The sequence below is a fragment of the Myodes glareolus genome, chromosome 6 (assembly GCF_982192425.1).
Source record: "Myodes glareolus chromosome 6, mMyoGla1.1, whole genome shotgun sequence".
NCBI classification, from domain to species: Eukaryota; Metazoa; Chordata; class Mammalia; order Rodentia; family Cricetidae; genus Myodes; species Myodes glareolus.
In genome coordinates, this window is record NC_142031.1 from 50,511,990 (window position 1) to 50,656,168 (window position 144,179).

The 144,179-nt window shown below is 41.1% G+C and overlaps 1 pseudogene; it reads left to right on the plus strand.

Annotated features, from left to right (window-relative positions):
• The first annotated feature begins 41,560 nt into the window (after positions 1-41,560).
• On the plus strand, positions 41,561-42,055 carry LOC125403970 (large ribosomal subunit protein P1 pseudogene; annotated as a pseudogene).
• The last annotated feature ends 102,124 nt before the right edge of the window (positions 42,056-144,179 follow it).

Below are 144,179 nucleotides of genomic sequence, written 5' to 3' on the forward strand. Positions count from 1 at the left end.
AAAATATGCAATCCATGAGAATGACAAGGATCCTGATTCTTTCACCGTGTCTTCAAAAGTGTGCTCCCTGTTTTCAGTAAATGGCCAAAGGAAAATATGCTTGTAATTGGGTAGGCTATTGTAGACTGAATGTATGCCTCTCAAGCTCACTTTTTGGAGACCTCACCCCAGTGGAATGGAGGTGACGCTGTGCTTTTGGATATGGTTCATTATGAATAGAAATTAATCTCCTCTGTGCGGTATGAAAAAAATAGACACTCAATCCAACTGTGATGCCTCAAGGGTAACGCTTAGTTAAGGGCAGTAAAGGGAATCCTCTTGATTATATCCTACTGATTCCGTAAGACAGACCAAATAGGACACACACATGGATCACCCCTGTATTTTGCTATATAAGGTACCAGTGCACCTGAAAACTCTGTCAGCAGGAAGACTTCACTTGATGTAGCTGCTTGACCTGGGACCCAGCTAACCCTGAGTATTTTTAAAAGACAAAGATTTCTCTCTTATTCAATGCCAATTTATCTGTGGATATAAAGACAATTACTTAGATTGTATAGTCTTTATCTGTCAATAAGAAAATATTCATTTGCAACAGATAAAAACCAATACAGGAAAATCCCAACCAATCAGAATGCAGAGTTGTGAAACCCAGTCCCAACGGATACCTTGCAGGGAGATTGTGTCTTCTAGGAGTGTCAGAAGTTCTACTCAGAAAGCCTCACCACCGTGACTGTCCAAACAAGAGTGAGCTGAACAAGGATGACATCAACAGACGCGTCAAAGTGAACTGGGAAAGGCCCACGTGGTCACTGCCCTACATAAAGAGCTAGAGGTAACTAAGGAATGCTGGGATGGCAGAAATATCCTTTCTCAAGAGCCATCAGAACAACTAGTTATTTAATACCAAATGGAAACATATACATATATGTGTATATATATATATATATATATCAGTCTATATGTAACATATAGACTGATTAGGTTATATTTAGGCTTTGTAAACTGAATACCATTGGGTAGATCTTGTTTTGGAGTTTCTTGAAGCATGCCTCAGTTCTTTGGGTTTCTTTCTTCACTGCTATTTGAATATCAGAATTAGAGGACAATGTATAAGTATGAATCCTGATGGCATATTAATTGGTAATTCTTCATCCAGATTTATTTTAGAATTACTAAAATCTAAGAACTTTGATTTTGTACTTTTAAATTCACTAAGTAATTTTATTGGTTTTCCAACTAGTGACCTTGTACATACATATTCCATTGCTTTGTTCCAGGTAGGTTATAATTTATGCTGTTTTGTGATTTTCATTTCTTTTCTGGGAAATATCATATGCATACAGAGTCACCTATGGCTGTTCTCAGGCTCCAAATTTTTTCATTAAAATATAAACATTATTAAACACTTTAAAAAAAAAGATTTGTTAGGAGTTTTTAACAGAAATTCTCTAATGGTTAGTCAAGAGCGTTGTTTTTTTTTCTCTAAATATTCAATTTTTATGAGCTTCCCAAGGTCACATGTACAGGCTCTTGTTTCCCAGATTTTAACCTTACAGCTGCTTGTCATCTGGGAGAGTCTTTGATCTCTTTGATAGATTTTTGTTTTTCTTTGTTATACTGGTTTAGTTCTTCTGTATTTCATTTCTAGAGTGAAGGAATTAAATAAAACATTTAAAGTGTTCCTATTGCTTTTGACTTAAACTCAAGCACTATGAAGACCTCAAATTTTGGTCCCTTTTTATTTCATGTTCAGGTGATAAGACTTCTTCACTTTAATTTTTTGATTCAGAATTTTATTAATGTGAAAATCAGAATTTTAAAATAATTATATATTTTATGAAAATATAATCATTTGACATGAGAATGCAAACCCCTATGAATAACTTCTGAATAAATATGATTTTATCATAAATTTGCATAAGTGGTATGTATGAGAACTGAAGCCATTTTAAGCCCAATTTTAGCCCAATGACTGATGGACTTGGATTTCAGGAATTTGAACTGTTAGGGTCTGGTCCATAATGTAAGGATGATGACATTTGCATCGCAGGTATGTGTAGGAGGAGACTGCTGGTCTGTTTCCCGGCTGCCCAGACCTGAATAATGACTATATTAATTACAACACTGTTTGGCCTATTATCTCAGGCTTCTTATTAACTAACTCTTACATCTTAAATTAACCCATTTCTATTATTCTGTGTATCGACACGAGGCTGTTGCCTACTGGTAAGTGCATAGCATCTCTTTTCTTTGGCAGCTGCATGGTGTCTCGTTGACTCTGCCTACTCTCTCTATATGTCTCTCTGATTAAATTTCCCGCCCATCTGTATTCTGCTAAGTCATTGGCCAAAGCAGCTTTATTCATTAAGCAACAAAAGCAACACATATACAGAAGGACATCTCAATACCATCTCCCCTTTTCTGTCCAATTAAAAAGGAAGGTCTTAACATTAATATAATAAAATTACATATAACAAAACAGTTATCAAGCAAGAATTACAGTTACAATAGTCCATTTCTATCAGGCAAAAAAACGAAGAAAATATTCTATCATCTATCTTATCTTTGTGAGTCTAAAGTTTTATATCTAGTTTATCTTTTATCATAACTAAAGAAAACTATAACTATCTGTCTTTAACTCTTCAAAGACCCCAGAAGAATATACTATTATCTAAATAAACAGGAAGTGCATTGCAAGCAACTTTTAAAACTCTAGAATTGACAGAGACATCCTGCTGCCTGGACAGTCACCCAAAGTTCTTCTGTAACACTGGGACACCCATCTTTGGCCTACAAGCCCATAGTATCTGGCAGACTTTTCCATGAATCAGGAAATTCGAAGATCTGTTCTGCTTTGTACTGGCAAAGTTCATTAGTTGTTTTTTTTGTGTGTCCCGCAGAATGTCTGGCAGTTTCTTTTGTGAAGCAGGAACCCTGAAGGACCATCCCATCTTTTGGAGAGTTCATCAATCACTTTTCTGTGGATCCTGCATGTCCAGTTCATAAAGCATACCATAAAGCAGTCCATACAAAAAAAGTTTCTTGCCTGAAAGACTAGCCTTGTCACATTGAAGGCAAATTTCATAACAAGTTTCTTCGATGCCCATCAACCTCTCTGAAGTAATTGATGCTGCCAGGATCAGACATGTCTCACTGTTGAGAAAAGTCTAACTTTTTAAGACATTTTAAATGCCATATTCCATAGATCTTTGAAGTGTTAAAGATTATCTATCTAACTGAAATATATCTCTACATATCTAGAATACCTAAATAACACGACTACAAGCTTGACAGTTATGACTATTAATCTGCATTTTTTAAATTATACATTACATTTTTAAATGAATTGCACAAGCACAATACCTTAAAAAAACAGAAATACATATACACATAGTTCAACAAATTTGGCCTTAAATTTGTATCAATAGACCAAGTATTCATTTCTATATTTAATGAAAATAAATATTTATAAACAATCATTCTGGGAATTTGAGCTTAGATTTTTTCAAACCATTTCTTGTTATTTGTTGGGAAAAATATTTTTAGGGTTCACAGAGACCTTTCAGGAGGTATTGTTCCATCAAACCACATTAACCTGGAAGGAATCCCCTGGTTCTCATATTCTGTGGAAACAAAAGCAGAACTTCTTTTCCAAAGTAATATGTCTTTAGACTCAAAATTTTAAGTCAAGATACCTTTGTGTTGGTTTAGCTTAGCAGCCCCCCAAATCAAATGTCTCTCTGCATTCAAATAATTAAAAGAAAACACAAAAATATGCATAATCCAGACTCTCTGTGTATTTTCATCTTTATGTGGCTTAATTTTCTTTACTCCTTTAATCTATCACTGTCTATACTCTTTTACATTACTTCTACTGTCTCTTTAAAGAGTTCACTTCTTTTCATAACTGTCTATACTCTTTTTCCTCTCTCTCCCAAGCTGACATACACTTTTTTTTTAAATTTATTTTTATTTTGTGCGCATTGGTATTTTGTCTGCGTGTATGTCTGTGTGAGGTTGTTGGGCTGAATTTACAGACAATTGTGAGCTGCCGTGTGGGTGCTGTGGGTTCAACCTGGGTCCTTAGGAAGAGCAGCCAGTGGTCCTAACCACTGAGCCATCTCTCCAGTCTTTTTTTTTTTTTTTTTTTTTTTTAGTAAATTTTATTAAAAGCCATTGACAATGACACTGGGACCTGTTTCCTCTGCATATGCTGGATTTTGGGGATCCAGTCTGTTTGGACGCTCGCCTTCCTGGACCTGGAGGGAGGGGGAGGGAGCTGCAGCTTCCCACAGGGCAGGAAACCCTGACTGCCCTAGGGGACGGAGGGGAAGGAGGGGGGGAGTGGGGGGAGTGGGAGGGTGTTGGGAGGGGGGACGGAAATGGAAACTTATAATTTAATAAAATTTACTAAAAAAAAATGACATACACTTTTAAACACACTATGTTTCGTTTAGAGGTCTTTTATGTCTGAATCCATCCTATTGCGTATCTGAAATCCTTTTCTGACAAGGAGCATTTTAAAATGGTAAGCAGTGTGGTTGTAGCAGTCATGGATGCTGGCTCCACCTCTTTTGGCCTATCAATATGTCAGAGGTATGCTTATTTCTATCTCTGGGATTGTTGGGTGGGAGCCATGCACACCACCTCAACTCTGGGAAGCACATAAACCCCTTTTGTCTGAGTAAAGTCTAAATCTGCCATGCAGTGTGCTGCAGTGCCTAGAAATGTCTCTGTGTGTGGTGTCAGGAATCCACCATGCTTTCCTGCCTGTGCATGCTTAGCAGACTTGATCCATTTGCTTTCCCATGCAGGGGTGCTGAGTGGTGTTGAAGGAGGTTCCTGTTCTGCCAGGTTCCTGCAGTCATTAAGTCCCCTCCAAAATCACACAGAGGTCTATATTAATTATAAACTGATTGGCCTAGTATCTCAGGCTTCTTATTAACTCTTATAATTTATATTAGCCTATAATTCTTGTCTGTGTTAGTCACATGGCTTGGTATCTTTTTTGGTGAGGTAGTCACATCTTGTGTCCTCTGCATCTGGGTCACGACTCTAGACTAAAACTTCTTTCTTCCCAAAATTCTTGTTGCCCCACCTCTACTTCCTGCCTGGTTGTTTCACCTAAACTTCTTGCCTGGCTATTGGCCAATCCGAGTTTACTTAAAATACAAGTGACAGGGTACAGACCATTGTCCCATTTCAGAGTGACAGGCATGCTCTCAGCTACTTTCCTCCTAACCCTGAGCAGACATACAAGCACCCAGACCTGAAGTGTATGACTGGCTACACAGGTTAGCCACAAATGTGTGGACATTTTGTAGAAGGAAACTGCTCATTTGTTTCCCAGTTGCCCAGATCTGAATAATCACACAGAAACTATATTAACTACAACACTGTTTGGTCTCTTATCTCAGCCTTCTGATTAACTAACTCTTACATCTTAAATTAGCCCATTTCTATTAATCTGTGTATTGGCACAAGGCTGTGGCTTACTGGTAAGTGTCCAGTGTCTGTCTCCTTCAGCAGCTATGTGGCATCTCGTTGACTCTACCTACTCTCTCTCTATATCTCTGTTTGGATTTCCCACCTGGCTTTATTCTATGAAGCCATTGACTGAAACAGCTTTATTCATTAACCAGTAAAAGCAACATATATACAGAAGGGCACCTCTCATGTCTCTACCTTCAGAGTTCATTTAGAGAAATAAACTATTTTGTTAAGTATTCTAAAAGAAGTATAATTCTGATCCCTATCCCTAGAAATTTTTTATGCTTTGAAGTTAAGTATGTTTTAAGATCACAGCATGTGTTATTGATTTACTTCTGAGTTCCTAGGTCCAGCCCTCACCTTCAGTGAACTTCCTGCTTCTCGTGAGGTCTTTAGCATTTTAGTTCGGGATCGGTGGTTTCCACTATAGTTGGTCTCTGTTGCCTCTATTCCTGAGTCTCTGGATATTGGCAGTATGAATAATACACAATTCAGTTGAAACTCAAGCTTTAATATTTTTCAACTCAGATGACAAAAAGCTCATTTCACTACTGGTTTAATAAGCATGACCTGAATGTTTCACTAAGCATGAAGGGCTTGTTCCAGTGCTGTGGATACCACAGTAAAAAGTACTCTTTGAAGCCACAACACAATCCCTAGGGTTTAAGTTACATTGTTTGAAGCAAAGATTGTAATCTGGAAGCCTAAAAAGTGTATATCCTGATGCTGGTACAAACCTTAGCAAGAAACTACAACAAGGGCAAGTTTAAACAAAAGAGTCAGAAGGAAATATCATCCTATTAAAATATGCCACATCCATCAAGACCCAGGATTAGAAAGAACATGTGGCAGAATCAAAATTTTGAGTAGAAGAACTCATAGCCCTGGAGTACACACACTGGGGGTAGGTGAACATACAACAAGAGTTGAAATATATATTCTCAAAGCAGTAGAATATATGTTCCAGGGAAGCTTAAGCTCATTTATCAAAAGAAAAGGACTATGTGCCTCCAGAAAAATGATATGTAGATACAGAATTTGAAAAAGAATGGCCTCAATAGTCTCATATGTTTGAATACTAGGTACCAGGTTGGTGGAACTATTTGGGAAGAATTAGGAGATATGATCTTGTTGGAGGGAGTATGTCTTAGGGTGGGTTATGGGGCCTCCCATCATTTTCAGGTAGGTCTCTCTTCCTCTTATGGATCAAGACAAGCTCCCAGCTATTCCTGCCTCTAGGACTTTGTTCCTCCATTATGGACTCTAATACCACAAAATCACAAGCCTAACTAAATGCTTTACTATATAAGGTGCCTTGATCATTGGGTTTTGTGATAGAATAGAAAAATAACTAAGACAGTAGGGATTCAAACAGTTGGAATGTACAGAGAACTAATTTGTGCATACCAGTCAAGTAAATTTCTCAGAAGTGCATCTTTTGTAAACCTCACTCTTTCCAGTCTTTTTGAGATTTCTGAAGACATGGTCTAGCATGCTAGGTCCACATTCAAGATCAATACCAGGGGTGTGATCATGATAGACTTGGTCTACCATGCTTGTTTATTTCTTGCTTATCTCTGGAACTTGGTTCATGCTTGCTTATTTCTGTGTCTTATTTGTTCTTCCCCTTGTGTTGCTATCTTCCTGCATTTATCACAGTGCCCATCACCAATGAGGTATATTATAAGTTAACTGGTGAATAGGAGAATATATAAATAATTCAAAATAAATTTGTGGAATGGGTATCAAAAAGTTTATAATATAACCAGGGATGCTCTAGATGGGAAGCTGGTGTGGTTTCAGGGAGAACTTGGGTTCTGGTCATTATGACTGTGAGATCTTGAGAGGACAGCTCTTTCTAGGCTTAAATGAAAATAGCACGAAGACATCTGTCTTTAGGTGTTGCTATGAAATGCCTGAGAAATCACCAGCCACTGCCCAATAAAAAGAAAACAAAAGCCATATGTAGGATGGGGATTACATTAATGATGTCTTACTGTTGGTGATACACAAGAACATTCTAGCAAAGAGATGTGGTAGCAAAAATTATCCGTGCCATTCAATTAAACTTATGATGGTGGGCAAGGCTTTAGCTGTCACTGCCATTATTTTCCCCATTTACTCTGGACTGGATGAAATGACACAAATGCTTAGCCTAGAATATATACATATATTGAATATATATGGAATATATATATATTCGTGATGACCGTCTTCCTACTCTTCATATGCTTGCAGAAACTACTTCATAAACACCACAAGTGGAGATGCAAGTTCAGGGTGATGAGCAAATGTGAGCTGATATTTTGCCAAGATTAGAAACTGAACATAATCCATGTCCTTGGAACCAAAATGATAGAAGGAATGCAGGAGGATCCCAGAGGTTCAACTTCTGGGCATGCACAAATTCTGGTCTTAGAGACAGAGTCTTAGCTCCAATAATAATAACAAATGACGATGTCCATCAACTGGATAACAAGGGCCCCAGGGACTCCTGGTCCTTATAACTTCATAATGTTGACTGAATAGATTTTGGTACCCATCTGTGTTTAGTTATCAGAATACTCATAATTCTGGAAATAGTGATAAAGGAATTCTCCTTGAAAAACACAGAAAACTGAGAAGTGTGGGCAGAGAAAATGTTTCTGACCAGAAGTGTAACTTCCCAGTTTGTATTAAAAATTGAAGGTGAGAAAAATTAGGGTATTCAAACACTGAGGGACAAATGACATGCCCTGGGATCAGTCATCTCTGTTCTTATTTGAGAGTAAAAGCTACAACTGTTGCCTGAAGGATTTCAAATGCTGTCTTCTTGTTTGTCTGTTAATATCCATGGAGTTAGCAGACAATAAAAATTGGTGTCTTGGGACAGAGTGGCTTTACCTTTTAGAATGTAGAATATCTTCTATGGGTACCAGCTACCCAGGAGTCCTGAGAAGCAGTCATTCTGTACTGGGAATTTTAGTTTCTCTGCTGGTTCATTGGAAATGCTGCCAGATGAGGATTTTCTCCAGATCTCTGGCTAATATTATTGAAGGTTTGTTTCCACAGAGCCCCAGTGGTAAAAGAGATGAGAGTATATCAGAATTCACAGCAAAACAATGGTAGGATGAATGTAATATCTTTCCAGCTTTACCATCCAATATTCTTAAGGGTCTGTGAATCATGTTTCTGGAAACTTTAAAGGACAGGAAAGAACTGCTCGTTTATTAATTGAGTCTCATAATGATAATCAAAAATGGTTATCATTATGGTTTGGTTTGCTTGGCAAAGCTAGAAGTCTGAAATCAGATCCCAGGCTAGTGACTCTCAGTTTTGAGTAGCATTGGAATGATTGTTTTCAATTTTAAATCTTTAGAAATATACCTGTTACTAATCTATCCCCAGAGAATATGGTTAAGAGGTAGGCTTGGGTTGGTTATTAAAGAGACACAGGAGATCAGACACAGAGAGGCTCCTTACTGTTCAACAGGGTGCTGTGAGGTCACCCATGTGGCAAGTGAGCTCTTGTTCTCTAAAGGTAACTTCAAAACAAGAGACCTAAAATGGCCAGTAAGAAGACCCAGAGGACATAGACGTCCTCCTTTGGAGTCATCATTCTCTATTCCTTAAATACGTACATGCTCAGAGTATGTCAGAGTCTATAAGATTCATGGAGTGAACATGTCTCTAACAGATTGTCCAAGGAAGGAGACAATGACACTGAATTTCAGAACTTGGTAGTGTCCTGGTCTTCCACATAGTCCTTCTCTCAGCCATTGTGATTATAGATTTAGTAAGGTAAGTGAAAACATGTTTTCTTATGGATTTTGAGAAAAAAAAATCTGCCTTACAGCCAGGAGTGTGTTTGTTCAGCCTGAAGTGCTCTTCTGTTGAACACAAATCTCCCATAGAGCACCAGGCTACATACACCATAGATCAAAGAAAATAGCGTCCAGTAATTTCAGATGAGCACAAAACGTGAACATTGGTTATATCACAGAATGCTAAATATCACTTCTTCATGGTTATAGTAGTATCAATTACATATTTATATGATGTACCCTTAGCTTACGTTAGTCCTGCGTACTCCAGGTAAGACTTATTGATGTGCCAAATCTAAAAGTTATGTCTGCTTCCTGAGAGGAGGCAATCCCAAACTGAGTCTTATTAGTTAAAATTCTGTAAATTACCAAGCATAATCAAATCTTATTGAAGGTTCTTCCTTCACCCTCTTGCTAAGGCAACCCATGATAACCTAAAATGCTACAACTACAAGTATATTTACTGTGTATTTACCTGGATGCATTAATAGTATTACATCCCCCAAATTATCCTCAATTAAGTGAGTTACACATAATATTCTGTGAATATGTGTTGAGCATAGATGGTTGCTCATTTCTAAAATATCAAATAAGATGACAGATTCTTTATTATTTTAGGTATGCTTTACTACTCAGCGGGTGGCATGTGACATCAATCTTGTTCTGTCTGAGTTCAGGTGGGAAGCTCTTGATGTCAGATACTAGCTGACTTACTATGCACAACATAGAAGTGATGATGCCCTATTGAAAGATAAGTGAGCTAAGCAATTGCATATTAATGGTTCAAAAATATTGTTAGTGCATCTTGGTAGCTGACATGGCTAAGAACCACAAGGACCTAATCAGCTCTCCATCCTTATTTTCATCTCACAGTATTTTTGGTTTTTTGATCCTGTGTACCAACAGATAGTGTTATCCTCAGTGTAAGGTCGTCTCAGCCAGGGCTGAAATTGGACTGTATATATTTGGGTTCAGAATATTGTGTGTGCATAGATATGATCCCACAGTGCTCTGGAGCATAAAAAGAATCTTACCTAGGTTGACTTTTGTTTACATGAGCAAGAGCATACCAGTGACACTTGAAAGCCTTTCTCAACACCTCACCATGTACCAAAAATCATTACAGAGTCACATACATTCCCTGTTGCAGCTCACTCCCTGGATCAGCACTCAGGATGATTATAATTGGGTTTTGTTCCTCCATTACTGGCCATCAGTTACAACTTAGTGTGGCATGCTCAGTTTTCAAAGGACGTCTGCCTTCCAAAGTGCACGTGTAGGTGGAATGCTAGGAGAAATGCTGTTTTACTCTAGTTTAAACATAAGCATGAGACTATGTAACACAGAAAAAATTCAATGAGCATGTAAGTTGCAAATATTTTGGACAAAAGATTGGCTTTTAAGATGCTAAATGTAGATCTTGCAAAAAAACAAATCTACGTCTCGAAGTGCATGACTTTATGATCATAAAGCTTAGATGAAGCAGCTGCATTTTGAAATTTTGCTGCTGCATTATCACTCGTGTAATGGACAGCAATTAAATTATATGTTGTATTCGATTGCCTCCAAAGGAAATAGTTTTCTAATTATTGAGGGCATTTTTTGATGATACTAGAAATTAAATCTTTTCAAGTTCTTGTAAATGAGTTTTTTAAAAATAGAATTCTTGCTGAGTGTATGGAATTGTGGCTTTTTTTTCCTTCTGTAGAATTTTTTTTTAAAAAAAAATATTTCTTTTTAAATTCCCCAAGTTTTAAATGTGTGAGTAGGAGTTATATTATTGAGTAAATGAACAGTGTGGTAGATTTCCGAGCATATGAAAGGAGACAAATGTTGCAGTATAACCCAGCACAGGTAACTTTTTCAAAACTACTTATGAAGAAGGTAAAGACGATTCACGATGACCAAGAAAGCATAATCTTGGGAGAGATATGAAGACTGGAGGAGTCCTAAAAAATCTTTTACAGCAGTGATGAATAAAATAAGTATTATCTGCAAGTCCTCCAGTGGAGTCTATGCCAAAATAATATCTGAGCAAGCACCAGAGTAGCTGTGAGTGCCAATGTATGGCACAATCAAAAGTGTATGCAAATAAATTCATTCAACATTGTTGTAGGGTGGTCACTTGTTTGTTTCCAGCTGCTCACCCCCAAAATAATCAGATAGAAACTGTATTATTTAAATCACTCCTTGATCCATTAGCTCTAGCTTCTTATTGGCTAACTCTCACATCTTAATTTAACCCATCTCCATTAATCTGTATATCACCATGAGGTCATGGCCTACCAGCAAATGCATCTGTCTCTGGCACTGACTCCATGGATTTTCCCTCACTCTGCTTCCTTTCTCCCAGCATTCAGTTTAGTTTTCCCCACCTAGCTAAGTTCTGTCCTGCTATCATCCAAAGCAGTTTCTTTATTCATTAATGGTAATCACAGCATACAGAGGGAAATCCCACATCACCTCTTTTCTGTTTAAATAAAAAGGAAGGCTTTAGCTTTAACATAGTAAAATTACATATAACAAAACAGTTATCAAGCAAGAATTACAAATACAATTTATATTTACTTTATCTTTTATCATATTTATAGAAAATCATAACTATAGCTATATATTTTACAATTCTATCAAAGACTCCAGAAAAATATAATATTGCCTAAGTAAACAGTAAGTGCATTTTAAGCAACTTCCAAAACTCTAGAATTGACAGAGACATTTCACTGCCTGGACGGTCACCCAAATTTCATCCATCTTCAGCCTACAGACCCATAGTATCCAACAGACTTTTCCATGAACCAGGAAATTTCAAAGACAGTTTTGCCTATATTGGCAGTCTGTCTGTCACTTTCTTTTGTGTCCTGCAGAATGTCTGGCAGTCTCTTTCATGAAGCAGAAACTCTGAAGGATCATCTCACTTTTAGGCAAGTTTAGCAGTCATCTCTCTGTGGGTTCTGAATGTCTAATTTGTACAGCATAACATCAAGCAATCCAGGCAAGAGCAATGTTTTGCCCAAATGGCTAGCAAACTCCATAAGGAGTCTCTTTGATGCCCATAGTCCTCTTGAAGTAATTGGTGTTACCAGGAACAGATGTGTCTCGTTGTCACGAAAAGTCCTGAGTACTTAAACATCTTAAATGCCATATTCTGAAGGTCTTTGAAAGATTTAAAGAATTCCTATCCATCATAAATATATCTCTGTACATCTAGAAAACCTAACTATCATGACTACAAGCTTGACTATTATAGATGACTATCTATTAACCTATATTTCTTAATTATACATTACATTTTTAAATGAACTGGAAAACACAATAACTCAATCAAGATCAGAAATATATATACACAGTATAACAAAATTGGCCTTAAATTTGTATCAATAAACCCAGATTCATATCAATGCAAATCTCTATAGCATATCTTTTTTAAAATGTAAACAAACATTCATAACCAATATTTGGGAATGTGGGCGTAGTTACTCTCCAAACTTTTTCCTGCTCTTTATTGGGCAAACTAATTTTTGAGGGGTGTTTAAGGTGACCTTTCAGGGGCTCTTGGTCCATTAAACCACATTAGTATGGGAAGATTCTACAGGTTCTCATCCTCTGTGGAAACAAAAGAAGAACCTCTTTTCCAAAGCAACATGTCCTTATACGCAAATTTTGAAGACAAGATACTTTTAAAGAATATATATTGGTTATGTGGCTCTTTCACAGTCAAAAGATTCAAAGAAAACATAATAATATACATAATCCAGACTCTCTGTGTAAAGTCCATCTTTACATGGCTTATTTTTATTTCTCTATTAGTTTTTATTACCTTTACTCTTAATCTACGACTGTCTGTACTTTTTTATATTACATTTGCTGTCTCTTTATTCTTTTTCTCCTCTCTCTCAAGCCTACGCACATTTTTTTAAAGATACTGTGTCTTGTTTAAAGGTCTTTTATGTCTGAATCCATCCTATTGTGTATCTGAAATCATTTTCTGACCAGGGTGATGTGCTTCTTAAAAACCTAAGCAGCAGCCTTGCTAGGGCAAACAAGGCCCTGCCTGCTTGTTCTGCCCAGTCCAAAATGGCGGAGCTGTTTGCTGCCTCTGAGAACCATGCTCACAGCCCCATTTTTAGGCACACAGCAGGTCTATGTTGCCATTAAGCAAGTTGTAGCACTCTGTTCACAAACCCCATTTAAATGCTTGGCCTCCTGTTAGAGTCAGAGGTTGTGCTGGCAGCACGACCCAGGAAACTGGCATTTCAAAACCACATAGTTTTTTTTTTTCTGCTACCACTGAATCAGGAAAAACCTTTCTTAAAGGAGCCATTGCGTTAATCCATGCTTAACTTTGTTTTTATGTGTCTAGAATTCCTTTTCAAACTCTCTCAGGTTTTAAGTAAATTTAGTTGGCCACATTGGGTGCTAATTTGTTGTAGGGTGGCTGCTTGTTCATTTCCAGCTGCTCAGCCCTGAAATAACTACACAGAGACTGTATTATTTAATTCACTGCTTAGACCATTAGTTCTACCTTCTTATTGGCTAACTCTTATATCTTAATTTAACCCATCTCCATTAATCTGTTCATCACCATGAGTTCATGGCCTACCAGCAAAGTTTCAGCACATTTGTCTTCGAAATGGCTCCATGGGCTCTCTCTAGCTTTTCCTTCTTTCTCCCAGCATTCAGTTTAGTTTTCCCTGCTTAGTTCTTCTACCCTATCAGGCCAAGCCAGTTTATTTATTAACCAATGGTAATCATAGCAGATTAAATCTCACATTTACAGAGGGAAATCTCACATTATAGCATTTATTTGATATATAGTATTATATTCAGAAATGGAAAATTTGTGTCCAGAGAACACAGGACACATGCATATCTCTTAAAAATCCTTCATTGTAAATGGAATACAGGACATTGATAAACTTGTAACATAGAACACTATGGCTATATGTGAAAGATACACAGAGGAAACACGTATCTCTTCTGAAAGCAAATATCAATGTAATCCACGGATGTCTGGAAGAATTTATGGAAGACAGTTTTCCCTAAGGACAGAAAGACTGTAAAATCAAAGAACCCTATGAAAGAGTACCTACCCTTTCGCAAAAGGCCAAGTCATTAAAGGAAGAATCAAGAGACATCTCTCTGATATTATCATCCCTTATGAACAGGTGTCTTCAGTATGTCTTCTTTCCTCACCTCCAGCATGTATCTGAACTCTACACTTTACTCACAGTCCCCACAATTATACTTGCCAGTCACTGATTTATCTCTTGCCTGCCTGCCTTCCTTCCTTCCTTCCTTCCTTCCTTCCTTCCTTCCTTCCTTCCTTCCTTCCTTCTTCCTCTCTCTCTCTCTCTCTCTCTCTCTCTCTCTCTCTCTCTCTTAAATCCTTCTCATTTTAATTGTTTGGATAGGCATTGCTATACATTTCCCCACTCCTCTTCCAGCCTCCTGCCTTTTTAATAATCCATCTTATCTTGTGCTACATTCGAGATAGTGAAATCAGTAGGTTTCCTCCCTCCCTCACATTTTCTCCACAACTATCTCATAGTTACCTAGTGAATATTTCCTCCATTTCTTAATGAAAAGCAGAAAAGGAAAGCATAGGAATAGCATGTGGTTTGTGGGCTCTCATGTGAGGCTTTGATAAACTTACATAGTGCTTAATATGATTGCATTTATTACTGAATGTTTTTCCATTTATATCTTAGACCTTTTGAAAATCTGCTTAAAGGAGCCATTGCCACTCTGAATACCATGGAACTGGAGGGTGCTTTCCTGCCTCCTCTGAGCCAATGTTTCCCCAGTTCACAGAGGTAAGTTTCTATGGAAGCTACATCTTTATACTGTCCTAAAACATGTTGCACTACACTGTTAATCTGGTTCCATTAACCTTGGATCTGTACCTTACCTGTCTTGAGTGCTATGACAACATAAGTGGTTTCCTTGTAGAACAATTTACTCAACTTGGTTCTGAATTCATAGATACCTTGAGGACCTTAAGGTAACCCAACATGATATACTGCCTGCCTTCAGTGTAACAATCTGTTCTCCCTATTGCCTGGGCATGTGTCTATGTTCCTGTTGGCAGTAACTAGAAGAAGGTTGCTTTTGAACACTAAGAAAAGAAACTCTGCTGTCTTATAAAGGGGACACCGAGAATTTTGCTTTAGAAGCTTCTTAGTGTGCAAGGAAATTTTTATACAGCCTTTTTAAATCAGAGGGAAATAGCTGACATGGAGAATAAAGAGCTTATAGAAACAATGTCTTCTGGTGCCAGAAGGCAATTATGCAGTTTCAAAGGTGGCTCCTGAGCTGGAGAGAAGGCTCAGCAACTTAGATTACTTGCTACTCTTGTAGAGGATCTGTGTTAAGTTCCCAGTACCCACATGGAGGCTCACAATCATCATAACTCCAGTTCTAGGAGATAATATAGAACAATTATTGAAGAATTTCCATTTCATGTGCTGATATGGGAAATTTTACAGAATTATTTCTTCCTGCCCCCTTTCTCTTTCTTAGAGCTCCATAACTTAATTGTCAGCTTTCTCAGTTATTTCTAGTGTCATCAGAGTTCTTCACTATTTTTTGTAGTTTTCTCTCTCTAATCATATTTTTGAATCAACCATCTGCCAGAACTTACACATTTCTTCTGCTGGACCACACTATATGTTGATGCTTTCATTTTTCATTTCATTCATATAACCTTTAACTCTAGAATTTCTATTTCATTATTTTTGCAATTTAATACCATTGTCGAATTTATAATTTTGATCTTGTTATTGACTTATTTTGTTGAGTATCTTGTGTGTTTTTCAGACAAATTATGGGTTCTCAATCGTTTGGATTTCATTACAGGAATATTTTTCATGTTCTTCTGGTGTTGTGATGTTTCTGTCGGAGTCCACAGATGTGAGTCCTGTTCCACCTTGTCTGAAGGTCAGAGAGTTTGAGCTTATTTTTCCTCTTTCAAAGTTGTTGAAAACAAGTGTGGCTACAAAATAGAAACCCTGACCTAGGGTGTAGTTACTTCCTGTTTTGGACATTAAGATGACCCATAGAAGTGGATCCACTCCACCCTGACCAAAAGTCAGAGAATTCAATCCTATTCCTGCTCCTTCATTTTAAAACAGGAGGTTTGGAATAGGGTGTGGCTGCCTCCAGGATACCTGGTCTAGGATATATTTGCTGCATATCCTACCCAAAATATCAGAATGTTTAACTCAGGAAATAGTGGTTTGATATCTTAAGTATTGAAGCAAGTAACTGTTCTGAATGTCCTTTGTGTCATCTTAAAGCAGTTTTTTGCCTTCTTCCCCCTTTTTTGTATTGGGGTATATAAGCATATGAAAAATAAACGCAGGCACATTCAGTATTCAGTATACACTGACTTGCCTCTCCAATACTATCCTATGTCTCTGTATTTCTTTGCATCTTTATCTATTCTACCAAACATTTCTAATCCATATGCCCCTACCCTGGAATGTATGAACCCATTGTGGCTGGAACACAACAGATGTCACCCCAACATGTGGCTTACAACATGTTTCCTAGTCTTTCATATTCCTTTAGTTTGAGTCTTCCCTTGCTGCCTCGATTAGAAGAAACAGTTACCTCCTCTAGTCTTTGTTCACTGTTTTCAGTGGAGAAATATCTTCATCATCCAACTAGGCTTTGGAATATGTAGATGAATACTTATCTCCTCAAAATGTAGAATTCTTAAGGTTTTATGCCTTTCCAATGGGGATGCCTAAATTTCACTATTTAAGACTTTTGAACTGAGAATCACAGACTGCAACTGCACAGAGTGGACCAAGAGGCGAGTGATTAGCCAGCAAAACCCCTGGGCCCCTCCCCCATCTTCCTCAGCTTCACTAGCTAGCCAGTAGGCAAGCTTCCTGCAGGTAGGCTGCTCCAACACCCTCACCTGTCAATTGGACCCTGCAAGCTACAAGGTCTACTCTGCCCACAAACCCACCCAACACCTGTGACCTCAGAGGAGCACTTAAGCACAGGCTGCAACTGCACACAGTAGACCAAGAGGTAAATGATCAGCCAGTCAACAAAATTCCAACACAATTATTCACAAACCCCAAAAGAACAATACTCAACTTCAGATGGAAAAATAATAAACCCAGGATAGCCAAAACAATCCTGTATAATAAAGAAAATTCCAGAGGAATCACCATCTCTAACATCAAGCTCTATATAGAGCTACAGTTATGAAAAGAACTTGGTATTAGCATAGAAACAGACACATTGACCTACAGAATCAAATTGAAGAACCAGGGGGGCTGGAGAGGTGGCTCAGCGGTTAAGAACATTGCCTGCTCTTCCAAAGGTCCTGAGTTCAATTCCCAGCAACCACATGGTGGCTCACAACCATCTGAAATGAGATCTGATACCCTCTTCTGGCCTGCAGGCAGACACACAGACAAGAATATTGTATACATAATAAATAAATAAATAAATATTTAAAAAAAACAAAAAAAGAAAAACAAATTGAAGACCCAGGTATTAATCCACACACCTATGAACACCTTATTTTTGATGAAGAAGCTAAAATTATACAATGGAAAAAAGAAATGGTGCTTCAACAAATCATACTGGCATAACTGAATGTCAACATGTAGAGGAATGAAAATAGATTCATACCTATACCCATGCACAAAACTCAAGTTCAAATAGATTAAAGACCTCAATATAAATTCAACCACACTGAACCTGATAGAAGAGAAAGTGGGAAGTAGCCTTCAATACATGAGCACAAGAGACCACTTTCTAAATATAACACCAGTAGCACAGACACTGAGAGAAACAATAAGTAAAAGGGACCTCCTGAAACTGAGAAGCTTCTGTAAAACAAAGGACACAGTCAATAAGACAAAAAGGCAGCCTACTGAGTGGGGCTCCACTGATAGTTACAGTCTATAGTTGATCAGTTGTGAATTTCTATGTTAAACACTGTCCATCACCCTGAAAAAAACTTCTCTGATAGAATCTGAGAGCTGCACTAACTTATAGATATAGAGATGTGAGTGCAGAGGGTCATTCAATACTATATTTACTTAGTAGAGTAACATAGTAGATTCACCCCAGGGGCCAATGTGCTTCCAAACCATGGATTCTTTGCCAGATTTACAGAAATAATCATACATTTTTTTTTTCCTTATGGAGCAGACATTAGAGATAATCAGAAAGTGTTTGGCTACCACTGTAACATCCATAGTATATTGCACACATGAACCATTTTGCCATGATAGTCACAACAGTCATTCATAGGGTTCAGAACTGGGTAAGGCTTCTGATGACATTTCTCTAACAGCTCTTTCTCTCTCTGTGGTGTGTGTGAATAATAAAAGACTATCTACTTGAGAGTGAGAGGTGTAGTAAAAGAAAATAATACTCAAAAGACATTTAAAAAGAATAGACAGAAAACAAAAACATATCATGCTGGTTAGATTTGTCAACCCCAACTAAAGCCAAACTAAAGGTACCTGGGCAGAAGGAACCTTGAGAGAGGAACTGATTCCATAATGTTGGCCTGTGAGCATGTCTGTGAGGCCATTTTCTCATTCATCCCAACATATTCTTGCCTTGAGTTCCTGCCTCAGCTTCCCTCAGTGATAGACTGTGATCAGAATGTGTAAACCAAATAAATTCTTTCCTTTCCAAGTCGCTTTCTGTTGCAATCTTTTGGTTGATTTTGGGCATGATTTTTTACCACAGCAACAAAATGCAGACAAGGAATTGTATCGTGGGCTAGAATTTAATGCAAAAAAATCCAGTCAGATATCCTTTTTATACATATATGCGAACAGACTTCAACTATTTAACTAGTGACAGCTGATATTAATTTTGTACTTCTAGCTTCCGTGTTTGGAAAATGAAGTCAAACTGCAAGTCTGTCATGTCTGAAATACACTAATCAATTTTGCCAGCAGGTCTTTCAAATAATATTCCTAGAATCTACTGTGATCAACAATTTTGCTGCTTTGAGGAAATAATTCACTTTCAAGGATTCTTGAATTCTAGTGCTGAGAAATGCTTATCTCCAAAGCGGACAGTGTCTGTGTTTATTGGGGTCTTGCATCCACATGATTGCACAGGGCTTTGAGGGAAGAAAAATCATTTCATGTAATCTGGATGGGTCACTGAGTGAACAAGGAATTTCACTTCAGTCTGAGCTGGAAGAGAGTTGTCAGGCTGTTTCAGTCAGCTTCATGCCTCTTCAAGCCATCTGCACTTGAACATTGCAGTTGTTTACTGACAAGAGGCGATACTGTCGTGGGGAAGCAATAACTTCAATAAAAGCTAATTGCAAACTGAAAGTCTATACTGCATTTCTTTGAGATATAAGTAAGGAAACCTAATCTGTGGTAGGTACCATTATATCTAGAGACATATTTCTCCAAATTCTAAGACATAACACCATGTGGATATTACTCTCCTTTGTCTAAATGAAGATGAAACAATCCAACTACTCACAGTACCATGCAATATTTCAAGGATGGGGTTTGATCATGTGAATATATTTTCATAAAAATAGTTGAATTTCCTGTAGGACAGTCTTTGAGCTAGCAATTTTCCTGCTTATTTAACCTATAATTTTGTATCTTTAAGTGATTAATGTACTATTTAAGGCATATGAACTTTGAGCAATGTAACTTCTGCATTAAATAGTTTTCCTTCATTACCATGAAATAAATGCCTGAGATAAGTAAATTATAAGGAAAAAGTGTAACAGGAGGAGTGGGCGGCTTGTCATCCCATCTGCCCAGCTATCTTACACCTGAAATAATCACACAGAAACTGTATTCATTTAAACATTGCCTGGCCCATTAGCTCTAACTTATTGGCTAATTCTTACATCTTAATTTAACCCATTTCTGTTAATCTGTGTATTGTCACATAACTGTGGCTTACCAACAAGATTCTAACCAGCATTCGTCATAGGCAGGAGATCCATGGCATTCTGCCACTCTGCCCTTTCTCCCAGACTTCAGTTCTGTCTACTCAGACTATCTAAGTTCTGCCCTATCAAAAGGCCAAGGCAGTTTCTTTATTCAACCAATAGAAGCAACACATAAACAGAAGGACCTCCTACACCAAGAAAGAGCTTATTTTGACTCATATTTTAGAAGTCCAGTTCATGATCAACTAGGCCCATTACTCTGAGTCTGGGTGAGGCAGCATGTTATATCTAGGACAAAGCTGCTCAACTTGAAGCCAAGAGGCAAAAGAGAGGAAGAAACTCTGGTGACACAATTCCCTCTGAGGACACATTTCCAGTGACTTAGTGAACTTCCACTAGCCTCTACCTCCAAAGAGTCTCAGCATGTCCCATTACTACAAGACTGGGTACTAACACACAGGCCTTCCTTTGAGGGAAATCCCAGATCTGAACTAAAATAATTTCTCACGTCAAAGTGAAAACATTATTCATAGTAGTTGTTTTGTATTATTATACACATCAAGCATACTGTAGGAACCTAATTTTTATGTTTTAAATGAAATCAGTGCAGCTGATAGGTAGAAGTTGTCCCACGTTTGAGTTGTTCCTGTTGAGTTCTCATGACTGCCACCTTCTTCTAGCAGTTCTTGTTTTGTTTGTCAGTGGTGTGAAACTGCCCAAATGCAGGCTTCATTAGAACAGCTCCTAGGTAACTGGAAAAGATGAGAAGAAAGGTCAATTATTGGACCTTTCTTTGTCCTTGAGTTCATTGCATCCTGTTTCCAATGGGGCCATTACAAAGAGTTGAGCAAGCAAGACCAACAAGATGGTTCTGTAGATAGCTATGGAGATAGTCAACACATTTTTCAGATATTAAATGAACAAGGAAAGACTCCCAAATTCTAACTGCCTCTGCTTTCATTTCTGCAAAGTTCTGTTATTGATTCAATATAGGCAATAGATGGTATAGATGAAGTACAAATTCTTTGAAGTACTTACAATAGCGGGAGACATATCCACTGGTTTTTAGATGAATAGTAAAGAGGTTACCAGAAGGTGATTAATGCAGATCTGTCTCCAAGCAGCCTGCAAGTTTACTTAGAGTGTATCTCTAGATTGAATTCTACTTGCTCCTGCACTCCTATTCAAATTCAGCTCCCTTGACCCCTAAAGGGGTCCATTATATTGCAGCTCCCTTGCCTATGGCTTGGAGTTTTCTAATGGAAGGATTCATGCTCAAGCTCACAAAGGCACTTGTAGAATTTCTATTATTAATACAGATCAACAGAAGTGATGGTAATCTTGGGAACAGCAGGGACAGGTCAATAAGGGTTTATCTTTGGTGAAAGCTATTACACAGTTTAGACAAATATATCACTTACCTAATGCACCTCTTACTATTTTGCAAAATTTAATGAATATAGCAGAAAGAAGCAGATTGGAAGTATGTATTACATAAAAAGTCTTTTCTATCTTTCAGTATCCTTGGGTGAATGTACCTTGAAAATGCATAAGTTGATATCCACCTACAGTAAATGTTGTTCACTCTCTCATGGAACCCAATGGGGTCATCTTAACCTTAGTGAACATTTAGAATCTATAGGTTGTTGCACTTGAGAGCTATGAACAGCTACTATTTGATTTTTAGAACAGAACAACAGGAACAATTGGCCTTGAAAAGAGAAGGCAGAGTGGGAAAAGATTGGAGCACATAGCCTCCTTGAAGTTACTTTCAGGCACTAAGGGTTTCATCTGGTGTCCTGCCTTGGATGTCAGGGTCCTTGGTGTGTTTATAATTTTGAGCTGCTTAAGGCACTCTAGGAGATTTATTGTCGGTAGCTCCCATGAGATGTATGGACAAGTAGGATGAAGCCATTGGTTACATTTTCATTTTCTTAACATCAGGTTACTAAACACCCACTGTCTCCAAGAAAACCACCATAAGGCAGGAGGGACAGCACCTTTGTCCACCATGTGGAACCATACTTTTCCTCCTTCTGTTTTCCCACATATGTTCCTTATTGACCTGAGCAGTTGTTTCCAAGAGTTTAACACTGTCATTTTCCAATCTGCCTTTAAGACTGAGATTTCCTTTGTATAATTTTAGCTTATTTGTCAAAAGTCAGGTGTTCGTAGGTGTGTGGATTAATATCCAGGTCTTCAATTCAATTCCGTTGATCAACGTCTCTCTTTTCTTTTTCTTAAAAAAAAAAAGATTTTACTTATTATGCATATAATACAGTGTGCTGCCTCCATGTATGACTGCATGCCAGAAGAGGGCACCAGATCTCATTGTAGATGGTTGTGAGCCACCGTGTGGTTGCTGGGAATTGAACTCAGGACCCCTGGAAGAACAGTCAGCATCCTTGACCTCTGAGTCATCAACATCTCTGTTTTTATGCCAATACCAAACTGTTTTCATTACTGTAGCTCTGTAATAGAGTTTGATGTCTGGGATGGTAATACCTCCAGGAGTTCCTTTATTGTATAGAATTGTTTTGGCTATCCTGAGTTTTTTGTTTTTCCATATAAAGTTGACTATTATTCTCTCAATGTCTGTGAAGAATTTTGTTGGGATTTTGATGGGGATTGCATTGAATCTATAGATTGCCTTTGGTAGGATTGCCATTTTTACTATGTTGATCCTACCAATTCAAGAGCATGGGAGATCTTTCCATTTTCTGGTGTCCTCTTAAATTTCTTTCTTCAAAGACTTAAAGTTCTTGCCAAATAGATCTTTTACTTCCTTAGTTAGTGTTACCCCAAGATACTTTATGTTATTTGTGGCTATTGTGAAATGTGATGTTTCTCTGATTTTCCTCTCAGCCTTTTTATCCTTTGTGTATAGGAGGGATACTAAATTTTTTGAGTTGATCTTGTATCCTGCAACATCACTGAAGGCATTTATCAGCTGTAGGATTCTCTGATAGAGTTTATTGGGTCACTTATGTACACTATCATATCATCTGCAAATAATGAAAGTTTGACTTCTTCCTTTCCAGTTCAAATCCCTGTAGTCAGACTGATGACTATCTTGAATATCACCATAGAACCTCCGTCCAGTGATGGATGGAGATTGAGACAGAGACCCACATCGTACCACTGGACTGAGCTCCCATGGTCCAGCTGAAGAGTGGAAGGAGGGAGAATATGAACAAGGAATATGAGCAAGGGAGAATATGAGCAGGACCACGAGGGGTTGGTTCACCCACTGAGACAGTATGCCTGAGCTAATAGGAGCTTACTAATTCTACCTGGACTGGGACTGAATGAGCATGGGATCAAACTGGTCCCTCTGAATGTGGCTGATAATTGAGGCAGACTGAGGGGCCAATGATAATGGCACTGGGATTTGTCTCTACTGCATGTACTGGCTTTTTGGAATCCTATTCTCTTTGTATGCATACCTTCTTAAGAATGGATGTAGTGGGGAGGGCCTTGGACTTTCCACAGGGCAGGGTACCTTGCCCTTTCTTAGGACTGGAGGGTGTTGGAGAGGAGGGTGTGTGGGGAGCATGTGGGAAGTGGGAGGAGGGGAGGAAGTAGAAATTTTGATTGGTATTATTTATAAAGTAATAAAAAAGAAATTTACTAAAAAAGACTGAGATTTCCCTGCTCGTGACCCAGATCTGTTATCAAACTTTATAGATGTTTTTGAATTGAGGCCACTTCCTTCACTATTTCTCTCTTAACAGGATTGTTACACATGGCTTCATAATTTTTCTGCCTAACTAATTTTAACTTTCTATATGTAAATGATGACTGCTCTTTTATTTCCTGGCCACCCAGACTCAAATATTACACAGAAAGTATATTAATTACAACACTGTTTGGCCAAAAGCTTAGGCATATTTCTACCTAGCTCTTATATCTTAAATTAATCCATTTTTAATAATCTGTGTATTACCTTAAGGCTGTGGCTTACCAGGCAAGTTTCTGACATCTAGCTCCTTGGGCAGCTATATGGCATCTCTTTGATTCCACCTACTCCCTCTATATATCTCTGTTCAGATTTCCCACCTGGTTATTCTGCCGTGGGCCAAAGTAGTCTTTTTTAAATTAACTAATGGTAATAAAACATACTCACATCATATGGAGGGGAATCCCACAACACACACTCATGTATATGTATGTATGTATGTATATATATGTGTATGTATATAATTAAAAATATGATTTTAGCCAGACAGGATGACACATGACTTTAACTTCAGCACTCAAGAGGCAGAGACAGGTGGATCACACTGAGTTCTAGGCCAGTCTGGTCTACATAGTGAGCTCCAGACCAGTCAGGAGCAAATAGAAAGACTCTATTGCAAGATATATTATGTATGATTTTAATTGTAATAGAATTATATCACCACCCCCCTTTCCTCTCTCCAGTCCCTCCCAGCTACCTTCGCTTGAACTCTCTTATTTTCCCCACTTCTCAACTTGATGGCCTTTCTTTGGTATATATATACACACAAATATATCTAAATAAAACTACTGAGTCAGGTTCTTATTGTGAGTATACGATAAAAGGCTAATCACTCTATAATGAACAACCAATAAGAAAGTTCACCTGGCACAGGCCAGTTCTTGGTTGGCCAGCAGTAGTTATTTGTCTAAGGAGTGGACCCCATGAAGCAGCTCGTTCCCTTCCATGTTGATGTGTCCAGTGACATTGCCATTGATCCAGTCATGCTTATGTACCCATTCTAGGACAGACTGTCTCACAGCAGACTTCCCGGCATTCTGACTCTTATAATCTCTCTGCCTCCTCTTCTAAAATGTTGCCTGGGCTATAGATGCAAGAGCTGTGGTGTAAATGTGTCCATGAGGGTAAACTCCCCACATCTGCTGATACCTACTTTGTGTCCATTTGTGGTTTTCTGTGATGGTCTTCGTTTTCTGTGGTGAAATGTGGTAGCTACATCATCTGTGAGTAGAAGCATAAGATTTAGAATGTAGTAAGGAACTGTGCTGGTTTAGCAAAAGCAATGGTAGTAGATTCTTTTCTAAGGTCCATGACCTCACTAGCCATGGGAATCTGGTTTAGTTTCCAGTTCTGCAAAGGATTTCCCTTTTCTTGAATGGGCCTTAAGTCCCATCAGAGAACTGTTGGTTGCCACTGACAGTTGAGTGGCCCTTACTGCACCTTTGTATTTCACGGTGCTCAGCATTGTTTTGTTCACAGGTGTTGCCACTAGGTAGGACAGTTTAATTGCTTTCCTCCCTTGGGAAGTTGCATCGTACTTTCTGGAACCATGGAGGCTAGATCACAGGAAAGAGGCTTTCAGATCAGATACAGCCCAAATCATCTGAGTCCTATGTCCTAAGTATGCAGTGTTTTCAGTAATGGGGTCTCACCTTCAACTCCTGGAGGAAAACCAAGGGATACACTTATAGTATATACTGCTTTGTGAATCACTTGGACTTCCCTGACCAAACATTGAAAAGTGGGTTTCTAGTGTCTGGTGCTGGGTTTTTGTTAATCTATGATTCTTTAGAGAGCATTGTCATGCCATGGGGTTTAACTTCTTTAACATTGTGTGTGTGTGTGTGTGTGTGTCTATGTCTGTGTCTATGTCTATCTGTGTATGTACATTTCAATGTATTATACATAATCTTAGGTAAATATAAAATAAGATTCCTTGAGGCTTTATCAAATAACCTTTGTGTTATTTTTCCCTCATCCCTCATCTGCTTTGACTTCCTTTTGTCCTCCCTAGTTGGAGCTCCCCCATTTTTCTACTTCCTGCTTCATATCCCCTATATCCTGCTATTCTTCTTCCAACCCCTCCCACATATGGCCCCATTATACCTTCCTCATTTCTGAGTTTACTCCATGTAATATGTTCGAAGCTAGGAAACACAGACAAGACAGAACACATAGAGTTCATCTTTATGGGTCTAGGTCACCTCATTGAAAATAATCATTTCTAGGTTCATCAATTTACCTTCAAATTTTATTATTTTTACAGCTGAATAGTATTTCATTGTATAGACATACCACAGTTTCACTATCCAATCATCTGCTGAAGGAAGTGTAGATGGTTTCCATTTTCTGTCTACTGTGAATGGGCAGTAGTGAACTTTGCTGAGCAGGTATCTGTGGAGTGGGATGTTGAGACCTTTAGGCACAGCCAAGGACTGTTTCTCAAGGAATGAAGGCCAGCCACTGACAACTAGGATGTCATAAAACACAAATGCTTCGGTTCAGCTAAGGAAACAATTAACTGACTGGAGAAGAAATATACAGAATGAGAAATAATCTTTGATAGATATATATCTGACATTAATATCCAGAATATACAAAGAATTAAAAGAAAACCTAAAGAATCAAGGAAAAAGATGACCCAACTAAAAATGGGCAAGGGATCTAAACAGAGAATTCTCAATAGAAGAAATAAAACTTGAATGAGAAGTACCTCAAGAAATGTTCATTATCCTTAGCAATCAGGGAAATGTGACTTAAAACAACTTTGAGATTTCATGTTATCTCAGTTTTATTATTAAGGCCAACAAAACAGCTGACAAAATTATGTTGATGTTGTGGAGAAAGAGGAAGTCAAATTCACTGGTGGTGGGTATGCCAAGAGCAACTCTGGAAATCAGTATGGAGAATGTTTAATTATTTTAATGTCCTTTCCTATTTAGGGTTAAATATTTCAAGATAAACAATGACCCAAGGAATGCCTACTCTTGTTTCCTACGGAAATGCTTTTCTTTTAGGGGGCACCTGTCTGCCTGTATGGAACCTCCATCATAGTCAAGGAGGGTGTCAGGAATCCTCTGTCACACTGTGGAAAGGGACTGTAGCCTTAGGCACGTGGTCCTTCACTCAGCGACTCTGGCTCTTTTCAACAGTTCAGATGTTTGTATTGGTTCCATAGGTTTTCGCCTTCCTCTGACATTTTTTTTTTTTTTGGATGGAGAGTCCTATTGTAGTTCAGTTAGACTTCAAATTATTTATGTAGTTATGACTTTGAACTCCTGGTACTCCTGCTGTCTCATCTGAAGCACTGGGGCTACAGATCTGTACCACCATGTCTAACTATTGTTGTGTTAATACTATAAGGAAGTTTAATTTGTAGAAGCTTTGCCAGCTCTCCCAATACAGAGAGAAGGGTTCTGAGTCAAGGAACAAATTTCTAGACAGCTTCCATTTCTTCTGAATAGTCCAAGAAACATCCTTATAAATGCTCCTTTGCAGGACAGTTAGCTTGGGATACTTTAACAACTTACCAATAAGCTTGGAAGTTTCTGGAATCTGAATATTTGTCTTTGAACTCCAATCTTACGTTCTCATTTGAATGTTAAATTCTTATTAAAATACTACTGCTTACTCTTAAAACATAGTAAAATTACACTAGAATCTGTGTAGATCCCCAAGACAGTTGTTCTCAGACTTCTTAATGCTGCAATATTTTAATAAAGTTCCTCATGTTCTGTTGACCCCCCCAGCCATAAAATTATTTTCATTTCTCCTTATAACCATAATGTTCCTAGTGGTATAAATCAGAATGTAAATATCTGTGTTTTCTGATGGTCTTTAGAGACTCCTGTAAAAGGGTCATTTGACTTCCCCCGCCAAAAAGGTTTTTGATGCACAGGTTGAGAGCCACTGCTCTAAGATAAGCATTTCCGACTGAGGCAATTTATGAAGCTAACTCATTATTCTTGCTTTTGGGTCTGAAAATACTGCACAAGATCAGGCAAAAGATCCAGCGTGGTCACAAGCAACTTTTAAAGCATATGTGTTCAGATAGATTCAAAATTTTACTCCAGATGTGCCCCGTCTATGAACTGTAACATGTTGAACAATGAGACTCACGACGCTTAGTTACTCAAACCCAATAATAAATAAAATTCTCAAAACCAAAGAAAATCAAAACCTTTGCTTGAAGGAACCACAGCGCAGAGTATGCATCTGGAAGGACTTGCACGGTTTGACTTCCTGTTTCAAGGGTCTGTTCCAGAGTGGGGCGATTCTTATCTCAGAATGGGGCATGTTGCTTTCATCTCAGGAGCGACTTCTTCTAATACAAAATGGGAAAATGCATGTCCATTTGTACTTCAGGAAACCAGAACTGTATAGTGAGTGCTTGCTCTGGCCAGGACCCTCACCTGTTCTCCTCAGACTAAGATGTGACAGAGACAGATTACTTGGCAGCTTGGTGTGACGGGATGGTTATAGACTTTACATGTGTAATGTACAAGCACTTATTTAAAGACAAGATCCCGCGTGTCCTTGGCTTGTCCTCACACTCAAGTGCTGCTTAGCACTTATTATCTTTATTACTAATAAGGAACCCAAGGCCTAGATATTAGTGAATGCAAAATGTATTTTATCAGCATTTTCATGCTCTTCCAAGTCTCTCTAGAACCTGATGGAGCATTAATGTCCTGTATTTTTATTTGGATGTATTCTGCATATGGGTGCATTTGTGTACCAATACCCTGCTTTTTCTAGGCATACTAAAGTGGGGCACCAGTAATCACTGCATCTATGTTCTCACTGTGGACACAGACGAGTGCTGGTTGTTGAGAATGGATTGCCTGGTGTCCCTGCTGTTAAGATTATCTCTCTACTGCTCAAGGTTGGGGAGCTGAGGGTGTGCCAAGCACTTTCAAAGTCAAGCAACCCTTATATCTTGGTGATTCTCTACCATGTTGTCTGTACAACTGTAATGTAGTTAAGGTATGATTCCCTTTTCCTTTTTTTCTTCTTTCTTTTCTTCCTTCCCTCTCTCTTCCTTTCTTCTTTTCTGTGATACTTGTGTTTGAACCTATGGCTTCACTCATGGTAGGCGAGTATTCTATCACTGAATCATATTTTTATCCCAGGCTTTTTTTCTTCTACTTTTCCCTAACATGGGTTTCCTTAAGTATCCCAGTCTGACCTTGAACTCTTTGTCCCCTTGCCTCAGCCTTCCTGGAAACTAGGATTATAGGCCTACACTAGTAGGCCCTGTCAATATATACTTTCTTGAAATTCTAGAATGCCACTCACACTTCTGACCCTATAGCTACAGAGCATACAATAACTTATTGTTTTTCAGGAAAGACCTTTGGGTATTTTGAACAAGCTATTGCAGCCTCATACCTCAGTTTCTTTCAACTTTTCTTCCCCAAAAGAAGCCAGTTATTACATCAGACTGAATTAATTTCTATATACTGTTTGGTTCTGCTGCTCTTCATTATGTCCAAGGGATGAAGAGCACCATATGTGTTGAGGTACCCACTCACTTCCAATGATTAGAACCTCCCCTTGATGTAATCAGCAGAAATCAGGACCTGACTAGTGTTGGTGTGGACTTAATGACTACAGTCATATTTACTATTTCTTTGACCAAAATTGAGTGACAGCTAGAATCAAAAAGAAAACCTCAGTCCTCAAGAAAAATGATGGTTTGTAAAAACTTGATGCATAGTTCATTTTCCATGAACCTATCTGCTTAGTTAATGAGCTCAACCACACAACCTACCACTTCCATCCTCACTATTTACCACTTCGGTCTTTACTACTCACCACCTCCATCCTCACCATCCACCCCCTCTATCTACACTATCCACAGCCACCTACTGCCCCTCCATAACCTCCAGAGGCACCATCTAGGATCTTCATCTCCAGGATCCATGATCATATATAAGTCCCCGTTTCTCTATTCCAATTGCTTCTTTCACCCATATTTCAGTCTCATGATCTAGGCACACATGTTATGTTTAGTAACTGTCTCTCTTCACTCACTTTACATGCCACGGCATGTCCTTGGATGTCAGTGAAGGGAAGATTAGAATTATAAAGTCGGATGCCTAAAACTAAAAGAATTACTTAGTGAAAAGGTTGTTGCGAAGAGAGGGAGTAAAATGAAGCCCGAGCATGCTAGGTGTCCACAGCTTGGAAGTGCTGTAAGTGCTGTAAGCCCCAGCGTGCTTATGTTTCTGTCCTAGCAGGCCTCTTTGTTCTGGGAGATGTGAACTGAGATACTGTCACAGGCCAGCTTGTTTGGAGTAATTGGATGCCTCGACTTATTCTTCGGCCCTCACGTCTTCTTTTTCTTTTCTACTATCTCCTGGCACCTGGGAGATGTTTAGTATTTGTTTATAGAATGAGAGCATAAGGCTGAAACTTCTTGAAAGAGGAAATTAGACTATGGGCCTTGAATACTTACTACTGAATGGCCACCATGATTGACATCCAGGCCTGTCCTATTGGAATGGGTGAGAAATCGCAACAGACATACTTAAATGTGTTTATATAGTGTTCTTGTCCTCATGGTAAGCATGTGAAGCATTTATTATGTAGATGAATTACTGAGTCTTGAAGTCAGACAGACCTGGTAGCAGTTCAAACTCTGCTACCTCAGTGGACTTGGCTTCTGAGGAATTCTTATTAAAGCTTGACTGATAATATTTGTTTCAGGGCTTGAATCAATACAGAAAACATTCTTAACTCTAATTTATGGCAAGCACAGCATTGTGTGGGTTCAATGCTAGTTAGTTTTACCTAAATATTATGATGCAGCTTGCTATAGGACACACAAGATCTTCTAAAGGTCACCTAATTCAGAGTTTCCAGGACTAACTGACCTGAGGTAAGTGGGTGAATACTACACTTTCCACAACTGTGGGGAATGGGGCAGAAACAATAGGAGAGGTGAGAGAGATGCCCTCATTGGTCTTTTAGTTTATACAAGCCAGTTCAAATCCCCTTCATGGTGAGGTCTTCAGTACACCACAGCAAACTATCCTTTTGTTCTTTATTCTAGCATGTGTCCTCACATCCTGGTGGGTGTTCTGCTCTCCAGAGCCCAAGCCTTGAAGCCAAGGATGATATCAGTCCCTTTTATCATGAGTTCATGAGTAGGACCCTTGCCATGGCATATAGACTCAGCAGTGTTTTTTTTGAGTTTTCTTGGGTAACATAATTTCTCATATTGTAGAATAACAGTAAAATAATATAATGTAGCTATGCCAGTGAATACCAAGGTTTGTATTTTTTTCTAGACATACGTATTTTAACTATTAATCAAATACCCACACACATTATTATTAGAGATGCCCTTAACTAAAATCACATAAAATATTTCCAAAAATATTTGAGAATTTACTATCTGTAATGCTTTTAAGAACTAAAATTTATTATTTATTCTATACTGTAACGAAATTAACCTCTTTAACAGATAGCTTTAAGTCCTTAACATAAAACCAAAGATGGATTTTTTTCAATGTCTAAAATACATGATTTTGGTCCTAGACAATTGCTGATTTTACCCTCGAATGTACAACAGTCTGTCTCCTTGTCCATGCATCCATTAGCATGTTTCAACACTCTGATAGCAGGCGTTCCTCCTGAGACAGCCCTGATAGAACTGCCTAAGCCCCACTGAGCCCTCCCTGTTCTAACAGCTCATTATTTTTCCTGGAATTTCCATTCGCTTTTTTCCACTTTTAAAGATAATGAATAAAATCTCCTCTTCAGTTCTCTTTTTCCTTTCTCTTAGGACACAATTCTGTATTACCACCCGCTCTCTTTCCAGAAACACCCAATGTACACATATTGAGAAGTGCACTTCTACTCAGCCAGAGGCAACTCTCTTGCTTGGTAAGGTTGTCATAGAGATAATGGAACTAGAATTCCACTCAGCCACAAAAAGTGAGCTTCAGCAGATATCCTCAGCATTGCCTAGCCCACAAGAAAGTCTAGTATACAAAAGGTCAAAACTATGTTGAGATGGACACATATAGGTGCCTACCTATAAGCCACTGGTTGAAGCACAAAATCATGAAGTAATCACAGTTGGTGCAAGTGTGATACTGTTCACATGTGTACGTGATTTAAATTTTTATCTTTAAGCCTGGTCCAGGTTCTCTAAGAGTATGTGACAAGACAGAACTGAATTATATGTGTTTTCTAGTTTTGTTTTAATGAAGAAAATACATCTGAAATTAATAAAATAAGAAGAATAAATCTGACTCAGAACTCTCAGATTAGAAGAAAAGAGAAAGAGTTGGAAGATATATATATATATATAAATATATATATACGATATATATATATATATATATATATATATATATATATATATATATATGAAGAGAAAGAGAGAGAGATGAGATGCGAAGCTGCTATGAAGTCTCCCGTGGATTCAGCAGAGCTGTCAGAAGAACCCAGAGCCACTGCAGGCTGACCTGAGGATCTCATGTAGATTTCAGAATGCAGAAACAGGATCCTCAACCACATACCATAGCTGAAAGTTTGTGAGGTACATTTCCATGGCTAGCACAACTTGCTAGGTTGGTTTTGCGAACACAAGTATCAGTTTTACTCTGGGTACTTGGAGACCTACAATACATAACAAGGTGTTCCTCCTGAATATACTGCTCTATTTCTAGAATTAAGTTTCTTCATTTCTAAGTTAGAATAGTTTATTTTGTGTCTGATACACAAAATTTCAGGCAAAAATTTTATTGAACCAATTCTCTTTTGTCTGTGGTTTCTTGTAAAGTAAGAACAAAAGTTGTAGACGGTACCCTGATAATTAAAACCTGTCTTTTCTTTCAGTGCATGGTACAGCTTGAAGGAGCAACTCCTCCTTCCTTCCTGTCCATTCACCTTCTCTGTGACTTTCTGGGACGGAGCAAGGAGGTCTCTAAGGAAATATTCCATCCTGTGGGGAAGGTAAATCTTAGTATGTCTGCGAATACAGAACATTAAAGGCAGTGAGAATTGAGCACAAGTTGTCTACATGATGGACTGTATGGCTGCATTGTAAGGGGCATGCAAATGGCCTCCACCCTGTAGTTCTCAGATATCAAACTCTTGAGTGTAGAAGGTTGATAAGTAGTCAACTCGAGGGACAGCTGGGTTACTGGCACTTCATCTAATCATGGATGCCATTGAGCAGAATGAAGGCAAGTTGGCATGATTTCAACTGATCTGAAATAAATGAGAAGCCACCTCACATGGCTGCCCAAGCGTCACTCCTGATGGTTCTGGCCCTTCTGATAGTCAGGAGGGCTTTACAGCCCCATTCCAGGAGAAAGACTCGACTATGTGCTGAGCCTCGAGTGTCTGTTGTATGTGACTTTCCATGCAGAGCTAAGTCTTAGCCAAGCTCGTATTTCCTTTACAGAGCATGAATTCTACTGTGCAAAAAGTTGCCACAGTGACCCTCCAGGGTAGTTCTGTTTGGTAGGTAACGGTCTTTATTCCCATGTCTATCTAAGAGCTATTAAGCTTGCAAGCCTTTTCTTGTTGTAGTGAATGATAACTGAAAAACCACAGTATCCATCCCCATGGAAATCTGCAGAGAGTCAGTGCACAGTCCCTGGGAATCTTGTCCTTTACTTCTGACCTTGTGCTTAGATATTATCATGCAAATACTGAGGGAGTGGCCATTGTCTTTGTCTAAATTGTGAGTGTCATTGATTTTCGGGGCACTTTTAGTAAATAAAGGTTTTGTGTTTTCACATAGCAGAGTTGCTTGATGGCCTCATCTTAGTTGCATGAAGATATTTACCATCCAAGGATGATGAAGACTTACTCTTTGCAGATCTTTAATCTACAAAGAATACAGAATAGGTGAATAAGTGTCAAAACTCAGACAGAAAACCATGATACACCTGAAACAAAAATGGGCTCCAAGTCAAGTTACGGGAGAGAAAATCAAGAGGCTAAGACCCTGGGAGAAGACCCTAGCCTCACAGGCAACTGGTAACTGTGATATTAGCCACAGGACGATGACACTTACCAAACTGGAAACAACACAAATGGCTTCTGACGAGACTAAAGGTGAAGGGCTTTGCTCTCTTTGTGTTTTGAACATTTCCTCACACTGCTCTTCTGTTCTCTCATAATCATTTCCAGTAAAATCCACTCTTCCGTGCTGCTTCATATGGGAAACCTTCCACTGTAGGTTAAGTCATAAAGGAGTGTTCGCTTTTGTCTCTATCCACTTATGTGTCCACTGCTGTAGTCTGGTTCTATCTGTGTGATTACTTTACCTTACAGGTCCATGTGCTGTGTGTCCATCCTGCCATTTTTCTCTTTGCTCGGTCTTACTGTGGTAAATATTTACTAAAGTCTCTGTCGGAGACACAGAGGCAGGGTGGATTAGAACAGTAACTGTCTTTCTGCTGTGAACACAGAGTCTTTGTTTTAGAAACTGGAAGCCTGGGATGGTTGGGAGGGATCCTCTAGATGAGGTTCCTTGGTGGGAGATACTTCATCTCTATTTCATGGTCTTGAACTCAGCAACTGTCTCTCAGGCTCTGCCAAGCTTACTATGATTGATGGCCCTCTGTTCTGCTGGATGCCCCAAGACCTACTGGTTCCAATATTTTTTCAGGGATGTGTCTGTTCCTTGCCCTTGCTTCCTAAAATATCAACCCACTCTGGTAGAAAAGCCTGGGAGGTCTCCATCAACCCTTCCAGGACTGCCTCCAGGTTCAAATACCCCCACCAGAATCCTGGAGATTCTGCCCATGACTGCAGGCTGTGTACGCAGGAATTCGAACAGCAAAGATAGAGATACAGTTTGGTCCATGCCACATCTAGCATAAATATCACGAAACTTATAATGTCACTGTCCCTAACTCAATGACTATATAGCTCCTCCCTGTTACCTGCATGAACATCCATGCAGGCCTACCAGTGAAGAGAAAAATCACCGTGCTCCTTCCAACCCTCCTCCCTGACTGTTGTCTGAGTTTGTAAATGATGCGGGAGAATTGTCTGTATTCTGTCAATCATATTTTAATAAAACGCTGATTGGCCAGGCAGGAAGTATAGGCGGGTCAACCAGACAGGAAGTAGAGGCGGGGCAGTGAGAATAGGATAAGGCTAGGGAGGAGAAAGCTCCCTCAGCCATTTCTGTGCAGACCACCGAAGAGGCAACTTGTAAGCTGTCACACCGAGAAAGGTACTGAGCCCGTGTGGCTAACATAGATCAGAATAATGGGGTAACATAAGTTGTAAGAGCTAATAAGTAGTCTGACCTAATGGGCCAATCAGTTTATAATCTTATGGAGTCCTGTGTGTGATTTTCTCTTTGGGATTTGTCGGCTGTGGGGTACCGGGCGGGACGGAAACCCCAACAAGCCGGCCATCATGTTACATGTAAATGAGATTTCTTTATTTTCAGGGGGAAGCATAGGAAGTATTGTGCTCTGAGTAGAGAGGAAGAAAAAGATCCATGGTCAAGACGTTACTCTTCCAAGGGCAGTTGTGTTGACTGAACTTGTAGCCCATATCATTTAATGGGAATCTGCCGGTTCTCAGGGTATCATCTAACAAGATCAAGGACATCCAGTGACCTAAGGCAGGAGGTGGGGACATGCATGAGCCACATACATCCATCTACGTGCTGACATGCTAGTTCAGAAAGCACAGCTTCAGAGTAAATGACAGAATAGTGTAATAGAATAAATCCTTCAAAACAGACTTGGATAAAGGGACTTAATAACAGATCGTGAGTATCTGCTTTTATGAAAACACCATACCATCAGCCTGCGATCAGCAAATGGACATGATAGAAGTTGGGCCTGGATAAACAGGAAGCCTGCAATTGTGAACACGCAATCCTTGGGTAAAGTGAAGACCTATTTTCCTTCAATTTTTACTTTTTATGATTTGATGTACAGTGTGACAAGGACAGAATAATGAGAGTGAGAAGGGAACATTGTGTTTTATATTGACCAGGTTTGGGTAGTACATCTCCTACCTTATAGCTTGCTGGATGGTCTATAGGAGTAATTAATTCCACGAAAACAGGAGACTCACTGTTCAGTCATAGGTTTTCATTCCAAACAGTGTGCATTGTTTTAGAAAAAAATCCAGCATCAAAGTCTTGGGGTAGGGCTGTGTGCGTGCTCATTTTTCCTTCTCCAGGCTCATGCTTTAAAAGCAAGGACCTCCCTCTATATATCACTTTTGAAGAACTGAATCTTGAAGCTCCCATCTCTGGGGAATCCATCTGGATTTATGGGGAAAAACCATAAACCTCAAATACATCATGAACTCGGGAATTTTTCAGCATGACAGAGAAAAGATGAGTGTAACTACTTAAAAAACAAGTCAGGACATGAGGTTGGTACCCTTGAGAGGAAAGGGAAGCATTCAGGGATGGGGATCTTAGGTGGGGCATTTCCTCATAGCCACCCATGCCTTAGAATGTTATCTAAAATCCTAATAACATGCAGCTTACTACATGGAAAAATATAAACTTTCCTTTCAGATCACCTATGGCCTGTCTTTAATGGGAATTTTCATTAAATGAGAGGGCCAAGAGAGAGGCAGATTGTGGCAAGAATGTACCAGCTTCCTACAGTAGCAGGCTGAGTTCTTAATTCTCCCACCCTGAGGAGACATCAATGGACAGAATCAGCAGTTTCCTGGACCCTGTAACTGTAACCCATTGGCTGGGGACACAGGTGGAAGGGTGTTGATACTCCAAGGGTACCATCAAGGAAATGTTAGTTACACTGTCCTCAGCAGGGGGCTCCTATACCTCAAATTTGACCATATAAATGGACATGTTACTGTGTATGAATATTAATGAACAGGAAAAGGTATCAGATTCCTGCAGCAGGTGCTATGCCTGTTAAGTTTAGTGCCAGTCTTCCTCACAAGGGCCCAAGTTGGACATACCTTAGAACACTGAGGGCTCCTTCTGACCCCTTTCTTTGTTTTTCTGGCTCCAGATCCTTTTCTCTTCCTCACTGGGATTGTGAGCTTTTGGCAGAACTTTCTGGGCACCCCCTCCTTGTCTTAGCAGATCTCGTTAGGGTGATTTGTGCTGCAACAGGAGGACAGATGACACAGAGTAGAAGAGGGGGCCTTGGGGTGACAGAGGCAAACAGAGTTCTGCTGCTGCAGCCAATGGAATTCCAGGAGCAATCAGAGACAGGGGTTGCCTCCTCCAGAGCCCCCAGACAGCTCAGGTTGCTCATCTACAGAACACTGAGAGTAATTCCTAATGTTTTAAGCCACAGAGGTATCTTTTTTTTTCTCATGTCAGTCATAGCAAGCAAATGAGACTACGGTAGTAGGAAGTGGAAAACTGTTGTATCGTTTACTTTGTGGAATGGCTTTAGAATTGGGTCCTAGGCTAGAGACTGGGAGGATGTTGGAGTACGTGGGAGAGAAGACCAATAACATCCTATAGTGACTGCTTAAAGACACTGATGGAGATACTCATTCCAATGGTTTTCTCAGAGGGGTCACACATCTCCATTACCAGGATATTGTGGGGCTGAGAATTTATGCACAGATACCACCAGGATATTAGCACATTCTCAGATACTAGAATAGTGGTTCTCAACCTTCCTAATACTGTATTCTTTAATTTAGTTCCTCCTGCTGTGGCAATCCCTGAACATAAAATTTATTTATTTTTGGATACTTCATAAGTGTAATTTTGCTACTGTAATGAATCATGATTTAAACATTTTTGAAGACAAAGGTTTGCCAAAGGAATTGTGACCCGCAGGTTGAGAATCACTGTACTGGAAGATGTTGGTATGTGTCATAAAATTGCGGAGGACTTGGACAAGTTCTTTGCACTGCTGGACACTATACTGGTGACTTTTCCATCATTGTAAGAACTTACTTGACAGAAAACTATTTAAGGGAGGAAATATTATTTTGGCTCAAGGACCAAGGAATATAGTTCATCACAATCGGAAGACATGGGAGATGGAAGGTCTAGCAGTTTGGACAGTGAAAACTTCATCACACGTCTGGGCAGATATGGAAGAAAGGAGAGGAAAATGCCAACTCTCAAATGGGTTTCTCCTTTCTGTCTTTTTATTTAGCCTAGGACTCCAGGCAATGGGATGGTGACACCAACATTTAGAATGGGTCTTTTATCATCCGTTAAATGTCTCTGGAAATTCGCTCAAAGATGTACCTCCTAAGAGGTTCCAAACCATAGAAAGTTGACAGTAAAATTTTGCCACCGCAGATACAGAACTTGTCCAAGATAAACCTAAGCATAAAACTGAGTACATTTGCAGATAACATTTGGAAGGTATGGGCTGGATGCAGCTTGTCATTCTCACTAAAATACAAGAGTAAAAAAGAAAAGCAGAAGATAGACCCTCCTATGCCAATGATTATAGCCTAATTTTGAAGTAGCTTTTGCGGAGAGGCAAGATTAAATGAAGCCATGTCGACTGGAGAAGGCTAATCCAATGATTGGCATTATAAAATCTCTAGGAAACAAATACATTAATTCCCAAAGAAGCACAAAATAGTATATAGCAGCATAGCATGCCAGAAAACTTTCAGTACTAAAGGGTAGTGTTTCATGTTAACACCCTGGACTTTGATATTCTTAGGAGACAGGAAGGGTCCTGCCTTTCTGTACTCCATGTATCTGCTATGTTTGGAACATTTTCCAAGAATGCTAACACTGATGGAAGGCAATACGTGTTTGTGATCATCTATTCTTCCGTGAAATAAATGTACAAAAAGAGATAAGTTGTATTTTGAGTATTATTCATCCAACTCAAATCTGCTGCAAACTCAGCAAGTTAGGTGAGGCTCAGAGCCTACTCCTTCTCAAAACATGGAGCGTTGTTTGTACCACTTCCCAGTTGCCAAGCTGTGAACAAGGCCTCTTGGGGGACAATCTAAATCCAGTTCATCTTCATCTGTGAATAGGGCCCAATTTTAGTAAAAAGAAAAACCTGGATCCATTTCTCATACAATATGTAAATAAAAACCAAAATGAACCAGATTCACATAAAGAAACTCATCCTTAATAAGCATTATGAAAAACATGGTTAAATCGATTTTTGAGCTCAAAATCTACAAATAATAGGGGAAGTGTGATAAGTTTTATTGTATTGAAAGTAATTTCATGGCAAAAAAGCATTAGAAAAATTACAAATTTGGGAAACTATTTACAAGTTAATGACACACGACGGATTAATATCCCTACAGATGTGTCAAAGATGTCTAAAAACAGAACTGAAATACCAATATCACTATAAAATGCCTGAAGAGTATGTGTGGACTAGGCAATGGATAAAAATTAAATGATTGTTAAATGATAAACCTAGTCATCATCAAGGAATTAAAACTAGATGAAATACAACCATTTTCTGAAAGGTAAAACTCAGAGTTTTTTACATTTCTCGTGGAAGCAAAAACTGATCAACTCACTATGAATAGGGATACTTGCAATGTCTAACAAGACATCCCACTGTTTCTTTATAGGGGAACCAATCCACACACTGGAGACTTAGACCCGAGAGTGGAGACAATGAGGCAAAAGTCAGCTCAGATGCATGTCAACCAGATGGTGAATGTCTTAGTCAATGTGGTCACGCCTGTAAGCATGCTACATGATAAAAGCCCTGGACAGCAGCAGTGTGGGTGAGAAGTTATGGAAATGAGTGAACTACTTCTAGCACACGTCAAAAGGAAGATCAAGGTGGGTAGAAAGTATATGAAGTATCAAAAGCATTTTTCCTTGTCAGGGAAATATACAAACATGTCTCATTTGCTCATATTGAAAATGTGAAATGGTGTCATATATGAGGCGCTTCTCAGAGGATTGTCATTAATCCATAGTCATTTCACTTTCTTCTATGCTTTCTCCCCATGACCGTGATAAAAAATGTCAACTACTGTGTGGGCTTAGTAGTCATGATTGGAAGAAGATACCAAGTTAGAAAATTTCCAGAATCAATTTCAAATTTTGGGTTTAAGATTATCAGGATAAAGGTGTGGATCCACTGAAGCCTATACAAATTGTGTATGTAATAGAAAGGACACAATCTGAAGCATTCTGAACCGAGCATCTCTATAACTGGAACTCAACCTGCATTGGCTTCATGTTGTTACTGTAACGACTGAACATAAAGTTGGTGACTGATGCAGTTGGAGGCTGCTTGTTTGCTCCCGGCTGCCCAAACCAGAAATAATCACTCAGAAACTATTATTACTTAAATCACTGCTTGGCCAATCACTTAAGCATATTGCTAGCTAGCTCTTATATCTTTGGTTAACCCATTTCTATTCATCTGTGTATCGCCACGTGGATGTGGCTTACCAACAAAGTTCCAGGTAATGGCTCGCATCTTTCCCCTCTGTCGGCTCCATGGCATTTCCCTGACTCTGCCTACTCTATTTTTTTCCAGCCTGGCTATATTCTGTTAAGCCATTGCCCAAAAGCAGCTTCTTTATTCATCAACCAATAAAAACAACACATCTACAGATGGACTTCCCACACCAGACTAAGACTACAGAACTTACACTCTCTCAGTTCTGGAGACCTGAAGTGTGAGCTTGGCAGGGCTAGCTCCTTTCAGACAGCCTGAGATGCTCACCTTCCCCAACTTCAGCCTTCTCAGTCCTGGTCTTTTTCAGGTGTGAAGCTGTACTCCAGTCTCAGCTCAAACTTCACAGAACCCTGCTTGCTGTAGCATCTGCACCCACAACTGTCTTTCTTTCTTGTCCAGTACCCTTCAATAGAATCATGGCTCACCCTGACCTAGCAGGTGCTCATTTTAGATTGTTTTTACCTGAAATTTACCCTGTCCCTTTACAAGAATACCCTCTGATATTAATATAGCTCTTGAGGGACATACTCCTACTTGTTTTCGTCTGACCATGTCTTAAATTTTAAAAAAGAAAACACAATGAGCCTATACATGTATTTAATGACTATTAACTGTTTGATAATTGTTGTATACTGATAATGTACCATTGTGATATTATAGTGTATTAATAATAAATATAAAATAGACAGTAAGAAGAATATCAGTTTGATTTACTGTCATAAGTATCATTTGTTTTGCTCCATAGACATTTGGTGATTGATCCTTCCTTGCTGTACTTAACACTTTCCTAAAGTTCAATCTGGCTTTATGAAAGCTATTTTAAGAGGGTATTTGCAGTGAGTCAGCTACAGTTTGTTTCTCTCACGTCACATCTCCAGCTCTTCTGTGGTTGAAAGTAGCTCCCAGCCTTGGTTACACCGTCTTAGTGCTCCTGACTGTGAATATCCCCAGGATTTTCTGCTCACTTCCTTTCCCTCCTCCTCCTCCTCCTCCTCCTCCTCCTCCTCCTCCTCCTCCTCCTCCTCCTCCTCCTCCTCCCACAGCTCCTGGAGCAGGTCCGTCGTTCTTTCTGGGGCTGTGGATTCTTTCACACCTTTCCCACATAAATGTGCCTTCAGCTGACATTTGTGTAGCTCAGCTAGGATGACGGTGATCATGTGTTTTGTTGTTGAGTTTAAAACAGCACCCAATGCTTGGAGAAAGAGCACATTCAATTTTGAAAGTACTATTAAAAAATCAGCACTCGTTTTTCCTCTGCTGCCGCCAAGGTGCTCGGTCCTTCCGAGGAAGCTAAGGCCGCGTTGGGGTGAGGCCCTCACTTCATCCGGTGACTAGCACCATGCCGACAGTCCGCAACATGGCCTCCGTCTCTGAACTCGCCTGCATCTACTCCGCCCTCATCCGCCACGACGACGAGGTGACGGTCACGGAGGATAAGATCAATGCCCTCATTAAAGCAGCTGGTGTCAATGTTGAACCTTTCTGGCCTGGCTTGTTTGCAAAGGCCCTGGCCAATGTCAACATTGGGAGCCTCATCTGCAATGTAGGGGCTGGTGGGCCTGCTCCGGCAGCCAGAGCCCCACTGGCAGGCGGTCCTCACCCTCCACCGCTGCTGCCCCAGCTGAGGAGAAGAAAGTGGAAGCAAAGAAGGAAGAATCCGAGGAGTCTGATGACGACATGGGCTTTGGTCTTTTTGATTAGGCATTTTGCTACCATGGTTAATAAAAAGATAAACCTGAAAAAAAAATCAGCACTCATTCCATTTTTTTTTTTTTTGCAGGATCAAACCCTACATTTTGCAAGCAAACTCTTAGAAGTTCACACTTTCACCTGTAAAAACATACATAAATAAGTTTCTTTCTTTAGGTAGTGACTTAAGCTCTGTGTTCTTTATGAAGTATAATTCTGGGGCTGCCACAGCTTTCTCTATCCGTGGTTTAAACAGGAGTGTATGTCATCTCAGTACGGATCTTTCGAGAGCACCTAGTGTTGATGGAGGGCCCTGTGTGACGGAGGCTCCACAGTTGGTGCCCACGCTACTGAATTCTCAGAGCCACATCCAGGTAGAATCCAAGTTTTGGAAGGATGTTTATCAAATGTAGAGTGATGGTTCAGGTGTATTTTGTAGCTCTATAGTGATCTCAGCAGCTTTTTGGAACTAGCAGTACTGAAAGGTAGTTTGAGAGAAGAACGTTTAGATTCTGGACATTGTTTAAAATTCTAACACTCATACACAGAAGATCTGGCTTTTAGTTGATATGACTGTTTTAAACTATCTTTAGCGAATGTTATCATACTGTTTGATCCTTGGTGTGTTGGCCTCTCACTGATGGTTTATAGACACAAAGTATTATATAATGCTACATAATATATATTTTTTCTATGAAAGGGAAACTCATAGTGACTAGTTATGTACTCACTTCCTTACAGATTATTCCAAGAAGTGGGTCAGAGTGTAACAGGCGTCTTCATATAAACTGACAAACAGAAAAACTAAATTGCTTTTCAAAAGTTCTGTGTTAGTTCATAAATCAACCAGTGTGCACTGAATTAACATAACTTTACCAAGCAGAGCTTTAAACTTGGGTTGTTAAGTTCATATACTTTCATATGACATTACTGAGACACTTGTGCCTCAGAGACGTGGGCAAGATTATTATTATTATTATTATTGGAGAAAATCACTTCACAGAAAGTAGCAGCTCCCTTGGTCAGGCAGCAAGTTTCTCAATGCACTCCTGGCTTCCGGAGCTCAGCCTTGCTGTACACAGACCTGTCTAGGTCACTTTGTAGTCCATGCTTAATTAGTGAATCATTTCCAATAGAAAAACACAATTCTATTAAACCATCTTCTTTGGATATTAATGTGATTTCTGCTCCGTAATTTCCTTCCCATTGTTCCTTCAGACCACTTAATATTTCATATTGGTAATGAGTAAGTTCTTGCTATTCAGCGCTAATTTTAAACCTGGCATCTATTTTTACAATACCCCTTTTCAGTACATTAAATAACTGTAAATAACTGTAATTCATTCTTGCTACAAACATAGACTGTGGCTTTGCCCTGAAGCCACACACTTTCTTTGCTATGTTTCCCCATAAAGTGCTTAATCTCTGTGATCATAGTCAGTTCTGATGGCTATCCGCATATTTTACAGATTCCTGCACTGGATTCATGCATGAATATGAGCTCCACTATGTGAACAGACACAACCTCTACTCTCAATGATGGTATGGATATGAACTCTACTGTGTCTGTGGATGTTTCACGAAGATAAACACTCTTCTAGGGTTATTTTGCTGATCACTTATTGTGTGTGGCAGGAGAGAGGTCTAGGTTGAATACAGTTGGTTCAGATTCAAGGTTAGAGTCAGAAAGAAAATGGCATTTACCAGGAGCGTACTATGAAGCAAGCCATTTTTTTTATCACAGTTTTTGTGATTAAGTTGTTTTATACTAGTTTGTAGGTGAGGAAACAGACATTGTAAAGTAACAGGATTTGGTGGATTTACTATTCCCTTAAAGTTTTATTATATATATATATATATATATATACACACACACACACACACACACAAACACACACAGACACACACACACACAAACACACACAGACACACACACACAAACACACACAGACACACACACACACAAACACACACAGACACACACACACACAAAATCACACTGTATCCCATCTTATTTTTAAATATTGCAAAGCCCATGAAAGACTCCTGATGTGTGAATCTCTGACTCACAGTGGTTTGACCAGAGGTATTCTGTCCCCAGGACACATTTGGCAAGAATGTGGGACGCTGGGCAGTCTCAGCTGGAGGAAAAATGTTTCAAGCATCCTGGGGGTGGAGGCCGGCATGTCACTTACTGCAGGGTCATTGGAGGAAGGCATGCATGAGGCAGGTTCATGCTTTCTCTGACACCGCTGCTAGAGGCGAAGGGAGAAAAGTTTACATGGGAAAATGGGGGAGTGGACCTGGGGGAGAAGGGAGGTGGTGGGGGAGGAACAGGAAGGAGTGGAGGGAGGCGAAACAGGGGATAGGAGAGAATAAAATTTTCAAAATCACATTTGAATTGACAGTGACATTTTGTGCATTTCTTGTGGGATGTATATAAGGTGGTGTTCTATAACCTTGTGATCGCAGTGAGGACTCATTGCCTTCTTTCTTGCTCTGTGCTGCTGTGTTCTTTCTTTCATGAGAACCTGTGCTGTGTGCCAGCCATGTAGAGTCTCAGAGGCCTGTTCTAGGCAGAAAACACGAGACTGTGTGGCTATATTCCACCTTCTACCTCTGCATATAGGGAGCAGCACTCAAGATGATGATGTGACCGGACTTACACCCTCATCCTTGTCCCGAGTTTGATCATATGCTCTATTATTAGTGTTCAACATCTTAAGAACCCAACTTCAAACAGTACCTTCTGCTAAAACTAGGGACGACAACATCTTGATATCAAATGTATCAGGTTGGCCTCCCATTGATGCTGCCATCATATCTATGTGTCTGTTTTAAGTGGAAGGCCATAATAGTCAAAGAAAGCAAGTTGATATTGTATTTCATAAATATAGACAGTGTGTGGCAGAAGACACACAGGTCAGAAAGCTGAGGGAAGCAGAGGAAGGGTGGGTTGTGGAGGATGTGTGAGTAAGAGCTCCAAAGTCAGGAAGCAATTTTAAGGTTTGGATGGTGCTTGGGCCTTTTCTGAAAGTCAAATTTTAGGGATTCTAAGCCAGTAGAATGATTTGAGTCTTCCCCAGGACAGTGCCGTGAGACTGACTCAGGAACAGAGTAAGGGGGACTGAAGATGCCCCTAGATGGATGTAACAGCGTCAATTAAACATGGGTGGAGAGGAGAAAATCTCTCAACTTCCTGGCTATAAACGTGATGAGTATGGAGATACTCACAGACCCTGGGAACAAGGCAAGAAAGGAAGACTTGATGCAGACGGTGGGGCAAATGACATGGTACCTGAGCTCTTGTGAGCAGATGGATTCCAGGAGCATCGAACAGGGGGGAGTCCTAATCAGGAAACCATCCCAGGTTCTGGCTTCTGTTTAATGTCTCTTCTTAAAGTTCCTTCCTCTTGAAATCAAAAGTCCACTTTTCCTGAAATGAGAGAACTTATTAACAACACATGTATATGGAGAGTATGGTATATGAATAGTCTCAGAAGACACTTCAGGCTTCTGTACAAAAGACTATACACCCTGATTCAGTCTGAGTGGCCACTTGTCTGTACCACCAATACCACTGTTCAGTCCAGCATGCAATGACATTAACAGGGCAGAAGCCATTTCCTGAAAAATTGGGGATGGACCTAGAAGCAATGAAGATGAATAAAACAGAAGCTCTTTCCCATTCAATGATTTAAAATACAAGAATCAGGTGGAAAATAGGTCTCAGTACATATGCCCAAGTGTTGAGAGCATTGTGTATTTGCTTCTGCCTCTTTTATTACAGTTGTTATTGTCTACTTTGAGTCCATACCTATGCTTTTGCTATTTTTAATGTTTTTCTTCTGACATTAGATGTACTTTAAGACTGAAATAGTTTATATATTTAAGATCTTTTTCCATTCTGATCTTTCTAATTTTAAGCCCATTATTATTATTATTATTATTTGAAGATAGATTTTTATGATGTTAATATGTTATCCAGGAATGTGTATTGCTATATAGGTTGCTTCTGGAATGGCCTTCCAAAGGCTGTGTATTGATGGCCTGTGGTGCTGTGCGCTATTCGGAGATCTCAGAACTTTATTTGGTAGGGTTTAGTGGGAGGAAGTTAGGTTCTTTAAAGAGGAATTCCCTCAGGGAATAAGATGAGGAATGAAGGCAGGATGGGGTTAGTAAGGATGGCAATAAGAACGGAGATGGGAAGAGTCTGAAGATGAGGATATGGGAAGACACCCATATTTGGTACCTAAATGTAGGTGAAAAGGAATGAGGGACCTTCCAAAAGTAGCTCAACTCATTCCAAAACTGGAAGCATCAGCATCCTCTTATCTTCCAGATTGCATTCAAAGTTCTTTTGGGAAGAAGGGGAAAAGGCAGAGCAATAGAGAACATGAGGCAGGGGAGAGGGGAGGAAGCTCCTTCCTCCCCAAGGGCTGGGCTGCTGGTGGGAAGGGTGCGTTTCCTCCTGATCAGGAAGTGAGATCACTGACTGTAAGACCTGGGCACGTCCCTCTTCAGAGTTACTGTAAAGCTTTCTGGACAGTGGCTCTGGTAAGCCAAACCACAGGAATGGGGGTGTGTTGGGAAATAGCAAGATGAAACATACTCCTTCTCATCCTCTCACAATATAATTACCATTACAAACGCTCTAGAAAAGGGATCAGAGCTAGCCACCTGATCCTCAGAATGAACAAGCACTCAGCGGGGCAGATCCAGGGCCTTGCTCCGGTTTATATTACACTTGCACTCTTTTGAGCCTCCCTAGGTGATTGGCTCGTGCCTCCCTCTGAGGAGCCCGGGCTCTTTTTTAATTATTGCCCACAGGGCTGCTCTAATGTGCTGCTCCCTGACTCCCCACCAACTGCACTTGAATGAAGCTGACCTACACTTGGTGAATTATTGATCAGCAGTGGACAAAGTGAAGGTGGGAGACTACTGCTTAGGTTCAAGAGAAAACATTTTCCCTGTTTATCCAACTTTCCAATAAAGTGCTGGTGTGAAGCTTTGAAATGTGGGTTGTTGATAGAGCATCGCAAAGCTAGCCCTGCAAAGAGTGGGCTCTGTAAGGCAGATGTCAATACACTGGCCATTACTCAGTAGTTTCATGCGGATGTAAACGTTAGGTACTTCTTTTCCATTTTTTTTTTCTAATCTCAGCTGAAACTAAAGCTTGCAATTACTTTTAGAAGAAAATGTGCCCTCATGGGGATAAAGTTTGCATGTAAATGTTTGAGTTGATGTGACTGTGTGCAATTTTGGATTCTTAAACTGATCTCTTATTTAACCAGACTTTAGCCCAGTGTTCTTACACGGCACCGGTATGCTACCATCCATAGGTAGACAGATGACTTTTGTCCTCAAATTTTCCAGTCTATGTTACTGTCTAGTAGTACTCTGTGTTACAGACAAAATGCTTGGGTTTTACTCAGTTGAAGGTAAAAGTAAAGATACTGATGCACTTTATGTAAACAGAGACTGGGCTTTCACTTCCTGGCCACTCAGACCCAAATAACCACATAGAAACTATATTAGTTACAATACTGGCCAATGGCTTGGGCATAGTTCTAGATAGCTTTTACATCTTAAATTAACCAATTTCTATTCATCTATGTATTGCCATGAGGCTGTGGCTTATCGGTAATGTTCTGAAATCTTTCTCTTTTGACTCCACCTACTCTCTGTATCTTTATTTGGACTTCCCACCTGGCTTTACCCTGCTAAGCCATTGGCCAAAACAGCTTTATTCTTCAACCAATAAAAGCAGCACATATGCAGAAGGACATCCCACATCAACTTTACATAAAGATACCAGCCCACTGTCTTATGGTAGAGAGGCTCAGAAAGTAGAGAGATGTACACAGCTCATACACAGATGGGGTTTCCAGGTCCTCCGATGGCCTCTGCTGTGGTTGTCTCAGTTTGAGGTGAAATGGAGAAAAACAATAGGGTTCTTTCTTGATTAATTCCAATGTTTTTTATCACAAGTATTGCTTTTGCATACCTTAAATTATAGTCTCAAAATGACTCGGACCCCGGACTAGTTCTTTTCACCTGTTGTTTAACAGCAGTCCAGGGGAAGGAAGACAAGGCCACTGCTGGCTGATGGCTTGGCTCACCCTGTTACAGAGCTCACAGGGACCTCACTTGTGCCCGGATCTATCTGTCTTGCTCACTCACCAGTCACTCGCCTCTTCTTAGTTCTTAGCATGTGTTTAGCAAACAGTAAATATTTGGCCAAAGAATGACTATTAAAAGGGCAAAGTTGTACATAGACAACTTCAGATTTAATAGCAGACTTCATGGGTGGGGACGGGGGAAGTGGCACTTCTCCCAGCGAGCATCAGCTGAATGACGTGGGCTAGAGGCCAGGCCATTTCAAGACTGCCGGGTAGTAATTGTCAAAGTTGGTCTATACTTTTTGTGAAGAGAGAAAGAAACCTTAAGACTCCATTCTGCACCCCCTCCCCACCCCATGCAAAAAAAAATCATAAGAAGACCACAGGCAAGTACTAGCAGGTTTTAGCTCTGGTAGTTGTAGCTCTAGGTCCTGAGATAGCGACACACTGTGTGATTCTGTTTCCCAGGCCCAGGTTCTATGCAGTGATCACATCAAACTAGAAACCAGTTTGTAAGTCATTCCTTGCTAGAAGGAATGACCCCTTAGAATCTTCTTTAAAATTTTAGAATTTCTCCATCGTATTGGAAATTCAAAGTATAGTTTTGCACTCTGTCATGGCACTCACAGATTTTTATCTATCTTCATAAACAATGGTAGAATCTGAGGGTGGCATATTACTAAAAACTATTATAATAGTTTTTAGTAATATGTCAAAAGCATTTATACTATCTTTCATTCCACCACTCATATTTATTTGATTCTAATTCCACTATATTTTCCCTAATTTCAAATGCATTATATTTTACCAAAGTACTCAGCCCATCTGGCTCCAGAGGGAGATGGAAGATTGCAAAACTCATATGTCCACGAATCTCCCTTCTCTCATGGCTAGCAAACAGGAAAATAAAAAAGGAGTATGGGAAGACCAGGATTAGGGGGATAGCGGGGGTAAGGCTCTGCATTCAAGCCCTGAGGAAAGACCCCATGGGGGCAGGATAGGCCTTCTGTGTACACTGGTTTGTCCTCCCAAATTTGAAGTTTATAAATATTATCATTAAAAATAGTTCACTGTTGGTCAAACTGGAGGCATTGGGCATGGAAACATGAGGGATCGGATTGGGGTGTGGGTGGAGGAGGAGAGTGCCCAAAGAGATGACTGGAAAGTGGAGCTTTGCAGGGTTAGAAACCTGATGCAAGGGAAACCCCCACAAATCTACAAAGATGACCCCGGCTAAGACTCCTAACAACAGTGGATTCTTAGCCGGAACTAGCCATCTCCTGTGATCAGATTGGTGACTAATCCAATTATCGTCATAGAACTTTCATCCATTAACTGATGGAAAGAGATACAGAAACCCACAGTCAAACATTAGGGCAAACTCAGGGAATCCTACTGAAGAGAGGGAGGAAGGATTGTAGAAGCCAGAGGGGCCAAGGACATTACATGACAACCTACAGAATCAACTTCTCCAGCTCATAGAAACTCAGAGAGTCTGAATCAACAGCCAGGAAGCCTGAATGGGACTGACCTAAAGCCACTACATGTATGAAACAGATGTGTAGCTTGGTCTGTTCATTGGACTCCTCACAATAGGAGTAGAGGCTGTGCCTAATACTATGGCTGGCTCTTAGAAAATTCTTTCTTATACTGAATTGCCTTAACCAGCCTAAACATAAGGGGAAGTGCTTCGTCTTACTGAAACCTGATCTGCCATATTTTACTGATACCCGTGGGAGGCTTGCCCTTTTCTGAACAGAAGCAGAGGAAGAGTAGATTGAGAAGGTGCAGAGGGGAGGTGGTTGGAGGAGAAGGAGGGAGGTGGAACTGTGGCTGGGATGCTAAATAAATAAATAAATAAACAAATAAATGGTGGTTCAAATCACAGCATATATGGTTGTTTGCGCAAGACCGTGCAAGATCACATTGGTCAACATTCTAGCATGAAGTAGGAAAAAGTCCTACTTCACCCCTAACTGAGGAACAATGGACAGCTGATGACTTCTGGGGTGAGGTAGGACGAGGAGAAATTCCTGGTAGGCCAACCACACTCCAGTGGAGGACTCCACAATCCGAAATCTATTGACAGCACAAAATTGCACCAATGGATTATTAAATAAATAACAATTGAAAAATGCATCATAAAGTGGTTCAAAGAGGCCACTTGCTCTCTATCTTTGAGGTCTTGCACAAACAAATTTAAGATCCTGGAAAAGATAACTTAAATGCCTTGTCTGAAGAATGATTTTCTTGGGAGGAGGGCACGAGGCACAGAAGTTCTGATGCCATCCCCTCTCACGGATTCCAAGCATTTAGGGCTCTAAGGTAATTCTTGAACACTGGAGGTTCCTGCAGCCACCATTCTGTGACCATATTAAGCAGAAAAAAGAATGGCAGCTACAGTGTCTGTCACAGGAAAGACCAGAAAAAGGCCAAAGGAGACCATGTAAAACACAGCATTACAAGTTCACAGAACAGGAGCAACTGTAAGACGTCTGCTTGATGTGGTCCTTCAAAAATGCCTTTGAAGACAAATCCTTTCATTCAGCGATCAGGAGATTCCATCAAGCTGAACAAATGAAAAGGAAAATTTCGAAAAGGAAACACAAGGTTTATTTGGAATGTGATAAGGATGAAGGGGTTCTGCACCAATTTTGTGGGGATTCTGGAAGAGCAAAGCCATATAAAATACAAAAACTCATGTTTTTATGCCCATTCACACACAGGCACAACTTCCCATCAGCCCTGACTGTGTCTAAGGAATCATGCACGTGCCAAAGAGAAAAATACAATGGAAAGGGAGCTGAGCATGACGTGATAAGTGAAGGTGCTAATTCTAGAGTTTGAAGAGTTTTAGAAAAACTCCAAAGGCTCATGATTTTATTTGAGAAAATAAAAAATTATTTAAGTTTGAAAGAAAACATTTAAAGAACTTGGTATACAAAATCAGAGGCACTGAGGGAGAGAATATTGAGGTTTGAAGAGATCAGATGTCCATTCTGCCTGTGACCTGAAAGTCTATCTTGATTTGTGAAGATAAAGCAGAGCTAGGATTATGTGTCTGTGTCTCCTGGAAGTTTGCGCTGGATATGATGTAGGGACGGAACTGTGCCCCACAGGTGACTGCGACAACTTTAGCCTTGTTTGGAAAATCTCTGTCTCTCTCTTTCCTGTGTGTGTGTGTGTGTGTGTGTGTGTGTGTGTGTGTATACACTTGCATAGGTGCTTGCAGAATCTAGAGTCCCGTATAGCTGTAGTTAGAGGCAGTTGTGAGTCACCTGATAAAGATACTAGGAACTGAGCATGAATCCTCTGCAAGAACAGTGTGTACATTTTAACTGCTGAGTTGTTCTTACCTGGGTGTTCACTGAGTGGACTGGATTGGCTGACCCACAAATTGTCTTCTTGTCTCTGTTCACCCAGCACTCGGGTTACATCAAACTCAAGTCGGGTGTGTGTGTGTGTGTGTGTGTGTGTGTGTGTGTGTGTGTGTGTGTGTTGCATATATCCACTGAGTCATCTCCCCAGCATCTGGAAAGATTTTTTCTGTCAGACTGAAGAATGAAGAAAGGTCTAATATAAATTGTGTATTCAAATATACTCACTGTGAATTAAGCCAGGCGGAGAGTGTGATGGAATTATCAAGTTACAACAACAAATGAATGCAAAATATAAAGTAAAAAATTAAAAATGATTAGACATAGGAATATTATTAAAATGTTTCAGATCTACATTAAAAGTTTAGACTTCAAGCATCATGTAGCTTTTACTCTTCTCCTCCACCCTTCTCTCCATCTTCTCTGTTTCTTTTTCCAGGTTCATTTATTTAGTCACCTATCTTTTTTAGTTCACAACATTCTTTCATTGCTCTGAGTTTGATTTTTTAAAATGTATATATCAGACATATATATATATACTATTTATATATATATTATTTTTTATTTATTTTAAACACCAACCACAATTCTCCCTCCTTTTTCTCCTCCTTCTATCCCCACATCCTTCCAGCCCACCCCCATCCACTCCTCAGCAAAGGGTAAGGCCTCCCATGGGGAGTTAACAAAGGCTGGCATAACAAAGTTGAAGCAGGACCAATCCCCCTATCCCTATCGCCCATTGCCACATCAAGGCTGAACAAGGCATTCCACCATATGGAATGGGTTTCAAAAAAGTCACCTTCTACACTGAGGAAAGATCCTGGTCCCATTGCTGGAAGTTCCACAAATAGACCAGGCCATAAAACTGTGGCCAGCATGCAGAGGGCCTGGTTAGGTCCCATGCAGGATCCTCAACTGTTGGTCTAGAGTCTAAGTTCAGCTCAACTGGCTCTGTGGGTTTCCCTGTCATAATTTTGACCCACCTTGCTCATATAATCCTTCTTTCCTCTATTCAACTGCTCTCCCATAGCTCGGACTGGTGCTTGAATGTGGATCGCTGTATCTGTTTCCATCAATTACCGGATGGAGGTTCTATGACAACAGTTAGGGTAGTCACCAATCTGATTACATGGGAAGGGCAGTCAGGCCCCCTCTCCATTATTGCTAGGGGTATTAGCTGGGGTCATCCTTGCGGATTCCTGGGAATTTCCCAGTGTCAGCTTTCTCACTAATTCTGTAATGGCCCTCTCTATCCATATATCTCTTTCCTTGCTTTCCCACCTCAACCCTCCCTTAATCCACCCCATTCCATCATGTTCTCATCCCCCGCTCCCTCCCCTTTACTATCCCCTTCCCCACCTTCAGTTTACCCAGGAGATCTCATCTATTTCCTTTCCCCAGGGCAATTCGTATGTCTCTCTTAGGGTCCTCCTTGTTACCTAGCTTCTCTAGAGCTGTGGATTGTGCTTTGGTTATTTTTTGCTTTACATCTAGTATATGCTTATGAGTTAGTATATACCATGTTTGTTATTCTGAGTCTAGATTACCTTTCTCTGGATGATTTTTTTTTTAGTACCGTCCTTCTGCCTTCAAATTTCAAGATGTCATTGTTTTTTACAGCTAAGTAATACTCTGTTGTGTAAATGTACCACATTTTCTTTATTCATTCTTCTGTTGAAGGCATCTAGGTTGTTTCCAGGCCCTGGCTTTTATAAATAAGGCTGTTATAAAGATATCTGAGCAAGTGTCATTGTGATATAATGGAGTATCCTTTGGGTATTTGCCCAAGAGAGGTATCGCTGGATCTTGAGGTAGATTGAGTCCCAATTTTCTGAGAAACCACCATGATGATTCCCATAGGACACAGTAAATAAGACAAAATGACAGCTACAGAATGAAAAAAGATCTTCACCAACCCTACCTCTGGCTGATTTCCAAAATATATAAACAACTCAAGAAACTGACATGTAAAAATCAAATAATCCAATTTAAAATTTGGGGTACAGATCTAAACAGAGAACTCTCTACAGAAGAATCTCAAATGGCCAAAAGACGTTTAAGGAATTGCTCAATATCCTTAGTAATTAGGAAAATGCAAATCAAAATGACTCTGAGATTCCATGTTACACCTGTCAGAATGGCTAAGATGAAAAACACTGATGACAGCCTATGCTGGAGAGGATGTAGAGTAAGGGGAACACTTCTTCAGTGCTGGTGGGACTGCATAGTCAAGGTTTTTCTAATTTTTTGCTCTTCTCTAGGTTTATGTGCAGGGTTTCAGGTAGACTGCGCTTTCCTTAGGTCTTGGAGGGAGGCATTATTTTTTCTCCTGGTGACTTTTCTAGTTTTATAGTTTTCTTCTCTGTTTGCCCCTTGTATCCTTCTTTGTATGTCATGATGTTCTTGTGACCAGAACTTCTTTCCTGGATACTTATTTATGGGAGTGCCTGAAACCTGTGTTTAATTCCAGGTTCTTAAGCAATGATTTATACTTGGGTTGTAAATCAAGTTCAAGTCTCCCCAGACAACTACTGCTTTGTGTCTTTGTGTCCGTGTGATTGGGGTTTGTGAGCCAGAGGATACTGCTCCCAGGCAGGAAATCGTCTAGAAAATTACTCAGCAATCCTCACTCACTAGCTTGAAGAAGCAGCTTTCCTCACAACACTGTGAAGGCAGAGATCTTGTTTCTTACTCATCCTTAAGTAAAAGAAAGCTGCTATCCTCTGGGGGTCCCACCTGTGTTAGATGGGGTCCAAAAAGATCCGAAGATTCACTGCTGGAACCTGTACTCCCAGGACTGGAAACCAAATGCCATCTCTCTAGTAAGCTTTCTTAGTTTAAATTACTTTTTGCCTTCATGGTGTTGATAAGTTTTCCTTTAATTAATGGGTATGTTTAAAGATTCTCTTACTTGTGTGTCTGACCCCCTCATTGTTTGCAGTTGAAGGTTTCCAGGCTGCCAGACCCACAGACTGCTGACGGCCAAAAGCGTGTGTGTATTTTCATTCTTTGCTTTGGTCCTCAATAGAACATATTTCTCTACACAGCGACAAGTTCTGTGTGGTTGCCTACATGACATCAGGTATATTCAATTGCCTGGACAATTCTGGAAAATGCCTTAGAATAGGAGGGCTGTGCGGTCACCAAGGGAGGGTGTGTGAAGATCCAGTGGAAAAAACAAATAGGCTAATTCGGAGATCTTGAGGGCCTGACTGGGGAGATCTAGTGTAAACAAGGTTGAAAGCCTTGGAGAGCTCAACCCCGAAAGAGGCAAAAGTCATGGGGAAAGGGGTGTAGACTTGACTTAGAAAAAAAAATCTACTGACTTGGAACATTTGAGATTAATGGCTTCATACAGCTGCTTTGTGGGCGAGGAAAGGATGTTGACCTGTGAATTAAGGACAGTCGTCAGTCTTTTTCAGGTCACGCCAAAGTTTGTGATTTACTCACATTAGTTACCAAAGAAAATCTATCATTTGTTAGAACTCAGCTGACATGAAAAGTGAGAGTGGTTTGCCTGTCACACATACATGGTGTGAGGTTAATAATGCCGTGTTTCCTGCTGGCGTTTGTCCATTTTTCCCCAATACAGAATCCACCCCACCTCTCTCAGATCTTTTCCCACTGGGCCTCCCCCACCAGCACAGAACACACCTTCCTCAGCTGTCCTCAGGCTTACCACAAATTCTTTACAGTACGAACTCTTCGGGAGTTTGACAAATTCTCTATCTCATTTTCTCTCTCTCTCTCTCTCTCTCTCTCTCTCTCTCTCTCTCTCCATCTTCCTCTGTCTCTCTGTCTCTGTCTCTGTCTCTGTCTCTCTACCTGTGTGTGTGTGTGTGTGTGTGTGTGTGTGTGTGTGTGTGTGTGTGTGTAATTTCTGGAAGAAAACTCACCATGGTTTTTGTGATTTCTAAAACGTCCTTGCAAGCAGGATTTTTGAATATCTAGTGTTTCCAAGTGTCTAAGAGTTGTCGAGATGTGCACACTGCCCCATGTCTAGTTCCCAGTTCCTAAAGTCTAACAAAGATTGGTTAGATCAAGGTCTAAGTTTTAACAAAGCCCAGAGACTGAAGATGGTAGCCATGGACAGTGTGTGAGCTGCTTGCTACTCTAGCGCTCATTGACTGAGTCCTTTTACTTAAACTGATACGCTGACCTAGATTCTTCCCGTGTTTTCCCAGTATTATAACCAGCTCACAGTAGTTTCATTTTTCAGTGTTTTGATGAACCTTTACATTAATTTAAATAGTTTTTAGGCACATTTACATATCTGCCAGTGGTATGGAAGGGCTCCTTTCCTACCAAATCCTAAGCAACACTTGGTTTTGATATGTGTGTGTGTGTGTGTGTGTGTGTGTGTGTGACATCACACACATATGGAAGTCACAGCATAGCTTTCAAGAATTATTCCTTTCTTTCTACCTAGTTGAGGTAAGGTCTCTTCTTGTTTCTATCACTGTACAGTGTACTCCAAGTTTGATAGCCCCAAGCTTTCAGATGATTCTCCTTTCTGAGAGAGAAAGAGAGAAAGAGAGAGAGAGAGAGAGAGAGAGAGAGAGAGAGAGAGAGAGAGAGAGAGACTTTCTTTAGCTCACATCTCACATTGGCCTTGGACTCACTTTGAGATCTAGACTAGCTTTAAAATTCAGATTTTAGAGCTCTACCCCTGAGTGCCGGCTTTACACCCAGTCTCAGTGTGATTTTGATTTGTGTTATTTTGATTTTGATGGCTAAAGATATTGGACATCAATGAACATGTGCTAATTTAAAAATGATGGAGAAATAAAATGTTCTTTTCTCGGTTTCCTACTGTAGCCATCGAAGCTGCAGCTCTGTAAGCAGACATTGCAGTTAAGATGTTTTCTACTTTTGCTTGTTTGTGTGTTTATGTGTTGGTGTGTGTGTGTGTCTGTGTGTGTGTGTGTGTGTGTGTGTGAAGGAAATTCCATACACGTTTTGTGCCCACCAGGATCCTCCTCTCAGCTTCTGATGACACGATGGCATTCCCTTCAGAACTCCACAAACATGTACTCAGCACCCCCTCACATATAACTCACCAAATAGGAGTGAGAATCCCTGTCTGCTGTCAGCCTCTGGAGTAACTGACAGCTGTCAGAACAGAGACAAACTTGGTTCAGAGTCAATACTTGTGACAAGTGTGATAAAGACCCTGATTATCCTGGTTTAGATCCTAATGAGCCAATGTTGTAATTTTGTTATTTTCTAAATGACTATGACAACAAATCCAGGTCTTATTTGTTTAGTTACATTTTATGGAATTATTCTTAGAAGACCTTCCTAAGAAGAAATCTTAACTGTGTTTAATAATTAACAAGTAAGTACTCACCTATGGATGTGAACTCATGTCTCTCCATATTGTGAGTTGTTAAGCTTTTTGGACAGAATGCCAAGTCAATTGTATCAATTTATAGATTTCTTGATGTGCCTTTCTATGTTCTTATTTATTGAATGTCGCTCTTCTCCTATATCAATTGTAATTGGAGTCCTAATACACCCGGCTTTTACTTTGGGAAGAAGGAAGACTCAGTCCTGTTTGTAGCCAAGTCTGGCACAGGCCACCATCCTGGCGAGTTCTCCCAGTCCTCATGAGAACATATCCTTTAGGGACAGGTGGAAATTAGCAACTGCTATTGCCTTCGAAAGACTTTGGGCATTTTCTTTAATGTTCAGTGAAATGTGCACTTGTTTTCTATGTAGTTGTATGAGGGGGGGAGGAGAAAGAGGCTCATTTCCAATACTATATGAATGAATTTTTGAAAACTCACTCAGGCCCAGGAGTGTCTCCAATATATGTCACAGCCCCTGCCAGAGCCTCCAAAACAGCAATGAAGTCAGCCAGTTTATGTCCTCAGAGCGAGGGCGACGTCGGTTTGTTTATAAACGACCCACTTAAACTGGGAAAGCTGTGTGGAGTTTTTTTTCCTCATGCAAATTACATGGAGTCCCAGCTGCACAGCTGTTCCGTGATGAGAGACTGGGGACTCTGGTACTGTTGGAATGTCTCCAGGTGCCCGATTGTCTTGCTGCTCGGTGGCAGATACCCCCTGCAAGCTCCAGGAGCCAACCTTTGTGTGAATTAAGACGAGCATCAAATAAACTATACACCAACTTTTACTCATCCGCTCCTCTTTGTCCAGCAAGACAAATGATCGTTTCTCAAAGACAGGTGAACTAGGAGCATTATAAAACTCACTGCCAACTCCAGGCATAGACACCATTGTCTTCTGTGAAGGAACATCCATAAAGCCCCAAGTGATTTGATGTCAGGTGAGAGGGAGACTCCTGACACTAGAACTCTTTTCTAGACTTTCGGACTTAACCTTGAAGAGCCACTTAACTTACAACTTTGCTAGAAAATACTTAGGCTTGGTTGCTAGTCATCTCCAAGTACTAGTTAATAGTAAACTCTTTGATTAACATTAAACTGAGCCAAGAGACAATGACCAGTTGAAGTTTTCCAAATTAGAAGACGAGGTTTTCACGGCATCTTGAAGCTGCTATACTGGTTGATTTCTCTGAGAACATACTCGCATCTTCCAGAGGCATGTACCACAGCATGCCTTTAGACGGGGAAAGGAGAAAGTACAAATGGGTGGTTCTGTTTTCATTAACACAGATGAGTTGTGCCTCAGACTCAACTATCTGCACAGTCTCCCATCTCCCTGAATCCATCTAGCATTTGACCAGAATGAAGTTCCAAGGTTTGCCAAGGTCTCCCAGAATTGCAAGGCGTGTGCCTAGAGAAAGGAGAAGCACCTACAGCAGCAAGCAGAATAGAGGGGGCAAAAGCAAGTCCTCTTCTGAATGCTGTCTACAGGTAAGAACATCATGGTGTTTGTAACCGTGAATTGCACATGTCCCAGCAGAGCAGGGTCCATGTCCCCTCTATCACGACAACATCAGGAAGGAGAGGGGATGGAAGTGGGCAGCAGAGTAACCCACTGTTCTCTCTCACCCTGGGGTTTCTGAACACCCTGAGGACGGGAGCATCACCGAGGTCTGTGTGTATGGACGTTCCCCACACGGCAGAGCTAACTCTCGTAAACTTTTTACAGGCAAGGGAGAGGATGAGTGAAACACTGAAGAGGTGTGGCTTGGGAGGGGTCATGGCAGCAGAACACTAGATGCTGCCAGGCTGCCCAAGGCTGCTCTAACAGAGCCCCGCTGATGGTTCTCATTACAGGACATTTACCAATATCTGGCATTTCAGCGGCGGCCTCAGTTACTGTACATTGTGAATTGTGGCTTACAGTAGATTCAGCCGATGTTCCCTAAAACATTGGCTTGGAAATACCCAGTAATAGGTATTTTTAAAACCTGACAAAAATTCTTCCTCTAATGCCAGGAATGACTGAGAATTTTCAGGAAGAAAAACAGGAATATTTCCTTGTGTAAATAATAGATAAAGAACAAAAAAGAATAAATGAACATAATCCAGCAGCCGTACCCTCAGGGGCAATAAAACCTGAAACGCTCAATCTGTGTAGCAAGATCCATTAGGCAGGAAGCTGGTGAGCCAGACGCTCCACTCCAGCCGAGCTCTGCGGGGGAGGGGACTGGGGTTTGATGCCACAGATAAGAAACTACAGAAGGAAAGAGCTTTGGGGCTCATCGTTCTCATTACATTAGGACAAGCAGGCTTGTCTTGGATGAGTTCCCTCACTCTGGGAGACGCAGGGCAGCCGACTGTGTGTGGTCACCATGCAAGACAGTAGAACGCAGCCATGCTATGGCTACCCCGTTATTCTGTGCACCTGTGGTGGAAAGCCTTGCCTAGAATTCCAAGAACCTACAGCTTTTGGTCTTAATTCATAGATAGCAACTTCATGCAAAGACGGCTATCGTATCAAAAGAATTGTTACAGCGGTGCTACGAATCTTATACAGTCCTATTTCCTACAAGGAAAAACAAGTGATTTAAACCAAAATCCTTACTGTGATTGAAAATTTTATTATAATTTTACCCAATATTGATAACTAGAAGCCTAATACCAGGGGCTGGCTATTTGGCTTTGTTTTCATCTAGGGCAGTGTTCAATGTGTTCAACATGCTGTTCTGTGAATGGAAGAAGCTGATCATAAGATTTTCCCATAAGGTAGTTTACTGTCGCGGCCCCGAGTTTAGCAGGGACGTGTAAGACACTAAGCTATGTTGTGCCAGTCTCTGCGGTGAGCTTTATCAACAGATCTGTTGGGCTCATTCAGTGAAGGAAGTGAACCAACCACAGAAGACAGGACCATTCCGTTTTCTGCCTTATCCAATGGATCAGCTGTGTGCCCAGTTTATGATGGTTACAAATACTTTCTCAACGTTCGAAGGCGACGCCTAGGGATGAGGTTCGAAATCTTTAGCCGGCATCCATATTGTAAACTCCCATTTGTCCCATTCTTTGGCTCTTAGGTGAACAGCACCACGCTGGACCTGATTGGCCTGTTTTTACCCACATGCTTTCCTTCAAAAATGCCCTTATTAGGACATACGCAAAGAATTACAGCATGCATCCTCTGTACAACAGAAAAGATGCTGAAATGACTTCTTAGCATTTTGAGAATGACAATGTTACCTGGGTGTGTGCTTGGGTTCCAGACACTCATAGGACCCTGATTGTGAGCAAATAAGGCCGAATTCTGCTGTACCCAGTGGCCATGTTAAGAAAAATAAGCACCTCATATATATATTCAAGAAGACTGGAATGTTGGATTAGTATAATTCTTCCTCCATAAAATTTATGACTCCTTTACAGAAAGTTTGTGTAACTTTACAACTTGACTGAACACACACATTGATCCTCTTTCTCTTTTTGTACCCAAACAGATGTCAGAAAACAATTAAAGCAAGATAAATTCCAAGAGAGTTCTGAGAGGCATGGATTATAAAAGGTGCTATCAGCATGCCACAAAATCAAGATAGTCTCCCAACTGAGGCAAGGTTGGGTAACTTTTAAAGAAGTGGTTCTGAGACAGGGCTGGTGGGCAGGTGGAGAGGACAAAGAGGGTGGATCTAATCACAAAGGAATCCGGCAGAATAAAGTAAGTAGGAGAGTCATCGTTCAGTTAAGACTTTTGGACTGGAGGAGCAAAGGCTTAAGAAAGTGTTCTGATGTCTCAGTAGGCCAAAGTAGAATGTGTGAATGACAAGGCTGATCCCAAGACAGGAAATCCTTGTATCAAAACATCTAGCTGTGGGCTAACCAACCCCACAGTCAGAATATTGAGCTGTGGATGCTCAAAATGAGCAACCATCAGCACTCAATAAAAAACTGAAAACACAAAATGGATATTAGAGAAACATTAATATTGAAAGAGGCACATAGGACTCCCATTTCCTCTATGACAGTACTGTCTTCTGTTTACAATATCTGGTACTCAATATCACAAGTACCACAGGAAATCTTTCAAAGGTGAGGAAGAGGAAGGCAGCCTATGGGACTTAGACCCTAAGAAACAGCTCAGAGACAACTCCACTCCATTCTTGGACTTTAACCTTTCCAGCACAGACGTATTTCTGGTCCCTTGTAGCTCTTGATCTCTCAGGTTTTGGTCTTCCTTGATCCCATGATAACATTCCACAATCCAGGATGTTGCTTCTCTTTGCTTCCAACCTTCCAATGAATCATGAATAAACTTCCAGGCCAGCTAATAGCATCATAAAAGCAGAATTCCAGGGAGCTGTCCCCTTGGGTGTGGGTTGGGCCAGATAAACCAACCGTAGAAAATGAAGAGAAGTATTTGTTCTTCTCTAGAAGAATGAGCAGAACACCTCACCACACATGTTTTTACCCAAATGGAATATGAAGCTGTTTTCTCTTTCCAGCCACCATAGTCATTTCTTGGAGATGGCGCTAGGTCGTGAGAGGGATTCAGACTGCATCACTACTAGATAGTTGCAGGAGACTGTTGGGGTACAGGGCCTAGTTCTCCATCTCCTTTTTAGAAGAAAGTAGTGACCTGATTCTGCCAGTAGTTCAGGGGCCCATACATACCCAACGGTTCCTGACTCTTAAGCGTGCCTAACCATTTCACATCACAGTAAAAGCCAAGCACAGAACTGAACCACCTGTCTCCACTGGCTGTGGCCTCAGTGAGGTCTAAGCAGGTCATTTGAGATGGCACTGCCTAGTGCCCTACTATCTATCTCCTTCTTATCTGATAGTAACACTACACCCACCAGTATCCTAGGCCCTCATTCTTATATAAAGGCAGTAGGTGACAAAATGAGAGTACATTTGTTTTAGGTTTCTGTGGGAGTCACACGTAAACATCTATTCATTCTTCACTGTCCTTTGCCAGAAGCACTGACTTAGGAAGAAGAAAAAAGAATCCAGATTCTCCCAGTAGAGCACACAAAATTCCAGGATATGATAAAAATCACCCACCAAGTAATATTTTAATATAATGAGACATAATTTATTGATTCAGATGCTAAGATTAGTAAGTGTTGAATTCACAGACATGGACTGTGCACTAGCTAGTTGCCTTCTGCTGTGAACAAGAGCAACTTAGAGTAGAAGAGGATTTATTTTTGCTCACAGTTCCAGAGAAAATACATCCCATCAGGGCTTGGATGGCATGGTGGCAGCAGAAGCATGAAACCAGTCTGGCAGGCAGGAAAGAAAGAAAGATGATAGATTAGATGATTGACAGATAGATGACAGATAGGTAGATAGATAGATGGTAGAAAGATAATAGATGATTGATTGATAGATGATAGATAGATAGATAGATAGACAGACAGACAGACAGACAGACAGAAGACAGGGAAGTTGGGAGAAACAGAGAACAAGAAGTAGGGTCAGGCTATAAACCTTCAAAGCCTGCCCTCACCCCCAGTAACATCCTTAGCAAGACTACTTCTCGTGGGTTCATTATCTTTCAAATAAAGCCAGATCCTGGGGCCCAATAGTTCAAGTCTATGTTTATGAGGGACAGTTTTCATTTAAAGCTCCATAGACTAAAAATATCAGTGTAAACAGGCTTTGGCAAACATTTACAGATCTCCTAAAACAAGAGAAAAGAAGCTAGAAAAATTTAGCAAAGAACTAGAAGACACACTTTGGGTATCACATAAGATGATGCAATAATTTCAACTAATCTTCAAAAAGTACAAAGATAAGTCATCAAGTATAGCCTTTTCAACAGTTATATGTCTTAGCAAAATAAGACCTAAGCCTTGAAATTTCTATTTCAAATCAGATCACGAAACTATAGAAAATATATAAACTTACAAAACTTAAGAACTAGAGATGATAAGGAAGGTTTAAGGGCAAATTTGAGCTTGTATATGACACCAAAAACACAATCCAAAAAAAGGGAAATTATCCAAATGACCTCTGTGATGGTTAATCTCAATTATAAATTTGATGAGGTTTAGAATTGCCCAACAGACACACTTCTGGGAACAACTCTAGGGGAATTATCTTTATAAGTTGACTAAGGTAAGAACACTCACCAACTTTGGATGGCACCATTGTTTTCCATGAGTTTCTATATAAAATATGAAAAGGAAGCTGACCTATAGCTTTCATGGCTCTTAGCTCCTTGACTGTGGATTCAATGTGGCAGCCTTAAACTCCTGCATTCCTCAGCATGGTAGACTGTAACCTTGAACCATAAGCCCAAGCAAGCATTTTTCCCTCTTCAAGTGAGTATTTTATCTCAGAGGAAGGCAGGAAAAGTAACTAAGACAGATTTGATCAATATTAAAGCTCTTTCATTTGGGAAAAATTCTGTTAGGAGGAAAGAATACAACTACAGATGGAAATACAAGACTTAGTATCTATAACACAAAAAGGACCCTCAAAAAATCAACAGCAAAACAGCACATGATCTGCTTAGGAAAACGAGCAAGATCCTCCAACAGATGCTTCCCTTAGAAGGGTGTGCAACACCTCTTGCAGGTAATGGATAAATGTAAGTTAGAAACTTAATGAGATCTCACTGAGAGCTCTCAGAATACCTCACATAAGAACAATGACAAGTTTAAAGACTGAGAAGAATACAGAGAAATGAGCTTGCTCATACAACGCAGATGGAGGTAAGAATGGTACAGGCATTCTGGAAACAGGATGGCTGTGCAAGTACCATGGGACCCAATAACTGGCTCTGGGACATGACATTCTTTATAGTACCAAGCAGAAATATTTCTGACATTCTTTAGTCAGAGAATGGTTAAACTGAGCATATTCATAATGGGATAGTGCTCAATAACCTGGGTGAAATCTGGACAGAGCTATCTTTGTGCATGTATGTGGATGTGTGTGAGTGTGTCTGTGTGTCTGTGTGCATATACTTGTATGTATATTTATGCGTGTTTCAGTGCATGTGAGACCAGAGTGATATTGAGTGTCTTCCTCAGTTTGTTTCCTCAGTTTTTGAGACAGGGTGTCTTACTGAATCTGGAGCTTACTGACTTGACTATGCTAGCTAGCCATCCAGATCTGGAGCTCACTGACTTGACTGTGCTAGCCAGCCATCCAGATCTAGGAGTCATCCTGTCTCCATTTGCTTCATGCTGGGATTACAGGCATTATTTAACTCACCTGGATTTTATATACGTATCAAACTGAGGTCTTTATCCTTGCATAGCGAGCACTTGAATGACTGAGCCAAGAATCATCTTGAGTGAAGTAAAATTTCAAGCATCACATACTTTGTGATTGGGTTTATAAATCTTTCTTGAAACAAAATGCAGGAAATACTTCATATATACATGTATAGGGTATAGCATCATGTACTGTAATGTCATCTATAATTATATTACATTTGCAAATTCCATACTTAGCTCTCTATATAATGTATGATGTTATATATCGTATAGTGCAATGTTTTATATGACATATATGTAATATTATATGATGTAAAACAAAATTATACAAATAGTTTGCAGACTAGTGTTTCCAGGTAGGCATCTTGGTGGAGCGAAACTGTTCTTGGCTCTGTTCAGTCAAGACCACTGTGACCTTGCTGTGCTTCACAAGATGTCACCACAGGTGAGGGCCTATCAGGGCTCTACGAGTGCCTAATTAACAACATAGGAATCTTCAATGTCCTGAAATATTTCTCTATGAAAACTCAAAATGCATCAAATACTAAGTCCAATTAAAGAGAGGAAACACAACAACAACAAAAAAAGATGACTTGAAAGCAAACATTATTGACAAGCCCAGAATGACTTTTGGGGGGCTGCCACAAGTTACAGAGGACTTCAGATTCATTATAGATAGACAAGTAGCTCTCTGCTTTAGGGGGATCAAATCCCATAGAATGACAATAAAGGAATAAAATGCACAGGGAAGGATAGGGGGAGATGAAGTGTAAGCCCAATGATAAAAACACGAAAATGGAAGAACAAATGGAACCAATACCAGAGAAAACTGAAAACCGAACTCCTCCCAGGGAAGACTGGACTCAGAGCAGCCCAGAGATCTTCCAGTGGATTGGCGACAGGCATAGTTTGGTTTCTGTTGAGGTGGAGGCAAGCAGCAACATCACAGTCAGTACCCTGGGTTGGGTAGAACAGCCTCTTTCTTGCCATAGAAGCTTATCCACCAACCTTCATTACTTCCTAGAGCGCCTGCAGGCACCAGGCGTGACTTCGTTTCTAGAAATGTGCTCCTCCATCTCTAATATGCATGCAAATTCCTGTTAAGGTTTGAGAAGGTTGGTTTGTGGTTAGAACGACGTATTTAACAAGCCCCTGCGGGACCTGTTGCTTGCTGCTGGTCGGAAGATCACACCTCAGTGTCAAGGGTCAGACAGTGGCTCACCTGTGGAGTCCTGCACACAGCTAGGACTGGGACCCACCTGGAGAATCCACTTAATTGGCATAGTGTGTGGTCCGGTGCTGAGAATTTCACACCCCCACACTCCTGGTGATTCTGTTGTCTGCCGAGACAGCAGACTCCTGAAGGGGGGGGCATCTTCGTGCACCTTCCAAGTGGGAATGGAGGCAGCGTGAACTTTTATGGACTGAAGAGGGAAAACGCCTGTCCCCTCTCTGAGTTGGCTACCAGGCTGGAGTTTGGGTGAGCCACCTGCGAGAAATTTAATCAGGGAAAAGGCAAATATATCAGAAAATCGGTGTTCCAGCCAGCCAGAGAAAGACACCGAGGCATGCATACATGGTGACAAGTGAAAGATGACCAGACAAGCAATTTACCATTTGAATTGTAAAGGCTTCAAAATTTCCCGCAAATACTTGGCTGCTGTCACCTTGGTAAGAACCATGCAAGGCATTCAATTATACAAAACTATAAACTCTGTACCCTTTAAACCCACTGAGGAACCATGGAGTAGAACAGGTTACCATTTTCAAGCCGGCGATTCTTTCCAAGTTGACCTGCTAAATCAATTAAAATTATAAAATTAATTCAATTAAAATATCAAGCCTCTCACATGGCTTTCAGTGGAACTTGCAAAGCTGATTCTGAAGCTCATGGAAGTGCACACACTGAATGGCAGATAACATCATTTTCAAGAGATGCTAAGTGTGCTTGTCCGGATGGTAGTTGTGGTACAGCACGGTGTGTCTGGTGAAGTCCCTGGAGTCTTCCCAGAACAGCTTTGAGCCTGCCCTAGGTTCTCTACGACAACGTTTGTACTGAGGTCCAGCACTGTTCTGCCTCAATCTGTTCACGTATTTCTTATATCTATTCTCTGGAAGTTTTATGATCATCTTCCTTTATTTTGTCCTGAAAGGCCATGGTGGATTTTTCCGGTCCAAGTTCTTTCTATTCTATAGAAAACCAAAATATTGTCAGGACCTCAAGTCTAGAAAATTTGGGATAGCATCTTATTAATTTTTTGAAATTATTTGGTTAGTATAGGTTATTTGCTAACATGTATGGCCACACATCAGTTGCATGCAGTGCCCTAGAATACCAGAAGGGGGGGTCCGGTGTCCTGGAACTAGAGTTAGAAACTCCTATGAGCTGTGGGTGCTGAAGTTTAACTCAAGGCCTCTTGAAGAGCAGCCTGTGTCTTAACAATTAACCCCTCTCTCTAGCCCTGATATTTCTTTTAAGACTTTTTTTTTTAATTTACTCAGTTTACTTCTTTGCTCTTTGCAAACTCTCTTTGCTCTTTTCTTCTGGGATTGTTACTCAAATATTGAAATAACTAAGTTTCTAGTTTTCTCTTTCTTTTTTTTCTATTTATCCCCCCCCCCACTTTCCCCTGGAATATCACTCACCTTCATTTTCTAATGATTTTTGCTGATTTTTATTTTACTTCTGCTGTTAGATCTTTGCTGTAAGTAGAGTTGCTAGATTTGCTAATAAAAATACAAAATAGTTAAAATTTAAATTCAGATATCTAGCAAGTAATTCTTGTTTAACTATGACAAAATATTACTTGGGGGGGCATTATACTAAGAAATCATTTGTTGCTCAGAAACTCAACTGTAACTGAGACTCTGACAATGGACATTTTTTTTTTCCTAAGAGGTGTTTTCACTCCAGCTTGGGCCACCCATAGCTACCTGATCCACGTCTTCTCTCTAAGGGTTGTAAGCCCCTTCTCCGGTTTCCACACACAAACTCTCTGCCCCCACAGGGCTCTCTTGTGATCCCTGTCACTTCTGCGCACTAATTCTAGCAGGAACCCTGGACAGTGGAAGAGAGTGAGCACTTATGGGTGTCTGTCTGCATGCGCGTTCTCTACCCTCTGTCTCCCTGTGTCTACCATGTACGAACCTCCTGCCTCCTTTGCAAATCATTTTCCTCCTTTGCATAGCCTTCTGCTCAGGTCTTCTATTTTGTGTTTTACTTCACAACACGGTGTGGAGCTTTAAAGCAGCCCCAGGGAATCCTTGTCAGATCCCCAATAGTACCTGAGTTTTCTTGTCCTCCGCCTCTATCCACGCTGTCTCTTTCATTAAAATGATCCTCTGTTGCTATTGGCCCTCCATCTGTCTAATTTTAAGCCCACCCCAACTGATTTCAGAATAGCCAATCCTCTATAGTGTTCCTCACCCCACCTACTCTCACACAGCTTTTGGTCTCCCTTTTCACATAGTCCGGCTTCAGGCACAGTCATCTTGGGAGGAGGTCTGGGCTTTTCTAGTGGGAGCCTTCTCCTGGGCTCATATTTGGATGGCAGGGGAACAGGTGTCCTGGGTTACAATCTTGTAGAAAATCATCTTTCCCTCTCTCAGCAGCCAGAAATTTCCATTTGTATCATGGCGAGGTGTGGGATTGTACCCAGCTCCCCTGTCCATGCTGGGGTTCGGTCTGGTTTGGACTTTCACGGGTTTTGTGTGTGCTGTGGCAATGTCTGTGAGTTCATGTGACAGCATCTATGCTGTGTCCAGATGCTTCCCTTGCAGCTCTCGGTCAGCTGTGGTTTTCACACTCTTGCTGCTGCTTCTACAATGAACTCTTCACCTTGTCTGAGCGTGCCCCTGTATGTGTCCCCTTCAGGTCTGCGCATTCTATAGTTTCTGATTCTCTGTGCTTTGGCCAGTTGTGGGTCTCCATGCTAATCACCATCTCCTGAAAATACCAGCTTCTCAGATGCGTGCTGAGTGATGAAATGGTCCATAGGCGTAACAATAAGTCATCAGGACTCAGTTTAGTACTATGCCCATTTAGCAGCACAGTAGTAGAAGATTCTCTCCTAAGGTCTGTGATGCAGATTTTTGGTTCAAATAAGTAATAGGTATGGGTTTTCTACTGTGGAGAGTGCTTTAAGTTCAATTAGAAAGTGATTGGTTACTCCCATGACATTTCTGCTACATGCCAAAACTTGCCTCTATTGTAGCTTGCAGGGGTCATATGTGGGTAGGATTGATGGCAGGTGTATGATGTCTCCCAGTACTGGTAGTCATGCTTGAGTCATAGAACATGGAGGAATCAAATTTGTACTGTTCAGGAAGCTTCATCCTTGCTCTTCCTCACAGCAAGAACTATCCAAGAAGTGAGGCCATCTCCCTTCAAGATCGCCACACTCTCCAGAACCATTCGTCAGTCTTGTGGATAGCCCCAGCACACTGAATACAGTGGATCCAGGAACACATCCACAGCCCACATCCGCAGCTTCATCCCCGAGTCACACAGACCTTGTCCAAGCCCACTCTTTCCTCCCTTGGTTCTCTCATTTCCTGTCACCTTCACCTTTCCCAGGGATCAGGATGGCAGAGAGGAGGGCTCAGGCTGACCTTGCCTTTGTCTTTATTCATTTTCTCTGTGACTGGTTTAAGCCAAGATCTCAGTAAAGTCCAGGTACAATCCCTAGTTTGTCTCTCTGCAACTCTGAATTCACATTTTGAATCTCAATAGAAAGGCTCCTTGGGGTTCAGAAGATTGGCCCGGCATCTCACAGATGCCGCCTGTACTGTTGTACCGTTTTCTCATCTTGGTAACTGTCTCTGAAATGCTCCTTGTTTTTGCTACACTCCTGATTTTTGATCATTGCTATGGGTCATTATAAAGGCTCTAAATGTCTTTGTGAGCTTGCTTGCCACATTCTTTGTTGTTGTCCTTTCTAAATGTTTATTTAGGGCATGAGTCGCTCCCCTGACCCCCACTTCAGCTGATCCAATTCTTAGAAGTACACACACACACACACACAGACATACATATATATATATATATATATATATATATATATATATACATATATATATATATATATATATATAAATTAAACACACACACACACACACACACACACACACACACACACACACACAGAGTGATTCTGTTCCTTAAGTACGTAATTTGGATTCAGGACTGGATGAGAAGGAAAACTGGTCTCTAGTTAGTTTTAAAAGGATACTGTAAGTTAACTTTACATGTGATAGTGAAGAAACAATTTTTATAAGCAAATTTTATATTTAAAGGCATGAAAAGACAGCAGTCAGTCTTCATGACATGGCCTCGTTTCGCTCTAAATATTGATGAGAAGGGTATGGTATCAGTAGGTCACTGTTGAGGTCCAAATCTGCCTCTGCTGGGTCGGACATTCTCCACGTAACCTTCTTCCTGAAATCATCCCACTCCTCTCCCTGGAGATCCACCTGTCTCCCAGAACTGAGTCTCCCTCCTGCCTCCACTGGTGATCCATAGTCAGTGATTCTGAAAGCAATACTTGGTAGCTTGGATGAGAACCCAAACTAAGAAAACATTTGGCAAGTAAAGTTCAAACTGAAGGCCACATTATTCAAGAATTACTCGAGATATTTAAAACACATCTCGATGAGGACTTGCCCTGGTGAGGTGACTCTGTGGTTTATCCCCTCAGACTCAACCACACAGTCCCCAGGGGACTGGTGTTAAAACTTAGTTACCTCCTATGGGAATATGGCTTCTTTAAAAATCTGTTTAAACGACAAACTTGAAAACATTTTCTCTAACAAGTTTGGGCCTTTTCCTTAGAGAAGTTTTCATCTGCCCCCACCCCACTTTAAATTTAAAAAAACCTATCTCAACATCTGGGTGCCAAATGCCCAGAACTGGGTGCATCCCTGGGAAAGCCAATCTGTGAGTGGAGTGTGTGGTCAGCAGCACGGTTTAATGGAGTCTCAAATACAAAACCTTTTTCTGGGGTTGTGACTCTCACTATCCAGGTCAGCCTGAAGTCTGTTTGCAGTGACCCACCCCTGTCCAGAACAGCTAATGCATCTTTCCGGGGAGGCTAGCTCACCGTTCATCTAAAAAGAAAACTAATCTGTAAGTGTGCGTGAGTGATTCGATTGTACAAACTTTCATGTAATGTGGTCTGATCCCTGGAAACCTGGGTCCTGAGACTGCTTAGTTCCACAACTGAATTAGGAGTGTTCTGCTTATGCAGCCTCCGGCTATCCTATAGTAGTGCAATCCTGATGTTCCAAAGATTCTTGAAAATGAGACCTGACCCAGAAGAACCTCAAGGTGAATTTCAATCCTTCAGCCGACTCTGGGGCCCAGGTATGTTGGCACAAACTGGAAAGAATGTCAGCAGGTATTTAAGTTATATCACAGATGCTCCTGCTGGATCTATGATCTTCATTTTCTGCTGATGAGCTCTTCATAGAATTATGTTTACGTATTATATTCCTACAAAAAGAAGAGGGAAATGGGTCTGATATTTACTAAGGTTTCTGTATACATGTGCTATGGACACACATGCTCATGTATGTCTGTATATGTATGTGTACACAAACATGAAGATGTATGTGTGCATGAACATACATGAACAAATGTATAAGGCAATGTGTGCCTACATGTGTGTGCATAGCTGTGCATTTACATGTATATGCATGAATACAGCAGCATATGAATGTACATGTGGCACAGGTGCATGGGGACCCATGAATGCACACACATACATGCATGTGTGTAGACAATATGCCCTTGTACTACCTACAAAGGTAGTCATTTTTCAAAATTCATTTTAAAAAGTTCAGAATGCTGGGAGGAAGACTCAGTGGGTAAAAGTGTTTACCACCAAGGCTGATGACTGAGTTCAAGTCCTGGGACTCACACAGTAGAAGAAGTGAGTCAATACTCACAGGCTGTCCTCTGATTTCCACAAGCATGCCATGTCACAGGCACAGGCTAGCACGCATATACATGTACACACACACACACACACATACACACACACACACACATACACACACACACACACCCGTGTGTGCATATAGCCCTGCATATACAAAATGAATAAATGAAAGGTAATAAAAAATTGGAAAAACAAACAGTGTACGTGGGTAACTTTCTTAGGCATAGTCAGTATTCAATTCCACCTATGTACAATTTATATGGGGAATAACTAAGGATGAAGTGTGGTAATGATGGGGGAGTGGAATTATTCTGAGCCAACTGGAAATGGCTCAGACAGGAACTTCTGAGAACTGCCAGTAAAAGGACTTGGTGGAATGGGTGATAGACATGGGGCAGGCTTCAGGGAAGAATGAGCCAGGTCAGAAAGATACCCAAGTTCGCCCTTCAGCTAAAGATGCTGTCGGTGAAATCACTTAAATAATCACACAGTTTTCTGTTCCCCTAGATGCTTCTGTCCCAGGATGTGGAGAGTGAGAAGGAGTGTATGCATGATATGAGTGTGTTTGTGTGTATGTATATATGTATGTGTGTGTGTGTGTCTGCAATTGTGTGTGTGAGTGTGGGTTTGTTCATAACATGGCTCATTAATAAGGAAAAGAGCACCAACTTTGGGTGTTCGCCCTCATTGTCCACCTTGTTTGAGGAAGGGGCTTTCATCACTCACCAGTACACATCCCAGACTATGAAACACACCCTATCCTATGAACGTCTGATGATACTTCTGTCTGTTTCTAATTTTCCCTGACATGGGGATTACAGATCTTATGCTACTATTCCTGGCTTTTTGCATTTTTTTCTGTGGAATCAGGGGTTCCAATTTAGGGTGTCAGGTTTGTGCAGCATGTACCTTATGTTTTGAACCATTTCCCTAGGATGTATCATCATCATCATCATCATCATCATCATCATCATCATCATCATCATCATCATTATTTATCTTGTCACCTTTATTGCAATTGAAAACTGTTCACTTGGTTTTTACATGATGCTAAGTACACCTAACTTAGTATCTGGTTCATCTAAGTAGCAAACACTCTGTGCTTTTCTGTGTGGTTGCCTCCTTCATAGCTTGTGATCATTCCTGTGGTGTGGCCAATTTGCATGTCGTCTTGATTTTCTGTTGGGCCACAGGCTCTGCTGTCTCTTGAGTAATTATTGTCCTCAGTCGTGAATGCCTTGAGATCAACACCTCCTTTATTTATCAGATGCTATGACTTAGCTGTGTATGGATCCCAGTAATAAAATGAAAATTGTATTTAAACAATTTACATTTGGGTAGAAATTTTTTAGCTGTGTGTCAAGGGACATTATTCCACAAAATCTCTGTGATCTTTATTCTCCTTCTTGACTCTCAACCCTGTCTGTTTTGCCAAGTCTCCTTCCAGTCCTATGTCTAGAGGCACACAGAGATCAAATAATTGCTTAAGGGCACTACTGGAGGAAAGCAGGCCCCTCTGCTGACTCTCGATTCACAATCTGCCATCCTTCTGGATTACCGATGCCAGAGTGGAGCAGGGACCCCTACATGTTACTGTTTAAGCTTCAACCACAGCTAAAACGCCCAGTTTGATTATGCCAGACAATATTCCAGAGTGCATAAAAAAGCCAGTCAGTTATATTTTCAATGAGATGAAAAAATAGTCAAAGTTAAAATTAGGATCGGAGGGAATCTCCATCAGACGATGGATGGAGATAGAGACGGAGACCCACATTGGAGCACTGGACTGAGCCCCCAAGGTCCAAATGAGGAGCAGAAGGAGAAAGAACAAGAAAGAGGAAGTCAGGACCACGAGGGGTGCGTTCACCCACTGATACAAGGGGACTGATCCAATGAGAACTCACCAAGGCCAGCTGGACTGGGACTGAACGAGCATGTGATCAAAACGGATTCTCTGAATGTGGCTGACATGGGGACTGACTGGGAGGCCATTGACAATGGCGCTGGGTCTTGTTTCGCCTGCATGTACTGGCTTTCTGGGATCCTGGTCTGATAATGCTCACCTTCCTGGACCTGGAGGGAGGGGGGAGGAACTTGGACTTCCCTAGGGGCAGGAGACCCTGTCTGCTCTTGGGACTGGAGAGGGAGGAGGAGAGGGAGTGGGGGGAGTGGGAGGGTATTGGGAGGAGGGGAGGAAGTGGAAATTTTTTATAAATAAATGAATAAATAATAATAATAATAAAAAAATAGCTGTTTGAATATCTATAGTAATATTCAGATCAAAAAAGAGGAAGATATACATTAATAAACATACTTTTGTTTTTCTTTTAGCAATCCCACTACCAACAGGACTTCTGTGGAAAAACTTTTATTTCATTTAGCACAGAGAGTTTCCCTGTTATTTGTGTGATGTCTGTCTTGTAGAGCCGCTCTTCAGTAAAGAGGCATACATATATGACCAAGCAGAAAGACAGAATGCAGAAATACAAAGCAGAGCCACAAGATCTGATGCTAGGAGGTGGCATACCTAGGGGACTGGAAACAGGCGCTTTGTCATTCTTGGGGACAAGCAGGACAGTTACCGAAAGCAGGCAGCCAAGTGACAATCGTGACAAGGATCAAGGAAAAGGTGAGTGTTAAAGAGACGGCGCCTATGAATCTGTATTTAATATCATGCAAATAGATTAAACCTGAGCTTCTCTAGAAACATTGCCCCTTTCCTGGTCCTTTCCTTGACGTCTCAGCGGAGCAGGGCTGATACTTGAATTGTACCTCTCAGGCAGCTTGAAGGCAAAGGAACATCAGAAGTGGCAAGGATCCCACCTCCGTGCCTGGCGTGACTCAGAGCTGGAAATTGTCCGCAGGAGAAGCTCTACCGATGTGGGAGGTTGCATTTTCCAGTCGTTTGTTCATCAGAAAAGAAAAAATAATTGCTCCCTGCCGCACACATGGGTTGTCCTCGTTACATCCCGAACACATTGCTGCCCTCATATGGTGCAGCTCATGGGTTTGTGTCAGTGCACGTGAGTCTCCTTTGAGCAACTTGTGGAAGCCACTTCCTGCTTATGGGCAGCAGTCTTGGTTACTAACGTGCTCGTCAGAGGGGTGCCATCGTTCCCTAAATGCTGGGTCTGCTTCCAGGCAATCTTGCGGAATTGCCATGACTTACAACACGGCTTTAGGGCTGATGCTACGGGGGTGGTGAGGGAATGAGGAAAGGACGGAAACATAGACATACATGCAGAAAAGCCGGGATTGGTTGGGCATCACATTCTGGTGGAGCAGCAGCCTGGACAGTCAAGAGTGTTTACTTTACACATCTGAACTGAGGAGACAGACTCCATGCTATTCAAATGCTGTGTTCTCATCTACCATTCCATAGCATTATATGTTGAAAAGCTTTATATACTGGTGGGTACACACTCTAGACACAAGTCAAGCATCTGTCTAACACCATTATCTCAAATCACTTGCCCTTCCCTTCTTCCTCCATTCTTCTCCCTTCCTTTTCTTTTTTTCCTTAACTCATTCTTTTCTCCTTTCATTTTTTTTATTGCTTGAACACACATAATTTAATTGGCTTTTAAAGACACATCGGCATATTTGATGAAATGCCAGGGTTTGCTGAAAGGCCAATGCTCTGTGTTCTATATATGGAATCTGCAGCTATCAATCCATCAAGTAAATTAAATCACACATTCACCGAGACGCTTCACAACATTTGCATCAAAAAAAAATTTACTTGATTCTTTTAGGAAATTGATAGAAGATGGGAACTAACAATTTAAGAGTCTCTCCCTAGTAGCCTCTGCCCCGTCCCTAAAAGCCTCTGTCCCACCTCAGAATCCCTCATCCTGAAGGGATTGAAGAAGCCTGGGCGAGCGAACATGTACTGTTGACAGGGACATAGCAGTATCCAAGACTCTGCCCCATTGGGAGCGACAAAGCCATACCCTCGGGAAGCTCAGAGAGACAGCAAATCTCTCTTTGGAGTTCAGAATAAGGAGGACTGACTAGTGTGTGTCCGAACTAGCAACTGCAGCTTCCTCCTCCTCCCTGCTAATTTACAGCTTGAGATTGCTTGCCAGCACACGCTTCCTACTGAGACCAGCTAACCCTCTCTTTTGGCTGTAATAATAAACATGCCAGGGTTCAGGTGTACAGTAGTAAGTACGGCTCCAACAGAGCACAAACCCCACTTGACCCCAGCTTTTCTGTATGTGCATATTTTCCGTTTCCTCACTCCCCATTGCCCCTTGTCAGGGTTCCAGACACAGGGGGAGACCAGACCCAAAAGCTCCTGCTCCATTCCAGCAGCCCTTTCCATGTCCCAAAAAGTCCTTGTCCCATCCCAAGATCCCTGCCTGCCCCATCTCCAGCAGCCCCTGACCTGTTCCCAGTGATCACTGTCCCATCAGCACAGGTCCCTGACTCAGTAGTCACGGCCTTCTGTGAATATCTGTCGTTGCCAGAGGCAGTGCCAACTTGTCTGGGTGGCTGTGACACATGGTGTTTTGGTTTCCATTGAATGCCAACTGGACAGGATCTAGAATGACCTTGAAGCCAAATTTCTCTGTGAAGATCTCTTAGGAATTTTCTAGATTAGATTAGTTGATGTGGGCACACCCACCTTAAATCCAGGCAGCATAAGTTCATGTGCTGGGGTCCCAGACTGCATGAAAAAGGCATGAGCCTTCATCTCTTTGAGATTTCTGACTGTGGATGCACGGTGACCTGCTACATCTTGCTGTGGTTGTCATGATGTCCCCGTCCTTCCTTTCTTAAGTTGCTTCTTATCAAATACCTGTCACAGCTGCAAAGGACAGTAGCAAAGACACACAGGTTACATTTTTTCTTATAGATTTTTCTTATACATTTTTTCTTTCATTATCCCCCCTTTCTGATTATTCTACATACACGTGTCTCATAAGACTTTCAGAAATATTGTTTTTTATTGTTGTTGCCAAATGCTGTTTTCATATTGATTTCAAAAGACATCGTCTTTTTCTAATATAGAAAAAAAACAAACAAATAAACCATCCCCCTTGCAAAATATCTAGGCTTATATAGTGCTACATAATAAATAAATGTCCATGAGAAAATCTGAGCCTCCTCCACTAGTTTCTTCCATTAACTATTTGTAGAAACTTTCTTCTCATAGATATCATATAATGAGCCAATAACATCATGCTTGGATATTGCTACAATCAAGTTGTAATCTTTGCTGCTACTGTTCTGTTTATATTAATGTGGGGTTCTAGCTTTATCACTCTTTCACCAATTTCCTTTTTTTTTTTTTTTTGGCTCAAAACACAATGTTTTCCACAATTGATCCTAATGTCACTGAGTGAAAGCCAGATCTCTCTAATTGGAAGTTTCAGGACACGAGATGCCCCCACTGAGGTCAGAGGTCATCCTGTTGTAATTATGCCCTCCAACCCAGCTTCCCAAAAAGGTTAGGAGGTCCCTAGAGCTTGCTCACACTACTTTCTGGTTGTCTTTATATGCCTCCTTGTGCAAACCTTTGCACAAGGGTGCCCTCTAAACGTACAGGTAATTAAATTAAGCATGGAACTTGAAAGGCATCATTACCCATGCCTTCCAACAGACTACAATCCTTACACAGTGAACCTGCTGCATAGTCAGATTGAAAGGAAAAAAGTATCATCTCATGGAGATGACTTATAAACTCCTGGTAGATGAATTGACACATTACACATTCTTTCTTTAATGCAGTATTGTCCCCATGGAGGCATCATTATAGTCCATAGGCTGGGTATCCTTTGTGTGGCCTTCTGCAGACAGCTTAGTGCTTTTCCTGCAATTTCTATAACAACCACATTCAATAACTCCAAAGAGAGTCTTCAAATTAAACCTTTGTGATTTTTGTATTACAGACATTGAAAGATGTCTTTTTGCCTGCCAAAACTAAATCAGGAGAACTGACCAGAAAAGTGCACAGGCTTTCTTGTTAGGAGGCACAGTCAGTGTGTCTCAGCATTCGCCTCAACTCTATCTAGCCCGATGTAGCTTCCGTGAGAAGGTGCAGACCTTCCTGGTAGTCCCCACCCCCAGCACTGGGATCCACCCTACATGTGACTAGTGTCCCACAAACAATTGGAAAATGAATGTATCCTTAGTACCCACTTCCCCTCACCCACTGCCTGCATTAGCTAAATAAGGGAGCCAAGCCACTAACGTGAGCATAGCATAGGCATTGGGGAGAGAAGTTGTCTTCTGCTCTGTTTGGGTGACACAAAGATCAGGACAGTTTTCTATATTCTTTCCTTACTTGGGTTGGGATGGGGACCCTAAAACCTACTTATTTGTCTTCCCTTTGGAATACGCATTTCTTTCTGTGTTTATTACATCTTCTGCTGATATGCACCGCTCTCATCTTTCTGCTTTCATTTTTATAAGATAAATGTGGCAATGCTAAAATAACAATGATAAAAGTCGAAGTATTAAAATGGCTGTTCCGAGTCAATTTTGCTCTAAGAAATGACCACTTATCCACATTCCACACAAGGAACAGCAGACATCCTAGAAAATTTCCAGCATAATTAGAATCAAGATATAGTTTCAAGGTCTTGACTCTCTCCAGAATGCTCCAACTTTCCATTCCTCTGGAGCAGCTGAGATGACCTGGACCAAATATGGTGGGATGGTAATAACAATCCCAGCATATTAAAGAGCTGCTCCAAGAATTCCCCTGAGACTAGCTGCAGAGCCACAGGGTATTTCAAAATCAAGGCCTAGAGGCAACCTTTGGCCAAATCTATAATGAGCATCAGAAGAGGCAGGTGGCATCCATGTGCTCAGAAGGGAGGGTGGGTTGGGATCATGAAAACAAGGCCCCCCCCCACAGTCTGCTCAGATTGAGTTCCACCAGCTTCCCAGGAGACCAAGCAGCAGGTAGAACATATGCAGACACCCCAAACACAAGCGATTTCTTTATGTTGTCAACTCCGTTGCCTTCGCAAACTGTCACTAGCTTGTGCTCATAGGACACAGTGTCAGGAAAGGTCTTCCCATTTGGTGGTGCCGCTATCATGGTCAACAAGAGTGAGGAATAAGAGACTCTAGGATGAGCTGGCACACCAGGAGTTAGTATTTATTGCATGTGTATATATAATGAGACTGAATCAACACTTCATGACAAGCACAGCAGATAAGTTTAAACGCAGGCTTCTATAGGAGTCCAGCACTAAAATTAAAGCTGAAGCGATCCTTTATATTATTGAGAAGAGAAACATAGGAAGCATCCCTATAATTTTTCCTATTAGCAGAAGGTGCATTGCACACCGTTTTCAGTCCCTTTCTCCAGAGCTGCTAAAAGGCAGAGAGTCCGTAGCTAATTTATTTTTGTCCATCTGTACATTTATAGAGCATGTGGATACGAGTGCTTCCAGGTATGCAGCACGTTAGGTACCCTCATCGTATTTTCCAAATGTTTTCAAGAGATGGGAAGGAAGCAGATGTAGAAAACAGACACATGGGCTTTCAGTCATGGAGCCTGCTGCCATGACAACGAAGGAGGAACTGGGGTCAGAAGCCACTGCCGCCAGCTTCCACCCAACTCTGATCCTGAGAGTTAGCCTGAGGTGTCCTCCATGGGTGACATCTCTGAGATGGCACACTGTGCCTCTCCTTTGAGACAGGACCCTCCTGGGAACATTCCTGAAAAGTCAGGGAGCTGTTTGCAAGAATAGAAGGAGAGCCGCCTAGACTTAAGCTCCAAATCCTACAGTTTTCCTCAGGGATTCCACCTCACAATCTGAAAAGCATCTATACAGATCTCTATGTTTCCTATGAAGAGATTATTTATCCTTCATATTCCTGGTGTTGATGATGAAGCAGGCTACCTCCTTCTGCATATGTAATCAGTCTTTATTATGCTAAAAGCAATTTTTGAAGTTTATGATTTTTGTTAAGTCTGTAGCAGTTCAATGTGGGTAGCAAGGACATATGTATCTGAGCCCCATCTGTCATTTCCACGAGTGATGAAGCCAAATTTATAATTTAGCTCCCAGAGCCTAATAATCACCAAATGTTTCAACAGACCCCCTTGGCCACTCCCTGAATAGCAGAGAGATGTAAATGTAATTCAATGGAGATGAAGTGTTTCCACGTGGATAATATAATAATTTTTTTGAAAACTGTCCTGTTTTTATTCTTCAGCAAGCTCTCCCTGACATATTACATAATTCACTCCCTCAAGGTCCTGAGCCTTTGTCACACACATGTACACGTGTCTGAAGATACATGGCCACTGGCAGGCCAGAAAGGTAGAACAAACAAGGCAGAGATTTCTCTCCAAGACACAGGAATATTTAAAATGTCCTGGAGTTCCCAGGAGAAAGATCACCTGATGTAAATTATCCTGGGGAAGGAGTTAAGTCACCCTTACATATTGTATTTGGCTTTTAAAAAATGAGTTATAGGCTTTCATTTTAGAGCAGTTCTGTACTTACAAAAAATCAAGCCAACAGTTCAGTGCTTGTCTGTATTTCCCTGGCCTCACAACTGATAGTTTTCACTGTCGTTAGCTCCTGTATTGGAAGCCCATTAAAAACAGCTAATGACTCAAAATTGACACTATTGCCATATAGTATATTACTATCTATCTATCTATCTATCTATCTATCTATCTATCTATCTATCTATCTATCTATATCTATATATATATATCTGTGTTAAAGATTACATCCCCTTGAGTCTGGACTCTGTTGCGTATCTACCATCCAGTATCAGGCAGAATAGTTCCAGTGCATAAAATTCCCATTCAATAATTCCCTTTATAGAGTCTTACTTTACATAGTAGGAGAGTCATACCTTCCTACCAATACTGTTCTGTTTCTCTTGGAAGCACTGTCAACACTGGGAAGATCTCTAGCACTAAATCAATCCATCTATTGTTTCTTCTTCTTCTTCTTCTTCTTCTTCTTCTTCTTCTTCTTCTTCTTCTTCTTCTTCTTCTTCTTCTTCTTCTTCTTCTTCTCCTCCTCCTCCTCCTCCTCCTCCTCCTCCTTCTTCCTCTCTCTCTCTCTCTCTCTCTCTCTCTCTCTCTCTCTCTCTCTCATCTTTTAGAGACAGGGTTTCTCTGTGAAACAGTTCTGTATGTCCTAGAGCTCACTCTGTAGACCAGGCTGGCCTCAAGCTCACAGAGATCCACCTGCCTCTGCCTCTAGAGTTTTTGGCATTAAAGGTGTGCACAAACACCAGTCAGTCCATCTATTTGAGAAAATTTCTCTCATCTTCATTTTCAAAGGTCAGTTTTACTAGGGACAGAATTCTAGACTGGTGGTCTCATGTCTCATTCAACATTTTAAATATATCTTGTCTTATGCTACCTGTGTGTCTTTGCAATAGAAGTTAGATACAATTATCATCCTTGCCCTTCTGTAGGGTAAAGTCCATCTCAGGACTCTTTCAAAGATTTCTATTTGTCTTTGGTTTTCTGAAGCTTGACAATGAATCTTAGGTGTAGGGTTTTGTTTTTTATCATCCCAGTTTTGAGTTTCTAAAGCTGTGGTTTGGAAGCAATGGAAATGTCCTGAAGTCTATGACTCCTTCCTTAGTCATCTGCAAAGTCCTTACAAGCTACCCATGATAGTTTCCAATTCTGTTCCAGCAATCTTAGTAATCCTTCTTTCCAGTTCCTCCATTGCTATTGGTGAAGGTTGGGGAGGTCTTCAAGAGAGAAAAGTATGGGAAGACCTCTACCTGGTGTTTCTCTGTTTTTGATGCCATGGAAGTTTCCACAAACATGTTAAGACTTTCTGGACATTGAATTCTCTCATCTTATCTGTCCTTGCATGGTTTTTTCAGATGTGCCACAGTGTCAGATACACGATGGGGTAACCCATTTTCCCATGCAGATGATTTGGAGACGCTCGATGATGAAGCAGAGAACACTTAATGCTCCTCACAGTCAGCCATGTGGGTCCCAGCTGATCTAAAGTGTTCTCGTGCCCTGGTTATTTGAGAAGTCACACAATGTCCTGCTGGAACATGGCTCTGTGGTTGCTACAGCCTTGAGCCCACATGGAGTTTGCCCCTGTATTCCCTCTGCCTGCCCAACTCACTTCCCTCTCCGAGTCTCCATCCTGCTGCTCATATTACCATCTGTTCTTACAAGTTGTTCACTTTTCCATTAGATCCCTTAATAATCTAACCATAGTTGCTTTAAATCCCAGATCTAGTCATTCTTTAGCTTTTGTCAAATGATAGTATTTATATACAATAATGATAACAGCGTGACTAAAAATAAATTAAGAAAAGGAACTCATTTACAATAACCATTAAAAATACAATAGACTTAGGATAAATTTAACTAAAATAATTTTGTACTAAAAATTGTGAAGTACTGGCAGATGAAATCAGCAGCATAGACAAATATAAGAATATCCTGAGAATATCCTCATGAGTAAGAAAGATTAATATTGCCAAATACCTATACTATGCAAAATCCCTAACAAAATCTCCTTGTCATGCCTCACAACAATAGAAAACATTTCCTGAAATTAATATGTAATCACACGAGATCCCACCAGTCAACGACTGTCACTGGTACCCCTGCTCCATTCCCTGAGAGTATACAGGAAGGTGCTTAGATAAATAGTTGGGCTTTCCTTCTCCAAGAGAGGAGGCTCCCTCTTGGCCAAAAAAGCTGGACAGGTTTCTGGGCTGTCATCTTCCCTCCTTGCTTCCTCTGTTCTATATTAAAGAACTTGGTAGAGTTCCTGGTTGGTACCAGAGAATTTTTGTCTCTTAATTCATCCATTCTCAATTTCTAGCAATTAGCCCACCACCCTGAGCTTGCTCCCATCATGCTGGCATTGGGAATGTTGGCTCGTTTGCACAGTGACTACCAGCACTGTCCCATCCATCTCCCCAGTTTCTAGGGTGGCAGTTGACCTACCTATAACCTTGGCTTCTTGAAATGCCCAAGAAAAGTTTTGAATTCTGTTTGCCATCTTCTTGTTGTAAATTTCAGCTGTCTATAGTTTACATTTGCTGGACCAGAAGCTCGGCACATCCTCCCTTCTCTGTGGCTCATGTCTCCAAGGGCAGTCTCACCGGTCCCAGGTTCTGAAAGAAACACCATAAATATTTCATCTGTCGTGGACTTTTTTTTTTGCTTTGCAGTAAGTGATTTTGTAGACATTATCATTCTCTAAGCATGTGCATGATGCTGAAGACCTCAACCATCTTCATGCATCTGCCCCGAGCTGGGGATTTTTCTCCTTAAACATTTGTCAATCCTAATATTGCCAAACATATGGAAGCATTTTTAAATTCATAGTTACAATTTCTGTGTCTGAAATAATAAGTAATGTGGGAGGCTGGGTGAGCACATTTGGCGTCATTCCGCCTATGCCTTTGCATCCAGAGTCTCCCCCAAAGCACTGCGATGACAGAGAAACACAGAAATGAGCACCTTCGAAGAAAAGAGGCATTTTGCTTTTGTTTCATAAAAACCAAATGCTTATTAGGAAAATGATGGCTTAGTGGGGGGGGAGTGCAAAAAAATAAAAGGAAAATACTTAAGTTCACATGATGGTTTAATCACCATGGAAAGCATACCAATTCATTGTAGACATAGAATGGATGTCTTATTTTCAGGATTATGTATTCATACTGGACATGCACAAGCAAGTCAGCCTGTGATCTTCCAGGGATTAATAGACCTCTCCCTGACACACACACAAAGTAGCACAAGGTGCTTCAAGTTACCTGGTGACTGAGGTTTCTGATTTTCCAATATAATGAGCATCTTGATCAATAATGTTCACTCTGGAGGCAAAAAACCCCTTTGTGTGCGTAGAGAAGGTCATTTCAGAATGGTCACTAAAAAGGTAGGAAGCTGAATAATGACCGATGTTTGCAAGAGCCTTGGAAGTCCTTTAGTACCCTGAACCACAGTGAAGCCTGGAGATACGGCTAAAAACTGCTGGGCACCACAGCAGGGCAAGAGGCAGACAGAAGTCGTGTGTACTTCAACTTATTTGAAGGAGGATAGAGAAGAGTCCCCACGAGCAATGGCACTAGAAACATCATGTCTATGATTGATTTCATATTACGGTGCAAGAGAAGGAAATGCCAAATGGAAGCCACTAGCACAAAGGACAGAGTGCAAAAACCAACACAAGATTTATCTGCATCATTGCTCACAACTTAGCTCAGTATTCAAAGCAGGGTTCATCATCATCACCTAGCACAGGTCCGGGCACAGTAAAGCAATGGTTGATGAATCCGAGATATAATTCATTACCTATCTGAATTCCACGTGTCCCCTGGCCTGCCCTTCGGCACACCTGGAGGATGACGGGTGGGTGCTTCTTGTGTCCGCCCTGCTTGAGAACTGTCTTCCCTGAAGCGCCACTTGGTGCATTCCAAAACTGGGTTTACAGAACTTGAATTTCTCCTCTTTATATGTGAAATATTAATAGATTCCAGAAGACCTTTAGGGGAAAAATTTGAAAAATTAAAAATAAAATGGTAATTTAGTTTGCAGCCTTTAAATGTTCTTTAAAAATCTTTGCTTATATTCAAGCGTTTGACTTGTATAAATCCTATATTGCAAAATCTCCAGTCACACAATTCCTCCAGAATTCAAAACATAACTACTGCACGGTTTTTTTTTCTAAATTTCCCTTTGCTATTTTTTCCAGCTGGCTACACAGTGATATCACAGCTATTAGGGGACAATCAGCTCACGGGTGGCTTCTGTGAATGGCGCTCAGACAGACACATCTGCCGCTCTGACTTGCGCAGCTCCTTGGGCTCCATCCTGGCTCCGAAGCTCAGTCACAGGGTTCTAAATAGGAGCTGAACCAACTGGGACTTCCTGCGTCAAGCGACTTTGTTTGGAATTGTTTTGCTTCAGCAACGCCCCCTTAATCAAGTAATGCTGTGGATATTTTGGGTGTGTGAGCATGTGGCTGTGAATAGATGCTAAAAATCTTCCAGCTTTCAAAGATTCTGGTGTTTCTTTGTGAATGTCTGTATGACAGTCTCCCAGCACATTTGAAAGGAATCATTTGGCTTATGGAGGCAGAAAAGGGTTGCTTGGAGAAGAAGGTGTCCAGTCAGCCCTTCCACCCAGTGAGAACTCTGATCCAGCACCCATGGACTGAGTTACTTTTAGTCCTTTTTATGAAGTAGGTGTTCGACGTGATATTTCTTAAGACATCAAAGCACGTTTTAAATTTGCAACTTCTTGCGTTAAGTATTTATTTGTCCTTTCTTTTTTTCATTTTTAGTTGTTTAATACATGGCCTCGTTATGCAGACCAGGCTGTCTTTAAACTCTTGATTCTTGATTCTTAGTTTTCTAATTTCTGGATTGCAGGCATGTGTTACTGTGTCGGGCTAAATCAGCCCCCCCCCCCCCCCCAGTCTTTCACATACAACCAGAGGGATTAATTTGAAAAATTATGTTGAAAAACCATCTTAAAATATACTAATTAAACCAAAGGTGAATGTTTCTGAGTCCCTCTTCTGTCTGGAGTGGAACCAGTGCTACATGCCCCATGATGGTTCGGGGCCTCTGTGCTGAACTCTTGAGCTGCCGCCTTGTTTTTATGAGAGAAGAAAGGCCTTCTTCTTATGCTTTGCCAGTAACCGCTGTTTACAAAAAAATAGGAGAAATTAACTTGTTAACTTGTTACTTCTAGCTTTAAAAATATACATGGAAACAATATCACTGCATACTGATATGCAGTGTACATAGAAACAATGTACACAGAAACAAAAAGTCTCACCCAAAAGACTGGCATTACCTGAGTGGGTCAACCAAATGACACTTTACAAACAGATTCCTTCCTGAAAAGAAATAAAAGAAAGACCTGGTAGTGCTCCAGACATCCAATGGCCAGCAGTCTACATGACTTGTAGAACTCAAGACTAGCCACAAAAGTGTCCTGTGCTCACTGCCTGAGCAAGTGGGAGTAACTGTCTCCTGAATCCTGTTCTTTCTTGGTTGAATAATCCATTCATTACTTTCTGTAATAATTTTTGACTTACTATTCACACACAAATAAAATGAAATATCTGTCAGCTGTTAACATGTAGAATTCATGGAAAGAGCCAAATCACTAGGCTTAAGTGTAGACCTGGGGCATTATGGCTGAAACAGAGCCCAGTCCACTGCATCCCCTTGAGAAGGAAGAGGATCCTCACAAAAGGCTCAAAGTCTCTCTCGGGAGTACAACAGGACTTACAATATCATGAAAGCTTCCTACTGCAGAACCTCAGGATCAGCCACAGTGTCTGCCCTGCATCCCCATCCAGGCTGGGATTACAGTGTCTTGTCTTTTTTCCTGTTCCAGGCCTGTGTGCTCACTAGGTGGCCACATGGCTGGCCGGTGTCCTGATGTAGCCCAGTTTTGTATCTCTTTCCTCTGAGCTGTGATCACTGGAATCCTGAGTCAGAGTAGCTGAGATCACCTACACAAGACCATCATGAGATCAAGCCTGTTAACTTTCCTTTGTGAAGGGAAAGTGGGGGTGAGATGGGAATGATGAAGCCCAGAAAGGCTTATGACCTTCAGAAGATCTTCAGGAGGCTCTTCCGTCCCTGGGGTTATATAGGAGGTAACAGCTTGACTGATAGAACTCTTCTGTAATGTAGCTGCTATGTGCTGCTCAATGGACTTCTTAGTGGTGCCCTTGGGTCACCTATGTTCATGTAAGCAACCTCAAGTTCACCACCCTGGACTTGGATAGAATCCTTTCTCTGGTCTGTGGGTGCTCTCTCTATCTGGAATAACGAGCACTTCTTTTCTCTCTCTAGGAAAAGCCGCACAACATCTGTGTACTTAGGTAGTAGTAGGTGGTCCTTTTGATCCTCTGGGGAAATATTCATACATGGTGGTCTCCATAGGCTCTAGTAATGGTACTTCAGATTCAGGGGGTTTCCTGCAACTTTTTCCTAGGTTCTTCTAGGGGAAAGACCTGTTGTTTGACTGTTGTGATTATAATTTGTCTTTTCTGAAAAGTCCTAGAGAATAAAAGAATAGAACATTCTTGTATGTGTGTGTGTGCGCGCGCATGTGTGTGTGTGTGTCTTGGCCATGCTCAGACCATGGCTTTTGGTAACAGACCAGAGGGGCTGCCTTCTTCTTCATACTCTTTCAGCTGCATATGCTATATGTGTCCTGGCACCTAGCTTTCTTTACATTTTATTGTCCTAAACATTTCAGTTTTTATTTGTTATATGTGCTTGGAAGCTGAGCCGGTTCTCTAGGACACTGGCAGTCCTGTGAAAGGGACCTTATAACAGTAACCGGGCAGACTCTATTTGCTTTGGCTACAGAATCATCTGTAAGAATTGGCAGCAGAAAGACCCCAAACTCCCTGAAGTTCTTTAATTTTGTGTAAAATAGATCAGCTTGTGTTGTAGGAAATCCTACAGTCAGTAGTTACCCGCCGACTGGGGCGTGGCCTCTTATACTATTTATGCCGATGTAGAGCTTGCCACTGGCCTCTTTTCTGGCTGTGGGATTTGGTTTCTGATCTCTGTTTCCAGCAGAGGATTCTGATTTGTGCGTCTACCCCTAAATAAATAACCATCTATTTCTCAATTCTGAGCTAGTATGGGATTTCTTTTCAGCATCCTTCTTCAAGCTTGATTCATTATGCGGCTCATGAAGAAGCAACAGTTGAGTGGGGTGGGCATGGAGAGATTCTAGAGAGAGCAACCCAGGGTCTGGAAGAAGACACAGGAGAAGTCAGGGTGGAGCTTGCACATATCCCGCCTTTCATGCTCAGCAAACTAAGTCCCTGCTAGGCTTGCAGTCGGAAATTTCAGATTTCATGGAGGTTAGATCACATGAGAACCTGCTTTCTGTTGGCGTGAGGCTGTGCACAAACACCCTGAAGTGCACAGTGAAGGCTGGGACTCTATCTGAGAGGGGCAGAGGAAATATTGAAGCGGCAGGCTGGGAAAGAAAGAAAGAGATATGCCATAAGGAAGGACACAGAGTGACCATGTAGTGGTGCCCAATGTGAGGTGATCATTGTGGATTGCCAGAAGCTTCAAGTCCATGGCTCAGAGGCCCGAGAAAGGGAGTGGACTCTGGAGAGTCAGCATCATCACCCAGAACTTGAGTCTCGGGTCTGTTTCTGAGGCATCTAGAGTTAAACTGAAGACAGTGGGTTGGTTGAAACGATGTGATTTAGATGTTCTGGATTATTTTGCAAATATGTGGGAATCAGGAGAAATAGGATGGGGATGATGCCCCAGAGATGGTACAGACAGATCCTTAGGAGTCCCAAAGAAGTGAAGCCCTCCATTGGGATGACATTGAGGACAGCCAGTGTAGTCATTGCTGGTAGAAACAGAAAATGAGTCACTGAGATGTAGATACCAGAGCCAAGGAAGAGGAGACTAAGAGCCCTCTGTCTAGAACTGACAGGATGATCGTGTGATGTGGGATTCCCCTCTGTATGCTGTGAATACCATTGGTGAATAAAGAAATTGTCTTGGTCTGTTGATAGGGCAGAACTTAGGTAGGCAGGGAAAACTAAACTGAATGCTGGGAAAAAGGAGGCAGAGTGATGGAGAAGTCATGTAGCCCCGCTGGAGACAGACTCTGAAACTTTACCTGGTAAGCCACAGCCACGTGGCGATACACAGATTATTAGAAATGTGTTAAATTAAGAGGTAAGAGTTAGCCAACAAGAAGCTAGATCTAATGGGCTGAGCAGTAATTTAAATAATATGGTTTCTGTGTGATCATTTTGGGCTGAGCAGTTGGGAATGAACAAGCAGTCTCCCTGCTACAATCATGCTGTAGAAAGTTCAACAAAGGCCTGTAAAGTAGTGGAAAGGAAATGGGTGGCTGGTCACAGATATTCAGAAAGATGGCTGTGTCACCTGAGCTTTTAGTAGCTACAGTTTTGGAGGGTTAATCTATGATGATGTCCGTAGTTTTAGGACTCTGGGGGAACCAGCATATCATGGCAGGAGCACGTGGCTCAGGGGAGCTCTACAATTAATGCTGAAGCACAACCAGAAGCAAGAGACTAGGGTCCAAGATCATCTCTCAGTATACTTTTCTAATGTCCAGAGAGTCCCCACTCAGGGGTCCTATCTCCTTTTGGTTGAGATCATTTAAGATTCAAGCCGTAGCAAGAGCTCAGTGGACCAAGGAACCAGGACTGGGGATCGAAGATACTGTGTGTGTGTGTGTGTGTGTGTGTGTGTGTGTGTGTGTGTGTGTGTGATGGGAACTGATTCTTATCATACTGTGAACTGGTGGCACTTCTTGGGAACCAATACAAATGAAGTGATGCCAAGGCATGTCACAGGGCTCGGAAAGTCCTGACGGCCTGTCCTGCTTGCTTTGGGGTAGCTACAGGGAGTCTCTGCCTTGGGTTCTAACAAGGAGGCCTTTGCACCCAGTGGTCATATCAAATATGAAGGTTATACTTTGCATAACCGAATGGGTACAGATCCGAGTCTCTAAGCTCATTTCCTACTGTGACTCATGGCAGAGGCCAGGAAGTAACGGGGTATTTTTACAGACGAGAGCTGGAGTGCACAGGGGTCTTGTCCTGCCTGAGGCTAAGAGGGTGGTTGACAGCAGAGCTGGGTCCAAAGTCAAATCCCACATCACTGTAAAGGTGATATCCTTTTTATTATCATGCTGTCATGCTTTTTAAAGAGGAATCAAGTTTAAGTTTTACACTTACAGGCCATGATTTCTCTACCAGAATGTAGAAAAAAAAAGACACTCGTCAAGCCCCATACTGTCTTTGTTTTAATGAAAGACATGTGGGCTTGGGGCCTTCTGTTCACAAACCCTGTGAAGGCGTTGAGTGACATGGAGAGTAACAGTAGACAGGACCTGTCCGTCACATATCGACCTGCAAGGTTGGGGGCTATTCCAGATTAGGACAGGCATAGTGATGACTCGGTTTAGCATTCTGGCATGAACTGGCTAAGTGACACGGGAAGGGATCAGTTTACTTGTGAACTTGCAGAGGGGACGAAAGGGAGGGCAGGTGTGAGGGCCCAGGAATGGCCTGCAGGGACACAGACACCGTCTAGCTAAGGCTGTCAACACACCCAGGATGGGAATCCTACAAGAACAATGCACTTCTGTCCCCTAACAGGGAAAAGAAACTAACGCAAAGGAGGGGCCTCCCTGACCTCAGCTCCCAAGAGTCACACAGACATGCAAAGGGCATGGCTAAGGACGTTAGAGGAAGAGAACGTACACAAAACTTGGAGGAAATTCTTCAGTGCTTTAAAAATACTGGACAGGAAAGGCATCACCGGGTTTGTGGTGCTGTAGATCTCTGACCCTGAGAGGTATGGCTGAGTTAAAGACTTGCTTTAAGCAGGCATTTCTTGGCACACACTGTGTGACAGGGTGATTTGAGAACTTAGTTCTTTGTTTTGTAGATATGATTCAGGTAAAGTTCAGGATCAGCAGTGTTTATGCTGGGACGCGTTGATTTCCTCTCGTCCTTCCCAAGTGTCCTCAGCCAATTTGCAGAAGCTAAACTGAGGGTGTGTAGCGGAGATGGGAAGATGAACAGAGCCCAAGGTCTTCACAGGTGAAGATTGACTAGAAATTCTGCTGACCCCTGACCTCAAGGACACATCAAGAAACCCAGAGAGATACCAAATTCCTCCTGAGCCCTCTTATGGGGACAGGTGGATCGTGTAGCTGTTCTTCTTGTCAGCATTTCATGGGTGCCTAGTTTGTGTTGTTCTTGTAGCTAAGACCTGTCAACTGAAATGAAGACAAGACATGTCTTCCATGTGGGAGACAGTAATATCAGGGGGTTTCCAGTCAAGACTTCCACAGGGAAACTGATCAAGAACAATCCGACACATCTCTGCCTGCTGACAGGGGAACATATGGACCTGCTTATGGGTGATAAGGACCAACATTAACCTCTGACAGGATGAGCCCATCTGTGTGTGAGGGGCCGTGACCACAGATTCTCCTGAAGATGGATTTGCAAGATGAAAACTCAGAAAAGGCCAAACATCTACAGTTTTGAGACAGATGGAAGCACCAAGCTATTCAGTACACTATTACACAGAAGCCCCAAAGAAACAGTGCACATCTAAGTGTGTGCATTTGCATATATAGCTATTTATGTCAATTTCCTGTCACATCCAAAGTCAAAACACAAAGAATTCTGTGAAATGACTTAGCAACATCAAAAATCCACTGTCAATCCCTTTAGGAAATTATTGGGAGTACAATGAAAGAGCTGTTGGGAACATAAAGGTAGCTTCATTCCCTTAAATAATAAATCCAAGGGACAATGTGTTAAAATATTTTCACATTTGTTTCTGTTTTTTTTCTAAATATCTAGAATGTGAATAAAAAATTATTTTCTCTATTTTCTGGGTGCTATAAACATCCCCTAATTAAAAAGGAGATAATATGTGCTTAAATTGATAGTGTTCTGGATATATAAGAATTTTGTCACAATTTTGTAATTGTCTAATGGAGTTATTTTCTTATTTTGTATTTTTTGCGTTGCTAATTAATTCTTACTGTAGCTTTGAGAAGAGACTATATGTACTAACCCTGTATACAACTCTGCATATGCTGAATCACTGAACATACCATGAGCAGTTTCAAGAAATCAGAGCATCACAAGTCAGTGTATAGAGGCTTGTGAATTGCCCTGAGTATGCACATGTGCAAATATGCAACTCTGTATATGTGTATGCTCATGTGTGTGAATGCGTGTATGTGTGCCCATGTGCAATACTTGAATATATGCATTGTTTGATGAATGCACACATGTGTGTACCTCTGTGCACTCTGTATGAGTATGGCAGTGTGCGAATACATGTGTCTGAGTATGCCTGTGTCCTTCAGTACACATGTATGTTTGTACCTGTGTATTTGTGTGTGTGCATATATAACAGAAAAAATGGAAGTGTGTGTTCATCAGGCTTTGGAGTTTTAGCAACACTGGGAAAGCTTGATGAATGCTGGGCTGAGGGGGTAAAAGAATCAACTGTCAGTGAAGGTTTTTGTTAGAGACAATTCAGAGGGCTGAACATGATGCTCTCGTAGCCCATGATTTGCCTGCACATTTTCTTTCCTTTCTTCTTTGTTGCTTGTTTGTGATGAGAGGGAAAATGTAAATTTGGATTGGTGGGGCCATGGGGAGGCAGGATACAGGAGGAGCTGGAAAAGGGAACACCATGATCAGAATATATGGTACAAAAAAATCTATTTTTAATAAATATTGAATGTCTGACATTGTTTCAGTTTTACACTGGTAATTACTTTTGACAGTGGATATTTTTTTTATGTCCATTAGTTATTTCTATTTGTTATTTTTCAAAGTATCTGCTCCTGCCTTTAATGATTTCTCCCTTCCTTTTCTTTCTATTTTCTTTTGGGAGCTGGGAACAGGACACAGGGGCTTGTATGCACTAGACACACACTCTTTTAGGACCTGGACCCAAGGCCGAGAACTTCTTAAAATTAATGCAAGTTTAAAATACAAACAAAAATTTTAAAAGCCACATATTGAGTTAAAAAAATACTCTGCTGAGAATAACTTCAATGCTTAAATTTCCATTTTCCCAAATAACCTTCAAAAATATAAAATTATACGGTAAATGTTTGTAAAAAAGAAATCCACTCTCAGCATATGGGATAACAGAAGTTGCTCAGATTTATAATTACCTGTAAGGGGAGGGGCACACCTTTCACAGCCTTCACCAGCCTTTGTGGTAAGCACAGCACAGACCTTGAAACAACTGGTCTGCTGTGATCCTGGCCGCCATAGTCACCGTCACAGTGACAACAATCACTCGGATGTAACAATGACAGAGATGCTCTGCTGTATCAGAAGTGACACGGGGGTTGGCCTGATGACAGACATGCTGTGAGTTGTCAATCTCAAATCCCAGCGGTCTGGGACTATGGTAAATGGGGGAAGGCAGAGGTATTGCGTGGATTCCACACCGTGGAAGCTGGGGGCCGTTTGCAGTGCCACAGGAGAAGGAAATCTTCAAAACCAACCAGTACCTTACACCCTCACTCACATCAGAAATCTAGGCGGGACACACACTGCCCCACGTTAGCAGAAGAGGGTGCTGTTGAGCCAGGAATTTAGCAAACCACCAAGCCCCAAAACATTAATGAAAGAGGATATATTAATTATACTGAATGCACTACATTAAAAATCAATAGCCAAACCCAATACTAAGTCCCTCTTTATCCCCTCAAAAAAAAAACATGAAGTAGGATAAAATTTTAACTTATTATTTCAAAATAAGATAATTATCCTCAATAATTATCTGAGACACAAAAAAGTGCTAGACATAAACAGCACTTATCTTTATTTGCACGGATGAAAAAATAAAAATAAAAAGTTTGCTGAATTCAGAAAAGAAAAGGAAGAAAAATATTTCATACATAAAAAGTTAAAGATACATATAGAAAATTTATTTGATTGAAATTTTCACAGAAATATTAAAGAACATTAAGGAAGTAGTCACTATAGTGGGTAAAAGGTCAACAAAAACAGAATGGGCCATGAGGAAAATGGCTGAAACAACACACATAGAATTGGAGTCTGTGAGTGAAATGGGATAGATCTGCAAAATCACAGTCTAAGAAGGCTTCCGAACCAATAGATATCATAATGCATTTTACCTAGAATGATCAACAGCATAACACAGAATTTTGAGAGAGAGAGAGAGAGAGAGAGAGAGAGAGAGAGAGAGAGAGAGAGAACCTAAAAGCCACTGGTAACATGCTGATGATAATTTACAAGGCAATGAAATTAGCAAGGCAAGATCAAACTCAAAGGAAGAAAGTTCAGGGAGAAAAATCACACACACACACACACACACACACACACACAACTTTTCTTCAAGTTTTAGGCATCTGAGACTTAAGGAATTCTATGTTCAAGAGTTCTCACAGAAGAGAATGAAGAGATGAGCTTCATTCACTGATAGTTGCCGTGAAGACTATCATGGACTGGGTGGTGGGGGCATATACCGATGTGTTTCCTGAAGTTCTGGTACTGAAGAATATCAGGGTGGAACAGGAACGGGATATGGGATTATTTCTCCTTGAGGAGATCATTTCTATTTATCTCAGTTAGAGGAGAAGAAGGAGAAGGAGGAAGGAGGAGGGACAGGGAGAGAAAGAATAATTTCATCTAAGTCCTACTTGGTGAGCTGTTGAGTTCACTGGGGGCAAATTACAGGAGCCTGGTTTGGAATTACTCATAAGAGCATGGGTGAAAGGTTGTGTTCCAAACCATGTGATTTGGGGATTAACTGGAATGCTGGGGGAAAGTTTGGATCAAGTGGGCCCTGAATTCTGACAGAGATGCACCAGTAGCAGCCCAGAAACTCAGCACATTCGTTATATATAGCACCCCTGAGGGGATGGCTAGCTAGTCTCAGTAGGAGGTTTCTGTTAGGGGAGCAGTCTCAGACTGCAGTCATTTGAGAAGAGGAAACTGCTGTTGATAGTTTCTGCATATAAGGTCAACATCCATACGCAGGGCATAGGAAGGCTCCTCCATTCCTCCGAGTCTGACTCAAGGAAAGCGTGCCATTCCTAAGGGTTTGAGGCATTGGGGCACCTGACACGGCTATGCTCTTGTCAATCATGCATATTCACTTAGAACTTCATTTATGCCAGTACAGGGATGCTTACCTAAGCATGGATGACTCATGCAGCTGCGTTTCTAAAATCCTCACACCAGCCTCGGTGACATCTCATTCCTTATTTCAAGAGGGACTGTTTCAATTAGAAAGAAATAGCTACACAACCAAGAGACGGGATAAGTAAGCGGGAAAGCGCTCAGTGCCTCACAGGATGAGCAACCCCTGAGAAATGTTGAAGAGAGGATCGGAAGGAAACCCATTGGTCTTAATGCTCCTTTTAGTACAAATCAAACAAATTGAGCTAAACTGGAAAGAATCACTGGTGCTGTCTTTCAATGTACTGGCTACAAAGAGCTTTCAGACATACCACAAACCCTCTGTGCTCAGATGTTATGGTTTTGGCACATGGATCAGGAAGCAGAAGTGCAGGTAGGATCAAATGCATTTTAGAAGCAGATCCCAAAGGACACCACTTCATCATATGTAATAATTTCCTTCCACAAAAGCAAGATGCAGTAGAAAAAAACGGTAGGTAATTTGATGATGTTTAAATTTTCATAGCAAACTCTATAATCATGTAAACTTTATAAAATATAACTATGAATATGTGTGCAGTTGTTCTGCCTCATTTCTGGGGAATTTATTAGAAATGATTGATGGACATTGTTAATTGTCCTAACCTATGAAGATGATAAGATGTCCAGAGATTTTGATAGAGAGACTTGGGAACAAGATGCCTACAAAGTTCTGACAAAACATTTATTTGCCCCTGAGAAGTAGCACACTGGGTGATTGTGCCACTCTGATCTAATAATAAGAGCTGCCTCTCACTGATGGCTGCCCTCAAGGACCACAGAGGAGGAAGGAAGGGCCCAGGGATGGTTGCAGTAGATAGGTTCAAAGGTGTGTTATATAACACATTGTGGCCCATTGGCCCCTGGACTTACTGATAAAGAATATAACAGACTCTCTCCGCAGTCATTGGTTAAGGCCTTATGGCATATAGCATGATTTCAGTGTCATAAAGTCAGGCACGCAAACTTTGTAGAGTTAGGCTGGACAAGTAGCCAGCAAGCTAGCAGTGACTCGTGGAATGGTTACAAAAGCATTCTCTTGACTAGACTACACAATTTCCAAGTTGGCAAATTATTTTCAACATGAAATTGAACCAAAGGCATTATGAGGCATGCTCAGAAGCAGAGAGCATTGTCCTAACACAAGGAGACCAACTGCCTAGGAGAAAGTCGCCTGAGCGAGCCAGCCATCTACTCATTAAATGAAGACCTAGGTAAAACATGCTCTGAAAGGAACTAAAGACAATGTTGTCTAGAGAATTCAGTAGTAAATATGGTATAAGGTCAATGATTCTCCAAATATAATATTACAACATCAAGGGAGAAATGGTCAGAGATGTAATTCTGCAATTGCAAAGTTGAATAGCTGAAATAAAGCCTTCGCTAAAGACTTGACTATATGCCTTAGTTGGCAGAGTAAAGAGTATCCACGTGAGGACACATCAGCTGTGTCAAGTCATAGGAAGAAAAAAACGAAAGACATAATGAAGGAAGAACAGTGAAAGCCTCCAGACTCAGTCCTAATCAGTTCCAGCTGCTACAGCAAACCTGCTGCTCCCTGGGTGGCAGATGAACAACAGAAACGTACAACTCTCAGGACAGTGGCTTAGTGGCAGAACGGCTGAGGCAAGGGCCAGTATGGGAGTTTCTACGGAGGACTCTTTCTGATCTTAAAACATCTTATTTCAGATAATAATGTAAAATTTCACTTTCTGATATTGGTGAAGATACCAGTAATTTCAACACTGAGAAACCATAAGAAAAGGAAAGATAAAGATTTATTGTGGAAATAAATACAGTAATGAGAAGGGTTTTTTTTAAAAAAAAAAAGAAATTAAAATTGACAAACCTACTTGATGAAACAAGGAAAACTGTAAAACTTAAGTCAGTTTAGGAAAGAAAGGAAGCTCATAAAAGACCAGACAGGGAAATAAAAAAATAAAAAGGCTGAGGAATTCATTAAAAACGTCTGTCTTCTAGCAAGTTACAAAAGCTGAATTAAGTGGGCATATTTATAAAAAGACAGATAAAAAGTATAGGCTTTAAACAAACAATGTGGAATTGTTACAAATGAAGACTTCAATTAATAATCTAAAATTTCCCCAGGTTCAGACTTTACTGACAAGTTCTATTGGGCTTTAAAAAAAACCAAAAATTTCACAACCATTTCCAAATAGGTATTACATTAAAAACCATTTCCCAAATTTTCTGAAGCCAATACTTCTCTGTTCTCCAAACAGGAGAACCACATCAGAGCAATTAAAAATTATAAACACTCTTGTTCATGAAAATGAACAGTCGTCCACAGAAGTTACAGATCAAATGCAGCCACACACAATCAGAATTCTACACCAAATGTAAATGGCTTTGTCAAAAGAATGCAAAGTTGGCTTGATATACCACAGAATTACACAGCACACTGATTTAAAAAGAGGAAAAAAACCCCATATAACATACCATCACAGATTAAAAATTATTGACAGCACTCAATACTCTTTTCTGATAAAACACTAATGCAGGCTACAAAATAAGAAAAAGAAATACATTTATTTCCAAATCGTATGATCTACATGTACAAAATTCTGAAAAGATTCCACAATAAGTTGAAAGTTAGATCTCGTCTCTAGTCAGGATATACAGCATGGCTCTATGCGTAAAGTGCACAGAAAACCTCTGGAGAGAGTTGTTAGAAAGCGAGACTGCATATGTTGAACCATGGTCCAGGGATAACATTTCTATATGAAGCCAGACTAGGACTGTTCAAAGGAGCTGTTCATATGCAGTTGAATATGGAGGGATTGGGGACATAGGAGGTTACTTTGTCCCTTCCTCCCAGCTGAAGTCTTGTCTTCTCTGCCAGGTGTTGTTCTCATGAGCGTGTGACTTGAGTCTAGGGAGTAGCAAGTTTCTCATCAGTAAGAACATCCTCCATGTGTTTCATCACCCCTGAAGTCAGGACACAGCAGGAACTTTCCATACCTGGAGTCAGGATGTGTTGCCTTTAGGAAGTTACAAATCTTTCCCTTAATTATATTTATTTCTTTAAATGATTAGATGGAATGATGAAGGTGTGTATGTGTGTGTGTTAGCATCTTTACTACTGAGTGCAAACATAATTTTTATTGAGCTCTACATTTTTCTCTGCTCCCCTCCTTGTCTCTCCCCTCCTCTCCAGCCCTCTCCCAAGGTCCTCATGCTCTCAATTTGCTCAGGAGATCTTGTTTTTTCTACTTCCCATGTAGATTAGATCCATGTATGTCTCTCTTAGGGTCCTCATTGTTGTCTAGGTTCTCTGGGATTGTGCTTTTTAGGCTGGTTTTCTTTGCTTTATTTTTAAAAACCACTTATGAGTGTGTACATATGATAATTGTCTTTCTGTGTCTGGGTTACCTCACTCAATATGATTTTTTCTAGCTCCATCCACTTGCCTGCAAATTTCAAGATTTTGGTTTTTTTCTGCTGTGTAGTACTCCATTGTGTAAATATACCATATTTTCCTTATCCATTCTTCGGCTGAGGGGCATTTAGGTTGCTGCCAGATTCTAGCTATGACAAACAATGCTGCTATAAACATAGTCGAGCACATGTCCTTGTGGCACGATTAAGCATTCTTTGGATATATACCCAAAAGTGGCATTGCTTGGTCTTGAGGAAGGTTGTTTCCCAATTTTCTGAGAAATCGCCACACTGATATGCAAAAGGACTGTACCAGCTTGCACTCCCACCAGTAATGGAGGAGTGTTCTCTTTTCCCCACAATCTCTGCAGTATAAGTTGTCATCGCTGTTTTTGACCTTGGCCATTCTTACAGATATAAGATGGAATCTCAGAGTTGTTTTGATTTGCACTTCTCTGATGGCTAAGAATGTTGAACATTTCCTTAGGTGTCTTTCAGTCATTTTAAATTCCTCTGTTGAGAGTTCTCTGTTTAGGTCTGTACTCTATTTTTTTTTAAATTGGATTATTTGTTCTTTTCATGACCAATTTCTTGAGTTCTTTGAATACTTTGGAGATCAGACCTCTATCTGATGTGGGGTTGGTGAAGATCTTTTCCCATTCTGTAGGCTGCTGTTTTGTCTTGTTGACCGTGTCCTTTGCTTTACAGAAGCTTTTCAGTTTCAGGAGGTCCCATTTATTGATTGTTTCTCTCAGTATCTGTGCTGCTGGGGTTATATTTAGGAAGTGGTCTCCTCTGCCAATGTGTTCAAGTGTACTTACACTTTCTCTGCTATGAGGTTCAGTGTGGTTGGTTTTATGTTGAGGTTTTTGATCCATTTGGACTTGAGTTTATGTATGGTGATAAATATGGATCTATTTTCATTCTTCTACATGTTGATATCCAGTTATGCCAGCACCATTTGAGAAATATGCTTTCTTTTTTCCATTTGATATTTTTTTGCTTCTTTGTCAAAAATCAGTTGTTCAAAAGTGTGTGGAATAATATCTGGGTCTTCTATTTGGTTCCATTGGTCCTCCTGTTTGTTTTTATGCCAATACCAGGCTGTTTTCAGGACTGTAGCTCTGTAGTAGAGTTTGAAGTCAGGGAATGTGATGCCTCAAGAAATTCTTTTATTGTACAGGATTTTTTGCTTTTCCATATGAAGTTGAGTACCGTTTTTTCAAGGTCTGTGAAGAATTTTGCTGAGATTTTTCTGGGCATTGCATTGAATCTGTAGATTGCTTTTGTTAAGATTGCCATTTTTACCATGTTTATTCTAGCTACCCAAGAGCATGGGAGATCTTTCCACTTTCTGATGTCTTTTTCCATTTCTTTCTTCAAAGATTTAAAGTCTTGTCATACAAGTCTTCCACTTGTTTGGTTAGAGTTACTCTAAGATATTTTATGCTATTTCTGGCTATTGTGAAGGATGATGTTTCTCTGATTTTTTTTTTCTCAGCCCATTTATCATCTGTGTACAGGAGGGCTATTGATTTTTTTGAGTTAATCTTGTACCCTGCTACATTGCTGAAATTGTTTATGAGTTGCAGAAGTTCCTTGGTAGAATTTTTGGGATCAATTATGTAAACTATCATATCATCAGCAAACAGTGAGAGTTTGACTTCTTCTTTTCCGATTTGTATCCCCTTGATCTCCTTTTGGTGTCTTATTGCTCTAGCAAGGACCTCAAGAACTATATTGAAAAGATATGGAGAGTGTGGACAACCTTGTTTCTGATTTCAGTGGGATTGCAGTGAGTTTCTCTCCATTTAGTAAACATGGAGTTTTGAGAACAATGCTTTGCGCATACTGTCTCCTTGTCATAGCTTGCTAGCCTCTTATAATCACATCATACTTGAATCATGATGGCTACAGAGAGATGGTTTGGGGGCACTTATTACCTAAGATTTGTTCTAAAACAGGAGGACAGAATAAATTAATCAAAGGGTCCTCATGCAGACCTTAAGACTCCCTTCATTCATGTCAAAGTCAATGAGTTTTAGACAAATGTTTTATAGGACATTGTGTTTTACAGGAAACGCTGTCTTCTCCTGCTCGCATCTCTACAGGCAACCTTTAGATCCACAGCATATGTGCCTTCCTGAGGCACCATGCTGTCTGCACCCTTGTGGAAAAGAATGGCTCTGCTCCTTGCTCTGATCACTGACAGACAGATGCAGAAAGGTTTGTTGGCCAGACAATGAGCCCATTTGCGAGTAGATTTAAAACTTTTCCTCAGTTCCTAGTATCTGTTTAAGGATGCTTTTCCACTTCTTTTCGGCTTTTCCTCTGGCAAAGCACCAGTATGGAAGATGTTTTCAGCAAAGGCCAATCTAGAAGCATAAAGTCTTGAGAACAAAGACTCGGGTTCTCTGATGAAAACCTATTTAGTTTGTTTTAATGTGTGTAGAGAATCTTACCTATTGCTCCGGAAGGCATATTATGTGGAAAACTTACATAGTGCACGAAAGAACTGGTCAAGGGTTTTGGATCTTCTTTCCTTCTGCTTCCCAGTAGTCTCTAGTACCTTGAGCTGCTCACAAAGACTTGAAAACAGGGCAGAATTTGCTGTTACGCATAATTCTATGTCCTTTCTTCTGCCTGGTTTTATTCCTAGAAAGTATAGAGGAAGTTTTTAAGCAACCGAATTGATCTTTTGAACTGTTGTCTCCTTATAAACAGAACAAGGGTCCAGAATGGCCCAGAAGCCACTGATATTCTCCTCCCCAGCCAGCACCTGATACCTGCAAAGCTCCCACAAAATCCCTAGATTCTATGCTCAATGCTTCTAAGTGTCCACTCTTCCTGAAGACATTTGAAATGGTGAGTTGACAGCTATGTCTCTATTTAGTTTTCATGAGACAAGGAAACAAACCCAGACTAATTTTAAAAGACCGGTATGGATTAAAATAGTCTTCTCACGGGAACACTGGTAGTATGTATTTTATATGGCTTACTTCTTTGTGAATTCATATAAGAAGAATATCATCTTGTGATTTGTTGAGACCTTCGAAGAAAATACCTTGTTTTAAGAGTGTCTCATTCAGCATAACATGAAACCTTAGAGGCAAAACCTTTCTGTAGCAAGCATGCTCCTCACCCTCCTTCCTTGACTGTCCCTTGTCAGGTGCTGAGTTCCCAGCAGATTTGAAGACAATGAATTATTTATACAGGTGGCTGCTGAAAATGAAACACCCTTCGGAAAGGAAGCAAAAACATAAAAATTTGAAGAGTTTGGTGGATTCCTATGTTCAAACATCATGGGGCCATTCCTTTTTATTTTTTTAAGCTCTGACTTTCATATTCTCCATAAAAGGAGGAGTCTTCAACATGCCTGAGCAAACATAAATTCTCAAAAGTTTTCTAGTCTAAAAAAATATGAAGAACCATTGAGGCAGAAAGGTGAGCCACTTAAACTTACAAATTGCAGAAGCATTTTGTTTAAGCAATTTTAAACTAATTACCCACATTAATTTATTACTATAGATTTCTTTATATAAAGTGGGCTTTTAAAACTAAAATAACAAAATGTATCTACCGAGATGTTTTTCAAAGGAGAAATTAATTGTACTTTCCCATATTATGAAGTCCTTGCATCCCCAACTTCCATGTGTGTGTCTAGGAATGTGCTTGGTGTCTATACCTGCAGAACCTATGTTTAAAACTGAGCTTGCCACTTCCTTACACAAGGAAAAAGACCCATTCACAGTGTCTATGGACAACCTGTGTCTCAGGTATCCAAACAAGGAAGAGTCTCCATTAGAGTATGAATCTTGCTTGTATGGGTCAGCAGAGGGAAGGATGTGCAGATGGTACTGTCTGCATGGGGCGCCATTGGTGCAGGGCACCAACAGGAGATGGGGCCACTAGCAAAGGACACTATCTGCCAGCAGAGGATCCAAGAGTCCAGGCTGTGGTACGCCACACTGTAACTGCACAGTTATATATGATGCCTTTGAGATACCCGTGGGAACAAATGAACTGGTAGTATTGGGCACTAAGATAGACAAGCTATTTCTTCTCACAGGCACATCCATGGATGGACCAAGTCTGAGAACCCTCATCCACATCAAGGGAAGTAAGATGCGTGGAGACACATGCATGACACCTTCAAGAACTCAGTCCAGGACCTTTGGTACTGAGTTTGATTTCAATACCATGTTTCATTTGCTCAGGTCAAACATTTGAATTGATAATTAAGCTTTATTGTCCTTTATACCTTAAATCTAGTCCTTGAGGAATTCTTACCAGCTTTACTTTCAAAATATGCTGAAGATACAGTTCTCATGGTTTATCTTAGTGTACAGAATGCTCACAGGGCTCCAATCAAAGCACCATGACTTGTCTCTAGCCCCATCCTTGCCCTTTGCAGTTCCTTAGCTCAATGGCACACTTGAAAATATGTCATGTGTCACATCTCTGCTTAAAAACCTGTGAGGCTTCCTCTTACTTCCTGATAAAACTGTTTCTGTCCTCTGGATCCCTGGAAAGGCAGTACAAACCCTTATATCTTTCACGCTTTCCTCCTGGCTTACTCCTCTATGACCAGTTTCTCTTTCTTGGTCTGTCCCCTGGACAAGACCCCAGAGTTGTGTAACGTCTGCTCCCCTTGTATGGACCCCCTCTTCTCAACATTATCTCATAAAATATGTGACTGATAACTTTACCATCCCAAGGAGTTTCCTGATCAGGCCAATTAGTCCAGAAGCCTGGCTTATGCCCTTCCCCATGTCCTTATCTCTATTTATATTTTTATTAAAAAAACACACAAATCAAAACAAATACTCCAGCACCACTCCATTTAGTATAAACTTTATGACTTTTATCATATGTATTTTCTATTGACTGTCATTTCAGGCAACAGAACAAAGTTGCATAAGACACATGTCTGTTTCTATGGCATGACGAATCTTGGAGAGTTGGAAAATGGTACTTAGTACATATTCGATGAATGAACAAAACATTTCCACAATAAAAAGTAACACCAATCTCTCAACTTAATATAAATAGAGCAATTGAGACTATCATATTCAGGAAACTCGCCCTGCCCTTTTTGACTCATGGAGAAAGCTATGCATATTTACATGGCTATGCTATGCATGCAGGAGACAGAGCTATGCATGTTTACATGGCCATGCAACGGATACAGGAGATAGAGCTATTTATGTTTACATGGCCATGCAATGGATGCAGGAGACAGAGCTATGCATGTTTACATGGCCATGCAATGGATGCAGGAGACAGAGCTATGCTGTTTACATGGCCGTGCAATGGATGCAAGAGACAGAACTATGCATGTTTACATGGCCATACAACAGATGCAGGAGACAGAGCTACGCATGTTTACATGGCCATGCAATGGATGCAGGAGACAGAGCTATACTGTTTACATGGCCTTGCAATGGATGCAGGAGACAGAGCTATGCATGTTTACATGGCCATGAAACGGATGCAGGAGTGCATGTTTTAAAACTGAAGCTTCTGTGTCCCCATATGCATTTTATGTCGCCTAAGGATTCTCTGAAGATAGTTTGAAATAAAATGGTGACTTGCTCTGCTTCCCCTTACCCCAAGCTAGGCCAGCTAGCTATTCTGATCTGCAGAAAGGCAAACCTACTTATCACTGGCCTAATTCAACCTGATTGGAGGTCTGTCTGGATGCCAAAATGAAATGCAATCTCAAATAAGCAGTGTGCACAAGATATACCCCAACAATATACTTGGACCATGCCTGCTCCTCATGCATCTGGATTATTGGGGTCTCCAGTTTCTACATTCATCTATTAAGCATTTTTCATGACATGCCACAATGTATAAGAATGTACTGTATGTCACATAGGTATCATTTCAAAAGTTTAACCCTCGCAAATGTTTCTTGATGCAATTTATTTTCAGTGGGAAAGAGCCCTTCTGGCCAGCTCTCATTCCTGCCCTGGGGATTATGGTGAAGGTTCCTAGCAAAGCTCCCCTGAGTGTTATTCCATTGCAGCAGTCTATGAAGCACGCCTGAGATACAAGTCCTGGTTGGCTCTTGGACTCCGACTTTTTCATTGGATGATTTCATTCATTCTCAATTCAATTTCCTGAAAAACCAGAGGTGATACTGTCTCCTCTTGTGCTGAACCTGTCTCATATGCCTTCCTTTCTTCTGTCAGGAATGCTGGTTCATGGCACCTAGGGAAGACCTTAAAAATTACACTCATATGAAGTACTCCTTGATGGGCATGTTTGACCAACCGATCCCAGATCTCATGGGGCTCTTCATTTAATTCTCAGTAGATGACCATGTGGTACCTTTCCCAGGTCAGCTAAGCGCAGGATTCCTTCCTAGCGAGCTCCTTCCTTACTCAAGGATCAATCCATCTTCCCCAGCAAGGCTCCCTGCACCCTGGTGATCAAGAAGTCCTGAGTTAGTCATTGAAAATTTTATGAAGCTTTTCCATGAAATTTGGCAAAGATCCCTAGAGGTCTGGGGATCCTGTGAGGAAGTGCAGAGACTAGTCTCCTGGGGCTGTGGGTCTTCTCACAGACACTGCAGAGACTGACCTGTGGGACAGATGGTGAAGGTGCATATTTCCCTACCTGTTGCCTTCACCTTCATCACTACTCACCTTGGAAGAAAGAATAAGAAGTTTAAATTACTTTATAAACAAGTTGGATAAGTAAGTAACTCATTTACGCAGTCTGCCTAACTCAGGCACTGGCAGCCATTCAAGGACAGGACTGGGAACCCGTCACTGGGATAACCATGACTACACTGAGGTGAACACTATGGAGAAGGATACAGACAGTTATTACTACAAACTTTCATTTACCATAAGTATAGGGTTATTTTTCAATAAGAGACCAAGGAAGACTGGAAATCCCTGGGGTTTTTTTTATATAGTTTATGGAGCCCACAAACACTTGCACGAATAACCACTTTTGACAGGAATTCTTTCCTCAAAGTCTGTGCCATCCTCTGCCTGCAGGGTAGGAAGTATTAACTTGTAGCCCATGCAGCCTTAGTTACCTTGTGGGGCCAAGTGAGGAGTTAATGCTTTTCAGTCAAAGAAGAATTCAGTGTAAGTGCTCTGGACGCTCGGGGCTGGCAGTGTGAGGCCTCGACTCAGGTAACTCCATCCTCCAACCCTCTGGCCATGGATTGATTAGCAGTCCTCAGTGTAACTGCAACAGCCATTATTCCCCACGTGATCGGTACCTTGACTTTTTTTCCGGCTACTCTGTCGAGTTCGTTCAGCTCCTGAGATGGAGTTGCTTGGGCTTCCCTTGAGAGAATACCGCCTGGAGTTCACCTGGCTGACCCTTTGGGAGAATGTGTGAGAGCTCGTATAGTGGTGACAAATACCTTAAAGAAACCACTTTAAGAAGAAAATGTTTATTTTGGCTTACTGGGTTAGGGGGTTCATTCCAAGGTCACGTGGTTTGTTACTCTGTGATCTGTGCTGGGAAGGCAGAGCATCGGTGTGGAAGAATGTGGTAGAGAAAAACAACTTAACTCAGGACAGCCAGGAAGCCAAGGAGAGGCAGAAAGGTGTCAGAGACAAAGTGTCCTTCAAAACTATGCCTCCAATGACCTACTTCCTCTAACCAGGCCCTACTTTGCAAAAGTCAGTTCAGCTATGAATTTATCAGTAGATTGGTTTACACATGAAGTTTATAATGAATTTTCATGGCTCATTCATCTCTCAATAGCACTACCAACCCAGAGAACAGCTGATCAGTTCATGAGCCCTTGGGAGGGCTCCAAATGGTAATAAAACTTCTGGGGAGGCCAGGAGAGCATGCTCAAAGTTCTTCAGCTTATTATGTCTGTTGTACTTCTAACACAATTAGTATTTGTCCTGTTTAAGGGAAGTGATTACCAGTCGGGTGGTGGTGGCACCTGCCTTAGATCCCAGCATTTGGAGGCACTGCTGGGTGAATCTCTGAGTTCGAGACCAGACTGGTCTACAGAGTGAGTTCTAGGACAGCCAGGGCTACACAGAGAAACCCTAGTTTGAAAACAAACCAAGAAACAAGAACATGAATACCAATAATACATACTTCAAATACGTCAATTATATTTTGTTGTTTAGAACACTGGTTTAAGTCTACATCTGGCAATGTTCTGTTTGGTCCTGGGAAAATACAGCTTAGGTTCCTGAAGAGTTTGAACAGCAAGTAAGTTGTTCCTTTCTCTCTCCCAGATTCTTTGTCCATTCAGGAAGGAAACAGTCATCAGCTCTCCTTGCTGGCTCTGTAGACATAGAGTGCAGTCTGTTTGGATCTATGAGCCAGAAAGTTGAGCAGTGTGTTCAGTCCTTTCCCCTTCCTTATGTACTTTATGAAAAATCTGACTACAGTGCCCAAAGAACACCAAGTCAGGCACACCACGACCATGGTGCAGATTGGAGCATGAAATGTTCCTAAGTGTGTAGACTCCCAGGAGAATGGAGCAGAGCAGACACATCCTGGACATATATCGTGCAGAGCCCGTGTCCCTGCCGTTGTCACAGAAGGAACTCACTGCAGGAGCACGGATCTCTGTGTCTGGAGCCGGAGACAGGGACACACGAAGCTGAAGCCCCAGATACTTGATTTTGTGCTCAGTTGACAAAATATTTTTTTTCTATTCAATTTGATAATTTATTTTGTAGCAATCATATCTTTTACATATCTTGGAAGCCAGTTCTTTGTTTATCCTCTCCTTGAATAATACAGAAATTAAACAAGAATTTAGTTTCTACCTTGTCTTTATGGGAGCAGAAATCCATTAAATTCTGAGTCTCTCTTTAAGAAGCAAGTGCTAGGGCTGGAGAGATGGCTCAGTGGTTAAGAGCACTGGCTGCTCTTCCAAAGGTCCTGAGTTCAATTCCCAGCAACCACATGTTGGCTCACAACCATCTGAAATGAGATCTGATGCCCTCTTCTGGCCTGCAGGCAGACACACAGACAGAATATTGTATACATAATAAATAAATAAATAAATATTTTTAAAAAAGAAGCAAGTACTATGAAGATATACATGAAGTTCTAAGTTTTTACAAACCAAAGAGTACTGTGAAGACATCAGAGCCTCGTGTATGTCTTGACAAAATATTTTTTTTAAAACTAATTACTTTAGGTAAGCAATGGAACATCTATTGGAATCCTGGCTCAAACTTTCTATACCTAAAAACAAAAAGGCATCGTGCTGTGTATTCTGCAAGCACAGGTTTTTAATGGTACTGTTGGGGTCTGGCAGCTGGGCCTGTAAGCGTAGGGTCACAAGTTATATGTCAGGACCAAGATATAGTATGATTTCTTTCTAATTCTTATATTTAAAGTATTTTCATAATACTTGAGAAAAGTAATATTTTAAACATATAATCTTACACACAAATAACATGCTATATTTGTATGAAGCTTTCTTTTGTAATACAACTTTTGTAAAACTTTTTTCAGCACACAGAGGACAAATGATTGTGTTTTGGGTGGTGCTGCCTTAATTTTTCATGTTTTTTAAAGACAATGCTTTTTTCCAACTAAGAAATTTTGGTTTTCCCCAAATTTCTTTCTGACTTTCTCCATGTGGCCTGTAACCCAAACATGTGATAAAAAAGATTGAAGGAGGAAGTTCAAAACTGTGTTACCTCTTCATTCTTGAAATGGTGTAATTTTCAATGGTGTCACCATAAATATCGATGTTTTAGGATGCAGATGGATGCTGAGGTCTGTCTGCCCAGCCCTCAGTGTAGGCTAGACTGCTGACTGAGATAATACTCAACCACATCTCACTGAACGCTTAGGAACTTTTCACAGTTTGGCTTTAGTTTTTCTACGGATGCGTGTAATGGTTCTGCCTGTGATGTGTGTTTGAACAGTTTTAAAGGTTCTTAAGGAAGATAAAACCAAAAGCAGAGCAAATGACTCAAGTTTTAATCAAGATAATCTTAAGAAAATTTTTAAAAAACAGAAAGGATACTGTGTTAACAAGTTGATATAAGAACCTTTGTGTTTCAAAAGTTGGATACTGAAACAGTTCTTTTTCATGTTTTATTATTTATTTATTTTAAATTTTATTTTATATTCCAACCACAGTTAGCCCGCCCATCCTCCTCCCACCTTTTCTTCTCTCTTCCTGGAGTCCATCCCCCATCCACTTCTCCCAAATCTTAAGGCCTCCAACCGGGAGTCAAGTTAAATTGAGGCTGGACTAACCCCCTCCCCCCTTCATTAAGGCTGAGCATGGCATACCCCCCCATAGGGAATGGGCTCCAGAAAGCTAGCTCAAGCACCAGGGATAGATTCTGGTCCCAGTGCCAGGGATCTCTCAGACAGACCAAGCAACACAACTGTCGCCCAGAGTGTTGGGTTTGGTCCCATGGAGGCTCCTCAGCTGCACTTCCTTAGCTAGCAGACTGATAGGCTGCCTGTTTGTCAAGGAAGAAAGATTATCTAATATTTGTTATTATTCCTTCTTCCTATTTTTGTACTGGGGCTGGAGGGAGGTGAGCTGGAGAAACCAGTACCATGGTCAGTGGTAAGGCTGTTTTAAATGGGGGCGGGGGCGTTCCATAAATATTGTTTCTGGCAAGTTCTGTGCCTGTTACTTCCCTCTCCTGTCTGTCAGCATAATGTGTAAAACCTGTTTCCACACATCTCCTAGGAGAGCATTCTGTTCTGGATATGCAGCGACTTTTGTCATTTAAAGCTAATTGGTATATTTCAAACCCGCGCGGGTTGCAGCACTTAGAGTGACATGGGATGTGGATAAGATCGTGATCCAAAATGCCCTGACCCATCTGTGCCCACAGATGCCTTTGTCCTTGGGGGATGTCTGGAAGGAGCAGAGACTTGGGGTGAATGTCATCCATCCTGTCCAAAGGGTGCATCTCAAATCTGCTGGGCGTCAAACACGATCCTGGTTAAAAACTTACCCTGCTGTCAATCCATTTCTGAAACTGAGTTAAAAATTAAGAATCTGATCATTCATTTTCATTCATTTATGCTTTTTACTCGCACTGAGTTAGGTGTGGGCAGCATAGGAAAACTCTGTTATCCTTCTAGACACACATGTGAGACAAGCCTTAACTCCTGGTCTCTCCTCGTGTCTTTCCTGGCCTCTCAAGGTCACTGAGATCTACTGCCTCTCTCTTGGCTTACTCTGCTGGCCAAATAGGATTTTCTTCACCTCTTAATCTTGTAAAGATTTTCACCATACTAAATCCTAGAAACAAGAAAAAAAATAGCCTTGCTTCTCTTCTATGTCCAAATATGCAGAGAATAAGCGTTTTACAGGTGAGAAATGTACATCTCTATCTCATTCAGACTCCGTCTCAGCGTTTCTATTAATGTGAAGATACATCATGACCGCAGTAACTCTTCTAAAGGAAAACATGTCATTAGGGCTGGCGTACAGTTTGGAGGTTTAGTCCATTACCATCATGGTGGGAAGCATGGTGGCATGCAGGCAGACATGGTGCTGGGGAAGTTGCTGAGAGTTCTGCATCTTGATCCACGAGCAGCAGAAAGAGACTGTCTGGCACACTGAACATAGCTTAAGCATATGAACCCTCAAAGCTCACCCCAGTAGTGACACATGTCCTCCAATAAGGTCACACCTACTCTAGCAATGCTACACCTCCTAATAGTGCCACTCTCTATGGGTCAAACATTCAAATATGGGTCTATGGGGGGACATACTTTTTCAAACCACCACAAACCCAAATTGCTGTGCAGTCCACAGTCCTGGTGGTGTTGGAAGCACAGGTGTCACCTTTCATGAGGTTCACCCAGTCTCTACTCTGTCCTCCTCTAGCCCAGTATACTCATGGAAGTTATTACCTCAAAACCTAGTCTCTTACCACTTAAAAACGCAAGCAACAGAACATGGAAGCGCTGATGTCTCTGAGGATATTACATCCAGATTAAGGCAAGAATAATAAAAGAACGACCGGAGCTTTAGAGTGCCCTCTCTGATTTACAAGCTCCTACTGCCCCTACAAGGTTTTGCATGTTTGCCTGTTTCATATGCAAAAAGGTTAGGATTTACTATTTGGAGACCAAAGAGCAAGGGTAGAAGGAGAGATACAGTGTCTTTGAAGAGAGTTATTCATGAGGCAGTGTCCTAGAAACTGCAAGGAAATAATTAATTCTAAATTTTTAATGTGGATTGCAAATTGATGGTTATTAGAATCCTTATTTTCTCCATGAGGACTTTTTTTTAATTAAATGCTTCATAATTCAGACATGGTTATCAGAAGCCTAAGTCCAAGCCAGTGAAGGCTCTGTGGTTTGGGGTTTCCTGATATGGTCTTGCTGAGGACTTGCATGCATAATGAGTGTGTGTAAGAAAGGCAAAACCCAATTCCTTAGAGTTCTACAAAATATCAAGCAATGGGCAAAGATAAATGAGACAGATTATTGACATGAGATAAAAATATTCTTGCTCTTGAATTTTGAGGAAATGAAATACAGAGTGCTTTTAGATGGTAGAGTTTAAGTCAGTGAAGCAGTAATTGGGATAATCTTTTAGAACCATGTTTTTGCCCAAATATTTTGATTAATATTTATCAATCTCTAATTATAAACAAAATACAATGTTTTCCTATTGTCCCTTGACTTGTGATAAATAAAAAAACTCAACAGTGATTTTTGTGTAACATAGTATTTTGTAGGAGCAAAGAGAACAGTACCCTGTTTCTAAACAATTACATTTTAGTTAGCGTTCATTCTGTATTGTGTGATAAACACTTTCATCTTTTTAAAACAATTTTGTTACATGTTGATTATTTCTTTATTGTTTACTTATTCATTTGTGTGTGTGTGTGTGTATGATCGAGCACGCACGTATGTGTGTGTGTGTGTGTGTGTATGATTGAGCACGCACATGTGTGTCTGTGTGTGTGTGTGAGTGATTGTTCAGGTATGAAGACCAGAGGCACCTTGCTGGAGTTGGTTCCCTCCCTCTACCAGGTAGGGCCCAGGAATTAAACAACTCAGGTTATCAGAACAGGCCACTGTCTTTACCCTCTGAGACATTTCAGGGACCCGAACACAAGAAGAGACACTGAATACAGGAAGTGTCAACACAAACTGAGATATTTTTGTTTTGGTTTGGTTTGATTTCTTCGAGACAAATATATCTGTGTGACAGCCCTGGCTGTCCTGGAATTTACTTTACAGACTAGGCTGACCTCGACCTCACAGAGCTGCCTCTCCCTCTTGAGTGTTGGGATTAAAGGTATCACCACCAAGCCCAGGCAAACTGATACTTTTTATGTCTGTTTTATTACACTGTACTTAGATATCTAGAATAAAACTTAAAAATTATAAATCATTTAAAAGAAAACATTGAAAGTAGAATGTAATTCCATTTTTCTTCCTACAAATGTATGCTTCCTACATTAACAGGACAGACCTATGGCAGAATTGGCTTGGGAGGAGCAAGGAAAACCACATCACAGTTTCACCGTTCTTCAATTCTGCCACTTCATCTCTATTTTAGTTGAGCCTCAAATCCCTTTGACTAATTCTTCTAATAATCATTTAAAGAATGACTTTCCAGTTTTTCCCATGTCATTTTTCAAATAATTTTTGGTTAGTTCTATTAGTTATTGATTTTTAAGATTTTGTTGACTCCTCATGGGAGGCTTCACCCTCTCTGAGGAATGAATGGGGCATGGAGTGGGAGAAGGCGAGGGGAGCAGAAGGAGAGAAGGAAGAGGGAACTGGGATTGGTACCTAAAATGATGAACTGAATCTATAAATGTGTTCTCCCTTAAGTTGCTTTGGTCAAAGTATTTTATTGTGATATGGGAAAGATTCAAAGATACAAGAAAATAATATAAATTCAGTATATGTTATTTTTTAAAAAATAATAAAACCACATCTTTAGTCTATTGCACTTTTAAATTCAGAGTGTTTGGGTTCATTTGGATTCTATATAGCCTTTATAAATTTGAATAACTTTGTTAGCTTTACTTTATATGCTAGAGGTGAAATTATTATGTTCTTTAGACTTTGTGTTCTTTCAACATTATTAGTATTTTTAAATTGATTATTCAAATTAAGGTTAATTTTCTTATAATAAATTTATTTATTTGAATCTTAGTATTTTTGTTTTAATTCTTCTTTTCCATTTTTCAGTTTAAAAGTTTTACTTGTTCTCCGTCTCTGTCCTTCCCCCATCTCAACCATCCCATTCCCTTCTCTTCTCCTCCCCCTCCCCTTCCCCCCTCCTCTTTCCTTGGAATTGTGCATCTGGAAGACTCTGTTATGAGTTTCTTTTTTCAGGCCTGTTTTCACTGATATTTCTTTTACCCTTTTCCTTTCATTGATGGTTCATAAGGTTTTTTTCTTCTAGTTTATTTATTTTTCTCTATAGTGGGATTATTTGAAAAAATAAGTTCATTACAAAAATAATTTTTTGAAAGGTTTTAGTTTTGTTTTGAATTGTTTTATACTGAGATTTGTTGTTAGAATGTTGATTTGTGCATGTGAGTGCCTGCAGTGTCTGCATAGGCTGGATGATGTTGGATCCGCTAGAGCTGGAGTTATAGGCAACCATGTTCTTCATTGTTGATCTGTCACTCCAGCCCCCCAGATCAACTTAAATGATATTCCATGATTCCTCCAAAGCTTTTATAATCTCTTCAATCTTGTCTGCTTTATTGTTTTCTAATGTATACATTTTTATTTCTAAAAGGTAATTGTTACTATTTTTAATTTAATGCCTTGAACTTAATGTGGTGTTTCGTAGTTTATATATCAGAAACCACCTTTATAATTAAATTTCTTCTTTTTGGTGGGGATTTTTTATAGTTATCTGGGTAGTTGTTAGAGAGTATCAAATTAACTACCTGATAATGTGTTTTGTGCAGTCAGCTCTTGAATGGTAGCCTAGTTGGGTACAGAGTGATAAAATGGTCTTTTCTTTCCTGCATAACTTACGGGTACTGCTATGTTGTCTTTTAATCAGCACTACGGATAATAAAAATTTTACTCTCAAACTAGTATTTCTTCATAAATATTCTGTCTTTGTTCTCTGGTCAACTCTTCTATCTTGTCTGGGACAATTTGAAAAGTTCCTACAGTGTGCATAGGTGCAGAGTTGCTCCTCTGTCACCCGTTCAGAACTTTCTGTGATCCGTGTCTTCTCTTACACTGGAATTTTGTAGTTGTTGCTTCCCCTGAATTCTGCACCCTCTTTTGAGATCCTGTTTGAAATGCCTGCAGCCTATCATTGTGGCCTTATGTTGTATGACAGATTTTTCCCAGCGAGATACAAGACACACCTCTACTCACCCCAGAGAGAGAACCCACAGAAGACCAAAGAGATCATTGTACCAAGGCTCCTTGGTGACCAAGGGGGTCCTGACAAATATTACTAATAGGAATGTGGGTGGAGGGTGACTTATACTGAATAATAAAGAGAAGATAGGAAGATTTAATATTCATTATGATTAAGATGCTGACTTAGGTTAAATAAGAAGAGACAACCAGTAAGAAACTGTTCTAATCTGAGACAGCAGAGCTAACACTGAGCTACCAGCTTCTGCTTTGATAAACCTTCTTGTTCCTTCTACGTTTTCTGGAAAGGGTAGCATCTGCTCGTCTCCTCTAAGAAGTGACCACCACCGGTATCCATGCAGACAGCAAGATCTGTTTGCTAAATATAAATCTGTCTTAACTAGAAACCGCAAATCTCAGCTTCTGTACCATTTGCTTAGTTCTGGGGGTGGGGGGGAATCTCCTTTAGGGCAAGGATAAAAGGACCACCATAAGACGACCATGAGGTTATTATGACATCTAACTCTTATATAAACCGTGAAATGTTTCTGATCAGGGTTGGACTTCTTTAAGAAATAATTGGAGGCTACAACTGTGTACTAATTAAAACATTTTTTTCTTTAGCTGTGAGTGCTGAGAAGTTCTCACTGGGTAAGGATGGCAGGTCTCCATCCCAGGTCTTCCTGCTGCTGAAAGGGCTGCTCCAAGCCCTGTGGAGAAGAAGCAGGAAAACAAGAAAGCAAGCTCCCCAGTGGTATTTCAGACACTTCCTCTTTGAAGGGCTTTCTGACTCCCTGATCAGCTGACCTCTAGCCCAGACTCTTTTGGAGAGAAAGATAAACTCAACAAGGAAGCTCCAGGTGAGGTAAACTCTGGGTTAGATCTCAAATGCCAATCTGGTCCATTCTACAGAGGTGGAAGAGGACTCTGGCCATGTCCTAAAGAGGACCTTCTTAGAAAAGCCATCTGATTTGTGGAAGGGCTTACTGAGGAGGGCCTGTCAAAGAGGCCTTGGCCCTTTTGGGAGGCTTTCCTAGGAAGACCATCAGGTTAGTGCCCTGTGGCAGACTTTTACTGGGGAGACATAAACAGGTCCGTGATTCACAGTGAGCTCTAGTCCAGCCTAGGCTACAAGTGAGACACTGTCTCAGACATAAATAATTTCATTCAGCTGTTCTATAAATGAGCCTATGTTTTCTTTCTAAAATGCTTTTTGAAAAAAAATCTTTCCTTTTTTTAAAACTATCGGTTGGAAACGCCATAAAAATTCAAGAGCGCGAGAACTGTTTGTAATCCTTTAAAAGTCTCTTTCCATCTGCAATAGCACTTCAAGAATTTGTAGAAATATTCATTTTTATCTTTATTTTATCTGGTGTCTCTGCTCTTACTGCCTCAATTATTTTCAGTCTTCGTGGTTAAGTTCTCTTAGAAGCCTCTTCACCTCACTTTGGTCCCACGGCCCTGTATGTGTAAAAGTTTGTACACTTGTAATTTTACACTTGCATGTTCATAGTCCCGTGGTTTGCTCCAATTCTTTACTCGATTTTAGAAACACGTTTTAGCTGTTAGAATCACATAGATAACATGAATATTTCCACACGTTTTATGGTTAAGAATATAACATACATTTTAAAAATTCAAATTTTGATATTTTCACACATCTATAGAATGCGTTTTGGTCACATATATCCATCATTACTTCCTCTAGCTCTCCTTAGGGCCCCGACTCCATTTCCCTCCTAACTTACATAAAACATGCATAATATCAAGCCAGTCAAAAAATTTCATATGAATGGAGGAAGGAGAAAGAGATCCCACTCTTGGTGGAGAGCTCCTGACAGTGGATGGTTGCCTAGGGAGGAAGTCACATAACTTTTGGTGGGCTGCCCATGCCTCAGTGGTTGGCCCCATACCAGTGCATACAGAGGCAACACTAATTGAACTCTGTGTTTTCATTTCAAAAAACAAAATAAAATGGAGATCATACTTCACTCTTGTTAGAGCTCTACCTGTAACCGATAGCTTATGCCTGGTGAGATACTCCTAATGTAGATGTTATTGTTCCAACCGAGCTCCTGGAACACGACTGTTCACTGAAACAAAATTTCCCTTCATAATGACGAATCAATCCCACACCACTTAGGTTTTAAGGGGTTATTTATTTTGGGGGGTAAAACTTACATACACAATAAATCGTCAGGAAGGGAGCCTAGTCCCTGGAGCAGGAGCCAGGAGCAGGAGCAGGATCCGGAACCAAGCCCCTGAACCAAGAGGCCGAGCCGAGCTTGCTGCTCTTCTTTTAAAGAGAAATATACCACGCCCCAGTGGGCTGGTATTTCAGCGGTTATTGGCTGATGGAGCGGAAGGCGCTCCCGCAACACTGTGGGCTCGTGCTTCAGCGACTATTGGCTGAAGCAGTGGAAGGTACTCCCGCTGCACCCTCAAGAAGTCTCAGTCCTACCAGAGCCACAGAGCCTCATTCCTCAATGTTTTAATCTACATTTGGCCTAAGTTTAAAGTCTTGTTGAGTTCAGTTGTTGCTCACAGTTCAGCTTCTTAGGTCCCATCTTTTTCAAGTGTCTACAATTTTCCCTTCTCTTTCCCTCCTCCTACTCCCTCTGCTTTCCTCCTCTTCTTCCTCCCCCTTTCTGTCACCATCTGACATACTGACTCATGACAAAAAAAACCTATAGAATGTTTAAAATTAAATCTTACCAAGAACATAGAATAAAGCCTTTTTCACTGACTCTGATATGTGTGTCCTCAAACATCAGTTCACTGGGAAAATTTTATGAACTTATAAATCATTGCATCTCTCCTTTTGTAATATACCTAAGTGTTTTACTATTTTTCTATGATTTGCTCATGTTTTTTTATTTGACTACAAGTACTGTGTGAGCAGTGTTTATGTGAATATTCCTTCCCAGACTGCATTCTCTTTGTTTTTTTGTTTTTGCAACAATGTTGGAAATTTTTAGTATGTTTATTGGCCACTTATATATCACCTCTTTGGAAGTGTTTAAGTATTTTGTCTATTTTCATTAAGCATATATGCATTTTTATTGTTAAAACTCGGACATTATTTGCATAATCAGAGTGAATTCTTCCTTAGACATATGTACAAATATTTTTCTAGTCTTAGTTCCTCTACTGACTTTCCTAATCTTTGCTTTAATTACTGTTCTCTTTAAAGGAAATTCTTCCTTTAAAAAAGAGGACTTTAGCAGCTACAAATTTCACTCCAAATATTTTTGTTTTTCAATTAATTTAGTTAGCATTTACAATGAGGTTTCCTTGTGACAATGCCACAGATCTATCATTTCACCTGTTCACTTTGCTCCCCACTACTCTTGTTGGTCCCCAACATCCCAAGAATTTTGATATCTTGAATTTTAACTACCTTTAAGTTAAAAATTTTTTATTTCTTTTGTTTTAAACTCAATCTGTCAGCTACCTGTACTAGTCAAAATGTTTAATTTCAATGTGTTTTGGGAACCATGTAACTAATAATTTCTAATATTTCAGAATATATATATATTTCAGAATATATATATATATATATATATATATATATATATGTATGTATATATATATGAGAGAGCCAGTCGTGAATCCCATCACTTGGAATTTCCTGGGTTTTGTTTAATAGGTAGCTTGTTGTCTGTTAGCAGTGACTCACAGACAGGGGCAAGAAGTGTGCTTTTGTCATTTGCTGAATAAACACGTTAATTAAGTCAAATTGGCTGATTATATTCAAGTTTTCTTTATCTTTTGTGATTCTATTTTCTGATTTCTCTACTAATTAATGAGACATGGGTGTTAGACTCTAAACCATTAATTCACATATTTATTCCTGATCTTCATCCACAAGTTTTGAGATTTTGCTTTAATCTGTTGTTCATTCTGAGAAAAGCCAATCTATTATTGAGACTCTTTCTTCCTGTTTTGAATATTTGATTCTCCTATAGTTTCCTAGTTATTAAATGGATCTGAATTCTGCTTTGACTGAAAAGCATTGCCTCCTCACTTGGCCCCACAAGGTAACTAAGGTAGGATAGCAGTCTGGGATTTCTGCCTTTTTGTTTGTCTTCTGGCTTTGAGTCAAACATCTATGCAACTCTATATGTAGTTCTGTTCTGTTCTTAGGAATGGCTGTCTACAAAATGGTTATCATGGGTTCCATGTAGAGCAAAACCTCTCAGCTCACTCCACGATGAGATCACTCCAAACAACCTTATCATTTCTTGGGGACCAGGTTGTTCCCCACAAGACATAAGAATCTCCCAGAAGACAGACATCTCATGAAACCAGGGTTTGGTTGCTTAGTTTTGCAGACCCTTCTCTGCCCCAATTGCTCCCGCTGTGCCCAGGTTCTGTCTGGATTCAATATGACTGACAAGCTTGATTTCCTCCTCTTCCTAACACTGCCATATTGATTAAATTCCTTTCTGCCTTTTAAATATTATTTCTCCATTCACGGCTGGTGCAAGTAGCTGAACCCTCAAGACCCTCTGGAGGAATGCCACTGGGCCAGAACTCCAGTAACAGAGCGCGTTGTTGGAACACCCACTAAACTTGAGGCTAGTGCTGAGATCTCTATATTCGCCCATCTTTTACTGTGGACCTATTTGTACCTTTGACCTAAAAATCGGTTTCTTTAAAAAAAAAAAAAAACATGCATTTGAGGCTTGATTTTTATCCACTTTGAGTCCCTTTAATTTGCAGCATTTAGTTTATTTATATGATTTATTGGTTGATATGGCTAGGCTTAAGTCTGCCATCTGGCATTAATTTGTTTCCCATTTCTTTCTTGGTCTTATTTCCTGTCTTCTTTTAGATTATTTTAGTTTTGTTTGCTTGTTGGTTTTATGGGTTTATTGTGTTTGGTTTTTTTAAAAAATATTTTTAAAGCTAAAACTAATTTTTCTTCTTAATAGGTTCTTGTAGTGAGGGGCTGCGGGCAGGCCTGCTTTTCATCCTGCCCAGCTCCCGCACAGATAGCTTAGCCCCAGAAATAATAACACATAAGTTCTATTCATTTAAACACTGCCTGGCCCATTATCTCTAGAGAGTTAGTTACTGGCTAACTCTCACATCTTGATTAACCCATTTCTAATAATCTGTATAGCACCACGAGGTGGTGGCTTACCGGAAAAGATTCAGCATGTCTGACCTGGTGGCTGGCTCCATGGCATCTGCCTCATAGCCCTCTTCCCAGCATTCTGTTCTGTTTTCTCCACCTACCTAATTTTCTATCCTATCAAGGGGCCAAGGCAGTCTCTTTATTGACCAATGAAAATAACACAATAGACAGATAACCCTCCTCCATCAGGTTCTTTAGAATTATTCCTTACATTAATATATGAAATAAGTATCCCAATACCTCGTGTGTGATATGAAGATCTTACGCTACTTTCTGCCTCCTCTTGTCTTTTGTGTTATTATTATCATAGATTTTATTCCTAAAATAATCTATTTTCATTTTAAATATTAAATTGATTTTTATAAACATTTGAGAAAATAAAATGCAATCCCAGTAGCAATCTCCCATACTTATTATACTTTCAAAACTCTTTAATCATGCTCTTTCTGGGGCCACAAGATCTCCCCAGAGCTGCTCCCTGGCACTCTGAGCCTGGGCTGTGGGCTCAGCCAGGCAGGGGCAGTTCCTGTGCTTTGAGAGCCTGCCTGACAGGCAGGCCCTGAATCAGCTCAGCCACATTCCTGGCCAGCAAGAGACAGTGATCTTCTAGCAGACATCCATTGGAGGAGGGGTGAGTTTGCTCCTGGCCCGAGGACTTCGGCTAGGAGGAATTCAGACTTTTCCCGCCCCCCCTCGACTTTCTGGTCGCCCTGCAGTGGTGGCTTCACCCTGCGGAGCTCTCCCGAATCCCATCCCAGCCTTCATCCAGGTACACCTTCCTCTCATCCCCCCTTCCCCCTGGGGCCACAAGATCTCCCCAGAGCAGCTCCCTTGCGTGCTGGGCCGGGGCTCTGAGTGCAACCCGGCAGGAGGGAGTGCCTGTTTTTCAATAGACTGCCTGAGGAAAGGTAGACCTTCTGTCAGTGAAGTCCCTGCCCAACAAGGGAACCTGACCTGGTACCAGAAGATCCAATATAGAGCAGTTGAAGGAAAAGATGGGCAGACGCCAAGGCAAGAACTCCTCCAACAATCTAAAAAACAACATGAAATCACCAGATCCCAACGACCCTACAATAGAAGGACTTGAACCTTTTAATTCAGAAGAATTGGAAAAAAAAATGCCATGATGAAAGCAATAGAGTCCCTTAAACAGGATATGAATAATTCCCTTAAAGAACTGGATGAGAAGTACAACAAAATGATTGAAGAAATGAGTAAAAAAATGGATGAGAAGTATAGCAAAAGTTTGAAGAAATGAGTAAATCCATGAATGATACACTGGGAAACCAAGAAAAAACAATCAAACAGGTAATGGAAACAGTTCAAGAATTGAAAACTGAAATGGAGGCAATGAAGAAAACACAAAACGAGGGCCGGCTGGATATGGAAAATCTAGGTAAACGAACAGAGACTACAGAATCAAGCATAACCAATAGGATACAAGAGATGGAAGAACGAATCTCAGAGTCTGAAGATACCATAGAGAAAATAAATGCTCAGATCAAAGAAAACAGCAAATCCAACAAATTCTCATCACAAAACATTCAAGAAATCTGGGACACAATAAAAAAAAATCTAAGAATAATAGGGATTGAAGAAGGAGAAGAACTGCAGATCAAAGGCCCAGAAAATACATTCAACAAAATTATAGAAGAAAACTTTTCCAACCTAAAGAATGATATTCCTATGAAGGTTCAAGAAGCATACAGAACACCGAATAGACTTGATAAAAAAAAAACATCCCCTCGCCATATAATAATCAAAACACAAAACATACAGATTAAAGAAAGAATATTAAGAGCTGCAAAGGAAAAAGGTCAAGTAACCTATAAAGGTAAACCTATCAGACTTACACCAGACTTCTCTATGGAAACCATGAAAGCCAGAAGGTCCTGGATAGAGGTACTGCAGAAACTAAGAGACCATGGATACAAACCCAGACTACTATACCCAGCCAAGCTATCATTCACTATCAATGGAGAAAACAAAATATTCCAGGATAAGAACAAATTTAAACAATTCGTAGCCACAAACCCAGCATTACAGAAAGTAATAGAAGGAAAATCGCAAACCAAGGAATCCAACATTGCCAACACTGCCTACAACAACTCAGACATCTAGCGACCCTTCACGAGCTTAACTCAAAGAAGGGACACATACAAACTCTATTAAACAAACAAACAAAAAATAATAATAACCAGAGTCAACAACCACTGGTCATTAATATCACTTAATATTAATGGACTCAATTCACCTATAAAAAGGCACAGACTAAGAGATTGGATACGAAAACAGGATCCAACATTCTACTGTTTACAAGAAACACACCTCAATCACAAAGACAGACATCTACTCAGAGTAAAGGGTTGGGAAAAGGTTTTTCAAGCAAATGGACCTAAGAAACAAGCAGGTGTAGCCATTCAAATTTCCAACAAAATTGACTTCAAACTAAAATCAATCAGAAGAGATGGAAACGGACATTTTATACTCATAACAGGAGCAATTCACCAGGAGGAAGTCTCAATCCTGAATATCTATGTCCCTAATATAAAGCCTCCTACTTATGTAAAAGAAACACTTCTAGAACTCAAGGTGGTCATCAATCCACAGACAGTAATAGTAGGAGACTTCAACACTCCTCTCTCACCAATGGACAGGTCAATCAGACAGAAACCTAGCAGAGAAATAAGAGAATTATTGGAGGTATTGAATCAAATGGACTTAACAGATATCTATAGAACATTCCACCCAAATAGGAAAGAATATACCTTCTTCTCTGCTGTTCATGGAACCTTCTCGAAAATTGACCACATACTGGGTAAAAAAGCAAACTTCCACAGATACAAAAAAATATTAGTAACCACCTGTGTCTTGTCAGACCACCATGGATTAAAGTTAGAATTCAACAACAGTGCTACCCCCAGGAAGCCAACAAATTCATGGAAGTTGAACAGTCAACTACTGAATCACCCCTAGGTCAAGGAAGAAATAAAGAAAGAAATTAAAGTCTTCCTTGAATTTAATGAAAATAAAGACACAACATCTCAAACCTATGGGACACTATGAAAGCAGTGCTAAGAGGAAAGTTCATAGCACTAAGTGCCCAATTAAAGAAAACGGAGAAAGCACACATTGGAGCCTTAACAGCACACTTGAAAGCTCTAGAAAAAAAAGAAGCTGATGCACCCAGGAGGTCTAGAAGACTGGAAATAATCAAACTGAGGGCTGAAATCAACAAAATAGAAACACAGAAAACAATCCAAAGAATCAATGAATCAAAAAGCTGGTTCTTGGAGAAAATCAACAAGATTGACAAACCCCTATCCAAATTAATCAAACGGCAGAGAGAGAACAAGCAAATTAATAAGATCAGAAATGAAAAGGGGGACATAACCACAGACACAGAGGAAATTCAGAGAATCATTAGATCTTACTACGAAAATTTATATGCCACAAAGTTGGAAAATGTAAAAGAAATGGACATATTTTTAGATAAGTACCATATACCAAAGTTGAACCAAGACCAGGTGAACAATCTAAATAGACCTGTCAGTCGTGAAGAATTAGAAGCTGCTATCAAAAATCTCCCTACCAAAAAAGTCCTGGACCAGATGGTTTCAAGGCAGAATTCTACCAGAACTTCCAGGAAGAGCTAATACCTATACTCCTTAATGTATTTCACAATATAGAAACAGAAGAATCATTGCCAAACTCTTTTTATGAAGCTACAGTTACTCTGATACCAAAACCACACAAAGATACAACCAAGAAAGAGAATTACAGACCAATCTCACTCATGAACATTGACGCAAAAATACTCAATAAAATACTGGCAAACCGAATCCAAGAATACATTAGAAAAATTATCCATTATGATCAAGTGGGCTTCATCCCAGAAATGCAGGGTTGGTTCAACATACGCAAATCTATCAATGTAATCCATCATATAAATAAACTGAAAGAAAAAACCATATGATCATTTCATTGGATGCTGAAAAAGCATTTGACAAAATTCAACACCCCTTTATGATAAGGGTGATGGAGAGATTGGGTTTACGAGGATCATACCTGAATATAATAAAAGCAATATATAGCAAGCCGACAGCTAACATCAAATTGAACGGAGAGAAACTCAAAGCCATTCCACTAAAATCAGAAACATGACAAGGCTGTCCACTCTCTCCATACCTCTTCAATATAGTGCTTGAAGTTCTAGCAATAGCAATAAGACAACATAAGCGGATCAAGGGGATTCGAATTGGAAAGGATGAAGTTAAACTTTCGTTATTTGCAGATGATATGATAGTGTACATAAGCGACCCCAAAAACTCTACCAAAGAACTCCTACAGTTGATAAACACCTTTAGTAATGTGGCAGGATACAAGACCAACTCCAAAAAATCGGTTGCCCTCCTATACACAAAGGACAAAGAAGCAGAGGGGGAAATCAGAGAAGCATCACCTTTCATGATAGCCACAATTAGCATAAAATATCTTGGGATTACTCTAACCAAGGAAGTGAAAGACCTATTTGACAAGAACTTTAAGTCCTTGAAGAAAGAAATTGAGGAGGATACCAGAAAATGGAAAGACCTCCCCTGCTCTTGGATTGGTAGAATCAGCATAGTAAAAATGGCAATTCTACCAAAAGCAATCTATAGATTCAATGCAATTCCCATCAAAATCCCACCAAACTTCTTCACAGACCTTGAGAGAACAATAATCAAGTTTATATGGCAAAACAAAAAACCCAGGATAGCCAAAACAATCTTATACAATAAAGGAACTTCTGGAGGTATAACCATCCCTGACTTCAAACTCTATTACAGAGCAACAGTGTTGAAAACAGCTTGGTATTGGCATAACAACAGAGAAGTAGACCTATGAAATTGAATAGAAGACCCGGGTATTAACCCACAAACGTATGAACACCTGATTTTTGACAAGGGAGCTAAAGGTATACAATGGAAGAAGGAGAGCATGTTTAACAAATGGTGTTGGCATAACTGGATGTCAACCTGTAGAAAAATGAAAATAGATCCATATCTATCACCATGCACAAAACTCAGGTCCAAATGGATTAAATACATCAACATTAATCCGACCACTTTGAACCTGATAGAAGAGAAAATGGGAAGTAGTCTACAAGATATAGGCACAGGAGACCACTTCCTAAGCAGAACCCCAGGAGTGCAGACAATAAGAGAAACAATGAATAAATGGGACCTACTGAAACTGAGAAGCTTCTGTAAAGCAAAGGACACTGTCAGTAAGACAAAAAGGCTACCTTCCAACTGGGAGAAGATCTTCACAAACCCCTCATCAGACAAAGGTCTGATCTCCAAAATATACAAAGAACTCAAGAAACTAGACACTAAAACCCTAATTAACCCAGTTAAAAAATGGGGTACTTATCTGAACAGAGAATTCACAACAGAAGAACTTCGAATGGCCAAAAGGCACTTAAGGTCATGCTCAACCTCCTTAGTGATCAGGGAAATGCAAATCAAAACAACTTTGAGATATCATCTTACACCTGTCAGAATAGCCAAACTCAAAAACACCAATGATAGCCAATGCTGGAGAGGATGTGGAATGAGGGGAATACTCATCCGTTGTTGGTGGGAATGTAAACTTGTGCAGCCACTGTGGAAATCAGTGTGGCGGTTTCTCAGGAAACTGGGAGTCAGCCTCCCTCAGGACCCAGCAATTCCACTCTTGAGAATATACCCTAGATATTTCCTAACATACTACAAAAGCATTTGTTCAACTATGTTCATAGCAGCACTATTTGTAATAGCCAGAACCTGGAAGCAGCCTAGGTGCCCCTCAATAGAAGAATGGTTTAAAAAGTTGTTGAACATATACACATTAGAGTTTTACTCAGCGGTAAAAAACAATGACATCTTGAATTTTGCATGCAAATGGATGGAAATAGAAAACGCTTTACTGAGTGAGGTAAGCCAGACCCAAAAAGAGGAACACGGTATGTATTCACTCATAAGTGGATTCTAACCATAATTAAAGGTCTTTGAGCCTATTATTCGTGATCCTAGAGAAGATAAATAAGAAGATGAACCTGATGAAGATTATTTAGCTATCCGCCAGGAGGTAGGAAGTAGACAAGAGTCCCAGGTAACCTCGGATGCATGGGGGGTGGGTGGGAGCGTTGTTGGAAGGGGAGAGGGTTAGAGAGAAGGGAGTAGGGAAGGACTGGGGAAAGCTTGGTGGACCGGGATGGGGGGAGGGAGGAAGGATGAATATGGGATCAGGGAAGAATAAATTTCAACTAAGGGAGTCATTTTAGGGTTTACAGGAGACTTGATTATATATGGGATCCCAGGTCCAAGGAGAGATCCCCAGATTGTTCTCTGGACAGAGGAGAGGGTGCCTGAACCGGCCTTGGCCTATAACCATACTGATGAATATTTTGCTTATCACCATAGATTCTTCATCTGGCGATGGATGGCGATACAGACAGAGACCCACATTGGAGCACCGGACTGAGCCCCCCAAGGTCCAAATGAGGAGCAGAAGGATGAAGAAAATGAAAAAGGAAATAAGGACTGCGAGGGATGCTATCACCCACTGATACTAGGGGACGAATCTAATGAGAGTTTACCAAGGCCAGTTGGACTGGGACTGAACGAGGACGTGATCCAACCAGATTCTCTGAATGTGGCCGGATTCTCTGAATGTGGCTGGCCCGGAGTCTTTCTGAAAAGCCATTGACAATGACACTGGGACTTGTTTCCTCTACATATACTGGATTTTGGGGATCCAGTCTGTTTGGATACTCACCTTCCTGGACCTGGAGGGAGGGGAGAGGAACTTGAACTTCCCACAGGGCAGGAAACCCTGACTGCCCTTAGGGACGAAGAGGGAGGAGGAGAGGAAGTGGGGGGAGTGGGAGGGTGTTGGGAGGAGGGGCGGAAATGGAAACTTTTATAATTTAATAAAATTACTTTCTAAAAGAAAAAAAACTCTTTAATCCTTTCTGTAGAACTAAATTTTTTTCAATTTTTATGATTGTCTTTTGTATTTCTATAGTATAGATCTGGTAGCAACATAGCCTCTCAACTCTTGCTTAATTGAAATTATATTCTTGCTGCTGCCAATCATTTGGTTCATGATTTAATGTTACCTAGCTTGGAACTGGAGACAGACAAGAAGAAACCTGCGGTGCTCACTCTTGGCAGCTTCAGAAAGCCCCAGTTTCTGTCATCAGGCAACAGAATAATCTGATAGCTATGAGCATTAGTAGGGGATACCCTCTACTGATACAGTTTGCAGGCAACTCTGCATTACTGGGATGCTTAGCTCTAGAATGATAGATTTACAACTCATTTGTAAACCTAGGAAGTGAGGATTTCTCAGCCCTTGATAACCGTAGTGTGTTCCTGGGACCAAGATTTCCTAGGCTCTTGGCCCTTACAGGTTGGCTGAATTCTGGAATTTTTCCAGTGATCAGGGCCTACAATGTCTTCTCTCAGGCTCTTGACAGCCTTATACCATCCTTCAATTTGGGCTGTCTACACTCTCCTGGCTTCTCAGTGCTCTCGCCATGCCTCATTGCTTTGGCCATTTCTATTCCCTGTTGTCTCTGCCCCAGAAACTGTATGAAGTTCATCACATGTCTCTCATCACTACCGTTACCTCCACTGCTTCTTCTGCTGGGCACCTCTGCCTCTTGCCGCTGCTGTGACTTCGACTCTGGGTACCATTGTTACCACTGTCACCATTGACTCGACAGCTATGGACAGCATATCTATCTATATCTATTGCTGTCTTTGTTGCCATTGCTTCTTGCTTCATGTTATAAGCTCAATTTAATTATAATGGAAAGTAAAATCTGTTGGGGGAAATACTACTTGAGACATTTTGGGGTATGATAGTATAAAATCCGAGGGCATGAAGCACTATAAGCTGTCTCCTGAAATCTTGAAAACTGGGGAGACAGTGATGTGGGATTCCCCTCTGTTTGCTGTGAATACCATTAGTTAATAAAGAAGCTGCTTTGGGACTATTGCAGTGCATAATAGGGCAAGGCAGGAATTCCAAGCAGAAGGAGGAGGAGAGAGTAGGTGGAGTCAGGGAGAAGCCATGTAGCTGCTGCAGGAGACAGATGCCAGACACCAGACACTGGATGGAAACTTACTGGTAGCTCACAAACACATGGTGATACAAAGATCAATAGAAATGGGTTAATTTAATATACAAGAGTTAGTCAATAAGAAGCATGAGCTAATAGGCCAAGCAGTGTTGTAATAATATAGTTTCTGTGTGGTTATTTTGGGTCTGGGTAGGTGGTCAGGAAATGAATGAGCAGTCTCCACCTATAAGACATCCTGCATATATAGCCAGAAAGGGGGGATTTCCATCAATCATATCAGACTTTCATGAAAATTCACTCCAAATATGACATAATACCAGTCACCATGGCCCTTCTATTAGTCTCCCAGAGAAAGCTCCTTCCCCTTCCACCCAAGGTTAAAATAATTTCATGGTCAACAAGATTTAAGAGTCTGGCATAAGCCATATGAAATACTTGTTGCTGGGCCTAAGCCTTCAAAAGTTAGGATCATGCCTTGGCAGCAAGCATCTGTGATAGTGGTGCGGCTTACTCGGGCTCTCCATAAAGTGTACTAAGTGACCAGTGAAAACCGAGGGTAGCCTGGCGAGATGATTTATTGAAATTTCTCTGCTCAATGTTTCCAGAGCTCTAGGGAAGAGTCTGACAGCTATTTGTTAGGAAAGCCAAACTGTCCCAGCTTCCAATATCTTAGTTTATGTAAGATAAGATTAACATCAGGAGGCGTATTTAGAATAAAGATTTATCAGCAACATTAGTTGCAACTTTACCATTATTTAACAGCGTTTTTACAGTATGTAGCTCCTGCCCAGTGTAACAATGAGAGATGGATCTCTCTCAACTATTTCAATCTTCCCTTCATCCCGTAAGCCCTAAGAGTGCCGAAAAGCTACTCTTTTCAACGGTTCCTGATTGTTTTCAGCCGCACCCTGTTACAAATGTATCATGAAGCTGGATGCTGTCTGATCAGCTTCATCATGATGGATTTGAAGCTGGATGACCCTCCACACTAGGCATCCAGTTCCTTTGTGGACCCACTGTTAATGTGGTACTCTGTCCTATGGTACTTTTCTTAAAAACTGAGCTGTCCAAACTGATCACCTTTAACGTCTGTCAATCAACTTGGAGAAAACTAAATCTATTATTTGCAAGGAAGCTGAGACAAAGCCCCGTGACTCTGTCTGGAGAACTTCAGATGAGCATGGGAATAAATAAATGCCATTTTTATTCCTCAGAGTGGGGACAGAAATAACAGTCTGTAGGTCCAACAAACCTGGAGTGTGTTAGACCTGGGCTAGACAGCAGGAACCTAGAGAAGACCAGGAGCTCAGAGACTTCATAAAGGTCTTGCCAGCAAATATTTAAGCAAGGCAAGGTTCATGGGGAAGCTGTGGCCAGAGATTAGAAGTTGGTAATAAGAGGACGAAAGAAGATTTGTGAGTGTATGTTTGGAGGGAGAAGGAAAATTCCATAAGCAATCAGTGAAATGTAAGCACAATCGGATGTAACTGGCTGGGGTTCAGTGTTTTCTATTGTAGGGAGTTGGCAACTGGAAGGGACAGTTAAAGACTGGGTTTCTTCCCTAAGATACTGCCTGGGGTTTCAGAGAAACATCCAGTAGGACACACTGAGATTGATCATTGGAAGACTGGCTCAGATGATTACGGAGCAGGAATGCAGGCAAGGTCCCCAGTGGACAGCTATAATCTGAAGACTCTGTGTTGGGAGTAGTGAGGATCAGTCCAGTGGCATTAAGAACCATACAAGTCAATGAACGGTCTAACTCTCAGACCCAGGCTGGGAGCTAAACCTGTGATGTCAAAGTTAGGCAGGCATGAAAGGCATGCCCCAGCTTTGGGATAAACACCAACCCACGCTCTATAATTATTTTCTCCAGGCCCATGATATGGTGTTGTCTTGCCGTGGGAGCTTTCTTCCTGGTCCCTTTAGAGCTGGAGTCAGCCTTCTCGGGAAAATACCTCCACAAGTGCTTCAAACAGCACTTTCCCAGGCTTCTAGGTACTCCTTAATTCAGCCATGCTGATGTCTAAAATACCTTTCTTGACAGCTATAATGGAGGTAAATTATATCCATGGCTATTACTCAATATTGGCCTGCATGCTTGAAAATAGAAAAATAAAGTAGAATGTGTTCTAAGGGCACAGGCAGCATGGCTTGCTTAGAGAATGGTGGAAGGCCTCTTTTGCTTCCAGTGAAGGTATTAAAAGAGAGAGAAAAGAGAGCAGGAGAGGTAGAGACAGACAGACAGACAGACAGACTGACTCACTGACTGACTGACTGACGACAGAGACAAAGAGAAAGAGACAGAAACAGAGACAAAGAAGGGGGAAGACTGTGCCTGGCCTGGTTTTTAAATCCTCAAAGTCCACCTCCAGTCTCACCCTTCCTTCAACAAGGCCACACCTCCTAATCATTTGAATCTTTCTTAAGTAGTTCCACTCTCTGATGAAGAAACGTTCGAATATGAGCCGCTGGGGTCCATTTTAATTCAAACCACCCCAACATGGATAAATCATTCTGTGCGAAGATCCACTCCTGTGACCTCACAGGAAACCGAGTGGGCCTTGCAAACCTGCTTCCTCCCCTGACTCTTTGCAGGAGAGCATCCTACAGTCTCACACTACTCAGGATCCAATCTCCTGTCTGCTTGGCCCCCATTTCCCCACCCTGCTAGGTGTGGAGCCCTTTACCTTGCACTCTCCTCAACTTGCTCTTGCCTCATACAGCAGTCACATTTGGATGTCCCAGATGCACGGAAGACAATGTATTGTCATTCCCTTACAAGTGGAGAGTAGGAGCCCCATTTACAGCATATCCCCAGGACTGAAGATGACTAGATAGGACCTGGGACATAGAAACTGTGAATAATTCTGTGAATGACATTAGCATAACAGGAAGCATACATGGCTGAGAAGCATGATATTCTATAGACTCCATGCTATTCTAAAACTCTTAGGACAGAGCATTACCAAGCCACATGACATCCTCTTCAGCAAGAAGCCCAAGGGGAACCAGTACCTTCTGCCCACTCATTTAGCTTGTCCAAAGCCAGAGTCTTCCAAGGTTACATGGGATCCATTCAGATTTTGATTCTGCAACCAAAGCAAGAGTCCTGTGTTGTTATGGTCCATGCCTTCTACAAAACAAACTCAGATATTTGGTGTTCTTCTCATGGACTTCTGAAACCCCTGGATTTACTGAGTTCAGGCTAAAGAAGGCCCCCTCTTCTTATCTAGTCCAGACTACGTGCACGTTCTGCATCGAGTACCCATGCCCAGTTGCACCACACAGTTTCTCCACAATGGCAATCAACTCAGTGGGCCTGATTTCAACTGTAAGAAAAACAGAGGCCTTCCCTCTCAGGCAAGGCCAGTTTCCTCTTCTGCCCATGTTCCAGTGGGTAACAGAGCCAGGGCTTGCTCTCCTTACCTATGTAATGACAATAACCTAATCTCACAGTGTGATCATGAGCTTCCAAAGTGTTCCATATGTTCATAACCAAATCAAATGAATGAGAGTCTCAGAGAAGAAAATCCTGTGGTACCCACCAGGCCTCAAGTGAGGAAACTGGCATTTCCATTCCCTGTCGTGACAGGGTTCTTTTCAGTCATGAGGATGCAGTTGTTACTGTCAAGAGACGCTGTTCACATGTAAAGGGAGTCCTCAGGAGCCAAGAATGGTGACATAGAGCCCTATTTTCTCTGTCCCAGGTTAAGAGTTAAAGTCAGAGAGGTAGCTGATCCTCAGTCCTCTAGAGCTCCCATCTGACAAGCAGCCCATCGCCAGTGTACTTTACCAACACTATCTTGGCAAAATGTATGTAATATATGTAGAGAGACTGTAAGTCCATGGATGGTATCAAAAGTCTCCACAGCCAGGCTGTATGTGTGAGGTTCAGGGGAGAACCACATCCATTTAGCTAACAGTTACATAGGTTGACCTGCCTGTTCTTAAGCTCAGCCTTGGGACAGTGAGGCCTCTTACCCTAACCTCCAAGGATAGGGCCAAGAATCATCTAACTGATTCAGTGTTTTAACTAAAGGGATTTTAAAGTGACTAAAGTTTGGAGACTGTTTATAATTTGTTTTTGAAAAATAAAAAATATTCACATGAGAGCCAGAAGTAAACATTTCTACCACTCTTAGACTATGGATAACTTGTTTGAGAACACAGCCCACATGCTGCCGACATGGGGTCGACCTGATGGCCTGTCATCTCAGAGGCTCTGTGGTTCTCATTGCTTGTGACATCAGTTTTGTTGTTGCTGTTGTTGTTGTTGTTGTTTGTTATGTGTTTCTTGACTAAGGCTCATCCTGCTGAAATTAAAAAAAAAATCAATTTGCAAGTACTAACCTTGTCATCAAGACTGATTCTTAAAGAGCAGCCCTAAAAAGAGGACTGGATCTATTAGGTTAGAGAGGGTTTCGGAAGCAAAGGCAGGGATAGACTTTTAGGGACCGATGTCACCTTAGGGTCCTTGATGGAAAGAATGGTACAGAATCTAGTCAATGGGAGGAACAGTAAGAGAGTGGCCTAGAGGGTGCCATAGTTTAAAGACACCAGGGTCTGCCTTCTCCTGATCCTAGAATCTTCTACCAACCCAAGACCAGAAGATAGGGAGAAGGGGGAGAGAGCTGCTTTATGTTTGGCGAAAGAGGTGCAGGCAGGGAGGATACTGGTTTCAGGTGATAGCATCAGTTTACCCTTCCATAGGGCCAGCCCCAGGGTCATCATGGGGAATCTCGGCAGTGCTCACTCTGCACTCTGGACAAGTTACTGGCTGATATGCACCCGTGAGGGCTCTTCCCTAGGCAGGCTCTTAAGACGAGTCTGTTTACAATTACAGAAGGATCTTATAACCAAGCAGACCCTCCTTTTTACCCAGCGGGCTTCTCTTCAGCTTCTGCATCATATTTAGTAGGAGTGAAATCACTTGTACTTCTGGGTTTGTAGCTGACCCTTCAAAACGTCGGCCCAGGATCGTCTAGGTTCAAGCTCTCGGCTCCTCGTATTTCTGCCTTCATTTATCTGGTGTGACTAATGGCTTGGGAAGGAAAAACATCTGACAAGATAAGGCTAAAAATCAAATGCTATTCCACTGTGAGAACCCTTGTCTAACATGTAGAGTGACTCAGCTATTCCCCACTTCTACATCCATATTGCATATCTCCTATTACCTTCTCCATCCCCTCCCTCTTTCTGTCTTTTCTTCCCTTCCCTTTCCATCGTCACCTACTTCATATCTGTTATAGAAGATTACCCCTGAAATAATATACACACAAGCCAAGCTACACAGACTTAGCAGATTGTATTTATATATGTAAATATTCATGTGTGTGTATATATAATAAAAAGAGCAGTAATTTGAGAGGGAGTGAGGGGAACATGAGGATTCAAGAGAGCATAGGGAAGGGGGAAAGTAATATGGGAATATTTTACTTTAAAACTTTTAATTAAAAATTAAATTTCAAAATTTAGATTTGAGTGAAAACATGCAGTACTTGTATTTCTGAGTCTGACTTGTTTCATTTAACACAATGGTCTTTTTTAATCTAAACACAAATAGATGGTTACATGCAAGAACTGTTTTTTTCCCTAAATGATATGATATGTGCCAGAAATAAACATATGCTTTCAGTGAGTACCAAGACCACAGAGAGCAGAGCACAGCCAGGAAGGAAGAATAAATACATTGTGTATACTCTGTTTTAACTCGATCTTTATTGCTTTAAAGATACACTGTGACCAGGGAAACTCTTATAAAGAAAACATTTATTTGGGGTTGTTTGCTTACAGTTTCAGGGGTTCAATGCGTTATCATCATGACAGGGAACATGGTGACATGCAGGCAGATGTGCTGCTGGAGCTGAGTGCTACATCTTCCAGGCAACAGGAAGTCCACTGACTGTCACTCTGAAAGAAGCCTGAGCAAGAGACCTCAAAGCCCGCCCCCACAATGACACTCTTCCTCCAATACTTCCTAATAGTGCCACAAAGTCTGTGACCAAGAAATTCCATTCCTTACAGTGGTTGTAGCCCATCATCCTAACCAGAAGCATTTGAAAAGACATACACAAGGTGTTTGTAATCCAGCTAGACACGCTGGAGAGAATTCCTAGGGCTGAGAGCAAGAGAACTGCAGCTTTCAAAGGACAAGGAATAGGTGGGGAGCCAGCACTTAAGGGCTGATGTGCATGGCAGTGGCCAGTTCTGAGACACTGAGACCATAACAGGTTTCTGAAGTCCTGAACAGGTAGGAGAACAGTTACTTGAGTTCCAGTCATCACGGTTCAGGAAAACAATCTCTCATGGTAGAATCCATGCAGCAAACCTGAAGAAGCTTTTCATTCTGATGAGAAGGGCAACTTAACTCCAAGAGTCATATGTTCAACATAAACGCATAGAAATAAACAGACGTGGGCATACACACCAGGCCGGTTAGCTTGAGATCACAACAGACCACCGAGCACGTCTGCAGATGAGAGGGAAGCTCACCAGCAGCAGGGTGACAATCACAAATGTTGTACCACAGCTCTGCGCCATCCAGCACACATTTTCCACAGCAGGCACTGTTAGTCAAAAGGCAGTGGGCAGAGAAGCCATCTGCAATCGTACTGTGTGGTGTTAAGACATCTCCAATGAATACAAAAGGCATACAGTTTATTTAGAACATAAAAGAGCTGAACATTCTAAGAAAAAAAATATAAATTACCAGGGCACCAGAATAAAAAAAAATATGTGCATTGATACAGGGAAGACTAATCATAGAATGCAGTCCCTAATCATAACTGACAAAACACAAAACATAGCTGAGCACTTAGGAATAAAGAACAGTTCTACCAGAACCAGCTGCCATTTGTGGATTCCAGAATGTACCACCGTACATGGAGATGAGACTGGAAGGGTCAGGGTCCACCCCACTCCCTACAGCTGACATCACCTAGAGATCATACTCGTCAAAGTAAAACAAGAACAGGGAATGATGAGGAAACCAGAAAGGGCTAACAAACTTACCTTTATCTAATGATCTGCCCAACAGTGATCCACAGATGATGATGTTTGAAAAATTGAGACTATATGATTGAAAAGTTAACAAAGATCACCTTGAGTTGAAGCAGTCAGTTTTCTGAAATGTGTTCTCTGGATTAAATGCAGAATCCTAACATAACCCTCCAAGTTAAAATCCTGAGGGAGAACCTTGAGAATGCTTGCAGACTTGACAGCAAGGAACCGGCTCCAGGATGGACGTAGAAGAGCTCTGGGCACCTCACCAGGAAGGAAGTCTACAGACACAAGCAATGAAGAGCTTCAAAGCTTGGTGACATCTACAGCCTTCCTAATAAACAGGTCCAGAGCTTCTGCACTACCCTCATGGAGGAATATAACATGATCCCTAAATAGAGCCCCCTGTAGGGGACAGTAACCTGCAAAGCCTGCAGAAGGGCACTCAACCACAGGAATAAAGCAATGGTGGTAGTATAATAAAGACAGAACAATGGACTATTAACACACAAATGCCTTTCCCATCAAACGTGAAAAAAGACAGATTAGAATAGGCTTTATGCGGTAGTTTATATTCAGTTGAAAAAGAGACCAAATGGCTCTCAACAGACCTTGCTCTTGTGTGAGGGCAAACATCCTGAGCACAACCAGGGAAGGCAGATCCCTGATGGGTGTCACCAGCCACCACCCTCAAGAGCTGAAACTAAGCAAAAATATGACATTATCCAGGGCACAGCTCAGTTTTACCTCAAATCTGTGCTTTATCCACAGCCTGGCCTTAAAGGAGGATATCTGGAGAGAGCAGAGAGAGGCCGGTGTTCTGATTATTTTATTTATTGATGTTTACAGTTATGATTTGAGTATGCTATGAACCTGCTAAAGATGAACAATATGTAATGGGTCTGCTGTTTAGAAGAATGATTGGAAAATCTCAAGAGAATCTAGTATCAGGCAAACCAGAAACTGAAAGACCATGTGGTGAGAGCAGCAGCAGACCAATGGGACAGGTAGAGAGAGTTAGAAGGTTTTCTTCAGAGCCATGCTGTGTGAAGCTGTCACCCTGTGGAAGTCCGCACTCAGGACACCTGGATCTCCTTGCTCTGGCTGTGATAGTGTAGACACGGTGGCCTCAGGTCTCATGGTCAAGGAGACTTCAACAATATGGAATTGTGGCCCTGGCAGAGATAAATCTTGACATTGGAAATGAATTTTGTATAAACCCCAACGTGCAGTTGGGGCAAAGAACTGAACAGGAAAGCTTGGCCAAAGAGAAATACCTGAGAGATGTTCCCCTTGTCAGGTAGCTCTAAAGTCCACAGTGAGTACGATGTAGTGCCCAAGGGTTTGGCTTCCTCTGCTTTACACTGTTATAACAGCATAGCATGAACTGTATAATGTGTGAGAAAGGGGGGCTAGTTATTGTTTGGAAGTTCACGATCTGAGCACAGGCCTCTGGTGAGAAGTTTGCATAGGGTCCTAGTCAGGGTATATCCTACAGGGAGATCTGACTACTTGTCTTGTTTTTATACAAAGCCCCCAATGTCACCCGGGGGTGACATATTCATGACTTCACCTAAGATTAACATCTCACAAATTTCCTGGCCCAGAACACCATGAACATAAGAGTTTGTAAATTGAGTTTCCCACACACAGATGCCAGAGAGACACAAGACCTCAGAACGACTGCTGCATCCCTTCAGAGAAACTACTAGACACCCCAGTTGTGGATGAAATTGGACTGGAGACTTATGGGATCTTGTAGCGCTGTGTGCAATGTGTGGGAAAAAGGTCTTGGTTGTATGTTACACGTGTACATACTTCATATGTATGGCATACATGTGGTCGTGTGCATCTGTGATGGTTAATCTTTGCTGTTAACCTGACTGAATATGGGATCACCTAGAAGTCATCCCCAGCCACGTCCATATGATTGTTTCTAGAATCGTTTAACACAGGAGGGAGCTTTGCTGCATTAGCTGAGGTTTTCTAGAGGAACAGACGCAATGGAATGTATATATTTCAAAAGGGATTTGTTAAGTTGGCTTACACAAAACGTTGGATCCTCCAACAATGTCTGGTTGTACACTGGAGAAGCTGTTAACACGGTAATTTCCAAATCCATGTGGCTGGATACCTCAGTAGTCCCAATATGTCACCGAAGGCCTGATAGATTTCTAAAAAGCTGTAGACCTTCAGGTCACAGTGGAAGGCCCAAGCAGCTGAATTCTGATGTCAGCAAAAGATGTCAGCAATGCTGACAACAGAAGAGATGCATGTAACAGAAAGAAGTGAAAGCAGACAGGTAAAAAGTAGCACCGCTTTTCTCTTAGACGGCATTACATTTGGGGCACCTTCAGAAGGTACTACCCACTCGAAGGAGAGTCTTCCTCTCTTCTTAATGCTTACACTATGCACGCTCACATACTTACCAAGAAACATGCTTCTTAGTTGATTCCAGATCCAATTAAGCTGTTAACCAAGAACAACCAACCACCACACTCACCACCCCGATCTACACACCACCATTCCATGAGTCGGGGTGCTGAACTGATTAAAGGGATAAAAGGCGAGCCCAGAGCTCTTCTCTCCCTGCTTCCTGACCATGGGGGCAATGTGTCCAGCTGTCTGACATGACTTAGACTCCTGACCTCATGGCTTCCGGCCATAGTGGTCTGCATTCACAAACTACGAGCCAAGACAATTGCTTCCTTCCTTTAGTTGCTTACATCAGATATTCTGTCAAGGCAACAAGAAAACTATTCCAGTATCTCCCTGGAATGCTCTTCTGTGTGATGTCCAACTCTGTGGGATGTGCAGTCACAGAATCAGGACCCTGCAGTGGTGAGCATCCGGCATTCCTCAAACAAATGTGCTTTTTAGGTCCATCTTGATCTCAGTCTTGGAGAAACCTCACATCCCTCCTTCTGCTCAGCAGAATCCTGGGTGCCACTGCATTCAATCAACTGCACAGTGATTCTAGGGTGTCTAGACAGTAAGTATGATCTGGAAACATGGTAAGGGGTGAAGAAATAAATAAATTCTTATTTGAATTATATTTAAACGGTCGAGTTCAGCTTGTCATGTGAATGGCTAGATTCTGCTGTTTCTTTTTTATGTTTTGATGTTTGATACATGATTATCTAAATAACTTGTTTCTTTAGCTGTGAAGTGAGTTTTTGATTGAGGAACATGAAATGGGATAGAAGATGTTAACGTTGCTCAAAATGCTTATTTCCTGCTGAAGAAGTCTCTGTGGCTCTAGAAGAAGAGGATAACTCTGACCATGGGCACTGATTCAGGGATGAACTGTTGGCTATGCGGATGGAATCTTCTGGATGGATCAATCTGAAGGAACCTACCTGGGCACAGAAGTGGCTAGAAGATACTGCTTCCCTTCAGGGAGCGTACCCATAGCCTTATGGGCACTAAAGGTAAAAACAGTATTCTATTCCAATATCTGCACAAAATAGTGGGAAAGTGGGATTTCAACCCTGGCGATCAATGGGGTGACGGATGTCACAGCCAGGTTGCCCTCCCATCCGATAGTGGGATTTCAACCAGGAAGATCTATGGCTTTAAATTTCTCTCTCTCTCTCTCTCTCTCTCTCTCTCTCTCTCTCTCTCTCTCTCTCTCTCTCTCCATACACATGGTATCTCTTTTCAACACACACACAGCTAAAATAAAGAAACTTGAATTTATAAATTGGTAGAGACTTCAAACACTACCCTGAAAGCCAGGAGTACCACCAGGAATACTCGATGTAGCACTAGATAAGAGTGGGTCTATAGAACCTCGTCCCCCGAGCCTGTTTTGGGAGCAACCTGCTTGAAAAGTAGCCCAGTGCTCTGCCCTCCAACCCAGATTACTGCTTGGCTCAGCTGCGAGCTGCGAGACTCTGAGTCAACAAGGGGCTGAGTATTGCTCATGTCTGAATTGGATGGTAATAGTGCAGTCATTGAACACAGGGTACATTTGGGTGGCTCTTTTTTTGAAGTTTATGATTGAATTTGAGTTGATTTGGTCATTGAGTACACAGCCTTATCCATATTGCATTAAAAGCACACGTTTCTAACTTTGCTTGAAGCCAGTAGATGAATCAGCTCAGTGATTCACAGTCTCTTTATCCGTGAAAGTTTGTCATATCCTGAAAGAATCATACTTGCAGATTGATTAAAACCCCTTTGAAATTTTAAGACATTGTGTTTTGTAAAATAAAGTCATTGTTTTTCTCTACTCCTTGACCTCAGAAAAACCTGTCCTTCAAAATCTGTCATAACCCTGAGGCAAATATGATAGAACCCTTTCCTGATATTTTCCTGCAGTGTGGCTTGGAGCTGGGCCAGCTGTGGTTGCACTTGAAGATTTTGTGGTTCTTGGATTTAGAAAGTCTCAGCTCCATAGCTTATGAGCAACGGTTTCCCTGGTCTTGTCTTCTTTGTAACGTAATAAGAATATGACACCAGCTTCCGTGTAAGTACCACATATGCTGTGGTCCTTCTTCAGGCCCTTGTCCTGAGTTCTGAAACCTCCTGCCAGCAGTGATGAGAACAGCCGGGGCTTAGCCTGCTTGGGAGCAGAGAAGTAAAATTGACATTGGCATTAGTCCTGTGAACCTTTGACATGCAGTGTAGCATCCAACAGTTTGCTACCAGGACTATGTTACTGGGTTCAAAAGGCTAGAAACAGTCCAACCTGGTGGTTCAGGAAGGCTGAGGCAGAAATATCTCAAATTCAAGGTCTGTCTGGGCTATAGAGAGAGTTCAAAACGAGCCTGTGTAACTTAGTGAAACTGAGAAATTTAGAGTCCAATCCCTGGCAGGCAGACAGACCAAGAAAACAAGGCTTTGAGTAGATTAATATAGGTTCACTTCCATCTTTAAGATGGAAGACTTCCTGATTCTTCTCCTCTATGACAATGATTTGGTGAGCTCCCCTGATCATGGGTTTCCCCCAACCCTCTCCATCCAGTGGTAACCATTCAAATCTTACTGAAGGGCCTCTGTGACAAGAGCCAATCACTGTCTCTGTCTTTGTCTGTATGATTACATCCCCTCTCATAGCCCAAACCACACAATTCCAAGAGAGAAAGGGAGTTCATCCCATTCCCAACAACTCCCCACACACCCTCCCAGCATGCTAGGATATCCGCTCTGGTCCCTTTCCCTCTTGAAGGAGTTTGTCTCTTTATGAGCTTTGCTGTGTGTGTGTGTGTGTGTGTGTGTGTGTGTGTGTGTGTGTGTGTGTGTGCGTACTTTCACCTTCAGTAAAACCTGGTGGAGTACTAAGACCTTTATTTTCTTGCCTTTTTTATTTTTTAAATCAAGGAGAAAATGAATCTGTTTGTACAATTCTTGACAACATCTTCCCGAGAGCATCAAGACCCTGTCTCAAAATTCAAAGTAAAAAGAGTTCTGGGGCTCTGGCTCCATGGTGGAGTGCAAGCCTAGCGTTTGTGCAGCCCCAGATTCAATCTGCAGTTCTACAGCAACCATAATGAAGCAAACAAACAAAAACTACAAACAGAGCACCCACAGCCGCTTGGTCTTCTAATGGGCCATTCTAGCAAGGCGGACACAGCTCTCTTTCTTTAGCCACCTGTGTTTTGCTTTCCATAATAAGATACTCTTAGATTCAATAGAAATGGAAATTCACTGGGAAGAAGGAGGGAAGAGGCCGGAGCAGAAGAGTGAAGGTCCCTGGGGGTGAGAGCAGTACCCAGGCACACTACCCTTGAAGAAAGTGCTTCTTTAAAACACCAGGGACTTAAGGAACTCCCACCCATAGCACCCCGGCTTTCTAAGCACGGTGTAATGAATGTAGCTCATTTGGTAGAGTCTGTGCCTAGCAAAACAAAACCCTAAGTTTTAGCCCTAGGACCAAATACAATCAGGGATGGTGGTGCTGCCTGTAATTCCAGCTCTTACAAGGGAGAGGTGGAAACAGGACAGTTACAAGTGTGAGGTCAACTGTTGAAGCAACTTTGAGGCCAGTCAGGGCTACAGGAGACCCTGTCTCAAAAACAAAACCATAAATAACTGAATACTTAAGTCGGTAAATGGAAGTTTATATTTTAAACTGGGGAAAATGGGCATTCATGAATTTTAGAGGTTCTAAATGGAGAAAGATCAATCAGTAAAATACTGTTTTACTACTTTTAAAAGAACCATTGTTTAGTTGTAGGTTGCCACGTGAGGGTAGGGTGTTTTATATACATGTTTACAAACACATACAGACAGACAGACAGACAGACAGAGTGGGGGAAGACAGAAAGATTGAAACGCTCTGAGTTGAGAGACACGTAACAGTAAGGGCCTATTCCTCCTTCTGGTTCTGGGCTGAGCTCCTAACCTCTGCTTTGAGCAGAAATGAAACCCCGTGGTAACTTTTCCTCTACCAACCAGACATGGGACTCCTCAACTTTATCCTTAGGCAAATGCCCCAGCGCAGGTTCCCCAGTCTGGCCACCCTCCTCATCCTGAGAGCCATCAGGCACGTGCTCCCGACAACACAGTATTTCCGTCTTCTCCGTTGCCACATCTGCTGATGCAGAAGCCCTGAATGATGCTCCCCGCTCTGTCCCCTCACTGCCTTGTTCATTTGCACATTGTTTTCATACATTGTTCACACGCAGCTGGCCACATTGTTCACACAGACCCAGCTGCTGAAGCAAAAATGTGCCTGGGACCACGTGGATAGCTGTTTATTCCCTATTTCCTTGGCTGTTGAGGTGTTGAGAGGAAAGGAAGGAAAAGTGGCCTGAAGAGACGGCTCTGGAGAGAGGTAGAGCTCTTGGCCCTATGGACCACCCCAGCCTTTCTAACAGCATCAAGAAAGCACTGTCCTACAATATCCTGGTGGCTGCACACTCTTGACTCAGTCCATCTGTGTTCTTCATGATGCTGAAGAAGATTAAAGTGAAGTTGCCAAGTCTGGTAGAAGAAGACGTCTGGTAGCCTCACCTTAAGTGGTCTCTAGTCAGCTGCCGGCAGCACCTCAAGTCCCTGTTCCCCCCTTACGGTGACACCTATTTTGACATCTTGGATATAGAGCTCACCTTCATGGTACATAGTTCTTACTGCTATGTTTCTATTTTGACTGGAACACAATGACCCTGCAGTGACTGTCAGGGGCTTCCCTTGCTTGTCGGCACCAAGCCCCAACTGCCCGAAGCCTCCCCAGGTTCTCCAAGTGCTGCCAAGGATTCTGGCATTGCCTCTGGCTAGTCAAAATTCCTAAGAATTTTTGGTAGAGGTTGTGTGAGATCTTTTATGAGGCTCTTAGGCAGATCAAATACAGCTGCTGGTCAAAGGGTTACTTCCCTTTCCAGGACTCTGCCTCAGTAGCTTGTAGCTGCCTGAAGTCCTATCAAGCATTCTGACTTATTTAGTATTCTGACCATAGACAGAGGATGATAACCTAACTATCTAAGCTCTCCCCTTGTCTCTAAGTGGGTCACCAGAGAAGCTTGTGGCCAAACACCACTCTTGAGTATTTTGGCTATGACACTTTGAGTAGAGGTATTCTTCCTTTGGGGACATTTTCTAATCTGTTTAAGGCTTTCCTAGGTTTTAAGGCAATTTTGTCTCTTGGCAACTTCTACCACAGATGACACGTAGCTCACATTGTGCAGGAAAGGGGATCTTGCTGGCCCAGGACTGAGGCCGTCACAGGTCGTCCAGGGCCTTGAGCTATGTTTCTGGCTCCACTAATCCTCCACTCTCTGCAGTGGGTGTGCAAATGCCTGCTTGACACATTCATTTCCTCTTAATTCTTTAGTAAATCCTTTTCCTATCCTAACACGTCTTTCAGGACCTAGCTAGGTCCTGTGGTAACAGCTTCTTAACTGTGTGGGATATTGACAAGCACTTAAGACTCTCCCGTGGACTCTGAGTAGTCTTTCTTTCATTGAAAATCACTCATTTCAGAAAGACCCATAGAGACTGGAGAGATGGCTCAGTGGTTAAGAGCACTGACTGCTCTTCCAGAGGACCTGGGTTCAACTCCCAGCACCCACATGGCAACTCACAACTGTTTGTAACTCCAGTTTGCAGGGGACCTGACACCCATGGGAAAACACCAATGTATATAAAATGAAAATAAATAAATTAATTAAAAAGACCCATAAATTCTGGGAAGAAAATTCCAAGTTGACTGCTTGAGCTGCCTTAGTGCCTATGATTGACTTGACGGCTGGGACTCCTGTTTTATTCTTGTTTTTCTATGTTGCTGGATAATTATCTGGCAGCTGGGATGAGCTGACCACTGTCCTTAGGGAGAGATGCGGGTAGAGAGGAGTTTTGACACTCTGGACAGTCATGTTAAGACCTTAAAAAATGGAATTTCTCTAGCTTGAAGTGCTAGGCTTTCCATTTATGCATTTACCTTGGTATCCACTCCTGTTTCCAAAACAAGCAATTTATAGACAGGATTCAGTCTGAGCAGCTTGTGTTTCCCAGAAGCCTTAGGGTCCAAATCCAAATAACCAATTCCTATTATCCCTCAGACCAACTAGTTTTCTCATTTCTTTCTTTAAATTCTCCTACAATGGTCTTTCCAATTTCAACCAGTGTCTGGAGAATCCGGTAGCTTTTTCTTGTTGGAGCCTTTTGTTAAGTTTTCTTTACTTGGTGATTTTAAAATGTGATGGGCCTGTCTTTCAAAATCCTTGATGCCGCCGAAAGCTCCTGAATGTTCTTTCAGTTTCCTGTGGCTACCAAGAAATTTCTGGTAAACTAAGGTCAGAAACTGAAAGTGCTCCCACCTTCCGTGTCTGTGGTCAGGAGTCTTGGTGCCAGAGGTCATCACCCAAGAGTCATGGGGTCTTCAGTTCAGGGAAGCTGGAAAGGAGGGAGGGAAGTACTTACTGCTTTCCAGGCTGTGGCAAGTCTTCCAGCATGTACGCTGTCACCAGGACGACAGCTATCCTGGCCACATCCTGAAGATGATTCACAGCAGCAGCAGCTTCCTGAAGTTCCCTGTAGGCTCTTTGGCTAGTCTTTATTAGGCCTGCAGAGATACAGAGCTCCTTATGGGATTTGGTGGATATAGTCTTTGTGCTAGAAAACCTCCAAAGAGTCAGCGCTAAGCTGCTAGACAGTTCCATAAAGTGCAGCACCACAAAGAAAAACGTTAGCCATGTACTAGGACAAATGAAAATTCAGTGCATACCTGCAATTTGCCTGATTCTGAAATAGCACACACTGGCATTTTCGCAGTAATTATTCCTAAGCAACGAAGTACTGGTTGAATCTGGTTTATCTTCACGGACTATTATTTAGTTTTTTTTCTTTTCTATAATAAACAGAAACTGTTTTTCCTGTAAGAAAATAATGTAAACAGTTAGTCCACTAACTGAAACACATTACACTAGTGTTTTGTTGTTACATTCACACAAGGAGCAGCAGACCCTGACTCGTTGCTGTGATGTCAGAGTTTTCTCCTATCCCACCTGAAGGAACAATAGGAACCATTTCTATTTAGAAGGCTTCAGAATAGCCCTGTCTTGCAGCATATCTTCACATTTGAATTTTACCTTAAGAATGGTGTCTCTTTCTTGAGTGCGTAAAAAATTTAAGTTTGAAGGAACCGAGAAGTTGGGGCTGTCAAGTTTGTCTGTTGTTTTCTGGAACTGGTTAGTGGTATCGCCTGAGACTCTCCAGCTAGAAAACGCAAAGCTGAACCTTGGGGAAGAATCGCACAGCCTGCGCTGCCACACAACTTTTGTGAGCACTGGGGCTATATGTAAAGGGTGCCAAAATTTTTCTTCTGTATTCCACACCTTTACCCTGTTTATCTTGCTTGCCAGCCTTCCTTCCTTGCTGCCCCCATCCTGTTTTCTGGGGTCTTGAACTCACTGTGTACCTGGACAGGACTCCATATCCCAAGTGCTGCGATTAGTGTTCACAGTCATGCCTCATTTTATACAGTGCCGAGTGTTCTAGAAAATCCACAGGGCTCCATGCATTTTAGGCAAACACTCCAAATGAGCCCTAGCTCCAGACCTTTTTCCTTGCATTTTTTATGCAAAGGTTATTTCTTCAGTCCCATTGTTTTAACAGGACTCTGTAGGGGATAGAGATAAGTAGAAGCAATATACATCACAAAAGAATCTAGAACATGGAGGAAGAAATGCAGGACTGTACCTGTGTAACAACTGCAGTGGCCAGATAACCTAGGGGAGGCAACAGTGTCAGATCTGCTAAGAGTCAAGACACAAAAGCAGCCATGCTCAGGAAACTAGAAACCCTTGGAAAAGAAGACACAGGTCAAGTACTGGAGGACTCAGGGGCCAGAAACCTCTGTGTCATGGTGTCTTCATTTGTATGGCACAGGACAAGAATGTAACCTGTCTCACACATATGCAAAGCTCCAAGAAGAGGGCATAGAACTATGTCACCCCACAGGCCACAAGCCAAGGGGTGAGAAATTACAGTGACCATATAATCCCTGCCAAAGAAAGGACATGGGACTCATGCTGGTTCCTCTCTTCTTTTTTAAAGTTATAGTCTTCCCTCAATGCCAAATATCTAGAGTTTATGGTTCTGGAAATAATTATGATCTATTCAGTCTGCGTTTTGTCAAGAATACTGTTCTGCCTTCATGAGAATGATTAGAAATTTTGCATTTGATGAAAGGTTTAAAAGAGTCGCTTCTAAGTGGAATCCATTAAATTTGAATAATATGCAGAAGTGGATCTTTGCTCTCAACTGGAGGATGGGATTTGTCATTACGGCCTTTTAGGTTTTATGGACATTGTGCCTTCTGTTAAAAGGAGGAAGCTGCAAGGAGCCTTTCGAGGCTTCAACAGTTCCTGGGGGAGGAGCTGGGCAGGTGGGCTGAGCTTCTGCCATACTGACCATTCCACCGGCCATTGTGGATGGATAAATGCTGAGGTCGAGAGGTCCACATTGTAGGGGGACTGGGAATGACTTAGCCTAGTGAACGGCATCTGGACGTTTCCTAATCTAAGCCTGCCCGAAGCTGCACTGACCTGCGGTGACCTTCCTTGGCTTCTGAGAGCTGAGGTAACGATTGAGAAACATAGCCGTATGCACACAGAAAACGGAGGATCTTCATAAAGTGTATATTAGAAACGCATGGTTCCTTGTTCTCTGCTCTGCCTCTCTGTCCTTTGCCCTGTATTCATGTCGACGTTGGGAATATGAGCAGGTTTATCACGCAATAATTATTTTGTTTTGTTTTAATTTGACAAAATGTGGACTTCTTGCAAAGTTCCTTGAAAGACTACTAAGACATTGATCTCTTTTGGGTAGTTTTGTTTGGTTCTGTTTGCTTACTTCCTTCTTGAATATTTTAAACTATTCCAGGAGAAAAAAAAATCCGTTTAATTTCTTAGAATGTTTGTGGTCACTCCTTTCTGAGAGTCATTGAATCGGACAGGAAAAAATGCATTTTTTGTTGTCATGTCTGATGGCAAAACTGTGTAGACCCATAGTACCTAGAGGCTGCCACTGGTCCTGCATGGCCTGGAGAGACTCGGTTACCTGAGGTTCATGATCAATA